This window comes from Sinohyriopsis cumingii, chromosome 11 (assembly GCF_028554795.1).
Source record: "Sinohyriopsis cumingii isolate HCF-2022 chromosome 11, ASM2855479v2, whole genome shotgun sequence".
Taxonomy (NCBI): Eukaryota; Metazoa; Mollusca; class Bivalvia; order Unionida; family Unionidae; genus Sinohyriopsis; species Sinohyriopsis cumingii.
The window spans coordinates 17190607-17316993 of NC_142971.1; the positions used below are offsets into that span (position 1 = coordinate 17190607).

Genomic DNA, 126387 nt, shown 5'->3' on the forward strand with positions numbered 1-126387 from the left:
AACATGGCCACAATCACATCCATCTTGAAAATCTTGTTGTTGATACTCCTCCAAAATGGAACATTATCAACGTGGTGTTTTCACCAGAACATTTATATTGCTGGCCCTAATGTTATAATGTTGGTCCTAAAATAAAATGGCTGCTGATCTGACATCCAATATGACCACCATGGTGGCCATATTGGAAATCTTGTTATGGCTACTCCTCTTAAATGGAATGTCATTTTCACATGATGTTTTCAACAAAACACTTATGGAGTCCAGTTGGTTTCACCCTCATCTTGAAAATATTGTTATCTCTACTCTTCCCAAATGGATGGTAATGTTAATGGTAATGGGGTTTTAACCATTATCACCTGTTGTGATACCTAGTAAATCCTACATGAAAATGGTGCCTATCATACATCCAATATGGCTGCCATTGTGGCTGTCTTGAAAATCTTGCTGTCACTATTTCCACAGAATGAATGGTCATATTAATATGGGTTTTTTACCAAAAGACTTATAATGATGTCTACTTATTCCTAAATGAGAATGGTGCCGATCTGGCATGCAATATGTCTATTACTGCAGCTAATTTGATAATATTGTTGTTGCTGAAGAATATTAGCAATGGTGTTAATACTCATCAGTTAAAAGGAAGAAATAATTTTGAATTTCTGGAAATTCTTTTGCCCAGAAGAGCAGCAGTCCCTTTGAAGGACTTTTGTAAGTGAAACTTAGTATTTATTAGTATTTATTATGGTCATTTAAAGCTGCGCCTGTTGACAAATATTATAGCTCTTTATGACTTTGCTGGATGCAATGTGTAACAGAATTTGGCATATGAGCTACTCTTCCAGTTCTTAGTTGATTGCTGTGAAACTTCATAAATATTACATAGCTCATCATCAGAAGATATGAATGTTAATTAGTCATTGTGATCACATTATTTTAAGAAGAGTTGTGCACTTTAAAAAAATATATATATACCGTAGAAGTAGGAGAGTATATTTACAAAAGCAAATCGCTCACCATTTCCATATTTACCAAGTTGATTTTTGATCTTTTATATTACTTGCATTTTTCAAGTTCATTTATCCAAGTACAGTTTGAAAGTATTATTTTTGATCAATAAAGTCTTCAGCAAAAGCCTTTTTAATAGATTGCATAAAGAACATGCAAATGCTTTTAAATTTCATTTTTGTATGCCAAGATTAATTGGTCTTGCAGGGGACAGTGTGTGCATGCATGTTTTTATAGGCCTTTGGAATATCTCAGCAGGAGTCATTTCAAATATCAAATGGAAGAGCAAATCTATCTACAACCTTACAATAAAGTACCCTGTCTCTTTGTCTCTGTCCTTGTCTGTCTCTCTCTCCGTCCCACACAATTTCAAAGCACCTTCATTTATGTAGGTCATCTTTCTGACTCCTGTGTACTGCAGTATGAAGAGGGAGCACTCATGTGCAGAGATTTATTTTTTAAAGATTTTTATTTTATTTTTCATCTTATCCCACTCTTAGGTGGTCTATATTTTACATTATAATTTTTTTTCTTTCCTGTAATGATAATTGTTAGACATTTTGATAAACACAAAGACAAATAATGTATCACTTGTAGTCACTCAGACCTGAACTTGTGTGGCCGATATGTTACTGGACCATTGACCATTGTTGCTGCTGGCAGAGGCATAAGCATGATGTAATTTACAGCAGGCATGTGAGACTTAAAGCTTTCAGGTCCAATCTGGCCCACCTACTTGTTTTATCCATTTATTTACAGCATTGGGTGTTGCTTTAAAAATTTCTTATCCAGCCCACACCCTAAAGGAAGTTGCAGTGTCATGTATGATTTACAGGCAACTCGACAGCCTGGCAGAGTTTAGGCCTAATGCCACTATATATTATATACAGTTCAAATCACCATCTACAACCAATTTTCATACAAATTTTATTATGCAGTAAAAAGTTAGTACTAATTCACACTGGGTGAGTGTCAACCTTAAAGATATTGATTTTATATGATGTGTTACACTGATGAGTAGGGTGTGGCTAGCTAGCTGATTACTCTGGCAAAAGATCAGGTAAGGTGACAAATCCAATTATAATGATTCACCATTTGTGTCAAAATATTGCCGGTATGGATTTTTACCAAACTTTGTACATATATCTTTTTGACCATTAGAACATCATTTCCTTTGAGAGACTTGTATTTAGCATTTATGGTTCAGATTTGAGATATTCTCAGTTTGAAAGTGGTTTTATATGATTATAAAACTTATTCCTGAGAAAATTTATTGTTTAATACCTAATTGATGTCGAACACAAACACATTTTTAATTTGACCTCCACATGCAACTATTAATTTGTCCTGAATATTCTCTTGTTCAGAAGATATGCATGTATTAACCAGTCATTTTACTCGCTATTTTAAGAAGAGTTATGTACTCTTTTATACTATACACTATTATATGGGTGGAAGGCAGGAAGGTAGAGCAAATTGCCCACCATTACCCTTTTTTTGTTTAAAGTTGTGGTTTTTTTTACATCTTTTATAATATTTGCTCTTTTCAACTTCATTTTATCTTGTTCTGTTTGAAAGTAGTATTTTGCACTAACAATAACTTGAATCAAAATCTTTTTAATAGCTTGCAAACAGAACACGCAATTGCTTTTAAACTTCCTCTTTGTATGCCAAGATTAATTGGTCATGCAGGGGAGTGTGTGTGCATGCAAGTTTTTGTAATCCTTGAAATATCTCAGCAGGAGTCACTGACAACATCAGAAGGAAGAGCAAATCTATCTACCTATTGTCAGGCTTGCCAAGTATGTGTACTTCTCTTTTTCTCTTTCTCATCTTTCTCGCTTTTTCTCTCCATATGCCCAAAATGTACAGTTGACCCTCTCTATAGTCTCTCAGTGTACTGCTGCCCCTCTTTTATAACAAGGGTGAGATCATGGATTCCATGAAATTGTTTTAATTTTTTTTTATCATTGCTACTTTAATTATTTCATTTAATTATAGTTCTTGGATAATGAATACCAAATACAATGTAAATTCACATCATTAACTACCCTCGGTTTGCAATTTTTTAAACTCTTGTCAGGACACAGCCATATTGGAACATCCCTCAACGGAAGGCTCCCATCATTTATAATGTAGGCCACATTTATGGCTGCCATTAATAGTATCATGAAGAAATACACTCTGCATTTACTTATTTTCTTAACGATTCATTGTTTTTTTAAAACTATTCTTGGAAGATTTGCAATATATTACAAAATTGTTTTTGTTACTTGTAAATGTAACTGTCAAACATTTTAAAACATAGGGGAATAAGTTATTTAAAGATATAAACAATTAAGATGATTAATATTAATTATTAGGATCAACTGATTGTGGTAATTGACATATACTAAAGGTCATATATGTATTTTCTTGTGAAAAGAGAATGCATTAAAACTATATAAAAATATTAATTATGGTTAATAAGCCACAGTTAAACTAACCTTCAGAATCTAGAACATGGTGACCATGTTTGTGATTTGTGTGAGTAATTTAATTTATGGACACTGAAAAGGCAGTAATTGTTTATAAAAGTTTGATAAAGTATTCAAGCATGATTTAAAATTATAACATATGTTTTACTTTTGCCTATTTATTTTACTTGCTAGGCAAAGATAACACCATCTGACCTAATTAAATCAATCTCCTATTGTCTGTAATAAGAGTTTTCAGGGTTTTCTATTTTTAAGCATTCATGTAGGCTTGTAGGGTTTTTGTAACTTGCAAGATCCACATAAATATTGATATTTTGAATTTATTTAATTAAAGCATGCACATAAACACTAGTCAACAAAACATATGGCTTAAGTTGTGTGCATACATATTGTCAATATGGTTCAGGTGTGTAAATAAGGAAGAAAAATTTGAGAAGGGAAAAACTTAAACATTAATTATGCCATTTTGAATTTTTCAAACGGCTTTGTGACAAAAGCTAAGTCAGGACAAATTCAATTATATGAAGCTCTGGTTTAAATTGATATTTGTAAATTATAGGTGTGCTGATGATCTAATGGTTTGGATGAAATGGATTATTATAAATATGCAGGTGTGCTGTTTGTTTCAAGTTCTGGATTAATTTGATTATTACAGATTGGGAGTTCTGGATTAAAGTGATTATTGTATATGCACAAATATGTTGCAAATGTTGAGTTTTTGATTATTTTGATCACTATAAACTTCACAAATATGTTGCTTTTCTAACACTCGCAATGAAACAGTTAATTGTGAAATACACTGCATATCTTGAGTTCTGAGATTATACTGATCATTGTAAATATGCATATATGCAGCTTGTCTTGACTTTAAATTATATTGTAAATACACAAATACACTTCACATACTAGATTAAATCAGTGCTTGTACAATCAAGAGTACTATATTAAATCAGTGATAGTACACACATATCATACTAGATTCAATCAGTGATAGTACATACATATACTAGATTAAATCAGGGATTATACACATGAAGGTACTAGATTAAATCAGTGATTGTACACATCAAGAGTATTAGATTAAATCAGTGATAGTACACACATATCATACTAGATTAAATTGGTGATTGTACACATGAAGGTACTGGATTAAATCAGTGATTGTACACATCAAGAGTACTAGATTAAATCAGTGATTTTACACATAAAGAGTACTATATTAAATCAGTGATAGTACACACATATCATACTAGAGCAAATTGGTGATTGTACACATCAAGAGTACTAGATTAAATCGGTGATTGTACAATCAAGAGTACTAGATTAAATCAGTGATTTTACAGTCAAGAGTACTAGATTAAATCAGTGATAGTACATATACTAGAGTAAATCAGTGATTGTACACATCAAGAGTACTAGATTAAATCAGTGATTGTACAATCAAGAGTACTATATCAAATCAGTGATTGTACAATCAAGAGTACTAGATTAAATCAATGAGTACACGTCAAGAGTACTAGATTACATTAGTGATTGTACAATCAAGAGTATTAGATTAAATCAGTGATTGTACAGTCAAGAGTACTGGATTAAATCGGTGATTGTACAATCAAGAGTACTGGATTAAATCAGTGATTGAGCATATGCAGATATGCTACTATGTATATTTCTGGCTTGAAACCTATTGCATTTAATTTATTTCTGAACACTGCAAAATACAACCTTACACTGCACGACAGTCTTAACCACCACTGCAAAATACAAACCTACCCTGCATTATAGTCATTAAGATAATAATTATAACTTTTTGAATGCTTCAGATGTCTTAGTGACCAAGTTACATCAGGGTGCATTCATTTATGTGACTCACTTGATCACACATACTATCTGCAAACTTGGATTTTGCCTTTTTCTATTGAATTACAGGACTTACGATAAAATTGTACATGAAAACATTATCGGGGGCCAAGGCTTTACCAGCTTGAATTCATGATTGGATGGTTGAAGATATGTGACATATAGGGGGCCCTGAGTGGCCAAGTGGTCTAAAGTGCTCACCATTACGGATCACTGCCATCTCACCTCTGTCTGCGTGAGTTTGAGTCTCAGATTTGGCTCATATGTTTATATGAGAAAGCTTGCCAGTAGCTTCTCGTGGGTCAGTGGTTATTTCTGGTGGTTTCTCAGGTTCTTCCTCCACCATTTATACTGGCTGCTATGTGTAGCCTATCTTGTGCTGAAAAATGGCATTAAACCCTACAACAACAACATGTGACATATATCAGGTAGGGATGTAATGTGACATAGAGTTGTGGGGAAGTATATAAAGAAGTTTTATGCAGTTTGTTCCTATTCCTATTCTTGTTTTTTGTTTTAATATCAATCTTTTAGTTTTGTTCAGTTATAATTTGAGAAGATTTATTTGTTTATTTAAATTTATTGGCATTACAAAGTGCTCATTGACTTTGGACTGAAATATTACTTTGGGATTGTCTTTAATTCATTCAAAATCATTCTGGATAATACCATTGTGATACATCAAAACTGTTACCATGTAGGCACATTCCAGATTATTGGTACATCTGCACATTCAAGACATGGAATTCATTCAGAACACCACTGGAATTAATTCAGAACTCTCTATATTTTGGATTTGTGATAGAAATTTTAGGATTATTTGGGATTTAATTCATAATACCAAATCTTCCTCTTAAATTCCTCATTTTATAACTTGGAGAATTAAATTATTTGTTGAATTTTCACACAACATGTTGGTTTTGCTTTTCATGTTACTTAGTTTAAGGCCATTGAGTCATATCACTGGAAATATGAAAAATTTTGAATTACACTTTAAAATTTACCGATTTCAGCATATTTATTTGGCATGATTCATTTAACTTTTTGCTGATTTTCAGAAAAGTTTATTCAGCACTAATGCTGTGCAAGTTTCATTTGGTTACTTATATGATACCGCTCTGGTGGCCTAGTGGTTAGAGTGTCTGACGCAAATGCGGGAGGTCGTGGGTTTAATACTCGGCCGAGTCATACCAAAGACTTACAAAAATAGTACTAACAGCTGCCTTGCTTGGCGATCAGCATTAAGAGGTTAGTGTTGGGCCTGGTCGTCTTGGTGTCAGGATAATGTGACTGGGTGGGACATTGTGCCACATGTCTGCGGCATGATGCCCCAGTGCTAGACATCACTATAAACTGTCACACTGCAGACATCGTAGCGATATGACTGATTGTTTTTAAAAGCTGCATTAAAAATCCAAATCACACACACACACACTTGTATGATACAAGGATTGATTAATAAACTCTGGATACTACGTTTCAGGAAAGGACGTGTGATAAATAACTTATCATGAGAAAAAAAATTGACATTACTTTGTCAACGGTATCAGCACTGCAGCACATTGTGTGCATTGGAGCTGTATATACATCTAACATGTCCACTACTGGTAAATACCAAAATCTGCATGTCCACCATTGTATAGTCTTGCTAAGTGCAATTGGTAAAAATGATGTTGATAAATAGATAATCATTAGAAGTATTACTCATTTGCAGAAAATCAGGAAGAATTTGATTATGATAGTTGATCTAGAAGTCAAGCACTTACATGATCAAACTGAGCTTTGTTAATATTAATCAATGTCAAAGGTTTCTTTACACTCACTGGAAATCAACTGATTGTGATTTCATGACATTTAAGGCAGGGGAATTAGTTAAACAAAGAAGTGATTCATGCAATGCACATTCTGGAGAAGAAAAATGAATGAGTATAAACCGAAATTTATAAACTTTTGGTGATTTATAACTTGTTGCAAATTGACTGCAGGTTTTGTGTGATTTTGTGATTTATGACCTGCTGCAAATTGACTGTGCAGGCTTTATGTTGCAGTAAATTAAGGTGACCTCAATAAGTGTTTCATACATCAAAGGAGTCTATCATTATCAACCATTGCAAATTTGGGGATTTTTTAAATACTCCTTAAGCCATTATTATTAGCTAGCTACAAAGTAATTTTTAACATGTTTTCTGCCTGATTACTTTAGGACAGATATTCAGGTAAGAGTAGCACATGAAAATACACATCAGCCTAAACAACATTTTATTATTTTGGATTGCTTTGATCCTAAACTCTGTTACAACATCCATTTTTAAGAAGTGTAATACTCCCAACCAGTCATCATGAAATAGCACCTTTGTTGGACAAACTGCAGTATATACATAGAGTGGAACTTTCATCATTTTACTGGTGAAGATTGCTGTAGCAGGATGGCTTTATAATAATAGATAATATGAAGAAGAAAGACTGTTTTCAGAGGGTGAATCAATTACAAATAAGAGTTAATCTGCCTTGAGGCCCTTCTATTATGTACATATATACAAGCTAGTTATAATATACACACATGCATATACACAAACACACACACAACAAGCAAAGACAACACCTCAACAACTATTCACATAAATGCTACATTGCTGCTGTAGTGAAAAATAGGAGGTGAGTAATGTATCTTAGACTTCAAGAAGTACCTTATTAAGTAATCCATATTATTTAGGATTTCATCCATCTGGTGTTGCGGAAGGAAGAAATACTGAGGAATATTGAAGTATCATGAGGAAAAAGCATGTGATAGTTTGGAGTCGCAATTCAATAGATCTTGGCTTGGCTTGAGTACTTAGAAATTTTGATATGTTATTGATCTTGGATTTAGGTACCAATATCCTCTTTGTTGAAAATGATTGCTCTGATAAATGGAGGCAGACTTGTAGACACCTTATATATCATTTTGCCCTTTCTTAGGAATAGTCTTTCAATCACTGGTAATACTTTGATTGTAAGCATTGCATTCTGGACATAATTTGTTTGCTGAACAGGAATTATTTTACATGCTGTTCCTGCAGTCAGGAAATTTTTCTCATATTTGTAGCAGATGTTTTCCCCCAAATTATATTACAGTATTCAACACAGAGTTGATTGTAACTTTTGTAAAAATTTACTCTGTATTGTAATGGAATGAAAGTCTGTTTATTCTTTAGGTGCCAAAAAGAGGAGTTTTTTATTTTCTTTAAAAATAATTTCAATCAAGAGACCATTGCAAGTTTTTCTCTTCAAAATTGCCAAGAATTGTGTAAAGAAATATCATCAGATCAGTGTTCTCATAGAAAACCTGTATAATATCAGCTTGTAATCTTGCTCATTTCCGCCATGCAGTTATGATTATGGCTTTGTCTGTTTTGAGACTCTTACGCTTTTTGCAATGTATTTGAAATCTATTGACAACAGTTTGAAGGTTTTTCTCAAATTCAGTTTGATTGCTTTGAGCATCAAACAATGTAGTGTCATCAGCATATATGTCAGTTCAGACTGTATATCCTATTTTTAAGGGTGGGTCAGTTATGAACATAATGAATAACAAAGGCACTAAGAGAGAACCTTGTGGTGCTTCATAACTTATGGTTTTATTTTCAGATTGGTGCCTGTTGAATATTACATGTTGAGATTGGTTGCTTATTAAGATTGGACCACTTAAGTGTATCTTCACTACAATGATTTTTAATTTTTCAAGAATTTAATAATTTACTAGGTTGAAAGTCTTTTGAAAACCAATCATTATGATGTGTACTAACTTTCCTTTATCCAAGGCTTTCAGCATTTTTTATTCATAGAGGTAAGTGCAATATCATAATCTAGATTCATTTTCATGAAGTAGATAGTAAGTGTTGAGATAGTTCATACAAGAATTATGTTGATGCTTTATAGTACTTTAGCAATAAAAGGTGGCAAATTTATTCGCTCTGTAGTTGTTTACATCTTCTTTTCATCCAGCTTTGTTTAGTATTGTTACTTCAACACTTTTGCAAGATTTCAGAAATAGACATGTTCTATAACAGTGATTTCACAGAAATGTAATACTGTTGGCAGTGGCTGGTGCAGCTGCATTCAGAAGTCTTGGACCTGTCAAGTCAGATCCTGTAGATTTAGCAACAAACATATTGTTTAAGCCATTTAAAAAAAAAGAACTTTGAACTTTTTCCTGGAATTTCAGATTTTCTATAACCTAGAAGTATTATGGAATTAAGGTATATTAGTTCTGAATGATATCAGAGTCTGTCTTACATTCATTAATTTTGAAGGCAATGGTTGCAAAGAATACATTGAAAGTATTTGCAGCATCATCTGGATTATAAACATGGTACTTCATCGCATCTGAAATATATTAATATAACACTCATGTGTTGGGCTGTATAGAACAGGAATTCTTTTTTTTTCTTCCCATTTTTGGGGTTTTAAAGGCACTTTTATTGGCTATATAATAAAATGGAAACTATATGTCTCCCAACAATGCACCTAAGCAGTCAGCCCAAGTTGGCCCAGGCAGTTATTGACCCCATGATCCTTGAATTACAAGTCTGAAGCTTTATCAACAGAGCTGCTGCAGCTCCCAGGGAAATGACGATAAATACTTTAATACAAAATATTTATATATTACTGATTTCCTATTTGAACAAATATGTATTATTTCCATACACATACAAAAACTTAAGTAACTGAAATATATTAAAAAAATAAATATAGATAGAGAAAAAATATATATTTTTGGCTTTATTTAGGAATGGTAAAATAAATCATGTAATTTGTCAAACATGTAAAGTTTAGGTTTTTTGGTTTGACTTGTTATGGAGTTATGATGGGGTATGTTAAATCTCTTTCCAGATACAGCAATCATATAGCTAGAGGGCAATAATACAAATATTTATAAAAAAAATTATTTGTTTATTTTCGGCAAATTGAAAAGATGTTAAATTTACTCAGCACAAATATTGTTACATGTATAAACATATTGTCTGTGTATTTCAGTGTCTCTTCAAAGCCAGAGGTATGCATTGTTAAAGCCAGAGCACAGTCATCCTTAGATCAAAAAGACTGGTATGTATTGAGTAGAAATGATGGACTACCTTATCAGGTCTTGTGCTTAATATTGTGAAAACACACAGAACATTTTTGATTGTGGTCTACATTGTTATCTGTAGTTACATAAGATTTTGGCAGAAAAAGATCTGTTCTGTTTTCTGATAACCGTACACAGAATATATGATGTCTCAATATATATATCTGCAGACTCATGTACGACAAAACAGTTGATGTGGATTTTCACTCTTTTCAGTAGGGCACACTAATCACATGTAAATATGGTATGAGTAACACAAAATCATATCTCATCAAAGTGGAACCACTTTTGACTATTTCATGTCTGTGTATTATCAAGTATTAGGAACTATAATTTACTTTTGAATCAAACTGTGGAATGAAATTGAAGTAATTTGGTAAGGTAGAAAAGCTTAGCTTAGGCATCTGTCAGTGATCCAGATTGGCTGAAGTGTATGATAACTGGTTCTTCAATTTTCAGCAGATCAAAACACATGTCAATTGAAATCTTATCATAACCACCAATTATCAACAGTTTTTAAAGCAAATTTAAACAAAATGAGAATCAGAATAAGTGAAGAATCATGTTTTAGAAAAGTATTTTTAATGTTAATTTTATATCAATGTCATCAAAAAGATATCACTGAAAAAATTAGGTAATCACAATAGTGTATCAAATTAAATATCAATGTGACAGTAATGCCAACTAAAGTTTTGGGTAGTTTTTTTTCATATAAAATTACAGAATTTTGTAAAAAGGCTTGCAGATTTTTTGTTTTAAACATCATAATATGTATACAAAAAATATTTTCCAGTAGTATTTAATACTTATATCTGGCACATAGGTATATTATAAGTGTATCTTCTACATTTAAAATACATAATCCATTGGAATAATATGTGCATGTATGCACACACATATTTAAGGAGTCTTTTTGCACTCCTGTAACAGTAGAAGAATTGTTTCTATATACATCTTAACAATTAAATTATTTGATTCACCTTTAAATTGTACTGACCCAAAGTAATATCTTAGTTTACTTTAAAAAAACAACTTTGAAAAAATGACTCTCCTATTTCACACTGGCACAGGTTATATTAAATTGACGGTAATGACTTTTTCAAGGCCATTAAAATTATTGAAAAGGGATACATGGCAAATTTTTCCCCATGTTTGGACATTGAATAAGAGTTTGTGAGAACAATGTAGTTTCCATTCCAGTTTGAACTTTGCTTGAACTTTTTCGAGCGGAATGTAGATAGTACTCCACAAGTTTTGGGCCAACATTATTTACATATTTTGTCAGCTCTGTAGGAATACTAATGTCTTTTATTGCCCATTGAACCCAACCATTCATCAGAATCAGTGAGTGAATGTGTATCAATAAGATTAACTCAGCCATGCTAAAAGGAGGTCACAGTGACCAAGTTTGTATGCTTGAGTGATGTTTGTTATTTTGGATGTTTTGTTCTTTACAACAGCCATATTTTGGATGCTATTACAACCAGAGTCATCACAGCTGGTCAGTAAATGCATTTACCAGTAAATGTTGCTAACTCAACAGAAACAGTCATTCACTATACTGAACTATTTTTAATGATTACCAAAAGCACTATACCCAGTGTCTTTTGATACCACAAGAACTACATCTGACAAACTTTGTGAAATTTGTAAGCGCTGCACATCCATGCAAAAATAAGTCACTGTACCTACTTTCTGTGGTTGAGTGACTTTATCACAAATCTTAAATTTTCTTTCTCTTGTTGTTGTTGTTGTAGGGTTTAACGCCATTTCTCAGCACACGATATGCTATACATGGCGGCTAGTGTTAATGGTGCAGGAAGAACCCAGAGAAAACCCCAGAAAGAACCACCAATGCACGAGAAGCTACTGGCAAGCTTTCTCACATACCCACATTGGCTGAATCCGAGACTTGAACCCAGGCAGACAGAGGTGAGATGGCAATGATCCGTAACGGAGAGCGCTTTAGACCACTCGGCCACTCAGGGCCATTTTCTTCCTGTAGAAGGGACAATGTATCTACAACTCTCAAGAAACTTTACATGTATATACATCTCTGCAGGACTACATTGTCAATACAGAATCACTGTGGCATAGTTTTTAGGATTGATTGACATCCTTTCTGCATTGTATTTTACCTGATAGCTTTAACACTGTCAGCCATACACTTGTGAAATGTTCTATATTGATGCTTTTGAATGATTCGTACATATATGCAGTAATGAAACTAGTTCAAATATAACTGACTTTTGATCTGGAGAGATTTTGTGTCAAACCCACATTAGTGGGAAATAAAACATAGAGGTCACTAATCTGCCTGCAGTGTTGGCATAGACAGCAGTTGAGGATTTGGTTAAAGTTTTTATTTTGCATACGCTTCCTAAACGCCTTGATAGATTCTCTTTACACTTGGCATGAATCATTATGAAACAAAGGTGATTCATTCTACATGTTAACTTGTCCCTTTTACCTTGGAGACAAGTCTGACTTCAAGAAAATTTATGTTAAGGTTTTCGTGGAAGTTTTTTCATTCGGTTATATTTGCTAAACTTCTTGATAGATTCTCATCACACTTTAAAGCAAGGTTGTCCAACCTTTCTTGGCTGAGAGCCAAAACAGACAAAATGCTTAAGGTAATAGGCCACATGAAACAAGAGAGGTTTAATAATAAAATACAAAGGTCCAACACATTTCTTACCTAAACTTATAAACATTCTTAATACATGGTTGTAATAATATTGCTAAATAAGATACTTACATATTGTGGTAGATACAAAAATCATCCTCAGAAAGCAATACAGAAAAATGGAATAGGTGTGAATTAAAATGGATATTTTCAAAAGGACACCCTACATGGCTGCAGTCTGCACAACATGAAGGACTGGGGGTGAGCAGAAAGTGGGCCAGAGATTGGACACATGCCTGCTTTAAAGGAATAATCATTATGAAACTAGGACAATTCATTTTGCAAGATGCATACTCATCCCTTTTATGTTGATAGACATACAGAAATCTATGTTAACATTTTGGTTAACATTTTTTCATTTGTTTATACTAACCTTTGACCCTGGGGTCAAGATCACACACTTTACAAGAATCCTTTATTTGTTGTTGCAGCATGCAGACCCTGACCTTCTTTAGCTTTTATACATTTTCAGCTGATGATGTTTGAAACTGCAGGCCCCACTCTTGTCACAGTCCAGCATGGTCATTTGTTCTATGTAACCTACAGAATGTTTGTGTTTTGAGAAAAACCTTGTTTGTAAATTTTAACTGTCATGACTTTCTAAGGAGTTACCTGGACCTAAAAAGATGTGTAAACAAAACATTTGTGCAGAACACTAGCTATGCCCTATCCAAGTGAAAGATGTTTCAGTGATATCAATATTTCTCATTAAACATCTAATTTTTTAATATCATTTTTGAAATATTCATAAATGATTTCTTATTAAGCAAAACCACTTAATAATAATAAAAATCATCACAATAAAAAAAACTAAAATAAATTATCTATTAGAACTAGGGAAAATGATCACTAACTGACCTTTCCTTTGCTGCACACTTGAGATTTCCTATGGATCAGATTTTGGGGAAAATAGTCACTAACTGACCTTCCTCTGCTGCACACTTGAGATTTCCTATGGATCAGATTTTGGGGAAAATGATCACTAACTGAACTTTCCTTTGCTGCACACTTGAGATTTCCTATGGATCAGATTTTGGGGAAATAATCACTAACTGACCTTTCCTTTGCTGCACACTTGAGATTTCCTATGGATTAGATTTTGGGGAAAATAATCACTAACTGACCTTTCCTTTGCTGCACACTTGAGATGTCCTATGGATCAGATTTTGGGGAAATTGATCACTAACTGACCTTTCCTTTGCTGCACACTTAAGATTTCCTATGGATTAGATTTTGGGGAAAATAATCACTAACTGACCTTTCCTTTGCTGCACACTTGAGATTTCCTATGGATCAGATTTTGGGGAAATTGATCACTAACTGACCTTTCCTTTGCTGCACACTTGAGATTTCCTATGGATTAGATTTTGGGGAAAATAATCACTAACTGACCTTTCCTTTGCTGCACACTTGAGATTTCCTATGGATCAGATTTTGGGGAAAATGATCACTAACTGAATTTTCCCCTACTTCACGCTTTAAATTTCATATAGATCAGACTTTGTATCTACCATATATACTTATTTATAAGTCAACTCAAATTGCAAACAACAAAGATCATGATCTGCCTTACCATAATGTGCATGCTTATCAGGGTCTTATGTTTTTTTTACTGATTATTCCTCACAAACTGCACAGACCCAGATCTGCTGGTGCATTATGCAATGGCAGATTTGGGTCTTTGCAGTTTACAGTTGGAATCATAAGTGAGTATATACAGTAGATTAACAGGAATTTAACTTGACTGAAATTTTCTGGAAATTGATCAAGTAAAAAGGCCTGGCAGTGAGGACATTGGCATCTAATTGAGCTTTCATTAAGTCACATGACAAAGATAAAAATGAAATATCATGGTAGTTCAGAATTAAGTTCTTTAAATTGATTAATCTCTAACTGTACACGTGACAGAACCAGGATATCAGATCAGTAGATTTCAACAATTCAGTCAGTAGATTGGCTTCTAAATCAGTAGGATTTCTTATTGGCATAAATTTTATGTGTTAAAAGGTCACTGAAAACAAACAGTTGCATTGTTTGCTATAATATAAACTCTTTTCATATAATATAACTGCAAAGTTTTGAACATGAATCAGATTATGATGGCAACTAAAAAGTACAAGTCAGGGTAATTCATTATTAAATGTACAAGGAAGAGTTGTATATCTCATAGTTCACTGCAAATATTTTTTTTATATAAAATAGACAAGCATTTTTTAATTTTCTTCCGAAGTTTACTGCCTGGTGTCCAATGATGGCATTTGTGTGGTTATTAATAAATATCAGTAAAGTATATACTCGCTTATAAGATAAGTCAAACTGCAAACAACAAAGATACAGATCTGCCATAGCATAACGTGCCTGTAGATCATGATCTTTGTGTGTTTGTTCTACTGATTATTCCTAACAAACTGCTCAGACCTAGATCTACCATCAGATTATGAGATGGCAGATCTGGATCTGTGCAGTTTGTAGTTGCACTCATCTAGCAAATACGTACAGTTGATTTCTGATGAAGATTTCCCCTATGTGTCACTGTGTCTCCATATATCTGGTGATATAGTTTTTTGGCCTTCATACCTACAATCCTGATATCCATTTTACATGAAACACATTAAGCTCAGGACTTTTGATACTTGCCTGCACTGGCTTGAACTTCTATCTCCAAGCACTGATGAACTTGTAATATTTTTTGCTAATGATTTTTATCATTGTGAGAAAGGGTATATTTTGGCACTTTAACATGAATTGACTAAAACCAATTTGCCTTAAATATTCTTCCAAAAACATCTATAAAAAAATAACAATTAAACCAGACAAAAATATAAAAAAGTTTACATAGGTGTTCTGCTGAAATCATATTTTGGTTGGTCTCTCCTTTTTATCTCACCTCCATCAAAGATAGGACACTTTTTAATCAAAGGCTCACAAGTCATTATGGACCACCTTTGTTCCCTTTATTAGTTATAACACCTCAAAAATTCTTCACATTATGCTATTAAGATAATCAATTTACAGCTTGCTATGCACATATGTCAGCTGTTATATCCAGTTCATAATCCAATTACAGAAATCACTCAGCACAAATCATTGCAGCAATCAATTCACTTTTTAATTTATTAGGTGTTGACCAGGGAATAGTGAAGGCTGCAGGGGCCTGAGATTGATTTACCTTATACTACTGACAATGCATATGTATGGCTATACAGTGGGGTTCACAATGGTTTCCACATTATGACCCATTGGTGGGGATATGGATATTTCACAGGGGCAAAGAGCAGGGAGAGACCCAGGGGCCAGTGCTGGCTGTATTGTGCTGGCATATGACTCTCCCTTTTCATGCTAAGAAAGTCTGGACATGAATATAGTGTGAAGATCATGCAGTTAGATTCAAAGTTATCACCCATAGGTGGAAATAGGGATGGTTCAGAAATATGCAGCTGTAAATTTAAGGCTTGCAAGAATATATTTGGGCCAAGACAAACTTACAGACTCTTAATTAGGTGCATTGGCAGACAAATTTATTTTGTTAACCTAACTCAGGTGATGTTAATGTTACTGCTTATCATATGCCGTAAGTTTTTGATAGTATTTTATCCTTGATTATTTTTTAAATTGCTGTCATTATTAGAGCATTGTACTTGTGATCTATATCGATTTTTACTTGCCTGTTGAATGACGGAGTATAATATTATGGCATCCATCCATCTATCCCTGTACATCCCACTGACAATTAACTTTTATCAATTTCTTATCAGCTTTCTTAACAGCAAATATTTTAATGATCTGTGGGTGGGTGTGGAACCAAATTTCATTTTCACATATTGCCTCACACCAACCATGTTCCCAATATATTGCAATATACTGTTATATTCTGGTAATACCCAACCCTATTATGTGATGTGTAATTAAAGTTATTTCAAGGAACCTTTTTCTTAGTATGTGAAAGTGACCACGACCTTTTGATCACATGTCAATAGATTTGGTTTTACCCCATGTGGAAGCCATTCACAAAACAGAAGTGTTAAGCTCTTTCAGAGATCATTTATATTTGGAGAAATATCAGCATGGGCTCAAATACATGTATCACACATGGGACTAGTAAATATACATTTTAATTTATGTAATAATATTGAAGTATTTTTTTTTCCTTAAAAAAACTTTTCTGTTCAGTACCATTAAACACAAACTGTGAAATGTTGAAGATAATACAGTCTTGAAAATGTCTTGATGGCTACCCCTCCTGAAAGACTTCTTATGATGTCTAGCTGGTCCTTCAATAACAAAGGGTGCTGCAGGCACAGCCAATATGGCCATCGATCACAATGGCCAGCTTGAAATTTTTTTTACCACTACTTCTACTGAATGGATGGTCATATCCACATGGGTTTTTCATGAAAAGACTCTTTTTATGATATATAATTAGTCCTAAATGAAAATGGTGCTGATCTGACAAATAATACAGCCACAACAGTAAATAATACAGCCACAACAGCAACAGCCACAACAGCAAATAATACAGCCACAACAGCAAATAATACAGCCACAACAGCAATCTACTTCATTATGCTTCTTTCCCTGAGTAAAACATCCATGTAACTGTTCTATTGTGATTAGCCTGTCATGTAGGAAATTTCTAAAAATAGACTGCTCAAGACAATGGTTTCTGGCCCAGCTGAACCAACTTTTGTCATCTTCCTTTAAGATAATAATAATGAGGACTTTGGATTTGCCAGATGCTCAAATATATTAATTTTAGAGATTAATGTTTTAATTCATTAATGCTTTCCTTTATACATTTTGATACCTATTGTCTAGATAGTAATTATCATTTCAAGCTGTAACATGGATCTTCTTGTTGTGGGGTTTAACGCCGTTTTTCAGCACTATATAGGCTATACATGGCCGCCAGTATGGAGGAAGAAGGGAAAACCCTGGAAAGAACCACCAACGACCCATGAGAAGCTACTGGCAAGCTTTCTCATATACCCAATTAGCTGAATCTGAGACTCGAACCCACGCAGGCAGAGGTGAGATGGCAGTAATGCATAACGGAGAGCGCTTTAGACCACTAGGCCACTTGGGGGGCCCCTTAAACATGGATCTGGAGATTACAACAAGTTGGTTGTTTTCTGTGGAATATATGCAGTTGTTGCTAATTTACTCATTTCTTATTTAACCATCCTGGATGATGTACCTTATGTACTTGCTTATAAGTTGAGTCAAACTGCAAACAACAATGATCCTGATTTGCCATAGCATATAGCGACTGCAGACCAGGGTCTATGTTGTTTGCTCTACTGATTACTTGTAACAAACTGCACAGACCCAGATCTGTCAGGGAATTATGTGATAGCAGATCTGGGTCTGTACAGTTTGTGGTTGGACTCATTTTTAATCAAGTATATTATGTGTTATATGTTATAAAATAACGGTCCTGGATTTTTGTGCCCTTACTAGTCTACAAAGGCACGTGTGTAGACTCTCTGCAGCTGCTCCCTGAAAAGTAACGTAAACAAGATTGAATCAGCTACAGTTTATTTCTGAATAAACATGTTTACAAGTCAGCGCTGATTGTTGCTCTTAAATTTACTGTGAACGTAAATATTGGTTGAGACAACTCATGATACAATTTCAGAATTATGCTTTTTGAGAACCATGATGAAAATTGGTTGCTGACAGGAACTGGTAGGATGTCTGTAGACAAATTTACATTTCTATATGCACCTAAATGGAACTCCATAGGAGTGTGAAGTCTGATTACATATATAGTATACAAATTTTAAGTTTTTATTGAATGAAGCAGTTGTATTTTTATAGGGCACAGACTGAAAACCAGTCCAAACCTCAATACCATATTGAATAATAATATACCAATAACAAGATTACTGGCTTTATATTCATTATCATTCTTGCGGAGTAGTATGCCATAAAAATTTATCCATTTACAATACACATCCAGATGTAAACAGTGTGGACCCAGCTCTGCCATCACATAATAATCTGCTGATCAGGGTCTATATCGTTTCCTTAAAAAACAATAATAATAATAAATACTTTATTTAGAGAAGGTAACTCAGTTAGTTACAGAACTAATCTACCTTGAGGCCTTCTATCTGTTACATACAATATATACAGTATATACAACATGATGTGAATAATCTGACTTGACACTAGATAACTAAGTGATTTTAAAAATCAAAGTATCAAGCCTGGAACATATTCACAGACATACATGAATACTTATCATTATTTGATTATACAGTGTCAACCCTGATCTACCTTCACATGATGTGTTAGTGGAGCTTTCTCTATGTTGTTTTGGATTTCTCCTTGACCCATATGGAGAGTCTCTGAGTAACATTTTTGAAAGCCAGCTTGGGATTCCCCATTTTTGTAAGAATATGCTATCTAATTAAAGAAAGGACACCTGAGGGAACTCTCAGTGTTAAAATCCCCCCTAAAAAACCCACTGTTCACTTGAAATTTTAAGGACAAAACCTGCTTACTAGCCCATTATACTTCAGCTGATTGACATTGTGTTTTTAAATACAGTTATCTACATGTTATTATTTATTAATTAAGGCAGCTAGTATATTTTGAGTCTGAGGATATTTGGATTAAATACTGTTTTATAAACAAAAATTAGCATGTTTTGTAACTTTGAATTGCATGAAAGTATTTTGAACCTGTTTAGTGCACTGAATTGTTAGCTGTGATGACCGTAGAAGAACTAAAATATACACAGTATGACATCAACATGTTTCTCTGTTTCTACATCACTCAACCTCTTTTAAAACACCTGTCCCCAAAGGGACTGGGCAAATGGAAAATCCACGCAACTGTGCATGTCTCCGGGCCATTTCATTATTTAACTCTGTACTGTAGTTTTGTTCTTTCATGTACCATTCACTTAATTCCAATGCTTTTAGTAATTTGTTTTTAAAGTTTGCTTAAAGGGTAGTAAATTGAAAACAAAATCTACAGCTGCATTTTTTAAAATTGGGGCCTGCTCATGGTCTGGTATGGCGGTTATATAAGTAATATAAACAAACAAAGACCTGAAACGATTACTGGGATGTATATGGACTTCCTCTTTTGTGCATTTAAACAGTGGAAAGCTAAACAAATATGATAAATCCACTACCATATATACTCACAAGTCAAATCTGCAAACAACAAAGATCCTGATCTGCCATAGCATAATGCACCTACAGATCAGTGTCTGTGTTGTTTGTTCTACTGATTACTCCTAACAAACTACATTTTGCGTCAAGAGACCCAAGTCTGTGCAGTTTGCAGTTGGACTCATAAGCAAGTATATACAGTAATCTAAATTTTTGTCTTGTTTTAAAGATAATAATAAACCCTTTGCTTTTCAGATTTGGATTTCAGGTCTGACTCAGTTTTGTTCTCAAAAAACAGAAATTTGGTGTGATTTTGGGGCCAGTTTGCATTTTTACCAATTCTGCTCAGCTAAGCAGTATTTTGGTGTCAAGCTCACCTTGACAGAAGTTTAACATAGCACTCAGTGACATCAGTATATGTGTCTTTGGATACACCAAATGTTAGATTAACCGCAATGTTAAAGTTTTTTGCTTTAGTTTTATTTCAGTACCATTTTGTTCCACTTTCACCAGATTTTAGATTATAGCACAGGGCAAACTCAGCCAGGTTCTTGTTGATTCTAAACATTGTTGGCAGACTATGTCAAGACTTTTCTACACTAGTAGATGTGACTGATAAGACAGATTGGAAAATGCGAATGATTATTTTGTTTGATCATATCTTGAGAAATACATTCTATACGTATGCTGAAGTTTGAAACAAATACATGTACATGTATTAGTTTGATCTACATTGTCTTTTTATAAGAAAAGTAGGACATGTAAGGTTAGAACATGTAAAGTTAAAGACATCTCATTTTGAAACCTGTTCCACATGTAACCAGTTGAATATTGGTTATGATTTGTTCAAAGTTCATTATTGAAAATTGCTTGGACCATCAAAGTTATAATGGCAAGTGGGACATTGACTAATAAGAGGGACCAACCGTTTTCAGCTCCCCTGACTGTTAGGCTACATGAGCAAGTCTGATAGGTCTCTGCAGGACTGCCATCATATGTAATTTTCAGCTTCTTAAAATGCTAGTACAATTTTTTTTATTTTAAATTTAACAGGAGCATTTGATAGAAAGGCCTTATACAGCTCAGTAAATTATACCAACCTGCCATCAGATATGGTCACTTTGGAAATTATGCCAACCTGCCATCAGATATGGTCACTTTAGAAATTATGCCAACCTGCCATCAAAAATGGTCATCATTAGTACAAGAAAAATATCTTCAAATGACTTTTACTTAAACTCCACTCAGCAAAAGCTGATAGAATTGGACAGTATTCTTCTATTAAGGTCCTTAATTTTGTGCATCTGATCCAATTTGACATCCAGCATGGAAGCTATTGTTGCAATAGAAAAACTTCAAAATAAATTCTTCCCAATAAAATTGGATCTAATATGACAGCATCCTGGCATCAGATCTGGATTCTTTAAATTTTATACAGATAAGATCAGGTGTGGCAACCATTACTAAAGAAAATAGAAAGACATTGCAATATCTTCTCATGAACCACTGCAAACAGTATTACCAAATTTGATGATGTATCCTGCAACAATAAGGCCTTTCAGTTTGGTACAATAGCTGCTGTAACAAAAACTAGAAAAACTTTGGAAAGACTAATTAAAAAATATTGCACAAAATTTAACCAACTTGGACAGAAACCTCACTGACATCAAGGCCTTTAAAATTTGTACATATTATTCTGATCCAAAGTCGGATGTGGCTGATACGAAAAGAAACACCTTTATACGGCTTCAATCTGGAACATCTCTACAAAGAATTTTTCAGATCTTTAAAATTAGTGCAAAGAAAAATGATGTTGATTAACCATTGACAGAAAGAATCTTGCTAATCTAGATAATATCCGGTCAGGAGTTGTTGCACTGATCTACTAGGCTAACATTATCTAGGTGTGTGATCTGAGATTCATGTGTTACCTATACATTAAATCCTAGCTTTTATTGTCACCAATTACTACTAGAATTTGATTTATAGAATTTAGTACACATTCTTACTAGAATTTACTCCTTTCATGAACTGCATTCGATCAGATGTAGCTATTTATACAAAGAAACCATGAAATATAATGTATTTTCTTTTATGTGAGAGGAAACAAGTTGGCTGTCAAAAGTCATAAACTCCTGCCTCAAGCTGTATATTCAGTTTGATAAGTGCCCAAGAATAGACTGCAAGGTTTATTACCTTCTGTATCTGAATTCACATTTAGGAGAAAATTGAGGATAGTGGGTCAATATTAAATCTGACAATGGGGCAGTTGTAGAATTTATGAGCTGAGTGTGCCAATCTTCATGGTCACTGTCAAATTAGCTGCTGATTTATGAGCACAGTATGCCTATCTTTTTTTGTAATTGTCATTGTCAAATTAGCAGCCAGTTTGCACAGGTTTTTCTTTTCATCACTATAATGAACATACTGCATACCCAGCTTTAAACAGCATAGCTCCAGATCTGCCATCACAAAATACACCTGAAGAATAGAATTTGCCTTGTTTCATGAAAGCAATAAAAAATTAAAACTTTTCAGACCCTGATCTGTAACTACATTATGAAACAGCAAAACATACAATGCTTCCATTAGAAATGGTCATGTCAAAATTTGTAAATTTAATGTTTTCTTTGTGTTTATTGTTTGTAATGTTTACCTCTGTTTTGAAATTTCCTTTGACAATGATTCTATTAGAATCTAAAGCACATACACTAATTAAAAGCTAGTTTTGCACTGTTCTTCATGAGTTTTTGTTATTTGTCTTAATCTTTGATACAAATAATACCTTGCTGAATCTAGTGCAGTTGTAAGGACTGTTTATTATATGATCTAGATTCTTTTTACACACACACACACTTTAAATTACCCTTCTCAGGTACAGTGTGAGTTAACTCCCTTCAGGGAGACATACACTTGAGTATTAAAAAGTGGTAAAACTGACTGATACAGCCTTGAAATTATTAAAAATATACACTGTATTTAAGATAAAATTGCTCTCAGTTTTAAAACTATTAAACAGAAGCAGGCTAGAGTACATACAAATACAGCAAACCCATTCCCTTAACTTAATATTTAGAACTTGTCTCCTAATCTAGACTAAAATGTGAAGTATTTAGGTGTATCACAGGTTTTTTTCTAACATTGAGAATTTCTGACTACAAAAACAATAAGAAAGTTTACATTGTATCAGCAGGTAGGAGAATGTATGCATTTATAAATTTTATACACAGCCATGTCATTCCAAGCAATTAATTATATGCATGAAAATATGTAGCTGATGGTTTTTAATAAGTGCAATATAATTAAGAACAAATGATCATTAGAAACATGATATTCAGCAAAAACAAATTAATAAAACTGATATAAAGATGAAAATTAAAGATATTTAGACCAAATATTCAGATTTTCTGTTTGCAGTTGTATTTGTTATACTTGGGGTACACATCATACAGCATTCAGTTCTCTTCTATTGTCAATAGATAACTGAATGCATGCATTTTGCATACAATTAACATTTATCTTTTCAAAATATTATCACATTAGAAATATAAATTTAAAGTCTACTAAACTTAAGGTAATAATCTAGTTATGCCAAAAAAAATTAATTAATTTTGTACTATATCGGTATGATTGTCTAACCATGCTGACTCAAGGTTGCACAAACCTTAATGTCTAGGTGTGAAATTGTTATTATATATTCATTCATCTCCATTAGACTGGTCAGTCAACCACCAGAATTTCAACTATTTAATGAGTGACTTAAGGTTGGTTGCAGAAGGGTAATGGGTTTCACTTTCATACCTTCCATTACTACTTGAAGGTCCATTGGTAAAGTCCTGCTTCAGGTGATGCTGTGAGTTTCTTTCACCCAGTTATAGAGGCTTCCTTGTGTTCATTTCTGACTTAAAACTGAATTTCTCTCACTAAAGTGATCTTGCCATTTAATTGATCTGTACATTTTATCTGTTTCTAGTTATAGCTGGAGAACTGCAGTGAATCATTAGTTGGTTAGTGTGCCAGACTTCTAACTGCAGCTAGATGCAGGTTCAAATCTTGCCCTCAATTCAGCCCAGACCAGCTACATACTGCATCATTGGGCAAAGTGCATTAGTCCAGTTGCCTTCCCACTAAGTGACTTATTTTTTTTGCTGTAGCCTCAAAAATAAACTAAACTAATTTTGTTATACCTCCTCAGTACCATCATTCATGTATCTGTCATGTTTGTCAGCAATTCACACATGCCAGCTTCATATACCCATACTGTCGCATTAAGTACCAGCAAATCTAGGCGTTTGGTATTTGTTTTGTGTATGCTTTCAAATTAACAGTGTTTGCTCGGACTGACAGCACATTGTAGGATGACAGATCAAGGTCTATGCAATTAATTCTGCTTATGTTTTCATATGAAGGTAACACTCTTCGATCTGACAGTTCATTTAAGGATGGCAGATCTTTGATTATGCTAAAAAGTTGTGCTTATGTGTTTCATGCGATGACTCCAATCTGACAGCACATTATAGTTGGCATATCTGGGTGTATGCTGTTCACTTTTTAGCATGTGTTACACATGCAGCAGTAGAAAAAATACAAATAAAAGTGAGTTATGTTGAAAGTGATGCTTGAAATATTTTTATGAACAGGAAGAGGTTTCATAAAGCATGAGAGATTTTTTTTTAAAAGTACCAATATATATTAATGGGATCCCAAACACTGTCATTTTGTTGGCATCTTGAATTAAGCAGAGTTTTTTAGTAACACAGTTGCAATATTTGCTTGGGCAAGTCTATGTTTTCAAGCAGCAAATGTAATGTAGTTCACCATATTTGAAAATCTCAATAACTTCATAAATTTTGGATGTACATCTCTTGGAACACATTTATAGAAGAGTTCTTCCTATTTATTTGTTCAGTTTGTTTTAAAACTAGACATTGTCAATATTGGATGCAGATGACAATTTTTACTAAATTAGACTATTCTAGAAACCAGAAATGGACTGCATGCAGTCTGCCTGCTTGTTTACATTGGAAGATTCCATTTGTGTTGAAACACCAATAGTTTGACATTGTTAGGGATCCCTTGGTCAGAGGTTAGAAATTATAAGTCAGTGAATGAAATGACAAAGTTTTGTGCATTTTGTTTATTTTCTTGATTAGCACTTTTATAATCAGTAGGAGAGTACAAATAAATGGGAGGGTGTATGAACACCATAGAAGCAAGAATAGGGATAAATAAAAGTATATATATCTTTAACCATCCTAATAACTGGGGACCCCAGGTAACCCTTAACCATCCTAATAACTGGGGACCCCAGGTAACCTTTAAACATCCTAATAACTGGGGATACCAGTAACCTTTAAACATCCTAATAACTGGGGACCACAGGTAACCTTTAAGCATCCTAACAACTGGGGACCCCAGGTAACCTTTAACCATCCTAATAAAATGGCATCCTAGGTAACCTAGTGGAATAATAATAATATTAACAATAATAATTAATACTTTATTGATAAAGGCTAACTCATTAACTGCATCATAAGTGTCTGTGTGTGATTTAGATTTGTAATGTAGCTTTAACAATCTTTCACTCATATTGCTATGATGTCTGCAGTGTGGCAGATTATAGTCTAGCACTGGGACATCATGCCACGGACATGTATCATCATGTCCCACCCAGTCACATTATCCTGACACCAGGCTGACCATTTCTAACACAACCTCTTAATGCTGAGCACCAACTGAGGGAGCTGCTAGTACCATTTTTGTAACACTTTGGTATGACTTGGCCAGGGTTCAAACTCTTGCAACCGAGGTGGGCACTCTAACCACTTAGGCTGCATCATACAAAAGATAATAGCAATTACTATTTATTTTAACATGTCTTTAATGTTATAAATAAAAAAATTCTTTTATAATCTATTAGTAACATAGACATACTCAGAATATCTCTTTAAATACTGTAATATTTTCAGCAAATTTTATTAACAGTGGATCTAGTTCCACAGAATTGTACCTGAGTATGGAAAGCTTTTCGTAAATTGCTCTGTTTATGGTTTTGACGTAATAAGGTTTACATGTGATGTTGATCTCAACTGCTAATAAATTGCTCTGTTTATGGTTTTGATGTATTGAAGGTTTATGTGTGATGTTGATCTCAGCTGCTAATACATTGCTCTGTTTATGGTTTTGATGTATGAAGGTTTACATGTGATGTTGATCTCAACTGCTAATAAATTGCTCTGTTTATGATTTTGATGTATGAAAGTTTATGTGTGATGTTGATTTCAGCTGCTAATACATTGCTCTGTTTATGGTTTTGATGCATGAAGGTTTACATGTGATGTTGATCTCAACTACTAATAAACTGCTCTGTTTATGGTTTTGATGTATGAAAGTTTACATGTGATGTTGATCTCAACTGCTAATTTGCTGAATGAGGTCTTACCTGTACAGACCACTCACATGTCACTTGTGTCTTCATGGGTTGAATCAGGTCTTGGCTCAGCCAATTTGAGTTTGTGATAAAACTGATGAGTTGATTGAAAGGAGTAAACAGCATACATATGTTAGTCATTTGACTGACTGGTCAAGTAGGTGAAAAAAAGTGACCATTTCAATCAAGATGTGAATAAAGAAAACTTTGGTTAATTATGTGGTATAATGAATGGTGGGCCAAGTAGCATCCCTCTTAGTCAATTACAGTGACAGATGATCTATCAGGTGCTAATCTTCACCTTTCAATCACATTTTTGTATAATTTCCAACACTTAGTGTCGTATCTTGATTTAACTGACCAAAGAACCTCATTATAAAAGAGAGAAGGTAGTCCCTTTTCTTGCACCTGAATTTAGCTGTTATCCAGGAAAGTTGCCCCTCGTCAAGATTTCATTGGCTGTTATTATTGCATATTACATTAAATCAGTGGCTGGCCAAACTGCAAATAATATAGAGCCAAATATGCTATTCCATATTATGCTAACAGATCAGGATCTATGCTTCGTGCTGGAAATAATTAGTCAGCCTTGATCTTGTAGCACATTTTTGGTGATGGATCTATGTTGTTACTATTCAGAGCTGAACTTGGGTAAAAGGTACACCACCAGCTACAGTACGTATTTATTGACCAGAAAGATAAAAAGCTCATGCAGTCTCATGTTTGAGTAGGATGTCTGATCAAGATATGACTCTCTGTATTTCTAAATGAATAGCTGACAGCATTTAAGCACATACTGAATATCAATTATAAACCTGCTACATTATGATGGATTCAATTGACTGCATGATCATCTGGGTGGTGATGGAATCATACCATAGGCTTTTCTAAACCCTTAGTCTAGGGTGACAATACAATAGTATCAGTAAACAGTTTATCATAACATGATCACTGAAGATACTATTTGGAACAAATGTTATATAGATCAAATGTATACTTGTTTTGTGCTAAGACCAGCATTATTTAGTTTTACTAGTCAGTGTCCAAAAGAGTTGATAGACTTGCATTAGACATCTCTTAAAATTTGATTGCTATAGCTGGGTCTCCCAAACTTCGTGTAGGAAAGTCATGAAATATGGCACATAGTTTCTAAATTCTAAGGTCTAGTTGGTACTTAGTGAAAATAGTACCCCTTGAACTTCCATTGTGGCCAATCTTGCTATTACTACTTTTCCATTGAGAGATGGTCATATCAAATATGGGGTTTTACCTAAATATTCTTTATGACATTTAGATGGTCCTAAATTAAATAGTGCCAATCTGACATACAGCATGATCTCCATGGTAACTATCTTGAAATCTTGTTATCACTATTGAACAAATTACCTGCATATCAACATAATATTGTTTTCTCTAAAACATTGTTTGAACAGTTTTTGAAAAAGCCTAATGGATTTGTAAGGTAACCTTGGAAACTTCTTGAATTTTAAAAAAGTTGTATTTTTTTTTATATCCTTGTAAAGTCATTTAATTTCTTTGAAAAAAATCCTTGAAGTTTTATAAACAAACTTATCAGAGGATATATAAACACTTAAAACTTAACCAAATAATTTCACCTCGGGGTTAAACCAATAGTCCATGCTTGCAGTTTTGCACATCAAGTTGATCAACAAAGTGACATGTATATATAAAAACATACTTTGACTAGGCTTTGTATTTAGTTGCTGTTATGAGTCTATGCTCTTAAAATAAGTAATAGAAAAGAGTGAAGACAACAAGCTTTGTAAAATTTAACATAATTTAATTTCCTAGAATACAAAGTGAAAAATGAGAAAAAAGAACTTATGGTATTGTCAATATAATCCCAAAATAATCCAAAAATTAAAGCACAAGTCCTAGTAACAAAAAGTCTTGAATAAAACTCAGTTCAAAATCCCCCAAAATGATTTAAAATTGAAGGCAATGACATGTCTGTTATGGTCTACGAAGTAATGATGTGTCAACAGTCTCTTGTTGAATCACAGAAATATTATTCCAGGTTTGAATTCTGTATAAATTCCAATGAATATCTTTGTCACGTTTGCTAAGCCCAGGTATTAAAACATGTATAATTGCCATGGACATGTGTTTGATGTCTAAACATTGCCTCAGGCTAGAGTTAATCTCTTATGCAAGGTTACCGTCACCTGCCTGAGAGCGTAATCTTGAATCGACACAGGCAAAAGATCCTGTCAACTTTACAAAGGCTTGCCATATCACACCTACATGTTAAAGGTTTGTTCAGAAATCAGAAGAAACCTGCATGGTGAATGGGGCATGTTCTCTTTTGTCCCCATTTGGACAGACAGCGAGAAGGACATTATAGCTTCCTAACTTGCAAGCAAAAGGTCAGTAGTTCTCCTAGGAAGATTGCTGAGCAAATAGGATTACTCTGAGAAAGCCAATCATAATTTAGCATAAAACTTAGAAACAAATTCAAAGTAAAAATAAGGCTTCAAAAAGGTAAGTGAGTTATTTGCTCGATTTTTGCAGAATATTACGCCATCATAATTGTAATTATTTGTAGTATGTATACTTAATTACTAGCATCATTTAGTATGTAGAATTACCCTTGTAGTGTTTCATTTACATGTGTATTTGAGAAATGGGCTTGAGATTATGTAGAGAATTATGTAGATTGTAAGCTTGTGGTTAATTTTGTAAGATGCTATTATGTTACTTCATATTTATTAATGCATTATATTAAAATTTACACATGCTTGAATTGTGAGTTTGGAAAATGTTTGAAGTATATCAGATTAGTTACTATGGATATATGGTTGTATCAGAGCATGGATATTTGAATATTTGTATACTTTGTATGAGTTGTAATGTAAAGAAATGCATCTGATTGTTGTGATATTGTTTAGTATAATGGGATTTAGAATATGTACTGATGTGATGCAGATTATTGATGTATGTATGAGAAGTAATTGATACCATGCTTTTATTATGATGTTTTACCATACAAGATTGGATGAAGATTTCAACATGAATGAATGCATGACCGAAGAAATTAAATTGCAATTATCTGGGTGTAGTGTGAGATGAGAGAGCTAAGGAAAAATATTCTACCATCGTTGTGTTTTCACTGGAAGCATTTTAGGGGACAGAACTTCTGGTTCAGTTGAGACCCGAGTCTTCAAGAGGTGGAGACAGAAGTGAGACTAGCATAGCAGTTGGAGTTGACCAAAGTCTAGTCAGTGGAGAGAAGGTGTATAGAAGGTGGAGGGGGAGAAAGTGGAGAAGGAGTATAGAGAAGTCTTGGAGGAGAAGGAATTTGGAATACTACTAATGAAGTGATGTAATAGGCTCTTACAGGGTTGAGTGGAAGGAGAGTACTTGGGAAATTTGAATCATTTGAATATTGAATTGTTATTAAATTGTTATTCATTGAATTTCACTTTTTTTGTATATTCAGTCATTTAACGATTGGCACTGCTGACTGGGGGCTCGGAGCTGTACATCTGTCGTTCACTAATTTAACTTCCAACCCAAATTGAGCCTGGGTGGGACTTCTATAATAATTTAAATAAAATATTGGGAGCACCCCATCCAAACCATAACAACTGTCAGTCTTTTTCCAAGAATTTTGTGTGTGTATGTGTGTGTGTGTGTGTGTGTGTGTGTGTGATTTGGATTTTTAATGTAGCTTTAACAATTTTTCAGTCATATCACTACAATGTCTGCAGTGTGGCAGTTTATAGTGATGTCTAGCACTGGGGCATCATGCCGCAGACATGTAGCATGATGTCCCACCCAGTCACATTATCCTGACACCAGGCCAACCAGTCCTAACACTAACCTCTTAATGCTGAGCACCAAGTGAGGCAGCTGTTAGTACCATTTTTGGTATAACTTGGCCGGGGATCGAACTCACGACCTCCCGCATCTGAGGCAGATGCTCTAACCACTAGGCCACCAGAGCGGTACGAGAATTTTGCCAGAGCACTTTTGTATTTCCATAGAAAATAAACACTTGAATTCAATAATTTGAAGAAAATAAAATTCAGCCCAAACAGGTCACAACATAATACAACTTAAAGTGCTAGATGTTACAGCATGACTGGTAAAATCCTCACAGTCACAAGAAAATATAGAAAATATAGTTCTCTGCTTGACCTCAGGTCACAATTTGCATTTTCTAAAAATAACCATTACCTAATGGAAAATAACATTCTAGAATGATCAAATGAGCCTTGTTTATTACAACACAATAGCCTATAAAATTCACTTAGGAATCTCCAAAACCCTGACCATGATCAACATATTTACGTCTTGTTGTTTACCTGAAACATAATTTTGATAATAAGCTCGTACATATAGAGAATAATGAAGCTATTATTAGTTGTTTACATAAATGAAATAAAAATAATAAAAATGGTCAATCAGATCAAGAAGAAATGAACTCATTTTTGGACAAGGTCAAGTCCAGCAAGCAATGTTACATTTCAATAACATGTAATGAAATTTAAAAAAATTAAAACTAACAGACAAACAATTAAATTAAATATACATAACAGTTGCATTTTGAACTTAGTAAAGAAGTTCATAGTAGGCAGTCATATACTGATTTCAAAGTCATTTGGCTTGACTTAGTTTTCCATCTGTGACAGCTTGTGAGTTTCATAACACAAACTACTAGGAAAGGATTTTTATCAAAACCCTGTTTGTGAATACTTCTGATGAATATCTTGAACGATGCCACTTAAATAATAAAAATTTCCCACCAAGAATATTAATTTCCAGTGGCATAGCAAGAAATTCTGCCCCCCTCCGTTCCTATAGACTGCTCATCCATGGGCAGTCAACGAATACAGAATCTCGTTACTATTAGAGTGTCTGCAGGTGTTGCACAGGTGTATCCATTTTATAAATGCATTGTCCACGGAACCAAAACAGGGTAGGATGCTAGTTACCTGTCACTGTCAGGGAATTTTAAAGATGGCAGATTCTCTTCAGAGGGCACCTGCTCTATGAATTGGGCATTTTTACATGCTCCATTGGTGCATTTATGGCAGTGTTTGCACTTAAGTGAAAATTTGAAGTTAATGAAAGTAAATTGATGACCAAAATGTACATGTTAAATGTTACCATATGCTTTGTATTACACCTCAGGCTGGAGATCTAGGACATGGTAGCTGCATTTTTCCAATCACTGTCATCTCACCTCTGTCTGTGTAGATTCAAGTCTTAAGCTTGGCCAATGCAGTCATGTGAGAAAGCTTGCCAGTAGCTTCCCATGGTTCATTAGTTCCTACCAGTGTTTTCCCCGGTTCTTCCTCTACCAGTTATACTGGCTGCCATGCATAGCCTTTCATGTGCTTTGAAATGGAATTAATCTTACAACAACAACAATAACTGTGCTAAGGAGGAAGCTGACATATTTGTGTTCATATATATTAGAAACTCTTTTAAAACATTTCTTTAAATTTTACTGCAGTATATTCCCCTTTTAATCATTGGACTTTGCTGTTTGCATGACTGAAAATTTTAAACTGGTAAAAATAAGAATTTTTAATTCTTATCAGGTTAAGATTTAGCACAGAGTTTAAGCAAACCAAAGACAACTTTGCTCTTATAATTGTTTACCATATGTACTTGTGTACAAGTCAGATTAAACTGCAAGCTGCATAGACCAGGGTCTGCCATCACATAATGCAATGGCAGATTTGGGTCTATGCAGTTTGTTAGGAGTAATTGGTTTAACAAATAACATAGACCCTGATCTGCTGGTGTATTATATAATGGCAGATCAGGGTCAGTGCAGGTTACAGTCAGTTGGACTAGAATTATAAGCAAGTTCAATTCAAATGGTATCTGAAATGTAGCACTGTGTGAGCCATCTGCATGGCAAAGTTAGTTGTGATTTTTCAAGATAAAGAAAAAATATTTTAAAATCTGGATAAATAAGACAAATTACCCTGCAAAAATACACATGATCCTTCAAATTTTCTGTAAAAAGTATGGACATGTGTTATAAATAAGAAAACAGATGTCTTTTCTATACAGTATTTCTTAGCTCATACAAGCGTCTTTGGACGCCTCTACTCCATTCGCATGGAAGCGCCTTTTGACGCCTCTACAAGATTCGCATAGAAGCGCCTTTTGACGCCTGCAGTAAACACCAGTCATTTTGAGCTAGTTTTCGTAGCGCCACCTTCGGGGAAAACCCCCCTATTACATACTACATTCATTTCTGCGAATGATAATTACGTCAGATCACGTGGTCACTATTCATGCACTGGTCGATATCTGCTATTTAAAGTAACTGGACGTAATCTCCACTCTCCAAAATGGCAGCCGCGAATTTCATTCAGTACGTACAAAGTTTTCACGATTAGAATAACAACCACGAAAGATTCAATAAATTAGGTAAAGTCTCTGATATTGATGTAGGCAGCAATTAGTTTTTATAAATTATCAAATTCAGATGACTTAGTGATATAGACGCACATGAAAACCTTGTAAATTTCGAGTATCGGAAATGGCAGCTACGGTTGGTAAAGCGGCCTCACGGACATGACGGTGAACGAGTTCTCTCAAGATTTTGAAGCACATAAAAAATTTTTCTCTGGAAAATAATTACACAGCTATAACAATCAGACATTACTCTTAAATTTTTCCACATATATTATATGTGTACCAAAAATGTAAAATGGTTAAAATTGTTGTTAAATGTAACATACACTAAATTGCTTAACAGTTCACAGGCAGGATTTCATTCAGTACTCACGAAGTTTTCACGAGTAGAATCACAACCACGAAAGATTCAATAAGCTTGGTAAAGGCTCTGATATTTATGTAAGCAGCAATTAGTTTTTATTGATTATCAAATTCAGATGACTTAGTGATGCAGACGCAGACGAAAAACGTAAATTTCGAGTATGGGAAATGGCAGCTACGGTCGGTCACGCGACCTCACTGACATGACGGTGAACGAGTTCTCTCTCGATTTTAAAGCACATAAAATATTCTTCCGTGAAAAATAAGTACACAGCTATAACAATCCGACATTACTCTTAAATTTTTCCACATATAATATATGTGTACCAAAAATGTAAAATGGTTAAAATTGATGCTAAACGTAACAACACTACATTGCTTAACAATTCACAGGCAGGATTTCATTCAGTACTTACGAAGTTTTCACGAGTAGAATCACAACCACGAAAGATACAATAACCTTGGTAAAGGCTATGATATTTATGTAAGCAGCAATTAGTTTTTATTGATTATCAAATTCAGATGACTTAGTGATGTAGACGCAGACGAAAAACATGTAAATTTCGAGTATGGGAAATGGCAGCTATGGTCGGTCACGCGGCCTTACTGACATGACGGTGAACGAGTTCTCTCTCGATTTTATAGCACATAAAATATTCTTCTGTGAAAAAAATTTACACAACTATAACAATCGGACTTTACTCTTCAATTTTTCCACATATAATAGATGTCTACCTAAAACGTAAAATGGTTAAAACTGCTGTTAAACGTAACACCACTACATTGCTTAACAATTCACAGGCATGCCTATGCGGATGCGGTCTGCTAGGTAACAGGTGTTCTATTTATAGCGTGCTGCACTTTGTCACTATGCTCTATGAGGTAAAGGGATATTCTAAAGTATTGTTGCTAGCCACAGATGATAATCTGATGTGCTCCTTTACCACCCATAGCCCCATGTGCTCAGATTTCCTCATTTTTCAAAAGTATGTCAACAAGACAGTATATCAGTCTCCTACACTTCAATGAGAGTGCTGATTTTGTTAATTGGCAAGTGCCTGTGCTTGCAAGAGAATTTTTATTGGCTTATTCATTTAGCATTAAAGGTCATGCTAGGTGACCATGTAAAGTAAAATAGTAAATTTACTTGCTCTTGCAGTGATTGATCAAGCAGGGTTTTGCATATTCATGAGGAAATTTCTGCACAGATGGCCATGGGTGAGAAAGAAGCTTAGTGCATTATTGGCCATTGTTTGTGATGATGAATTAGGAAAAGAACACTGATTACAACTTGTAGTGCTGCTTATTGGACAGTACTGGATGAAAGGCATGAATAGAAATAAGTGCAGAGAGCTTTCCTGATTTTAGACATAAGTGTATTATTCTCCGTACTTTACATACTTTCATAATATCGCTAGTGCTGGTGATAATTAGTGTAAATAGGATTATCTTTATAAACTCTCCCATTAGCTAATGATAAATGGTTTTACATTAAGATTTATCTTCCTGTCTTGGTCATTATACAATGTGTTTTGGCCATATGACTTAAAACAAGCACAGCAGAAACTACACATTGTATTATTAGCGTAATTCTAATGGTTAGGAATGCCTAGATTGCATTATTATAATTAAAAATAGGTAAATATATTTAATCAACTGCCACTAGAACAAACAATCTAGTTTTCATTTCCAAAACCATCATAGAGACCTGTTTATTGTTAAAATTGACTCCTTGAACTTTATTTTGTGAAAGTGAGGTTATTCACCCATGACACCAGTGACCATTATGGTTTGAATATTTGACCACTATGGTGTGAAGAAATCTCTGCAGGTGCTTTCTGTGCATTTATATGGTTATTTCAAAATAGTTTTGGACTTTGCCATATTATAGCTAAGTTTCATTATGAAAATGTAATTAGATACTTTCAGGAGGTAGAATTAATTCTGATGTATAGTTTCTTTCATGTGTATTTAAAGTAATATGATCAACATACATGTTATAATGACCATAATAGATACATAAAATCTCAACAGAAATAATAGTTGTGGCTATTGATGGCCCAAGTGCTATTTCAGGGGTGTCAAACATATAACCTGCAGGCAGACCACATCTCTTGTTAGTGTCAAATTTGTATGCTTGTCATAATTCATGATATGTATGGCCCCCCAGTCAAGTACAGTTATATCAGATCTGAACCACCATGAGTTCACATCTCTGTTGTATTTCCTACAGCTTTTGGGAACTATTTATGGCCCACATTCTATTGCATACAATTTGTGGAAGCTATTTACGGCCCTTATTCTATTGCATACAACTTGTGGAAAATATTGATTGCCCACATTCTATTTCATACATCTTTTGGAAACTATTGATGGCCCACATTATATTGCATACAACTTGGTAGAAGCTATTCATGGCCCACATTCTATTGCATACAATTTGTGGAACCTATTGATGGCCTACATTCTGTTGCATACAACTTGGCAGAAGCTATTGATGGCCCACATTCTATTGCATACAACTTTGCAGAAGCTATTGATGGCCCACATTCTATTGCATACAACTTGGCAGAAGCTATTGATGGCCCACATTCTATTGCATACAACTTGGTGGAAGCTATTGATGGCTCACATTCTATTGCATACAGCTTGGGGTAACTATTGATGGCCCACGTTCTGTTTCATACAGCTTGAGGAAGACATCTTTTCAAATACACTTTAGATCATAATTGACTTAATTATTACAGTATAGAGAGTTTAGTCCAGTTGCAAACTGCACAGACCAGATCTGTCAGTGCATTATACACCAGCAGATCTGGCTCTGTGTAGTTTGTTATGAGTAATCAGTAGGACAAACAACAGTCTGCCATTATGTTTTGTTTGCATTTGGACTTGACTTAAAAACGAATTTAATTCATATTCTCACTGTTCATTAAATGTTGTTAGATGGTTGAATGGCTAGGATTAAATAATGCAGATTTTTTAAAACTATTTTGACATGCTCATTTTTTCTCATCATTTTTTGACAACCTATTTTAAAATCTCCTTTATCACATGGAAATTACCCACACAACACTAGCCAGGTATGTATTTTAATTTTTTTTCCTTCATATTTAATCCTTAAGTTGGTTAAATGTCAAGAAGTGGACTTCTGTTGGGTTGGCCAGTTTTAAGAAAGCAGACATCTCTTGGGTTCATCAGTTGTAAGGAAGTGGACATCTCTTGTTTCAGAGAAACAAAGCAATTATTTAGAATTTTGTTCAAATTGTTGCTACACAGGCCTAAGTATATTTTGTTTTTTGTTGTTTTTGTTGTTGTTGTTTAGTTTGTTTTGGCTGGTTTTAATGGAACCTTTAACATAGTATGGGTCATATCATGTTGAGAAAGCAAAGTGACCTTCCCAAGGACACACCAAGTCAGCAGTGGCATGACTGGTGTATAGCCCATGACCTTTGGGTTATGAATCTGATGCTCTACCAGCTGCTTTTGTAGCTCCCTACCTAATTTTGGGCAATAGGATAACCAGATTATAAATTGAAACCAGTCAGAATAATAATGCTACTGCTATGTAAATTCCATTGGCTGTGCTTAACATGTCAATCAGTTGCAAAATTACTGTAGTAATAACTGATTTAAAACATTCATGTTTGATTTACCTCAAGGCCCAACAATTCATTTTTTTGACATTTAAATTGATTAATCACACTCGTATTACTCATTGTGTGGTAGGACTGAATGCACAGTCTTCTCCCATAAACCCATCCCCTGTTTTGACCAAATCTTTATTTAATAAATCCGTGCTCATTTATAAGCTACCTGCATTTCCAATAATTTTGTCCAGCCTGCCAGGGCTTAATTATGACAGGAGAAATACTATAACAACACTTTTTAGCATTTTGTAGTCTCAAATAAGTATGCTATAATATATACGGTAATTTTTACCTGTAACATAGCTGTTATCCATAACTCAAAAGTTTAAAAAGGTTAATAATGTTATTAATTGTAATTTTGGTCTATACTTGACCTATATTGCATAAAACGTTGACATATGTATGGAATAGAATGTATGATATTTTTTGTGGCATGATTTAATGGTCACCTTTACCTTCAGATGCCACCTATTTAATGATGAATGGAAGATGTAAAAATACTTTTCACAGATCAAATATCACAGGGATGCGAATCATAGGCTTGTAATGTGACACCATTCTGAGTTATTTTCTATTGCATTTTCTCAAATAGGTTTTCAGATTAAAATAGTAATGTATAGCTCCCAGGTATATTCACCCTGATGTAAAATGAAACTTAGATGGAGAGATGTTATTCTTCTCCCAGATGGCACAACATTCGTATCATTTAATGGCTCTAAAGATACATTCAGTCACATTTAGCATTTGTACTTGCTTACAAGTCAAGTCCAACTGCAAACTGCACATGCCCAGATTTGCTGTTGCATAATGCATGAGATCTGGATCTGTGCAGTTTTTTTTAGGAGTAATTAGTGGATGTAATTAGTAATTAGTGGATGCAGTGAAGCTTTAGCTGAAAAATTTATGTTTTAAAGTATATTTGAAAAGGAATGTTAAATAATCCTTTACTAAATACCCAGTGGATGTGAAAATATAAAACATAAAAGTTGTTGTGTCTTTTCCTTATTATCTATTCTTATCTGTCAATTCCTTATTAACTATTCTTATCTTCAGTAAAATTGTAAATTATATTGCAGATCTGTAGTGAAGGAAACTAGTGTTGAAAGGTGGTTTTGCACCAAATTGAAAGTTTTATAAATGCCCATAGTACCCTGCCATATACAGTGAATTTGATGTTCTAAATCTTTTTGTTTTGATGGTATACTTGAATTCATCCCCATTTCTATATTTCAAAGTATGTGACAGTCAATGCTTGTCTGATAGTCTTTGCTATACTTTTTTCAGTCGAACACAAGCCCAAAAAAGGAAACAAAGAAGTAAAGAAATACAAATAAACTCTTACCAACTTTCAGCTGGTGATTTGTAATCATTGTTAAATAAATTCCTTTGCACTTGCACATCTTTATCATTTCATGCCTTAGCAAAACATCGTATAAGCCAGTAGATATAAAGAAGTTGTCATGAATCTGTTTATGTTTTGAAGCTGAACTTTAGTGAGTTATAATCTTTGTTGAAACAAATAACCGTAGTCTTTTTCTTTGCATTAGTAGATTGCACTGAAATAAACACTAACCTATCCAGTTATTGCTCCATTATGCAGAGCAATACACTTTGCGACAATGTAGACCAGAGTTTGAGTCACAGCAGACTGTTCTAACACATTAAAGTTTAAGTAAAGTGCTCCCTAGTTAAAGCAGTGCTCACAAGAACCATAAAGTGACCCATAATAAAGTCTATAATGTTGAATAAAAACATCAATATATGGTATTTAATGCAGTAAAATTATATTATCATTGGTTCTTATGAGCTAAAAACTAAAATTATATGCAAAATTTGAATAGCCAACAATTATAGTTAAGCAGTTTAATGGGATTCATAGCCACACCCACATTATAAGAAAACAGAATGCATAAAGTTTTATAGTGAGGGACCACTAAGAGGCTTTATAGTGAGGGACCACTGAGAGTTTTATAGTGAGGGAGCACTGTGAGGCTTGATAGTGGGGGATCAGAGGTTTTATAGTGAGAGACCACTGAGGGGCTTTATAGTAAGGGGCCACTATGAGGCTTTATAGATGTAGATCACAAGTTTTATAGCAAGGGACCACTGAGGGCTTTATATTGAGGGACCACTGTGAGGCTTGATAGTGGGGGATCACAGGTTTTATTTTGAGGGACCACTGTGAGGCTTTATAGTTGGAGATCACATGTTTTACAGTAAAGGACCACTGAGGGGCTTTATAGTCGGATATCACATGTTTTATAGTGAGGGACCACTGTGGGGCTTTATTGTAAGGGACCCCTGTGAGGCTTTATAGTCAGATATCACAGGTTTTCTTGTGAGGGACCACTGTGGGGCTTTATTGTAAGGGTCAACTAATTGTTCTTCCTAGGTCATTTGTTTGCTGATAGTTCTAAAATTTTCTCTTTGTCAAAGACTACATGCCATCAAGAGAAATCAAAACCATTAGCAATTTTAACATTAAGTTCATATTAAACACAATAGGCAAAGCTTAATTCATTCAATCTTTGAATGTATGCATCAACAATGGTTAATGTTTTGGATTCAAGTTTTTCTGTATGGCCACAAGTCCCAAAGCATGCAAGACTCATAGTCAGAATGGTGAGGGTTCAATTTACACCCCTGTATCAACCTGGACTAGCTAACACGATGAATCCTTAGGAAAAACACTGAACTCCACTTGTACTCTACACAGTATGACTTTCATGTATTACAATGCCAAAAAATGCCAAATCATACAAGATCTTAGTGTTTGGTTGTATCATAAAACACAACTACATACATTCTTTGTATTGGAATGCTTCTTTAAAAAAATAACTTTTGATGTTAATAATGTGCTATATTGTTAATAATTGGCATGGTTATATCAGCAGTTACAATACATAATTACTGACTTCTCAAATTTCATGTGATCACTCTTTGGAAAATTTTGCACTTGGTGCTATATGTTTTTGTTTTTTGTTCACACCTTCCAGTTCAGGGATGGGGGATAGGAAGGGTTTACTACAGTTGAATCAAAATGTATAGTGAGCTGGAAATGATCAATTTTAGTACTCATGCATAACTGTGGTTAAACATTGCCTTGAGTCACCTGCAGTTGGATTTTAAACAAGGTGTATAAATAAAATACTCAACACATGTGTTTTCTTAATAAATGTTCTGAGTCCTGCTAGTGACATCATTTAATGTTTGTTGTTTGTTTCCTGGACACTAGCTTCATATTCATAGCAAACTCCATGTGTTTTTTTGCTTTTTTTATTAGTTTTTTGTTGTACTTTAAACTTGTGGAAAATACAAGTAATACATACAAGAAATTAGTGACAAATTGGAGAGACATTCTAACAGTATATTTATTTATTTTCTGAAATGTTTCATTAGTGTCTTATTAATATATAAAATGTATTGAATTTTCCCATTTTATTTTTTCATGCATTCATCCAGTGGGTCACAGTGGCCTTATTACTCCAGATCCAGATACTGTTAACCTTGACCTCTGATTTAGCATATTTACCTTAACATCAAAGGACCAAATATCCTCATGTATAAGTAAAATCAAACTGCAAACTGCATGGACCCAGATCTGTGGTTGCATAAAATACCAGCAGATCCAGATCCATGCACTTTATAAGGACTAATCCATAAAATCAAACAAAGACTATGATCTACTTATGCATTATGAGATGGCAGGTCAGGTCCTATGTTGGTTTCATTTGGATTCTGCAACTTGTAAATGGGTACGGTACAAATTTATGTCCAGACAATCATACATTTAATATAATTCCACTTTATTGTAAAATTCTGCCTTCATTGAATACATTTGATTGGTTTTAACTAGAGCACTTTTTATTCTTGATGTTTACAAGAACATTTTACACTTGTATTGTACACATCGTATATGTCTTATTCAAACAACTTTTTAATGCACACTGTCTGCAGAAATTTATTATCTTTTAAATGATACTTAAATTTTAAAAAATATATACAAAATGACAATGCCAGGTTTATTTCCATGCCAAAAATCAACTATGTGTCCATGAGAGTTAACAGAATAAAAAGAAATGATAATACATGTACCAGTTTTATGTTGAAAATCAGCGATGTTTGCAGTGTTGTTGTTGTTGTTTTGAGTTTAATGCCATTTCTCAGCACAGGAGAGGCTATATATGGCAGCCAGTATACCTGGTCAAGGAAAAACCTGGGAAAACCCTGGTAAGAACCACCAACCCACTGGATGACACTGACAAACTTTCACACATACCTATGGCTGAGCGCAAGACTTGAAGCATTGCAGACAGGTTAGATTTTAGTGATTTGTAAAGGCGAGCACTTTAGACCAATCAAGCACAGCAAAATTAGAAAGGGGACAAATAAACACTGGCAGCATGTTGTAAAAGTCACACATAAATAGCCATTTTTGTATCATTCACTTGCTTTTGAACTGTGCTCATACTGTAAGGGGGGGGGGGCTCACCAATTATTATGTACTTTTGAGAGGGTGACTTACATAAGGTGAAGTTGTTTGCATATAAAGCATGCACAGTGGAGAGAATGTTAGCATACCTCTATGCTACTTTGATGTAATGTGCTGACATTTCTTTGGATATTGTACTTATGGAAATTGTACGTGATTAAGAGACACTGTTAATTAAAATGTCTGCTCCCTTGTGCTAAAACAAATCAGCCTAATTAGTCTAAAGTACACCATCTTTAGCACCTATTAAAATTGGGAAAATGAATTTTGACCAACTAGACAATACCAGCTTCTGAAAGTGCAATGGATGGATGAATTACCAAATATATAAAATGTATTAAAAAAAGTTATCAGCTCTTTTTCTTAACAATTTACCTTTGAAGTCCAGGAAGTGAAAATGACCAAGTGGAGTTAGTAGTATTTTGAAAGGTGCACATCTGGAGTAAGGCCAAGCTGTATACTCTATAACCCATATTACACCTGTCACTCATACACCAAAATAAAGGGAATTAAAGGTTCTTTGCACAATACCTAAGATATACAAGGTCTTTTTTAAATAGCCAATATAACCAGTGGGGACATCCAGGGAAATGCTTTTTCTCTAAAATTCTTACCCCTGTGCAAAATAGGAAACTATAGAGCGCTACCTAGGCCAGTCCAAAGTCATTAAGATGCTTTATTTATCACTTGGACATGATGGGCATGCTTCTCACTGATCAAGATTACTTTGAGCTTTCATAGTGAATGAACTGAAAAGAATTAAAGACTTTCTCAGTTTCTCAAGCTGAATTCTTTAGTCGTTGAAGGTGACAACCGATGATTATCTGATATAAATGCATTCATGTGAAATGATTGAAATGAAACTAATGACCATGACAATAGGGTTTTTTACCTTTGCACCTAATGCCAGCACCAGATTGATAGTTGAGCCAATCAAGTGTAAAGAATGTACAAGAAAATGGAATGATTACACTGCTTTTATCTGGAATAAGAAGGCTGGCTTCAAAACAACTGAAATGAAAAAATATGATTTCATTTTCCTAACAAAAATGCAGCAGTTTAAAAGAAAACACCCATGTTGGGGCTACTATATCATTTAGGCAATGTTATTTTAATTCTAATGCAAACATTCTGATATTAAATGAGATTGTTAATTTAACAATAATTGAGTATCAATGACAACCACTACTATAACTTTATTACAGTAATTTAATGGAACTTCAGCTAAATATTCATAATTATGGTGATGTAAGAAGCTAGTAATGATTGAATAATAGGCAGGTCACCCTGAACATGGAAAGGGACCCATAATCATGGCCTTTTCTTGGACAGCTGGAGAGACACTGCTTATATAGGGACTATAGGTGGAGAGACACTGCTTACATAGGGATCATTAGAGAATCTAAGTCTGCTGTCACAACCAAGCACATGCAGATCACTGGTTGCAGAAGCACTCTAGAGGAGAAGGAACAATGAACTTTCATACTATAAAATGTATTAAAAATGAAGTGGATGCTCACTAATTACAAAAGTTAAATGGCATTAAAGATTATAAAGGACTACTTGATCTGTATATATTTTTTACATGGTGATAAGTTTTTTCAGGCCTTTCCAAACCATCATTTGTTAATTTTATTACAAATTGTATTGCTATTATTTATTACAAAACATTTTGTAACAGTGTCATGAAATAATGATGAGATCAATGATTATAGGCCAGTTCTGATATATGATTATATATTATTACATTATGTGCATCCTGGGTCATTTTTGCCATCTCTTCTAGTTTACCTGTATCAATATTTTTTTTTAAAATGAACCATTTTATTTTCTTGCCATCTTGTTTTCTTGGTTTGTTTGCTATTTCTGTGGTAATATTTATTGTGAACAGGTGAAATTTGCTTAGTTTTGTGGTAAAAGCAAAAACTAGAAATTAACTATGAATTAACAATTGTAAAGCTTATACTCGCAGACATTCTTATTATATTTCACAGTGCTGCTAGAAATAACAGAATAGTCAATACATGTAACATCAATATTTTGGAAAGTTGTAAAAATAACGCTCACATTATCATAAAATATACCATTTAATATACTGTACATAGATTATTACTTATATATATGATTCTCAGTATTTTCCCAGTGGTAATAATTTTTTGATCTAGTGATATTGGTTTCTTGGGCAATTTATACTTGAGTATTTTCATGGTATTGTTGAAATATTTAACATAATCAGCACCAAAATTGAAGTTATCTTAGAAGGAACTTGTCAGTGTTTCCAAATAATCATTGAAATTATGAGCTTTGGTATTAAAATCTCCCATTAAAAGCACATATATTTTCAAAGTACACATAATTTAGGATGCAAATTTTTCAATTTCATATTTAGCATAAAATCTTCAAACTGATATAGGAACATTATGACTTCAAAATAAAGGTCATCATCAGTTTTAGAACTAGTTTTATAAACTTGTAACCGAAGTATATAATCTAAGTCACAATGAATAATAGTTACAAAAATTGAGATATAATTATTTTGATAACATCACATTTAGTAGTCAAATATGAAGTAAGCCTTTGGTCTTTCTGCAAAGCAGAGAAGGAAACCTTCCCATGTGACCATGCCCAATGGTGTCAGGCAATGATTGCTATTTGAATGCACATGATCATAATGTGGGGATTTTCTGCTTTAGAGTTGTAGTTCTATATGCAACAGCATATAATTTCGGATACATTCATCAGATATGAAAAGTTGTCCAAATTTATTTCATCTCTAGTTTTATCATCTAATATTTAGTCTTAAATCCAATAAGTTAGAAGTCACACAAAAATTGTTGATGATAATCCACTATACCATCATTTCATACAAATTTATTTTGTTACCCTGAAGGCATTTTTGTTTCCTATCACCAATCTGAAAATTTTACCTGTGTATGAACTTTATAATTAATATTCTTACCTATAATCATTTTATCACCTCCACCTCAATAAAGCAATTAAAGAATTTTTTTTACCTACATTAATGTAACTAGGGTAACTGCCATAGAATGCTGTTGAAAATCCCCATGATTTTCCTACAGCCTGATCCCCCAACTTTGACCCAGGTGTCATAACACAGAATCTGCTATATACATAGTGCTTTCACTGAATGTTTAAGTTTGTTTTTCAAAATGTTCAAAAAGTTCACTCTGGTCACTGTTAAAGTAATTCGATTTATATTTGACTTTTGACACCCTCTAAGGGGCCCAAGAGGAGAGGCCCAAAAACCATGATCATTCTTATCACATGTGCATCAGAAGTGTCCTATTGAACTGTTGGATTTCTCTTTGGGCAGTTTTATATGCTTAAATGTAATATTATATCATCAATACAGGTATATTTAGAATTGGACAGAGAAATATTTCCTAGATCAAAACATTCTAAATTTTGAAACAAACTAAATGTAACACTTTTGAATGATTTGTCCATACACTTCTTAACTCTGGAAAATAATTAGGAAAAATGAATTTGTATTTTAGGTCATCTTGAAAGGCTGAATCAGGTCATTACAGTTATAAGCAAGGTAGTATTTGCCTGTCATTTATGATGTATTTATACATAAAGATAGTCTTGTCACATGCACAATATGTAGGTAAATAATAGGGCATTGTAACAATTTTCCTTTGTTCTACAAGGTCAGAGAATGGTCATGTATGGCATCTCCAGGGTGATCATTCTATCAGATTTTGAGGAAATAGCAATTTAGACTTTCCCTGGATAAGGGAGTTTGGGTGTTTTCAAGTCGTACGATACCAGTTCAAACAAAAGCTGTTTCGTTATATATTTTTTTATTGTACAATGTGCAGTCTTGAGCTCATGTTTGCATGTCTGCATTCACTGTTTAACAGAGGAATATAAATCAGAATTGGTCCTGAGACACAGGGCTATTTTCTTGGTGACATTATGTTTTAATTACATTGTTTTTACATTACATGTCATTAAGTCAAGTAAGGATCTTGATAAAAATAGGTTAAGAACTTTGTGTGTAAAGCATACAAGAGATCATGTTGATATGTTTAATGAGATGTTTCCAACATATGATTAAATAATGTTTAATACACATTTATTTGTACAGATTTCTTTTTGTGTTGCTCCACCAGTTTTTACTTAGCATGTGACTATACATGCCTGGAAAATCTAAGGATTCTTCTTATAAGCAAATATATTCTTATAAATAAAATACATTTGGTACATAAATGGTGTTGATTGAAATATTTATGTTAAAAGTAACATCTATTTTCATTTCAAGTACTTGAATTCTATTTTCTTATCAAGTACTTGAATTCTATTTTCTTATCAAGTAGATTACTTGAATTTTATCTTTTTATCAAATAGTTGCATTTTATTTTCTTATCAAGTACTTGAATTCTATTTTCTTATCAAGTACTTTCATTCTATTTTCTTATCAAGTACTTGCATTCTAATTGCTTATCAAGTACTTTCATTTTATTTTTGTATCAAGTACTTGCATTCTATTTTCTTATAAAGTACTTTCATTTTATATTTTTATCAAATACTTGCATTTTATTTTCTTATCAAGTACTTGAATTCTATTTCCTTATCAAGTACTTGCATTCTATTTTCTTATCAAGTACTTGCATTTTAGAGAAGAACACATTTAAGTACCCTCAGAATTTTTGCAGTCAATATTCTATTAAAATATTGTCTTCCATAAATATAAACTCGATAATTACATGTTCAAATGCTAACTGTCATTAAAAAGTAATTTAAAAAAAAAATTAATTTATGATAATTCCAGTGTAGTTTTTACTGTAATGGAACTGATAACAATTAGTTATATTGAGACAAATGTTTGATTATGAATTACTTGTGATTACCTAATAAAAAGTAATGAATTGCAATATTTTTAATTCAGATTCCTCTGTGGGCAGAAGGCTGTAATCCATGTAATGCACCTTTCATAATATGACAGATACATATAAAAATGTACAGCATAAAAAGGTACCATATATATATATATATATATATATCTAAAAATCAGTGTTTATGACCAGTAGAAATAAGTCCATAGACGAAGTAAAAAGCCACTTTTTTCAATGCTACAGACAATGCAGTGATGGCTTTCTTTACTTTCTACATCATTTTTGCTGACAGTTGTGCTCTGTTTTTGACATCATTCAAATTTTAAATATCTGTGATGTCTCTCAACTCCATTAGTACTGTGTCATTTTGCATACCATCTGTACTCGCTTATATGTCAAGTCAAAGACCAAACAACAAACATACCAATCTGCCATTGCATAATACATCTGCAGACTAGGGTAGATGTTGTTTGTTCTACTGATGACTCCTAACAAACTGCACAGACCCAGTTCTGCCAGCACATTATGTAATGGCAGACGTAGGTCTGTACAATTTTCATTTGGTCTCAGCTTATAAACAAGTGCATACAGTATATATTCACTGTATCTGTATTTTCTGATTAATGTGAAGTTGGCATATTTGCTATTTGTTGTAACCTTTATCTTATACATATGAAATCAGTGATTTAGCAAATAGGAAAGACAAGTGGAAACTTTATTCAGACTGGTTTATCAAATGTATTGCAATATGGGCTGAAAGAAATATACATGAACCTGGGTATTTTATCTTAATTCCCTTTTTAAAACAATTATTTGACAAAATGAAATGCATAAATACCATAAAGTGAAAAAAATATATATTTCATTCATATAAACTAAAATTATATGTATTTATGTAAACATAAAAATATATAATGGTACAATTACAAAACAATCTTCCAACATTTTGTGTTCATTGGACTTATGGTCAGAAAAAGAAACAACTTACAAAAACAAGCATGTAACACAAATGACAAGGGAATACTGGAATTATTTACATAACGAAATGAGTTAAACAAAGAGGGAATAAATGTGTTGAAAAATGAACAACAGTATAAAAATGCATAAATTACATGTCTCTTTTGTCTTGGGTGAGAATATCAGTAGCAAAAATTTTTTTAAAAAGCAAACAAGAAAACACCCAACCATTTCAGGTGGTGGTCTGCATAAATGCATTCTATCTGCATGAAGAACCAACTTGATTTCATCCAAGCCTAAACCAGATATGAAGGACAAAAACCATCTGTGTTAAATAATGACAGCTATGACTAGAAGCTACAATATGCACTCACAATTATATTGTGGTCAAGGTATACATGGTGAAGGTGCTACAGGTGTGTGTGCGGTATACTGGTTTACCGCTGTTTGTTCTAGCGGTACATACCATGGTGCTACAGGTGTGTGTGCGGTATACTGGTTTACCGCTGTTTGTTCCAGCGGTACATACCATGGTGCTACTGGTGTGTGGTATACTGGTTTACCACTATTTGTTCTGGCGGTACATACCATGGTGAAGGTGCTACAGGTGTGCGGTATACTGGTTCACCACTATTTGTTCTGACAGTACATACCATGGTGCATTCTGCTGGTACATACCATGGTACATTTTCTGGTAGTACATACCATGGTGCATTTTCAGTTTCTGTCAGTAAGGAATGGAAGGACATTCCAGAAAACAAATTTAATGATATTAACCACATGTTTTCATTCTTCATCAAAGAAATGCAAAACTTTTTGTGTACAAAACAATTGATTTAAAAAATATAATTATATTTATGATAATTTAATAACATAATTTACATGCAGCACATATGCAGTATTGTGGCCAAATGGGATGTTTTGAAATATGTTCAGGACATATCTAACTTCTGGAAAAATTTCAGATGTAACTGTAGTCTTTTTCTTTGCATTAGTAGATTGTGCATGTTAATGTGTTATATACATGTATTCCCTTGTAAATCTGATAATCTTCAGTGCTTAGAAAATCTGATAGCCCAACACCATGGGCACTTTTAATTGGGCCCCTCCTATTTTCTAAGTAATTTGTGTAAGAAAATATTGATCACACAGATGAAATACAGAAATCTATTTTCAAGATGTTGAAAGAATAGTCAGTTATTAATATTGATCCACATGTATGCTCCTAACCATTATGAAGATTGTCTACTTATCATACTTTTATTGAAGCATGTGATTTATGAATCAGGAACAAATTTCTTGGGTTACCTATAATTAGTGTTTACATGGCTTTAACATACATGTGATTCAACTGGAGATGGGATAAAATATTGTTTGGGATATTTATGTGTATTACAGAAAAGCAGCTAAAACCAATTTAGTGGGTATCACAACTGTTCCAATAGTCATTGTAACTGGTGTAATGATGCATGGCTGAGTAATGGGAATAAGGCTAGTATGTATACACAACAAGCTGTTAATTGATTACTTTATTGTTGTAATCTGGAGAATTTAGGCCAAATGCATGATGTTTTTTAAGGTATTATAAGTAATATTAGTATCAAATGTAGTCATGATGAGTCTTTGATTAAAAATAGACCATCTTTTGTTGGAGGTGAGAAAAGAGAAAGAATCAACTAAAATGGTTTGGGTCACTCGAAGTTTCCCTACCTATTATATTGGTGTAGCTAGTAAATTGTAAGCATAAGTGTAAACACTTTCTATTTTTAGCAACAAGCTCTCCATTGTAGTCAGTACTTTGTCTTTCTCAGGTCATCAGCCACTGATTGTGTAAGCTTTATTATCACACTTTTGTTCAAGTTTTGGGGTATTTTTTTATTGCAGCATGCACAACAATAGATATACATATATCAAATTCATCTAATATAGGGTGAATGTACATTTTCATTTTCAAGGCATTGTAGATTTTTATGAACTGAGATATTTTAATTTGTTTTAAGATAATTAAATTTTTTTCAGATAATATAATGGATATAATTTGATGTTATTTTGTTATAAATCAAAATTATTTTTTCCAAGTAATGATAGATGCAAATTTTGTGTTTAATCTTTTTTTTTTATACAAAAAAAGGGCCAGGTACCAACCCCAGAACATTAAATTATTGGTCCCTAATAATAATTGTCATAAACTGTGGTATGTACCACAGTACATTCAGAAATATATAAAAATATTCTAGTTCCCAGCCCTACAAGGTATTAAATAGTTAAGATTTTACATCTTGAGAGTGTTTAATAATAATAATAATAATAATTATAATAATAATAATTCCAAGTGAAATGTAACAAGTATTTATATGACCTATTATAGATTAAACTGCTCAAATTATGTGTATTTGTTATTAAATTTATATTTGTGAATAGAGGCATTTAGTTTTCAATATTTACAGTTTCACTGCCAGCTGGTTGACAGGAGAACAACCATGAAACAAGTGAATGAATGAATATTGGCATACTTTTTGTAACGTCCTTAGTTATTGTTATATAACAGTGCATTTCATGTTTATATTTCAATCATATTTTTAAACTGTTAGCAAAATAAATGTTGCGTGAATGACAGTTTAAATATACCTGTTATATGCATGTATAAATAAAATCAAATTTCATTTGTGACCTTTCATAAAGAGCCCCACCAGTCTCCACTGCCACCCACTGAAGGTAACGCTTGATTTGTCCAGGTAGTAGTAGTAGTATAGGAAGATTTACATAGGAACTTCATTCATAGGTTGGCCTCGCGCTGCTCCGGTGAGCAACAATAAATTCTTTCTTTACCCAAAGAAGACCGTAGAACTGAACTGTCAGCGATGGGGACCTGAGGTGCTGGAGGTCTGGTCAAACAAAATGGCAAAAAATGTCGATTTTAATGGAATATTTCAGCTTAAACTACATTCAGACACTTTATTTGGATATAGAGAATATAAACTGTGTGTGTATTGCTCAACAGTAATTGCCGGAGTTTATGAAACAGTAGAGTTACGACACAGGTGAATGTTGACACGACTCGTTCGGGTAGGTATGAAAGAGACTTATACTTTAGGACTAAATTCTGCTTTCTGTTTTGATTCTCTGAATGAATATGAAAACATGTTTTAAACTTTAGAACACGTAAATTTTAAGCAATCCCTTATTTGCTATTACGTTGGCTTTATTATTAATTTAGTTAAAACTTGCAACAAAAGTCAAAATTGCGATTTTTTTTTTTCGATTATGGGTGCAACGTTATATATAGTGGTGGTGCTTGCATACGAAGACAGAATTAGTACCAGGCGCTAAACTTTATACATGTGATATGTCAGTTCATGAACATTCGTGTTTAGCTGCTGTAATTATGCCGCTTCGTTATGAATGTTGTGAAAATTATGACAGGTGTGACATGAACAAGGGCATAGAGTACAACTGTGATATGAAAATGGCTGACTTAGACAAGTTCCATCAAGGAGTACAACTAATATGAACATTTCGTTCCAACTAGAACTTGGACATTTAATAAAGGGTGTGTGTGTGTGTGTGTGTGGAAGGGCTGATAAAAACTTTCCTTTCCAAGCTTTAGACAGGTAAATATGTTCAAAATTATGATCAGATATGACTCGTGTTATTAGACCTTTATATACGTTTCGCTGCTATGTTACAGTGTCCACAACAGAAGGGTTGAATATAGATTATATTACAAAAAATTATTTACTCTTGGAATGACTGCTGCTTGATCTGTGGTGGAAAGTCTCTGTCTTTGAGAATGTCCTCAAATTGGTAGACTTAATCTTGGACAACTACTTGAGTTATTTGGTGGCACTTTACAGACAAAACAAATGAAATTGGGAAAAATTTATATGTACCTTGCTTTTCCTTTCATCATCAGTAAAAGATGTAAATTTTGAGTGCTCAAAAGAATTTATATAAAATAAAGGCAATTATGGTTTAGAACAGAAATGTTGAGTTTTATTTGGTAATATTCAGGTATCATCTTTCAGCCATATGTTGTTCTGGACATTACCATTTTGTATTTTTTGACAGCCTAGTAATTTTAAAACTATCTACGTTTGTTAAAATTTTGGAAATGTAATTTAATGGCATATTTACACAATACCCTCACATGTCTTAGAGAATATTCTCCCATTTGGGGTCTAAAACTGCCCCATTAAATATCTTTTATTAAATATATTTCTCAATCTTGGCACACCACCGGGGTGAGAAGTGGCTGCAAAAAAAAACCACATGAAATATTATTATTTTCTTGGAACTTATCAAAACACATGGCTTTTGTATTGCTGCCACTTATTTTTGTTGATTGAATCGATCTCGGAAAAGATCTTGCATGAACTATTTACTTATGGACAACTTGCAGCCCCATCCTACCATTTGGAATTTATTAGTGCTTTATAGGTAATGACCACCACCACCCCAACTGCCAGAACACCAAAGCTTTAATATATGTTATTCCCTGTACATCCAAGTTGGTATATTAGGTATTTCCCTGCCAGAAAATAAAACCAAACAATTTTGAATTTATAATTTGGAGTGAAGCTTTTATATTTAGCTTGACAATATTTGGAGAGAGAATGTAATTAGAAAGTGGAGAGCTCACAACAATAAGGAAAGGAACATAATTCATTTAGTCTGCATATGCAGGTGATGGGGAAAAATTGTTTTATTGCTTGTTTATGAACTTTAACATTATGACCTTTCCCCAAACAATAATTTGTTAAACACACCATGCGAGTCTTGCCAGAGATGGTACATATTTTTGAGGAGGAATGCTTGATTGATATTTCTGAAGTGATAAAATAAACTGGGAGATATGGTTGGTTGACAAAGATACATGTATTACCAGTTTTTAGATTTTGAAGTTACAGAAGGTGTATGCTCTATAATATTATGAATTGAAATGTATAATTATGAATATTTAGAAAGCAGGATATATTTGGTCTCTATAACAGAAGACTAACTGTAATAAATATTCTGTAAAATGTTTCAGTTAGAGTTATTGCCCTGGATTTGACATGGGGAAGCTGTATCATGTGCAGTTTTCGCTTTTGTTCATTTTCATTGGGTAGCATCTGTGCCTGATTGTCAAACATAGAAATTCCCCTCCCCCCATTATTTTTTATTTTCACACAAGGGCAAAAACTACTACTTGGTATTTGAAATGACCCTAAGCACTGTTTTATGTCATTGATACTTAACAGTGAAGTGGTACAAATTGTTATCTTTGCCTAATAGTAATATTTGTTGCTCAGTCTATGATATTTTAGAAGAAAATGTGGTTATTTCAAACACAAAATACTTTCTTTCAAATTTATATTTGAGTGTCATGGATGTACATCTTCATTATCTTTTCTACAACTTAAGAATCAATAACCAATCAATAATGCTTTATTTACACTGTATACAGCTGTTACCATAAAATTTTCATAGTACAATTGTATACATGGGTGTTGCCGTCATATTTGTCTGCTTTATATATGAACAGTAATATCAGTAGAAACCGATTTTTCTTCCTATTCAAAATTAAGCATTTGAAGCATTTAAAAAAGGTGATAAATAACTAATTTTTTCTTGGTTGTTATCTTTTACTGTTATTTAACACTTCTAAGCCTTTAATCATAAAGTTTTTATACTAGGATGTCAAATTTACAAATGTAGCATTTTCATATAAATTGTCATTTAAAAATAAGGCACAAACCCTTTTTTCTTTCATTTAAATGCCATGTGTTCAATAATTCTTTCTCTTTTGTCTCCTCCACATAGCTTAGAGGCTTTAAGAATGCTATGGGTAGATTGTTTATATGATATGACATAGCTATAAAACAGGCTAACGTGAAAGAGATAGCATCACAAGCCAAATGACTGAGGAAGATGTCAAAATAAAAAACGTACTTCCAAAACACAGTGAGAACCATGCTGAATTCAGTGTCCTTAATGGAATAAAATAGTTCATTTTTGGTATGTGAGGACATATCAAGAGAAATAATAATTTAAAAAGTGAATTCTGACTTTCCAACCTTTTTTTCTCTCACCTTTACCAGAATCATGTTCTTGCTTGCGGTCTAACATATTAGGAGGGATATAAATGCAGTAAAACAATTCTGTCCCATTTTATTTGATGTTTTGAGATGTATGGATTATCTTTATAATTCTTTTGTGTATTTGTGATATGTTTTTTTATTATAAGTTTATAAAAGTTTATATTTTTACTTTTATGTATAAAAGGATCTTGTACTATTTTTTCTCAAGTCATTTATGTTTTCTGTTCTCTTTCAAGCAGATAAAATAAATTCAAGTCCACTAGCAATTGTAACCTCATTTTAATAAATTACTAAATGAATATTCAGGATTATGCTGTTAAAAAAACCCAACAAATGTTAACAATTTTCAGATTATTATGGATTTTAAAGAAAGCAAGTGACTGTCAAGTACTGAGAAATAAAATTAATAATCTAAATTGAGAAAACAAAGGACTAAAAATAGACTTTTCATATGTTCCCACTGGTTTTATTATTCTTTGCAAAACTTTACCATAAAGCAATGAAAACTTGTGTTAATAATAAATTTTGTCAACAAATATAGTGCTCTGTTTAATGAATTCAGTTGAATAAATTAAAATGATGTTGAAAAAATCACATGTGGGCATTGTTTATTCTAGTGCAAAAGAACATTGATAATTCCCTAGATCTCTTAACAAGTTGACATTTTACAGGTAGAAATATTTTAATCCTTTTTGTGGACATACTTTAGTGCTTTTTTATTGTTTCAGCAGGATTGTTTGATGCTAACCATCACTGAATTTTTACTAGTCATGAAAAATTCAGTTGCATTTCATATTAATGATTATAATTGTAATAAAAGTGGTTATTGTCTTCATTTGTTGTTTTAACTGCTGTATTCAACTTAACAGCGACTCCTTTCACATATATAGCAGAGGTAATGAAAAAAGACTCTCTACTTAAGATACCAGTGATGATGCAAGCTAACTGCTTTGATCAACTAATTTTGTGAACCATTTTGATCAACCAGTTTTGCCCATCAGAAACTCTGTACAAAGCTACCTGTTATGATGAAAGCCAACCATTTTGATCAACCATTTTCGCCCATCAGAGCAACTCTGTACAAAGATACCTGTTATGATGAAAGCCAACCATTCTGATCAACCATTTTTGCCCATCAGAGCAACTCTGTACAAAGCTACCCGTTATGTGAAAGCCAACCATTTTGATCAATCATTTTTGCCCATCAGAGCAACTCTGTACAAAGGTACCTGTTATGATGAAAGCCAACCATTTTGATCAACCATTTTCACCCATCAGAACAACTCAGTACAAAACTACTTAAAATGATGAAATCCAACCATTTTGATCAACCATTTTTGATAACCATTTTGATAACCAGTTTCACCTTATCTGAGCAACTCTCTACAAAGCTACATGTTATAATGAAAACCAACCATTTTGATCATTCATTTTTGCCAACCATTTTGATGAACCAGTTTTGCCCATCAGAGCAACTCTGTGCAAAGCTACATGTTATGATGAAAACCAACTATTTTGATCAACCATTTTTGCCAAACATTTTGATCAAACGTTTTTGCCCATTAGAGCAACTTCATAGAAGAGTTATTCACTGATGATGAGAGTGATTATGAATTTGATGAGTTATCCAACCTTGTTGAACAAGATCGTTTTCATGAATTACCTTAGATGGCGAGTTATATTTTAAGGTACATGGGCAACAGGTAATGGAATGACCTTGCCTTTACAATACAGCCATGCCAGGTTTAACTTTAAGCTTGCCAGAGCAGCTTCTTGCCTGTGCCTACTTAGAACTCTACCAGCTTGAACACGATTACATTGACATTGCTGAACAAATCAGCTTATTTGCTGCAGAGTAAATTGATTGGCAGAGATCACTTGGGTCCCACAATTTAGTGCCTCCAGGGTCAGTACTTGCTTAAACAAATTCTAGATGGCACAAAGGTGGTGGGAAAATCCTGCTTTGTATTTTGAGCAACTATGAGATAATTGAACAGAATAAAAATAAGGACCAGGACTTGAGGAAGTACTTATCAGTATAGATTATTGACGTTCAACTATTTTGGCTGGGGGCCAAACGGACAAAATGCTTAATGTTGTGGGATGCATGAGCATAAACAGTTCCTTAAAACTAATTATGAATATTGAATAAAATGCATATTTTCAAAGGACTACTGTAGTTACATGTATGCAGGCTGTACATTGTGAAGGCTTTTGATGGGTTAGACATGCCTGGCATAGACTACAGGCAGTGTAAAGCTGCATTGTCAGTGAAACTATGTTTTATAGTCTTGGATGGGGGGAGGGGTCAAGAGGTAAAAATTGAGTTTAGAACACCTGGACATTCCTTTAGAAGTACAGCAGACCTTAAGGATGCTTTTAAGTTGTTAAATAGCAATGAGTTAATAGTTTTGAACTTTTACAAGTTGTAAAATTGATTTTGAATTCATAAAGTAACCATACTGACTGATAGTATTTTAACTTGCAAAGATACAATTTACCGTATATACACTCTTATGAGTCCAGCTGCAAAATGCACAGATCTTCTGTAACATAATGCACTGGCAGAACTGGGTCCATGCAGTTTGTTAGGAGCAGTCAGTAAGAATAAACAACATAGACCCTGATCTGCAGTTGCATTATGCTATGGTACATCAGGATCTTTATTGTTTGACTTGACTTGTAACCAAGTATATACAGTAATCAGCAACAGGTTCAGTTTATCTTGGGACAAAGCATGTAAAAATACTTGATTTTATGACTCCAGAGTTGTAGCATAGGAAATTACCTGTAATGGAAACATTGAATTAAATGTGTTTTTCCATCTAGAACCTTTGTTTGTTTCACCCAAAACACTTATTTCATCTGAATTTAAGCAGCTTTTTTTCCTACAGGTTGCTGATTTGAGCGTTTGTACTCGTTATAATACAGTGCATGCTGGGTACTTTCATTACATTTTCAGCATATTTACTGTGGAAAAACATAAATTAGACTGTTACCCATTAGGTTAATATACAATATGTGGGGGAAAAATGTGATCATTCAGTGGAGTTTTACATACTCTTCAATTGAATTTTGTTTTCAACTTTGTAAATTGTATTTCACGCAATGGAGACAGAAGAACTCCTTCCATACTACATATACCATGAAAATTGACACATGCAAGTTATGAATTTTAATATTCTGTAGGTTTATTATAACTTATGGTATAAGATGTGTTGTGCATGTTAATATATGTACATGTAATATCAATATTACAGTCATTTCATATTTGAGCCCCCCCCCCCAGTATATTCCACAGAGACCTAATTTTGTTCATATTTTGTATGTGGGTATGTGAGAAAGCATGCTAGTAGCTTCCCATGGGTCAGTAGCTATTCCCATGATTTTTTGCAGGTTCTTTCACCACCAGATATACTGACCACCCTGTATAGCCTATCAATGCGCTGAAAAACGGCATTCAAATCATAGACAACAACTAACTCGATAACATATTCAGATCTAGCTTTGTCACTTTATTCATTCTTTATTTGTTCATGTGTTCAGGTATTAATCGTGGTGATGTCAAATATATACATTTAAATTCTAATGGAAGGTATCTGAAAAATGTAAACTTCTCCATTTCTTTCTTCATGTTTATGTTGTCGTGGCAACCAAATATTTAACAAAAAAATTAATTCATAAAAATAGTGTTGCAGTATAACTTAGTAATATCATATATTTTTGAGCCCATACATATTAGTGGGAAGTGAAATGTAGAATCGCTTTTCCTCCACCAGTGTCATCATCATCAACAGGTAAAGTATTGGCAACAGATTTTCAGCAATGCTTTGTTCATGGGCTTGACATGCAATCTGGAGTCCTTGTCAAGAAGGTGTGACTTTTCCTATATGTTCATCAAACTATTATGATTTTATATTTTATCCAGTCATTAAACAAAACTGTTGTCAGGTGACAAGTCAGAGGTTAATGAACACTTCACCATGTTCACACAACTCAGCAGCAGAAGGGTTAACAAACATTTGCATTGGGAGGGTTCAGTGTTATTTTTGCCCAGTTGCCACCATTCTGAGCATGTGATGTCCATCTTTTCTTTCTGAACTTGTAACAGGTATGTAATATAGCAGAACTTTGAATAATGGAGTTGCTGCAAGTATATAAGTTTTACTGTATATTACTTTCGTCCTTTCTTGATATGCAGACACATTTTCTAACAACAATTTAATTCTGTAAAAAGGGAATGACTATCTGGAGTTAAATAATGGGGGTTCTGTGCATGTGGAAGTCAGTACTATGATGAATATTCAAGATGCAACACAGTACAATTTATTGGACCAATAACCTAAAAGCCCTTTCACATGGATATTGTTAGCTTTAAGTTTTCTGTTTCTTCTTTCTGTGGTCTTGTGTTAATTGCATATTGTTATGTAATATTTGTGTCATGTGCTTTTAAAAGTATATTACAACAAAGTCATAGTAGCCCTTGGGTACTGGGCACACAATTTCCTGGTCAATGAATACATTTTGCTTTATGACCAGTTCTTCATAGACTGAATAATTGCACCAAACAACCCATCTTCAGGAATTATTATGTAACAGTCCATCAGCTAATGTCACATAAGCATGTTGACTGCAAGAGGGGGACAAATGATAGATGTACTTTATTTGTCCAACCCAGCACTTCATTTACATACATATCCAGGTAGTATCTGGTTGTTTTTTTTTCAATACATTTATTCATCAATACCAATTTGCCTTTGCAAGGCAAACCTGCTTCCTCCCCCCCCCCTTCCCTTTGCAAGGCAAACCTGCTGACCCCCCCCCCCCCCCCCCGCAATCACCCTCAGTAGTTAGGTTTGGTGTATTACAGCACTGTAAAACACATAGTTTTTAGTGCCAAGGCAAGTGGAGTGTTGCATGTTGCCCATTTAAAGACTTGCCACAGTAACTTAAATTGGCAGGTACAATGGTGGGATTCAGACCTGCACGATGTGGGTCACACCTATCAGCTGAACCATCATGGCTTCTCCCAGCAGTAGTACTTCTGATGATTATCAGTAAAGTACTGGGTTCATAGAAGATTAGGTAAATCAACTTTCATTGAGGTGCAGTGATATGTTTTGCTATTTGATGACTTCTTGCATGATTATGATGGCATACAGTGTAGCCAGTCCTAACTGGTATAGCTGATGATAACAAGATTAAGGAACTGAAATTATCAAGTTATTCTAATGTCTGTAAAAGAGAGAAAGTATCAAGGACTGCATACATAAAATCATTTTTCACACATAATGCTATTAAAGAAATTCTTGTTTGCTGTGCTATCATTGGTTGAATATGTGATTGATTTATAAATTAGTGTGAATTACGTAGTCACATGTCCTGGAATAGATCCTGGCTTACCAGTGTATAACACCCTGGTGTCTAGTGTCAGCATTGTATTATATTCAGTACCATTGTGTAACACCCTGGTGTCTGTCAGCACTGTATTACATTCAGTACATCTAACACCTGTATTATTATTCCTAAGTATCACAAGCCATGGTAGTATGGGCACTGGAATGTGCAGGCAGGCGTTAGTTGTCTTATATCGTATAAAGAGGTCCTAGGTTTGATACCAAGCAGAAACCCAGTATGGAGCGAATTATTGAAATTGCTTTTTTAGCACTAGGGTGTCAATATTTGTAGTAATAAAGGTCGCAAGATTCGTCACTCATAGGGATTTTAATATACATCATCGTATAATAATATATATATATATATAAGTTTGTAGTCTTAAGAGTAATTATCCTTAGGCAGTGCTTGGAGTAATGCTACATTACTTCCTTGTATAAAATAAAACCCTGAATGAGTCACTGTAAACAGTCCTTACTAAATTAGAAAGATGTCTTACTTAAGAGTTTCTTCCATTTGTATTTAACTTGTTGATGTCATTACAGAGCTGGAAAAAATCTGTTGTCTTGCTAGCGGCTGCAGCACAAGCTGCAGGCTTTGTTGACAAGTATAAGGTCACTTTGCTCAGAATTTCTTAAATACGGTAAATTGAGAAATTTTCTGTTAAGTACTTATCACTACTTTTTATTCATGGAGATAAATGAAATGTTCTCATGCCCTTCAGTTTAATATATTCTGATGATGTTATCAGCTGGAGTTATTTTTATAGATAGAAGATTATTATAAATTTATTTCTTTTCATGGATATCAGTGTTTAAATGTTTGTGAATAGGGGCCCAGAGTGGCCGAGCGGTCTCATGCGTTCTCTGTTACGGATCACTGCCATCTCGCCTCTGTCTGTGTGGGTTTGAGTCTCGGATTCAGCCAATGTGGGTATGTGAGAAAGCTTGCTAGTAGCTTCTTGTGGGTCAGTGGTTCTTTCTGGGCTTTTCCCGCGTTCATCCTCCACCATTAATACTGACTGCCATGAAAAATGGTGCTAAACCCCACAACAATAACAATAACATTTGTGAATAATTACATTTTTCATTTGTACTTACATTTGTGCATATTGGAATGGAGTACCATTGTTTTTACAAAAGAACTGTCATTCCATGGTCTTTATATATGTGCAGATGGGAAAGGAGTACTATTTTTTCTAAAAGGACCATTATTACATGGTCTTTAAATTTGTGCATTAGGGAAAGGAGTTCTGTTTCCACAAAAGGACCATCATTCTATGGTCTTTAAAATTTATGGTTTTGCAAAAAGAGGAGTAAATTGTTTTCACAAAATGACCATAATTTCATTTTCAAAAGAGTTATGCCCTTATTATTATTAATACTGAAGTTCTTGTCCTTGTTGCTGCCTATCTTATTGTACATATGGAGAGACAATGAGCATTAAAAGAGAGTAAACAGCAGTGTAGTAGGGTGTGATAAGCAGAAAAGTCTTTGTACAGCAGTGTAGTATGGTGTGATAAGCAGAAAAATCTTTGAACAGCAGTGTAGTAGGGTGTGACAAGCAGAAAAATCTTTGAACAGCAGTGTGGTAGGGTGTGATAAGCAGAAAAATCTTTGAACAGCAGTGTAGTAGGGTGTGATAAGCAGAAAAATCTTTGAAAAGGGAATGCTGCCCAGGATAAAAAGCATAGCATGATACCTTGTAAAAACTTGCCAGATTGCTAGAGGAGCATCTCTATGACAAATCCCAGCACCACCACCACAAAAAAGAGGTATTCATTTTGGTTTTGCACCCTCCAGCAGTGTCCATCCATCACAAAGCCTTCTAAACAAGATGTGTTGAAAATTTTGACGTTAAAGAACATACATCACTGTACATTAATAGTAAGGTAGTTGAAAATGTAATGATGAGAAGCTGTTATAGTAGACATTGACTTTAAAAAATATACGTGCAGTATATCAAACCTAATATTAACGAACTTCAAAAATATAAGTTTGAATTCCAGGATTTATTGCGTTGTTACCCCTCAAATTTATCACTTGCTTGTTTTGCATCTTTTGTATTTAACATCTTTATAAAAAAATTAAAATCTTTTTTCAATGTATGAACATCTCTTTACATTTGAGCCTAATGTTGTTTTTATGACAAACATAGTGCTGATGTCAACTCTCCTACATGCCCTATTTTGCAGGATAGCTTAAAGGTACATGTATATCTAAACAGAAGTGATCAATAATTGCTATGTATACATGTAGACATGAAGATCTTCCTGAAAGTCGGTTTTAAAACAGTTATTGAAGAGATGAAACAAAAATTTATATATGCAGTTAATTCCTACTTTGTAACTTTTATAATATATTTTAGTATATATTTGTAAATGTGCTTACTTGTAAATATTTTCATTATATATATATATATATATATATATATATATATATATATATATATATATATATATATATAAAGTAGATGGCTTCAAGGGAGAATAGTTGTATTTAACTGAGTTATACTCTTTATATAAAGACATTATTATTATTGTTATTATTATTGTCGAGTCAAAACAGGCCTAAGTGGATAGTTGCTATTGTCGTATTTTCAGGGTCACAGAACAATATGTAATATAATGAGCATGATGGAAACATTTTTAATATAACTTAACTCTTGGACAGAACAATAACTTGCTGTTGTTGTGTACTGCTTTACTGTACAGATGATTGGATGGTTAATTAACAGCAATACCCACACCCAAAGGAAAGAATGTGCTAAAAATATACTATAGGACATATTGACATAAAAGGTAAAGCATGCCAGCAATTTCATCCATGCAAGTCACCCCCATTGTAGTTGTTTACAAGCATCTAAAGAAAAATACTTTCTCAGTTGGACAAGTACAAAAAAGTTACTTGTTTACAATATACTCTTACTCTTTATAGAAATGTAGACTGTGCTAATATTCTAAAGTTGATTGTGCGAAAGAATGCTTTCTTTAACTTATTCTATGACACTTCTAACATCAGTTGCAAGTATTTATAAACTAAAACCAGTCTGAAAAGTGCTTGAAATTGATCATAACAAATGGAAAACAAACATCTGGTAGAAAGTATGAACTTTCAGTTAATAAAGTTAGCACTAGTTTCAAAGGAAAATCCATTTTCATTAAAGATAAACAAAATATTAGGTCAGCCCAGAATGTGCCCTCACCTGGTCCAGTTGGGCAACTAAATTTTCAACCCTTTTGCCTCTAGGGTTGGAATAACAAGAAAAGAAGGATATGTGAGTTTCCAAACTACAGATTTTATTTGTTGGAATGATAATATTACATGTATGTGCCATACTGTTGATGGCTCACTGGATAATTAAAAACATTGCTGTTATTTACAAGCTTCAAGGTGAACAATGTAATTTTCTTACTACACAGTTTGTTTCCATAAGTTATCTCCCTCTTTATTTTTGTTGGTTGCTTCAGTGAAGTTCTGTTTGTCCGAAAGACCTTTTATCATGTATTTTTCTAGCCAACTCATATGCTGAGCAAGTTTATTTGGGATTTTACATAAATTTGTTACATTCATAGATATATATTTTTCCTCCTGTTGCAAATTGTTCAAACATTCTTTTTTATTTATATGTGTAATATCATTTTCCAGTTATTAATTATATAAATGTTATGAAGACTATCTGTCAGCAAGTACATGCGTTATTGCATTTTACTTGTATCCCAGTAATCTCAAAATTTTATGGTAGACCACACCCATTTGTACCTGATTATTAGGTACTTTCTTTATTTAGCAAAAACGTGACATTAGGTGATAACATGATCAGAATCCCTGACTGATTGATAAACTGAAATCCTGTTTGAGAACTTTAAATTCAACCAACCATTATACATGTTTACATGGGATTGGACTGACAGTACAATGAGGCATTCACATAAAACATGAAAGATAGAATCTCATGCTTTAATCATTTTTTTCTTTATGTGGGGACTGACCATTAAACTATCAGTTGGGAAAAGGGTCTGAAATATTTTTTAAACTAACATGGTCCACAAATTAGCTTGAAAAAATAGTTTTGCTCAGATTTCTAAAAGTACAATCTGTACTTGCTCATAAGGAGAGTCGAACTGCAAACTGCACAGACCTAGGTCTGCCATCAAATAATGTGCTAGCAGATCTGGGTCTATGCTGTTTGTTAGGAGTAATGAGTAGAACAACTAACATACACCCCAATCTGCAGGCACATTATACTGCAGCAGATCAAGATCTTTGTTGTCTGCCATTTTAATTGACTTATAAGCAGTTACATACAGTACCATAATTACATCCATTATATTACTTGAAAAGGATTTCTTATCTTGAGATGAAGAAAAAAAAAACCTACTTCTGTCATCCCCAGAAAACTAAATGTTCAATCCCTTAATCCTGAGAGCCATGGGCATGATGACCCATAGGCATACACACAGTTGCAGACTGAATCTTAAATACAGTAAAACCTGTCTTGAGAGACCACTGCTATGAGAGACCGCCTGTCTTGAGAGATCAGGTTCTCCATGTACAGATTTAGAGATTATATAGTGTTATAACCTGTTATGAGAGACCACCTGTCATGAGAGACCATTATGCTTTGGCAGAAGGGGTGGTCTTTCAAGACAGGTTCCACTGTAACTTGAAAGTAAATTTCACTTCTCTAATGGACCCATTGACAGCTTTAGTCATGCATACTTGAAATGGCATGCTACACCCAAGGGTGTGCCTTTTTGAAGTGAAGCTTCATAGATAAAATTTTCATTTTTCCTGCAATTAAAAAAAAAAAACAAAGTAACAAAACCTAAAAAAAAAAAGTACCAATTAATTTAAATTAGTGACAAAGAAGATTATTTTTTTGTAGTGTGTATCATATAAACACCTACCTGTCTTTAAAATGTGCAACATCAAAGAACACATTTCAACTGATTTAACGTGTTGAAAATCAAATGTGTAAATGCAATAAAAGTTATCTAAATCAGCCTCACTGTAGCTTTAGATAGGCTACCTCTTTGGACAATATTTGTCTCTTTGAGGTGATTCTGATGTTAATCAAACTTCATTGTGGTTTAGCAACCTCTATAACATTGCTTAAATTTGGAGGCCTGCAGAATGTCCAGTCTGCGGGAGTCCAAATATCCATATTTGTGACAAAGCATGTTTTCTTCTTTTGTTAATCCATTTTAAATTCATTGATTTAAAACACATACATTTCAGATTATAGTAATGGAATAATAGACATGATTTTTTTTACTACTCAGTGGCTTAGTGGTTAGAATGGCTGCCTTTTGATGGGGGAGGTTGCAGGTTTGAACCCTAGCAGAGTCATACCAAAGACTTATAAAAATGTTATAACATCTGCCTTGCTTGGCGAACGGCATTAATAGCTTAATGTTAGGACTGGTTGGCCTGGTGTCAGGATACTGTAACTGGGTGGGACATCTTGTCTGTGGCAGGATTCCCCAGTGCTAGACATCACTGTAAACACCTGCACTGCAGACATTGTAGAGACATGACTGATTTATTTTTTAAAGCTAAAAATCCAAATCACACACACATATACACACACACACACACACGATTTTTAGTCATAGAGTCCATCAGTATTTATTGTAGTCTCTAATATTAATACATGTACCCATCAGTATTTATGGTAGTTTCTAATAATACATGTACGTGTTATTGTGGTACTTTATTAGTTAAACTCAGATGGGGATCTCCAGGTAGCTGAGTATTCTAAAGCTCTTGTGTTTACTGATAACTGCCATTTCACCTCAGTTTGCATGAGTTCAAGTCTCCAGCTTGGCCAGTGTGGTGATGTGAGAAAGTTTTCCAGTAACTCCTCTGGGATAGTGGTTCTTACTAGGGTTTTCCCATGGTCTTCCTTCCTTAGTTATACTGTCTGCCATGTATAGTCTATCTTGCACTGAGAAATGGCATTGAACCCAAAACATCAATAAGAACTTGCAACAACAAACTCAGAAGAAACCGATTTTACTGGATCACAACACTAGACAGTATTCATCAAAGAATACTTATAATTTGATGTTAAAGAGACTTTTAATTAAGTCCTATAATCCTGATGGATTTGTATGGTGACTTAATCCTTTTTGATGTGAATTAGTGGAGAATCTGAAGTTATTGTGTCAGTGGAATATGTTTACAGAAAGTCGGATTGGAATAAACAGACATTAATGGACCTTGGATTAACACTTCCATTGCATATTTAGTGTCCACAATGGAAATTAAATAATTTATGAGGGTCTGTAACTCAGCATTAAGATTTGTCTATAGCTATGTTATGGCCTTTTGTTAGTCTTTCTTTATCCACTTGCCCCACAATAATGCACATCATTCTACTTTCATATATCTTTGGGACATGAATAAATGGAAAGATGAGATTTTGACCTTTACATACACACTCTGCTGGACTGTCTAGGATTAGTTCCACGTCATGGAAACTGTCAGCCACAGTTGTACAGGCAACCATGTTATTCACAAATAAGTCACTTGGCCTCAGTACATTACTCGAACATGAATCATCATGGCCGTAGGCTCGGGTGGCATTTTCTGTAATTTACTAAAGCACACCTTAATTGCCTTTGTCTATATCTTCTTGGATCTTAAAGGGTTAATGGTCAGAATAATTAATGTCAGACATCCTGTGACTATTATTTTTTGTGTCATAATTCTACACAAAGTGCTTCATAAATCATCAGGAACTAAGTTTTTCTCCAGACGTTTCTAGATTCTAACTGTGCCAGTAATTTAACATTCCACATTTCTGCCATTGCTTCCAGATATGACTAGGACATATGTTGTCTATGGATTGTCATTTGTTGGATTGCCAACTGCAGACAACATAGACACCAATCTGCCATTTCATAATTCACCTGCAGATCAAAGTATGTGTTGTTTTTCTTCTGGTTACTCCTAACAAGCTGCAAAGACCCAGATCTGCCAATGCATTATGTGATGGCAGATACGCATCTGTGTGCTATTGGCAGTTGATGCAACTTAAAAGCAAATATTATATATATGTAAAATTATGATATTCATAACGCAGTCTAACCTGTATATGAAGTGCAACAATCCATGTTCCATTGGTCCATTGACACAAATCAGTTTAAATTTACCTTAAGTTTGTATAAAAGAGTAGGTCACAATCGCCACTTTTATAGATGGTCCCTTGAGTGGTTGTTGTACAAAGGTGTTACTCTACATAGGGGTCAGATAATATAATCTGATCAGAGATGATCTCTTTTTTAAAGGGAATTGTGGTGTCTGTATTGTCATTACAATTTGATGTCCTTGAGCAAGAATTTCGTTGGCAATTTTTCTGCATCTCCTAATGTTGCTATTTACAGTATGAAGCTGTAATAAGTAATATGAAACAGAATTGACAATGTTTCTATGTGGGCTGATTTAGTCACTCTTGCCTTAAAGGTACACATATTCCTAAGCAATCATCAGTCTTCATAATTTTTTTAGCTCAGGATGGGGGTAGGGTGTCCTGAATTTCTGGACACCCCCCCTCTACAGCCAAAAAAATACACATAAATGTACAGTCACATGAAATTTGACCATTTTATTCTTGCATATGTTTATTGGGTATTATGCAGATAGATACAAAGACATTCACTAGTTCTTTCTAGGAAAGTCAGGGACCTTTTAAAACTTTGGAATACCCCCCCCCCTTCTGAGCACTTGATCTGATCTGGCCCTGAAGCTATCATAAAACAAATGTAGTAATGAGATTAAGCCAACAGTTCTTTTTGGAAGACAGTTTTACCAATGTCCCATTGGTGATTACTTTAGGACAAAATTTGTAAGCAAGGTATAGTAATGATATATCACTTTTATATGCAACCTTAGTATTCTGTTAATAATTTATGTAGCCTGGCCAAGAAGAAATTTCATTGCTGATTAATAATTTAAACTGTTAGATCCAACATCAAAACTTTCAAAATGTTAATAGGATGGGAAGTTTATTGTCATATACAAATGTTTTTGAAAGATAATTTTCCTAATTTTTAAGAAGCAAGCATTTCCTTCTTTGAGTTACTGGTTAGTAGATCACTCCAGCATATACATTTTTTTGTAAAAATTAATTTTGGTGGAAGAAATAAATTTTCCAATATATGTTTCTTGTTTTGGTTGAGTATACTAAACAGTTTCTATATCCGAAAACACAGGTGTACCATCTATCTGTGCTAAACCAGGCATTGAAACATTAATTTACTGTAAAATGAGTTATGATCTGGTAATCCATTTGTCGAAATTTCAGACCTTGTGGATATAATTACACACAACATCTGCTATATATCAACCACAACAATTTTTTATACTGTCTTCATGTTCAAATCTTGAAGATGTAGAAACGACCCGTGGTGACTGAATACATTATTTCTCCCATGACAAGCCCAAGAGCGATTCATCTTGTAAATTGATTGGTTCATTTTTAAAGGCACTTCTACCACATTATTGGCTGTATAATGCCAAGGATACGGGAGATAAGTGCCTTTCCCATTGACATGCCAAGGCAGTGAACCAGGGCTTGTCTGAGGGAGTATTGAGCACACAACCCTTGAATTACATGTCCCAACACTATGATGCTCAGTGGGAGGTGGGTTTATCAGACAAGGTTTCTTTAAAGGTTTCTGTAAAATGTATAACGGTACTTGTTGGTGATTTGTGCTAATATGATTGTCAGACATCTGTGTAATTATCACGAGAGGATTATGGCAGGTCATTTAACACTTAGTTGATACATGAAACTTAAGCAACTCTGGTATCATTGTTTTATGGAATCATTTTCAGCCTAGGTCAAATACTTGGAGATGTTTGATCAACTGAAAAAGATTATATGTTGGTTTGATGCTTTCAGGGTTTGATAGAAGGTTATTATTTTACTTTCCGATATCAGCAAAGCAAGTTGGGACTTGGTATAAATTACATGTATATATATCTTGAAGAAGTTCTTACTTCAGATGACCGAAGGTCAAAGTTTTACTTTTGACTGTTGGTGATCAGATGTGTCAAATGCAACTGGACTGCACATAAACATAATATGCATGCATTTATAATAATAATAATAATAATAAAGACATTATTTAGAGAAGGTAACACAATTAGTTACAGAACTAATCTACCTTGAGGCCTTCTCGCTGTTTTGTACAATGATGTACAGTACCTATATACAACATGTGAAAAATCAGGCTTGACACTAAATAATTAAGTGATCTTAAAAATCAAAATATCAAGCCTGGAACATATGCACGGGCATCTGTGAATACATGAACATATATGAAATATAAAACGTCATCCTGCATGGAAAAATTCAGCTATGAAAATGATGCAAAAGTACAGGAAAGCAGGCATTGTATGTTTATATTACTAGAACTGTTAATTTGTCTTGAAATTTCATCCATTTGAGATACTGGTTATGAAAAGAAATGGTAGGAGCCTGCCTTATGTCACTGGGATTGGGAATGTTGTTCCATACCAGTGGACCAGTATATTGTAATATAATTTTTTCTTCTAACAGACCTTATATTTGAGGAACCATCAGCATCTCTTTTGGTGAAATATATTGCTTAGATATACAGAAATAGCTTTTCTGGATACTTTATACATCAGTTTGCCTTTCTAAGAAATATTCATGTATTGTTAAGATCGTTATGTTGTTCATTGCATCCTGGAAACTCAGTTCATTGATCTAGAATTATATGGCATGCTCTCCTTTGGAGTCTTAAAAGTTTTTCTTTTTGTTTAAGTTAGAGTTATTATGTGCAATAATTTTTTTGGCAAAGCAGTATAATCACACTGATAAACATGCTGTATACCCCAGTTTTTGTCTGGTCTTCTAAAGCAAATGATTGTAACTACTATCGAAAAAAGCTTTTGTCATCAACAGCAACAGCAGCACATTGGAACTTCGGATTGAGGTCTGCACTCAGATTTCATAAAGATAAGTTGGTCAGACAATGCCTTCTATCATTATGACTGTTCAGTAAGCATGGATATTACAGATTTATGAAACATGCAAGATTGTTATCATTTGATGATTAGGGTCCCAAAGCTAAAAGCAGATTTATTAGCATCATGGAAATTTGCCATCTTTTAGGATCATAATTGATGATGAATACTTTGTGACAGACTATTTAATTATTGTAGTTGGGGATGGATGGGTGGCCTGTTGTTTTTTGTCTGTTAATTCCAAATATTGTATGTTTTCTTCAACTATTATAATATTGTTATTATTTCTACTATACATCAGGAATAATATTTTGTAGAAGCTATTTAGGAGCTGGACATTTTTTTTCAAACCCACCACTACCACCCTAACCAACCCTTAAAAATTAAATGGGCAGCCCCATAAAATTTATCTGGTGGTTTGTAGCATGCATCTTTCTGGTGACAGATAATTTGACACCATAATAATTCAGAGATTATGATTGATGGATCATGTGGACTTCTGGAATCCACCTTTCAGTAATTGTCCTATAGTCCACATTGCAGGATATTGGATATTTAGACAGAAGACAACCCATGCACTGTATGCTTGAGGATGTAGAATAGGACCAATGTGGTCTGCTGCATGTTAGAAGAGACAATGAATGGAGAAGCAGGAGCTGTAGTGGCTCAGTGGTTATTATGCTATTACGACTCTATGGTCTTAAAGTAATCGAAAAGAGCGAAAGGCAACAAGTTTTGTAAAATTCAACAAATAAGTTATTTCCCTAGAATACATAGTGAAAACTTTTAAAAAAACTAAACAGTATCCCAAATTGTCCAAAAAGTTCTATCACCGGTCCAAGTGAATAATGTTCTAATTAAATTCCATTGGTGTTTAAATTAAGATTCAGCACTCATAGCATAAATGTGCCTGTTGTCTTGAATGTACTAATGTACCAGTATCCTGAAGTGTGATGATGTATTAAGTCATCCAATTAATCACAATACTATAATCCAAGATTCACTATAATTCCAACTGAATGTTTCTATGAATACTATTTAAGAGCATGTTGTATTTCCAGTGAATAAATAAATTGAATAAATAAATCAAAATCAAAATACTGAACACAACAATACAAATGATTCTGCATCAAGATCTTAGAGCAAAAATGAGTAATTTCTTGATAAACAAGATTATGAAGCCCTCTATTTGACCTAGATTACAATTAGCATTTTCTGGAAAAAACCTATGACATAATGGAATTGTCCATTCTAGAACACTCTGAGTTGTTTACAAGATAAAAATCTGTTACCAAAATTATAATAAGGATGTGGTAAACATCAGGTAGGCTAGGTATTTTTATGGGGAATGCCAGTGTCCTAGAGCCAGACCCAAATAAATATTTACTGCTATTGATAATGATGCTAATATTTAACCCACACTCCTAAAAGTTATTAGCTATATATTATTTGTTTACCAAGATAAAAACATAATGGTCTCTAGTCAGGTTTTTAGCCAACATAAAGTCTAAATACAATTATAGATAACATAATCTTGGAGGAAAAAAAATACAATACAAATTAAATATACATAACAATAATGGACTTTCAGTTGAAATGGTGCAGGTTCAGATCCTACCATCTGATCCTATGATGAATCTTAATGGGCAGGGCACCTTAACTGAACTGTCTCAGCACTATATACATGTAGTCTACTTTTGCTGTTTTACCAATTCAAACACCAAGCCAGACAAAACCAGTCAGAAAAAAATGGATCCTTAAGTCCATATGTCAGCCACTGGATCTTTACTGTGACATTCTTGATGATGAGAATGTCTGGATTGTGTGTGTTTTAACTGTCCTGTTTTTCTTAATAAGGAGACCTTTGTTATTTGATGTAGAGAATGAATGAGAATCATCATGATCATTCCAGTTGATGTAAATGTTCAGCATAGTTTTAATGATGTGATAACTATTTCATTATAATTTTAAAGTTTTGGATTAATCACTGTAATTCACATAATATGTGATAGTCAAAAATTTTAACCCAATGATGATGTTTAGCTAGCATGATTAGACTGTATTTTAAACTGCAGATTGATTGGTTTCACTTTGGGTTTTTATTTTTTTAATTTTTTTTCTATTTTCTTCCTTTATATAAAATGTTTAAAAAATATGTACAGATGTTACTGTTATGATTTCCTGATCAACGTTTGGTCACTCACTGTTGCAAGCCACAGGCAAAAATACAAGCCTGAGTCACAAATTTTTGTAATGTTGACCCAACAATGCCATTTATGCTGACTGAGTTAGCCAGTCACAAAATGGCCGAATTAATGATGCAAACCCCTAAAATTGATAAATGTATGTTTTTTATTGGTAACAGTACTTTACTTACCAATTGAGGTTGTACTTATTCATCATAATTGTTGCAATTTGCGATGTTCACAGGTGCATTGTCACCAGTAAATATTGTGACAGTAGTAAATGTTGGTTTATTCCTTGTACAGGTAACACTGTTTTTAGTTGCCGGTTATATCACAAACCATTTATCTAGGATCTTGAAAAAAAGGGGAAATTTTTCTTCATCATCTGATTTTTATTCCTTACCCAGAATCATAATGCATGGACTATCAAGAGTAACTCTGTTTTTTTGTTGCAAATTCTTAGAAAATTTGCATTTCCTGTTTTGTATTTTTCTCAGACTAATTTTTAAATTCATCATCTACATTTAATAACCCTGAGACTGTGTTTTTTATTACAAGATCTGGTAAATTCACATTTAGGATACATATATTTATTATCTGTACTAAAAATATCAAGTTAATGTCTATCAACAAAAGTTGGGAAGAGTTCATTGAGATGCCATATCCACACCCCATAATGAGGTGTCATGTTTACCATCGTACGGTTTGTAAGCAACTTGCTAATATCTGATTAGTTCACCTTGTCATGGTTGTTGGGGGCTATGTTTCTCAGTTGATTAGACAATATTTTAGGTTACATTAACGGTCAGACAAATTCATGATATCCATGCATAGTGATCTGATTTATACCATTTGTAGGCTAAAGGACCAAACAAGAGGAAGCATAGGTCATACAAGTGGTCTGTACACAAGTCCAAAATGATGGTCAGTTTATGTTTCGTGTGTTTGCTACCAACAATTTTTTTGTAATATTCCTTGTGTTTAAAAGCTAATCTTGCACTTTAAAGCCCCCCATCAGTATAATGGAACACCCATTATTAACTGTTTTCTTTATATATTTAATTGATTCACTGCGACTCCTTCATACATCAGTATTTTTGTGCTGCAGCCATAATTGCTGATGATACAGAGTAAACAAAACTAACAGCCAGCCATTTTGTTGCACATAGCCTTGTGCAAAAACAAAGGATTTTATTCTGATTGGAAACAAATTGTCTCTATATCTCGTATCTTTATGGTTGGAAACAAATTGTCTCTATATCTCGTATCTTTATGGTTGGAAACAAATTGTCTCTATATCTCGTATCTTTATGGTTGACTATACTGAGCTGTTGCATGTGGTTAATGCTTGTGGGACTGCAGAGCATCCATTTCAGTCGACTGCTGCAGTGCTAGGATTGCTGTCTATGTCTCAAATGATGTCACAATAATAATTTTACACATATATGGTCACCTTCAAAGAAGTTATATAACCAATGCACTATAAATTAAGTTATGGCAGCAACAAGCTTAAGTTTCTAGTAATGTGGTGTCACCATCATCCTCAAAAAGCAATTCATGGATGAGCAGGCATTTCAAATGGCAGAAGTTGATAATGATGAGGAATCCCTCCTTTGCCAATAATGATTACCAGAGAATGATTGTGACTTAAGCTTACTTGGGCAACACGGGGGAAACAATAAAAGTCCTCCTTGCTAAAAGCAATGCAAATGAGCTTGCTGAAGGATCTTACTTGGAATTTTTTGGCAGAGTTGTCACAGGTCTTGATCTGAAGGATTGTATCGAACCTGCAACTTCTTACAAATTGAGTTCTTTGGTGAATTTTACCATGTATACTCAAGTTTTGTCAGACAGGATTCAGCTGTTACCAGAAAAGTATTCAAAGCTTAGGAACTGTAAGAATTTAAGGAACTGTAAGAATTTAATAGTGCCAAAGGTAGATACCCTCTTCACTAACCAAGGTTCTGATGTGTTTACCATATCTACACCTTGGTGGATTGTTCAGATATTTCAATGTTTCAGGTCTGTGAATTTCATGAAATGTAGAGGCAGCCACCATATCAAATTGAAATCAAGATGCTCAAATCTGAAAATTGTTTCCTATTTGATTGGAATAAAGGTAGCACACCAGCAGTATGGAGTGATAAGTAAGCAATTTCCACAGCTGGTCAGTGTTAGTATAAACAGATCCTTTCCCTCAAATACATCAGTAATGGCTTCTCTGGTATGTAGTTGTACATTCAGTGTTAAATTTACAAGGTATCTTTTTTAAGTCAGTTGCCTCCGCCATTTACAGCTGATGTACAAAGTAACAATGCACTGCAGTTACATGCTATTGATTAACTAGCATTGCATACTTAGGGAGACAACTCGTGAAATCCAATAGATGTCACTATGACAAAGTGCTCAAAATATCTGTTTTATCTGTTAAAGTTGAAGATAAGGTTAACATATCGGAACCTTGCGAGTGAAGATGGGCAGATAGAGAAATTTGGTAAAAAGTTTAAACTAAGTAGGTTTTGTCATAGCTAATTGAAGAAAAAATTCACGGGGCTCGTGACCAATGCCATCATTTTCCTCATGTTGATAATGGACCCTTTTTCACACATACAGAGAGTAATAATCCACAAAAAGTTTTGAAAATGTGCAAGTGATATATTTTGCCCACATGCTAAACAGTTTCTGCAGTTTAAGTTGGGTCAGGAAAGATTTTATAAAACCTGGATCGAATACAAATTATTGCCAGCTGTGTTCAAGTAATAATCCAGTGGCTAAAAACTTGTTTGTGGATGACATAGGTGAACAGCTGAAAGCCATGAATGAGGCCCATCATCCTGGCCCATAAGTATCTGGAGATTTTCACATAAATCTACATCTGGCTGCTATATCACCTGATCTGTCTGGGTTCAAGTCTTGGTTTCCACCAATGTGGGCACGGGAGAAAGCTTGCCAGTAGCTTCCCCTGGGTAATTGGTTCTTACTGGGGTTTTCCCTCGTTCTTCCTCCACCATTTATACTGGCCACCATGCATAACCTATCTTGCACTGAGAAATGGCCTTTAAACCCAACACAATAGCAACAAATAATAGTTCCTGATAACTTACATTGTAACTTATATTTTCTCTGACAGTTTGAGGGCTTTATCCTTCATCTGTGACATCCTGGGTACTAGTGTCACAAATAAATACGACTGTTGCTGCTGACAATGTACATGTAATATACTCATCACATTTATATGACTTCCTTATATATCAATCTGACATTATTTTGCAAGGGTGATTTTCACTTGGTTGGAACTTGCACTCATGTGTTTCTTCCCAATTTGGCTGATTAGCAATCCTTCAAGAAATATATTTCCCATGAAGCTTATTCAAACTTCTGACCATTATGCACAGATAGCACACAAATTTGGAACCATTTTATGGTGACTGCTAACTGCATTGAGCAGGTGATTGCCATATGCATTACATTTTATATACCTGAATGGTAGGGTCTTTAGTGAAGATGTTACCATTATGTACCAATGATGTTTACATGAAAGTGGCCATTAATAAGATTTGATTTTTGTCGGTGAAGAGCACATGACACAACAGCATGAAAGTGGCCATTAATAAGATTTGATTTTAGTTGGTGAAGAGCTGGAACACAATAACAGTGATACATAAACATAACTTATAGTCACAGCTGCAAGTGCAGATGATCATGTAATCTTTCATCACTTGCATAGGTAGAGAATTGCACAGGATCTGCTGTAGTATGGGTTACAGGATACAAGAAATGCCTTTATTTTTTTTAATAAATAGCTGTCCAAGCTTCCAATTTATAGATGTCTTTCCTAAAAATTTAGCAGAACCACCTAGTGTCCAGCAATGTTCTGGTCTTTGCCCCAGATTTGTCTCTATATACTTCATTAACCATCACCATTTACCTACCTCCTTCCTCCATCCATAAGAGAGATTGCACAGTATTTGTAAAGAATATAAATGTGACACCCCTTATTGATCATTTTTTTAAAGTATTTTTTTTTGAAGTAATGGCAGTGACTTCAGAGTAGAAATGGTCTGACTTCAGAAATGAATAATAGCCTCACTGGTACTCTTGAAACCTAAATAACAATATTGGGTGAGGCCCAGGTATAATACTCCACTACTATAAGTCCCTTTATTATCGAGTGAGGTCCAAGCACAGTACTCCATTACTATAAGGCCCATCATTATTAGGTGGGGCCTAAATACAGCATTCTATCACAAGTCTTTTCATTATTGGGTGAGGCCCAAGTACAGTACTCCATCACTCTAAGGCCCTTCATTATTGGGTAAGGCCAGAGTACATTATTTGATCACTACAAGGTCCTTCATTATTGGGCAAGGCTCAAGTCCAGTACTCCATCACTACAAGGCCCTTCATTATTGGGTGAGATCCAAGTACAGTACTCCATCACTACAAGGTCCTTCATTATTAGGTGAGGTCCAAGTACAGTACTCCATCACTACAAGGCCCTTCATTATTGGGTGAGGCCAAAGTACAATGCTCCATCACTACAAGGCCCTTCATTATTGGGTGAGGCCCAAGTACAATACTCCACCACTACAAGGCCCTTCATTATTAGGGGAGGTCCAAGTACAGCACTCAGTCACTATAAGGCCCTTCATTATTGGGTGAGGCCCATGTACAATACTTCATCACTGTAAGTCCCTGCATTATAACTCAGTTCCATTATGACAAGTGTGGTCTAATAGCTTTGTATGTATACTCTATGGCTCCAATATATTGTGTTAAAATGAGTGAGTAATATATATATCATGTACTTCATTATGAGGTCACACTATAAAGAAAATTACTCCATAACTCCCATATAATAGTGGTATAATGAGGGAATACATTATGCAGTTCTTGAAAAATAAACATGCTAAATTTTTGGGAGTGTTTGTGATCCATGATTTTCTTGCTTACATGGCTTGGTCTTCCAGTGTAATGTTCTCAGTCCAACCAGAGAAAGGTAACAAACTTGGATGGAATCTAGAGAAAACTGAACTTGGTCAGGTCACCACACAGTGAAGACAGGTCATGCAATAAAGTTGACAAAATCATTGAATATTGTCATGGGATAACTCCTTTCCAGCATTGCTTTTATTTACTTAGATGACAAAGATATGGCACTGTGTATATCACAGAAATCTTGTGAAGAGGAACATCAGTGCCTTCGGTAATTTTTATGCATACTTTGGAAAATAGCTCAATACACTACTATCTGTCACTATTGGTTTATAGTGTCTTCCTGCAGGCTTTTTCAGATCCTATCTTGATGTTTGTCACCAATGTTTATAAATATTTCACCAGCATGTTATTTTAATGGTACATTTTGGTGGTCTTAATTTCAGAGAATAAATATTTGATCCATTGTAGGTAGTTGCTTATAAGTAGAGTCCAACTGCAAACAGCACAGTTCCAGATTTGTTCTCACATAATGTGACATCAGATCTCAGTCACTGCAGTCTATTAGGATTAGTGAATAGAACAAACATGAAAGACCCTCAGATCTGCCAGCACATTATGTAACATCAGAGCAGGGTCTATGATATTTGCAGTTTCACTGGAGTTTTATGTGAGTATATATGGTATGTACATTCAGTTACTTCTGAAAGATCACATGTCTTGATTCTTGAGTGAAATTCCAATGTGAATAGTTATCAGTGCAGTTTGCTGTTTTTTAAATTATTTTGTATTCTCTTGGGCAATTGACTCTAAATGTCTCAGGACATTACTAAAATATCTTTCATGTATTGATGCGCTCTTAAACAGAAAATAAAAATATAAAAAGATCAGTGCGGCACAGCTTCATTAATATCATGAATATGTAGAAATTGTTCAGTTCCAGTGATTATATGGTATATGTTAACACGTTTATACCTTATACACTCGATTACAAGTCAAACTGCAGACAACAAAAATTCATGATCTGCTGGAGCATGATGCACCAGCAGATCATCAGGGTTGGTGCTCATTGTTCTACTGATTATTCCAAAACAAACTGCACAGACCCAAATCTGCTGGTGCGTTACATGAGGGCATATCTGGGTTTGTGCATTTTGCAGTTGGACTCATCTTATAAGCAAGTATATATGGTACTTACACTCTTGGCGCTTCCTCAGATCTCTCATCCTGAATGGTTTTCAGAGTTGAGTCTTGTAATTTCTGTATCACTTTAAATTCTCATTTTCAAAATCATGCATGGCATTGAAATTATTAGTCTGACGAGTCTTGGATATGGAATGTTGACCAGATGAGTGGCTAATCATATACTGTACTAAGATTTTTGTTGCTGGCTGGAGCTTTAAATATCGTTACTTTTTTCTCTCAATTTTCACAGATGTACCCGGTAACTAAAAATACATGTATTTAATAAAAGGTTATAATTATTATCAATGACTCGTATGGAAAAACGGAATCTCAGTCATGAAGCTAGCAGTTTGATGTGAAGTTGCCATTTCTTGTCCAAGTTGATTTACTGGGTTCTTTTCCTGATAGCCCAAACCATATGTGGTGTTTATAAACATGTTGTGCCCTGCCTCTTACTGGCTTACTGCCAAGTATTTTATTACATTTTGTAATCTATAGAGATGCAACAAAAACTGGAGCATCTGCGTATACCTCAGATGCCATATATCCAGTGGCATTAGAGATGCAGCTAGAATAAATAAAATTTTTTGTATGAGGGCCTCAAGGTAGATTAGCTTTTAGCTAATTGTGTTACCCTCTTTAAATAAGGTCATTATTATTATTATTATTATTATTATAGATGCAATGGGAGCAGTTATAAATACAAGCAAAATATGAAATAATATCACATGTACATCTGTTTCTTTTATGATCTCTCTTATAGAAGAAATCGACTTTGGTCCGCTGTCCCGTACAAGTGGAGCTTCATGAACAAACTAATAGCTAGGTCGGTTATGATGAGAAAACACTGAACAAGCAGGCCACTTTGAGAACTGCATAACTGCCATAGTAATCCTAAAATGTTTACATTTTCTTTGGGTGAATTTATGTCTCTTATATTTTGTATCACCTGTATTTTGTTCATTTACATGTAGATTGATCAGTTGATTGATTGATGTACATTTAATTGCACATCAACACAAAAAACTTTTTTGTGTCAGGGCAGTCTAATGGGTTCATTTAGTTCTTTGCCTAGAGCCATTGACAACAGTCATTGTAAAATGGTGTACACATGATGAGTTTTCAAGTCATTTTTCTTTATTGGTATGCAGTCCACTTTAATGTGTTCTGCCTAGTGGCTTTAGTTCCGTCTACCATATGTAATTGCTTATAAGACGAGTCCAACTGCAAACTACAAAGACCCAAATCTCTTATCACATATTGTGCTGGCAGAAATGGATCATACATTTTATTAGGAGTAATCAGTAGAACAAACAACATAGACCCAGATCTGCAGACACAGTAGAATACAGCAGATCAGGATCTCTGTTTGCTGTTGGACTCGACTTATAGGTGAGTCTATGCAGTAGTTCTGACTGAGCAATGAAAGTAAAGAGTCTTGCCAATGAACCAGAAGCATGAAACACATTCATAAATTATATTTAACCTGAAAGTATCTTTAGGTCACAAGAGTGCTTTTTTTGTTTTCAAAGTGATATTGAAGTTATAGTCATCGTGCTACTTTGATGTATAATAAAAGGAAAAAAATGTTAACATATTTTATCTCTTACAACAATTAGAGGTTAATTGATGTATGAGAGGTTATAGTAACACCAGCCCTTCCCTAGGGCAGGGTCCTATACTGCTGATACTACAAATGGCCCATTATTTTGTATGAATTACACTCTATGTCAAATGTAAACACACCAAATGGTTTGTCATAATGTTATAAATTTGCTAAATCATACTGAAATTTCTCAGTGTTGAGAATGTGACAGTTATTTTAAAAAGATGTAAAGAAATTTGCTAAATGAAACTGAAATTTCTCAATCAATTTATTTATTGGTTTATATAGGTTATAAAAATAAAAAAACAATATTTATTATGTGGTCAACCAACTCCAGTCAACAAATGTCTTGCTGAAGAACATACCATGGTAACAGACTCAGTTAATCCAGTGGTAGGATTTGAACCAGAGCCTTTTAAGCTTCAAGTTTGACATGCTACCCACTGAGACACTGCAGCTCCTACCTTCATTTGATGCCTCTTTCAACATACAAGAGAGCTCATTGTCATCTGTTCTACATGCCCTTGACAGCAGAGGACATCATTTTTTAATGATTCAGTAAGGAATACATGACTATTCCACTGATTTTTAAATGTTAAAATTGTATAAAATGAGAAAACAAATGTAATAATAATAATAACGACTTTATATAAAGAAGAAGCTCATTTAAAATATGTTCAAGGATGAGTACATACAGGATTCATACAAACAGTAGCAGTGAACATGTGTAAAACATTATAGGGGAGTACAAGATAACCATCTTGTAAAAAGTAGTATTACTGAATTAAACAGTCAAATGATTGTTTCTGTAGATGTTGAATGAGAAGCTCAAGAAACTTTTTAAAAGATTGGCATGAGCCATCTGACTTTATATAAGGTAGTTGTTTGGCTACAGGAAAGAAAAACATTTTATAAAATTCTGAATTTCGTTTAGGTAGATATAACTTGTTTTTTTAGATGGATATTAGTTCATACATATGTACATTTTTAACTTGTTGTTTCTTGTAGTTCATACATTATCATTTTTAACAAATGTATAGTTACATTTAAGATAATCAGGAGCCAAACCATGTAACAACATAGCTTCCATTCTTGATTCTGCTAAGATGCCATTTGCAGTTGTTCTTTGTTTCTTTAAAGATTTTTTTGTCTCAATTGAGGGTGAAAGACTTGGTCCTTATTTATATGTAGAACTTTTTTTTACCACTATACCAGCATTGCTGATGCTTGTAGGTTGAGAAAAGCTAACGACTGTACAATAAATTTTAAGATATTTCAGAAACATTTGATATAAACCTTTCTGTGAATCTGTGTTCATTTTATCCAGATGTATACAGTCAGTAATGGTTTAATTTTAAACGCCATTCTGTACCCGTTCTGCAGCAGGAAAGTGGCCTTATAAAGGGCATGGCCTTTCTAGAGAGGGATCACAGAGATTTCCTAAGTGCAGGCACTGTTAGCCAGAATTGAAGGCATTTCTTCAGCTGTACTTTTTCAATGATTTAGATCATAAACATGAAAATCTAGTGTTTTTAAAAGTACCAGTAGATTCTTATAGTCACCAGTTGCAACACAGTTCCTACCAATGACTTTAATCCCATTGTGTGGTACTTAAATTTTGACAGTTGATAATAATCAACCAGATCAGAGGGGAGAGAAATTATGACCCACTGTACAAGGTATGGCCAATATTACAAAATTTAAATGCTTTAAAGAATGAAGCAATTCCTGTGAAACACGTTATAGGGAATGAGAGCATGTTTTCTTTAAAACATGACCCCTTTCAGGCAAAACATTCTAGCTAAATGCCCTCAGAGATTACTTTGTGAAGAAGAATTTTAAACTTGTGGATCTCACAGCTGACATAAAAGATTCTCAAGTGTTGAATTAAATGAGCTTGTTTCCTCAAAACTTGGCAAAGAAAAGTCCTTTATAATAACCTCATAGTTGAGGATTCATTTTAAATGAATTAGACAAACTGAATATTGTCTAAGCAGCTACAGGTGTAAATGATAGAAAAGCTAAATTTCTGAAACTCACATCTAGAGTAACTGCACATTCACGTGTATATCCTCAATAGAAATAATTTTACCTGTAATTTTTCAGGAGCTATGGTGGCTCAGTGGTTAGCATACTGGACTCATGACTGAAAGGGGTGGGTTTTACTGCTACAGCCAGACCAGCCTGGGTTAGCGTACTGGACTCATGACTGCAAGGGGTGGGGTTTACTGCTACAGCCAAACCAGCCTAGTGGGTTAGCATACTGGACTCGTGACTGCAAGGGGTGGGGTTTACTGCTACAGCCAAACCAGCCTAGTGGGTTAGCGTAATGGACTCATGACTAAAATCTTATGTTATCTAGTTGTTCCAAATGAAAATGGTGCAATTCAGACATCCAATATGGTTTCAATGTTGGCTTTTTTTAAATGTTGTTATCACAACTCCTGAACAAATGGTGGTATTGACATGGGGTTTTCATTAGACAACTTCTGGTGGTGATCTCTTGTTTGTCCTGAATGAAAATAGTGATGATTGTCACCTCCAATAAGTCTTGATGTTGCTACAACTCCACAATACTTGCATAGGATTTTAACCCCCAAAATAAATTTTATGTCTAGGTGGTCTTGAATGAAAATAGTGCTGATCTTGCATCCAATATGGCCATCAGATTGTTTTAGCAATTTGCAATTAAAAACAATAGTCTTATCTTGGATTTCTAGAATAACCCCCAAAATAAATTTTATGTCTAGTTGGTCTTGAATGAAAATAGTGCTGATCTTGCATCCAGTATGGCCATCAGATTGTTTTAGCACCTTGCAATTAAAAACAAGAAATAGTCTTATCTTGGATTTCAAGAATGACTTTTTTGTCAGTAGGACATATTAGTTACCTTAGACAGGGAACTCTTTGTTATTCTTCCTCATGGCACTCCAGCATGTGGGACATATGTTAAAGCAGAAGTATTATAGATTTTCCATGATGCTTGTCACTGAAGTGTCCAGAAAATGCAGGTTTTGTATACTGGAGTTGGTTAATTGGAAAGATAGAAGAGCTTATTACAGTTTTTGTTACTTGCTTTGGTCAGCCTCTCAGTGGGAGATTATATACATTTATAGTTTTCCTTTCATCCCTCATTGCCTCATTTATTATCTAAAAGGGTGTTAAACAACTGACTTTGTAACTGAGATGCATATTTAATTTTACCAGAATTTAGGAAACAAAAGAACAAAAAATTATGAGCTTTATAACTAGTTGCTGAGCAACTGGCAAGTTTTCTCACATACCCACATGGGCTATGCCTCAGACTGGACTGGAGCACAGTCAGCTTCCAGAAAGTGGGAGACCTCTCCTGATTCATTTGCAAGCATGAAATTTGCACTAGACAAATGCTTTGCAAGTTATCCTGTCTTATTTGACTTGCAGGACTGACATTATTATGTTGTTGATATGTGATAACAAACTTTATACCCTGTAGGGAATGCCAGAAACATGTCCGATTAGATGAATGCTTCACAGCTTTCACACTGTCTGTGTCTACAAGCACTGTTATGAACTGAGTTAGAATGAATCAGGTTAGCTCACTCATTTTCAGTACTACTTGACCACATTAATATGAATTCAGACTACAGTGGCCTAAAGCACTTGTGCTTAACAATCACTGCCATCTCACCTGTGCCTGTCCACATGGGTAATTCCAGTCTCATGTGTATTCTATATGGGTATGTAAGAAAACTTGTCAATAGCATAGCATACTAATGATAAAGCTAATAATTTTTTGTTCTTTTGTTTTCAAAATCCAGGTATTAAAATAAAATATGCACCTCAGTTAACACAGGCAGTTGTAATTTAACACCCTTTTAGATTGTATCTACAAAGAATTAATTCAAGTTAAAGGTGGAACACAGGTATTATTTTTAGATTAAATGAACTTCTCTTGGATAGAAAGTGTTAACAGCACATGTATAAACAAACATGGATGAGAGATTACTTAATTCCAAAAAATACAATTTTGTAAAGTGTGTTGTCCAGAGACATCCCATGGTGGCCAGTCTGACCAGGTCAAGAGTCTAATGCACATGGATGCTATAGCCATAAAACCAATGCACCTTTGCTGTTCAAGAGACCATGAAATCAGTTTGAAAGGAGGCAATATGGAGGTCATGGAAGCTAAAGTTTTAGTTACTGAAATCCTGTCATAGCAATAATAGAACCTCTCTTTGGGCTAGGTTAACCTGTAGCATAAAGCTCAGCAATAGCTGCAAATCCTGTCTAATCCTCTCTTCAGTAGATCACCTCAGCATTCCCTCACTCTTTGTATGCAACTGTTGTCCATGTATATTATTCAAAGTATTTCTCTAATCTAGTTGTCTGTTTTTAATGCTGTCTGGTACTGGCATGTCAATAGATTTTTTAATCCCTTGTCACCAAATTTGTTTTATCTTTGACCTGTTTGGAATATTCAAATAATCCTGTTGGTATCAGTATCATGGCAACAAGACATTCTATGATAAGAACGTAAATAAGGGACGAAAAAATGCATAATGAATCAGTTGCAGCTGACGATATATACAAAAGAATTAACCTATCACAACAGGTTCACATTCTTCAATTACATGTTTAGATAATTATTGACATGCTTCACGTTGCTTGAAGGAATATATATATAGTATATTGTTAATTTTTGAGACAGAAAAATTCCTACTTGTTAGATGGTAAGAAAAACATTACAGTGTACTGTATTACTATACTGATTCCATAGGATAATGTTATAGGTTAGGTCACCATTTAATAAGGTATTTTATACACAACTGAGTAAAACCTGTCATGAAATGAATAAAAATGCACTAATATTGAAGAAAGTGTTTAGATAGCTTTTATCCATTTAAAATACTTGTCATCTTTTTAACTGATTTTGGCATTCTGGCTTCCATTACATTCCAGCCAGCTGAAATGTAGGCAAATGGAACTTGAAAACCCATCCATTTTGCATGTGTGAGAATTTGAATTTATTAGAAAAAGACATCAGTGTAAGTAAAGTTTGTCTAAAACAATATTACTTTATTTTGTAGAAAAGCATCTATTTATGGGCTGCCAAGTTTGTCTTCTGTTTCTGATGTTATTTGACTTCAAAACAATCTACATAGTGCCAAAATTTAGGCAGTAAGACAACAACATGAATAACAAAAATAACATGGGAGGCATCTTACATTGTAGGAATACCCCTTTTCATAAATTCACTTCTCTGTCAAAGGCTAATTATATAAATATTGGTGACTGAAGACAGCAGTATGATTGGGGTGACCTTAAATCTCTCACAGTAAATTACACTTCAGACATTTTGTAAACTTGCTGATTTTATCTAACTGCAAAGCAAGTCCGATTCAGCAACGCAGTATTGTGGGTTCATCATTATTATCTAGGAAATAAAGGGAAGTAATTTTAAAGAGATGCGAAAGCAATGAATCATATTTCATCAGCAAAATTAATTTCCTTGTTAAAATGTAATGAGCTTCTATTTATTTGTTCTAGCTCAAAATATTTGTTGCTGCAGGTATAATTAACTTCTGTAGACACAAACAATCAAGCATTACATGGGATGATAGGAAATTTTATATTGTCATGTGAAAATATAAGGATATATTTTTCACATGTAAAACCTAGGAATGAAAAAAGTACGACAATTATATCACCAGTAAGATTCTATATTTCACACTTAAGTATACAATAAATACCTATACTGTGTGAGTGTGTGATTAGGATTTTTAACATAGGTTTAATAATTTTTCAGTCATATTGCTACTATGTCTGCAGTGTGGCAGTTTATAGTGATGTCTAGCACTGGGTCATCATGCTGCAGACATGTAGCATGATGTCCCACCCAGTCACATTATCCTGACACCAGGCCGACCAGTCTTAACACTAACCTCTTAATGCTGAGTGTCTAGCGAGGCAGCTGTTAGTACCATTTTTGTAAGTCTTTGGTATGAAAATACCTATATTATTGTATGTGTATATATATATATATATATATATATATATATATATATATATATATATATATATATATATATATATACAGAGAAAGAGAGAGAGAGAGAGAGATGGTACTTGTTCTATGTAACCACTTGTACTCTGATTCAAATTTAGATTTGTATTTGTATTTTGACTTCATGGTTGGAGAGACTGCTTGCAAGAGCTTTAAAAAATCCGAGATTTCATATTTATTCGAATTTAACAAAAGTTTCTAAAATAAATATTGTTAATTTAGATTAACTTTCTATTTCTTCCAAGGCTCCAGAAGTATAGCAGATTATGGTAACCTATTTGATGCAACGGTGTATATGTGCACCTTAACAATTTACATGAACAGTTAATAATATGATTAGAATATTAATTATTATTTAAACTGCTTCCACTTCTAGCATGCATGACCTGTGAATTAAGTTGTAAATGATAATGGCACAAAGTTTGGCTTTTTCATCTGCAGTATTTTTCAAATCACATACCCATGCTCGAAAGTAAGGTGACCCATCCCACTTTGTGAAAGATTCAGCAGAGCAAAGAGTCTCCAAAATAACTCAATCCCTGCTTAAAACTGACTTAAGAGTAACAAAAATGTCTGCAAACATTGATAATGCTTTTTTGTAATTTAATGTAGGTAAACACATAATTTTCTTCTATTTATGTAGTCTTTGTGGAATGAAAAGCATTATTTATTCAGTATATCATTAAAAAAAGTATTGTTTTTCAGAGGATGATTTAGGGTCAGTAATATAACCACATTAGTGAATTAATTAAATAACAAAAGAACAAACAGGAAACTTTGATACTTTATAAACTCTTTGTCTGTTGTGATGTGTGATTTGGATTTTTAATGTAGCTTTAACAATTTTTCAGTCATATCACTATGACGTCTAGCACTGGGGCTTCATGCCACAGACAAGAAGCATGATGTCCCACCCAGTCACATTATCCTGACACCAGGCCGACCAGTCCTAACACTAACCTCTTAATGCTGAGTGCCAAGCAAGGCAGCTGTTAGTACCATTTTTGTATATCTTTGGTATGACTCAGCTGAGGTTTTAACCTCTGACATTCCACATCCAAGGTGGACGCTCTAATCACTAGGCCACCAGAGTGGTCTCCATCTATTTTACAGTCTATGTGTCCTCAACACTTAAAGAATACCCTGAAGATACGAGGGAATTAAAATGAAAATCTCTCTCTCACAAACACACACACACAGATTTGTTATGAAGGATGCTCAACTGCTCAGACAAAATTAGGTCACTGTGACCTTTACTTGTTTTGTAACATGTTTTATATTTAGTTTAGCCTGCACCATTTAAAGCCCCTCAGGAACCATTCAGCCTTCAACAACATTGATGTCTCTTTCAGGTAAATGCAGTATTTTGAAAAGATTGGACTGCACTTATTTATACATGCATTTAAACAAATTATGTATCAGATGGGGAGTAACAGTTCATTTGGTCCTTTCAGACTGCCCAATAACAGGTACTTTCATGCCATCATCAGTCTTTTCCTCATTAATCCATACCAATACTTGTATGTCATTATTAGTCTTTACATTCAACTCTGCATGCATTCTGCAATCACTTGCAAGACCTGTGCACATTGCATGCTTTGACAACCAGCTGTATCTGTCGGCAACTAGGAAGTGTAAACTATTTTACAATTTTTTTATTTATTTACATTTTACTGTTTACCATGACAGCAGGGAATTCGCATGCATACAAACTTATTCATAAAAAATAAGTTTTGAAAACTTCATTAGTGAAATCCACTACTTGCCACTATACATGTTTATATTTATCTGTGTGTGTGTATGTGCATGTGATTTGGATTTTTAACGTAGCTTTACAAATTTTTCAGTCATATCACTATGACATCTGCAGTGTGGCAACCAAAGGAAGAAAGCATTCTGTTGTTAATATACTTCATTACTCTACATTTTAATGATATTTTAAACTGCCAAGTGACAGAAATATTATCAACAAACATCAGTCTAGCCTAGGAAAAGACCCAGTAGTCCAGCTTTAAATTCAGTTTGAATATGAAATTGTTGAGATGAATCTGTTTTCCTCTCATTTTAAATTCCTACAGTAATTACTATTTATCCCAGTGGAGTTGGTTTTAAAGTTTTGACAACAAAACCAATAGATATGACATGATATCATGGGCTGATCCCTGTGCTCTGAGCAGAAGATTTGTCAGCAGAAGTGGTACATCCTTTTTCTCTCAACACCTCCCCACAAGTAAAGAGAGTATTTAATTCAAAATTTTTCTATCACAAATAGTATTTAAACATCAGATTTTGCCTGTTACCATGTATACACATGTACAAGTTTAATTACAAACAACGTAGACCCTGATCTGCCATCTCTTAATGTCCTGGCAGATCAGGATCTCACTTGTTTTACTAATTATGGTATGCCCAGATCTACCAGCACATTATATGATGGCAGATCTGGGTCTGCGCAGTGTATTTTTAAACTAAATTTACAGGTGAGTATAAATGGTACCCATTCAGGTTCAAGTACATGTAGATATTTGCAAAACCATCATGGAGATGAAGTATCATTTGATATTTGTATTGAGACAAATCTTGGGCATGTACCACATACACTCGCTTATAAGATTGAGTCCAGCCATAAACTACACAGACTCAGATCTGCCATTGTAATGCACCAGTAAATCTAGTTCTGTGCAGTTTGTTTGGCATAATCAGAAGAACAAACAACAGAGACCATGATCTGCAGGGGCATTATTTTACAGGAGATCAGGATCTTTTGCTGTTTACAGTTTGAGTTGACTTATAAGCAAGTATATACAGTAGGTAAACAACCTTGTTGATGTAATATAGTTTTATTTGTAGTCTACCCATGCATGCACATTGAGCAGAATTGTGGTTACAAGCAGCCTAAGGCAAATAAGGAAGTGTTTAAATATTTATTACATATTGGAATGGAGGGCCTACAAAATATAGGGGCTTAAGGATATAGCCTGATTAGCATAGGAGTCAATCCAGTCCAACACATATCCAATGATCACAGGTACATATGGAGTCCTTATGTGACCAAACAACAGGTACCAAATTTATTTGCAAGATTGTTTGTTATTCAGCATCTAGAAAGTTTGATATTTTGTCATATCATGATTTGAATTTTCCTTTCAATTTATGTAGCTGTAAATCAGTTGTGTGTGCTTTAACAAACTGATCTCTGGCGCAGATAACTCCGGTTTAACAAACCTCCCTTGGTGCTCTCAGCTCTTCTAAAAATCTATATAAATAACCTGCAGCATTCACAAAACAATTGATGAGAGCACAGTCCAAGCATAGTTCTGTGTGGGATTTTTGTAGATGGATGTTGTGGCCAAATTTCTGCAAAAGCAGAAAGTCCATTATATAAAAGTGTAGAACCAATTCTAATAAGTTTACAGTGTATGACCAGAAACTAGTGGTCTTGGAAGCAGAAACTCCCACCACAGAGATCTCTACTAAATAAGCCATATGAATGGCACAGTGACTATTTTATATATATCATAACTGAACATATTTGTGTATTTAAAAAAACTCAGAGGTTTTCCATTTGCAAGAAGAATTTAACAATATTGCAATTGAAGGAGTAAGATATCTGCAAGAAACTCACCTAAAGATGGCCTGCCTTTATCTTTGAAAGACATTCTTTTATGGTCTGTGGGCTTGGTTAGATTTAACACCATTTTTCAGTACATTATAGGCTATACATGACAGCCATTGTATTTGGTGGAGAAAGAATAAAAAAACCCAGCAAGAACCACCAACCAATTAGAAGCTACTTACCCACACATTGAGACTTTAATGAATCCACTTGAACAGATGAGATGTCTGTGATCTGTAAAGGCGAGTGCCTTGGACCACTCGGCCACCCAGGGCCCCATATTATAGTATGGTATTTTCCACTGTAAACAGATAGCATTAATAAATGCAGTATTTTGACCTGAATGCTAAAGTCTAATTTTGACTTTTTCTTTTGGACATAATTTTTTAATGGCAATGCATTAAAAATGTGAGAAGTACCAATTGGTAACAGCTCTTTCAGACATGTAGTGTATATTGAGGTTTGAAATTGAATATTTTGATAGACATGTAGGTAAAAACTCAGTTGTACCATTAAATGTTTATCTGTCATACTGTTAGTTTCATATTCTATTATTTTCTCATGATAAATCTATACTCAGTCACCGCATGTATTCAGTGATGAAATACTGTATATACTTACGAGTCCAACTGCAAACTGCACAGACCCATATCTGCCATTGCATCATGGGCTGCAGATCTGGCTCATTGCAGTTTGTTAGGAGTAATCAGTAGAACAAACAACATAGACCCTGATCTGCTTGCGCATTATGCTATGGCACATCAGGAAATTTGTTGTTCGAAGCTTGACTGATTTATAAGCAAGTATATGTGGTATACCACCATCATCAGTTTTGTGCACACCATGTCCTTTGACATGCAACCAAGGTTGTACTCCACAAGAACAATGTTTATTCTGCAACAAGAAAGCAAATGTGCAATGTCAGAAGATTGGCGATCATTGAAATATGTTAAGTTACTCTTAAGACTGTCTGATCCGACTTGATAAAACTTGTAATGATCTTGAGTATTGCCATCATTTTTTTAATGGAGACTTGGGATTAGGTTTTATAAGATAAAGCATGCATATTACAGACTCAGTGTGAAAGAAAATTTTGCAAAATTATTAACTGTACAGATGTTAATGGATCTCCTAGCTTGGAGAAAGAAAGGTAATTGGTTCTTATGATTTTGTGTATGGAAAGAAAATTGTAATACATGTCAGTTAGATACTTGGCATCTGCTGTTCATATTTTGTCAGTGTCTTACAAGCCATGTTCAAAATTTGTATAATCAGTTTCAGTTTTTATTGATACTCTGTGGGCTAAAAATATTATACTGAATATTTCCACTTGTTTATATTTTCAGAGTGATCAGATGATAAAAGAATAATGGGTAATCAGAACACTCATTCCCGTCCTCTACAGCCAGTGGACATAGTAAGGCAACCTCCTCCTCGCCCAAAAGAGCAACCCTCTGCTCGTTTGGTCAGTGCTTTGGGGCCCAAAGGACCTAGCTACAACAACCCAGAGAATCGAGTTCTGCCTAGTTTTGTATCTTCTGAATTAAAGAGTAAGTTGCGGCCAGTCTCACAAGAAATCAGTAGATTCAACCCAGACATTGCAGATGTGTATGGCTATACAGATGAAAAGATTCAAAACTCGCTGGATGAGTTGGACAACATTGTAAATTCAGAGGAAACGGATGGAAATAAAGAAAACCTTGATGGAAGAGTCGAGGAAAAGAGTACAAATTTTTCAGACAAGAATGGCATAGCTTTCATGAAGTCCCCACATCTTTTCCAAAATGGACATGTGCCTAGCATCAATCATGGTCAAAATAATTCAAAGAGTTTTGAAAATCAGAATGACTATGTGCCAGATGGCATTCTGAAAGGGTCTTCAAGTACAGCAGAGTCCTCAGGTGGACCAAAATCTGCCAGTTCCTGGGAAAATACCTCTGTCCACATTCCTCGTATGAAATCCTCTCATCAGCGGCAGTTGTCCAGTGCCTCCAGTCTAAGAAACCAAGAGAACGTTATTTTTGAGGAACCAGAGGAAAACATTGATGACAGAGGTAAAATTGATCCTCTCTATCAGTCATACCCTGGCATGTCTTTGCCAGTGAAAAACAACTTCAATTTGGACTATTCATATCAGTTAACTTATGCTCAGTTAGCTGAACACAGGCGGCAGAAGACACTGGAGGAGCTAGAGAAGAAAACAGGAAAAAAAATAAGTGACTTGAGTGCTGATTTGAAGGAAAATTCAAACCAACCTTCATTTTTGCGTGGAGAAAACACACGTACCTCCTCAAGAAGTACAGGAAGTTCAGAGTCTGGAGTGAGTCGTAAAAAGAAACGGGCCCCACCTCCACCACAACCTCCTCCCACAGTACCTTCACAGAGAAATTCTAGCATGGATTGCTCATTGCCACCAGTGGACTATATGATGGAATCACCAAGATATAACATGACTGACAAAGCTGCCCCAACCATGACATCTCATTACTCCAGCAACCTTGGAAGAAGTTCATCAGTAACCAATAAATGGTCAGTGCCACCTACCCCACCAGCCCCACCTCCTCCACCATTGATAAAGGTGCCTTCCTCTTCTGCACCATTTGCACTTCCAAAAAGATCTACCTCAGTTGTGACAAAACAATTTAGCAGTGATAAACCTGAAATTCTGTTGAAAAGAACTCCAAGTGTACAGAGCACTAAATCACAGCAGAATGTAGAACAGGTGCCCTGGCTGCTAGAAATAAAAACTATGGCTGAGACCAAATCAATGAATAGACAAATGGCACAAGAATCTGCCAATAAACAAACATCGGGTGAATTATCTGCTTCCGTCAAAAGACAAATATCTCAGGAGTCTGCTGCAAATGATATTATTCCTCCCCCGCCAGCTTTTGCAGAACAAAAGGAGAGTCAGTCACCACAGTCCTCATCTGAACCTACTAGTCCAAGATCAGAGAGCTCTAAAAGTCCTCTCTCTTCTTCTCGGCAGCAAATGAACCTTGTATTTGAGACATTAAAAGGCTCTTTCCCAAGTACACCTAGAAGTGAAAAACATACCACAAATGATTCTAGTTTCAAAACTAACAGTTCCGTACCAGCACTGTTGCCACAATCATCCCAGAATTTCTACCATGAGGTATCTGAACAAACCCCAGAATCAAATCAGACATTACAAAGGCACCATTCTACAACAGTTACAGACAAACAGTCTCTTCCTCAACAGAGACAGAACTCAGCTCCTGGTACTCCATCTGATCCTGTAAGACGACTAAACTCCTTACTGCAGCATGACATAAAGTTGGTAGCCCAGTCTAAAGCCATGAAGGTTACACAACATGTCACTCCTGTAAAACCCAAACCAAAGGATCCTCATGAGGTATTTAAAGAACAACTTCAAAAAGCATTTGCAGCAAGGGAGGAGAGAATCCAGACTGAAGGGACAATTGATGCTAAACTAAACTCTGGGAAAAAAGAGAAAAAATCAGTAACAGAGGAGAGTGAAAACATAGTCTTACAAACAGATGATGTCAAAGCAACATCTGTCAAGAGTGTCAAGGGCAAACAGGAAGAGAAATTGAAGCCTCCTGAATCACCAACACTTCAGCCAGAGCCAGGATACAAAAAGAGTATAGTATCTCAAAGAGGTAATACTTTTAAAGAGCAAGAGGAAAAACAGAGAAGTTGTTCCTTCTCTGATGATGACTCAGACATTGGTAGTCACCAAAGTAGCACCACCAGAAATGGAGTAAATGACTGGATTCCAGAAGATGACCTTGATTCAGAGGATAATCTCTCTGATAGGGAGACTGTGACTTCCAGAAAAGGATCAACTTCTGAGGGATTCAAGTCCAGTATAATACCTGGCAAGGTGGATGACCTCAAAAAGAAGAAAGGTAAAAGAATTGGCAAGGAATCAAAAAGTTCAAAGAAACTGGAGAGCATGGAAAAACAAAGTACTAGTAAACAAAATAAATTAGGAAGCATTAAGAAGTTCAAGAAATCTGTTCACAGAACCGTTCAGAATGCTTTTGGCTCAATGAGTAAGGCATCTGGTAAGATCCTCAGAAAACAGAGGTCAGAGGAATTGGAAACTGTTCATGATACTCCAAGGAACTGGCGCTTATCAGCAGTTGAACCAGTTTCAAATGGTTTTGTTGAAAATAAACGTTTCCGTAACCTTGAAATTCCTGATAGTTACCAAGATGCTTCAGATCACTCTGATGAGGAAGATGATGATGCACATAGTTTCGGAAGAAAAGAATTTGGTGATATAATTTTTGCTTCTATGGACAGTCTTGTATCTGATGAAGATGATGATAAACTCAGAAGTGGTGATGATGAGAATGGGAATGGAGATAAAAGTCAAAGAAGTCCAAGGAAAATGAGACGTGCTGGTGTGGCCTACGTGAGTGCCAATGGTCAGATTGTTGTCTTGCCAGACAATGAAGCAGTTGAGGTAAATGGAAAGGAACATTCCATTCAGAATGGAGAGGATAAAGACCCCAAGCTTTATGAAAAGAAAAAGAAATTCAAATATGATGCAACAGTGAAACATAAAGAGAGACAAAAGCAGGAGGAAGTTATTTCTGGACAAGTTCGTGAGAAGGAAAAACATATGGAGGAAGAAAGGCAGAAACAGCTTGAGGCAGAACTAGAAATACAGAAGATTCGTGAGCTGGAAACCAGAGAAAGACTACAGCGTTTAGAAACAGCTCAGTATCAGCAACAAATTAATGCTCAGATGCAGCAACAGCAACAATATTCCATGCTGACGCAACCTCCACTTCCTCCACCAGCAGGTTTTGGAAATATTTCTGACCTGTCCCAGTCGCAGAGCTTCCCACTCATGGGACAAACTCACTACCCAATGGGATCCATACCTATGAACCTTGGAGTGGTATACGGACCTCCATCCCATGTTAATAATCCACTTATAAATGGGAGTCTTCCTAACATGACTTATGACATGAATGATTACATGCATATGCTAAATATGCCAGTCCCGCCAGTGTCTAATCAGCATTTTGCTTACATGCTGAACTCTGTTAGCTGGAATTCACAACCTTTTGGTGTTAAGGCCAATTCAGGAATTATTGAACTCCCAACAGGGCAGACTAAGCCATTTACCAGTCAGACCCTTCCAATTGAAAATAAAAGTAAGACACCTTTCCTTACATCTTGGGAAGAATCATCAACGAAAGTAAATTCTTCCACACCCACACTTTATCCTCCCAATGGATTACATGGTGACAGCTCAGTGGGTGAATTCTATTCACAGTACATGTATGGTGATTCCACAAATGGAGATGTTAAAATGGAACAGCAGAATCCTCTTTATGATTCCAGCGATTCAGAGGAGGGTCTTTCTCCTGTGAGGACCATGGTTAAAGCTCGTGTGCAAGATTACCGTGAAATATCAACAAAGGACTCAGTTGTTTCGAGTGAGGAAAAGAAGGTGACAGTGCCTAATTATAAAACTTCTTCAGCAATGACTGTAATGTTGGGTCCCCAGGGTTACAAGACTGTGGTCCATTACTCTCCAAAAACTGGCAGGTAAGCTCAAATATTCAAAATGACCAGTTAATAAACGTGATAGAAATTGCTATTTTTATGGCACGGAGTTCTGAAATACCAGCAGGAGCATTTTTTATTTGTTAGTACATTAAGGCTTATTTAGGACTCAGTCCATGTGATTTCAGTTTGTTAATTGAATTCAGTCCATGTGATTTCAAAGTGTTGATTGGACTCAATCCATGTGATTTCAAAGTGTTGATTGGACTTTTTCCATGTGGTTTCAAAGTGTTGATTGGACTCAATCCATGTGATTTCAAAGTGTTAATTGGACTCGGTCCATGTGATTTCAAAGTGTTGATTGGACTCACTCCATGTGATTTCAGTGTTAATTGGACTCAATCCATGTGATTTCAAAGTGTTGATTGGACTCAATCCATGTGATTTTAAAGTGTTGATTGGACTCAAGCCATGTGATTTCAAAGTGTTAATTGGACTCAATCCATGTGATTTCAAAGTGTTGATTGGACTCAAGCCATGTGATTTCAATGTGTTGATTGGACTCTGTCCATGTGATTTCAAAGTGTTGATTGGACTCAATCCATGTGATTTCAAAATGTTGATTGAACTCAATCCATGTGATTTCAAAGTGTTGATTGGACTCAATCCATGTGATTTCAAAGTGTTGATTGGACTCAATCCATGTGATTTTAAAGTGTTGATTGGACTCAATCCATGTGATTTCAAAGTGTTGATTGGACTCAATCCATGTGATTTCAATGTGTTGATTGGACTCAGTCCATGTGATTTCAATGTGTTGATTGGACTCAAGCCATGTGATTTCAAAATGTTGATTGGACTTTGTCCATGTGATTTCAGATTCGTATTTGGACTTGGTCCATTAGATTGTGAAATTGGACTCATTCCATCTGATTTCAAAGTCTTAATTGATTTAGGTAATGTACATACTTATGATTATCATATTTTTAGTTTTAGAATTCCTAATGTAATGCTTCTGTATTTAGTTGGTGATAGTCTTCAGTCACTGATGGTCACCATATATCTGTTTACATGGTTATTTATAACCAACTTTTACTTTGCAGTTGCAAACAATGACATGTATGTTTGATGATTTTCACAAACTTTATATGGAGGATTTGTTTTCACACAAAAATTGCATGGAATTCTGAGTTCCTAGGTCAATTATCAGTAGTTACTCATTTGCCAAAATGAAAGGCTTACAGAACTTGTCTTAAAGCTTTGATAAGACTAAATATTTTCATGAGACCATCTGATAAGATGCATTTTTAAATGTCTTTTTTTTAAAACTTTTAATTTGTAATTTCTTATCTCCAATTCTTAGATAACATATTATTTTCCACAGGCATTACAAAGAAATCATAGTTTAATGATGTAAGTTATCTATTTCAAGAGTGTGATAAGGCTTAAACTGGTTTTCACAGTAATGGGAATGTTTCTCCTCTTAAAACATACATCCTGTGTGATTTTTCATGTCTTTTAAAAATGCTGCCGGTTTGTGTTTTGTCAGTCTTTACAACATTTTTTATTACAAGACCATAAGGTTAGTGAATTCTTCAGTCTGCAAGACAAAACTGTTTGGATTGGGGGGGTGGGGGCATTATACATACATACATCAGTATTTCTCAAATTTTGCACAATGCTACCAGGTCTATGAAACTCCATGTTTTACATGGATGGCATGATTTGTACTGGCCTTTCTCTTTTGACCAAAAGTATTTTTCTAATAATCTTTAACCAGACTGGATTTATGAACTTGTGTTCACAACCAGGTCTCATGTGGAACATGTCTAATGTAAAACAATTGCAATACTTTCAAATTTAGATGTCTGCATATCTATTTGCACTGTGCTTGACAAATCTTTAATGTTCATTAATTGAACTGACATTTTGCAACTTGGCAGCTTTTTAAAAAATTTCCATGCTGTCATTGTCTTTTTCTAAATCTGTAATAATATTAATAATGATAATAACAACATTATTTACATTTGTTTTCAAGTTTGATGCATCTTGAGATTTAGATTGTTATTTTCCTGTTTTGCTGTCTTGTCTTACTGTAGGTACATGTAGTAATTTTTGATACGTTAGTTTACTAATTTCTTGTCATTTTCCGTACACCAGGAATCAGTTCTTAGTAAAGCTATCTAAAGGGAGACCATTAAGGCAGATTTTATCTGTTTGAAATCTGTTAAGAGTTGTGTTATTTGCATAAAAGTCAGCAGATAAAATATAGTTGCTATTTTCAGTGGCAGATCATTTATGAAGCCAAAGGAAAAATATTTGTATTTCTGCTCAGTTGACCATCCCAGTTTCTCATTGCCAATCCTAAAACTTTTTTTGCTAATGATAAAAACAAATAAAGATAAAAAAATCATAAAAATTACATAAATATATGTTTAATAAAATGACCCCCCTTCTCTAATTTTAAACACACTTTGTTTGGCCTGTAAATGAGAAAGAGGATTGGGCCCAGAAATTTATTATTATATAAGCATTTACTGAAGGGTTGTTATCAACTAAAAACAAAATGAGTTTGATGTAGTTAAACATACTTATATGCATTGGATTGACTAATTTTGAGGTTATAAGCATGGGGGCAGGCTGGTCACCTTTAAATCCTGGCAAAATTATGAACATGACAGGTTCCCAGTAAACTTTAAATTATTAATAAATTGTGCATCTCCTTATCTCAGTAATGCTGACTGAAAGGGGGTGGGGGTGTTGGTGGCTATTATTGGATGCCTATAACAAATATTCTGTGATGTCACACATTGCAGATCAGATTTGAGACCTGGTCCTTCATTTAATTAGACAAAAATGCAGGAAGAGAATAGTAACCATGGTAATTTTGATCTGAAATGATTTAGATCATATTGTGATTTTGCTCAAAGTGGGAAATTTCCATCTTTTCATCAAGGCAGAAATTCTGGATGGTTTATTGTTTATTTTTGAAAGTTTTGAAAACGAGTAAGATCAGCAATTTTTCTCAAATTTAGCAACCATCAGTTTTTAATACTACAGAAGTTTAGACAGTTATTGGCATTCTTTGTTTCCATGCCAACTCCTTGAATAATAAAAGCCACAGGAGTCCAGTGGCTCTGTGATCAACATGCTATGACTCTTGACTGAAATTGTGCAAGTCCAGATCCTACCATTAGAACATCCATGGGCAAGGTACTTTACAATGGCCTCGGTACTAAATAATCAACTTGTTTTTATGTGCTGCACAGCACCAAACCAAACCAAAACAACACAATGTCATGTTGTAAGCAAGAAAACAACTTTATTGGCTACCGTACAATTGTTGCCTGACTTACCTGATTTGGAAATTGTTACATTAGAATAGTTGCGTGGTGACTGGCAATTCTTATTATTCCTTTCCTTGTGTGATGGATGGCATCTTAAACATTGACTAGAAATAATTATAGATTTGATTGTAGCATTGTGTATCTGACGAAGTGAATAACATTCCCGTAAGCCATAACAGAAATTTATGACCATTCTATATAAATTGGGTTAATAATGATCATGGAATTCTACATCATTTACAATTCCAGTTTTTTTCTTTTATTTGTAAACTATTGATGAACATGTCTAGACAACTTTTGGTATAAAGTTATAAAATTAAATTTCCAGTGCATATATAAAAAATATATGGATATTTTATTGCAGCACTTTGCCAAGATAGACATTTTGTAAGTTTAAAAATTAATATATTTATATATATATATACACAAAGTTATACATATAGTTACATCATATTTATATATAAACATTATAGCTATTGCATGATTGTTATTGGGATAAGGGAGCCTTTTCATTCAAGTCTAATCTTTAGTATATCTATACAGTTTTTAACAAGATAGTTATTAACAGATTCAGGAGCATTTAAAAAGACTCAGCATTTGTCCAGCTTTAGATAAAGTCAGATATTCATGCTGGACATCTCCAGATTATCATTGCATAGAAATAATCACTTGATACGCTGCATGCTATTCACATTGGACATCTCCAAATTATCATTTCATAGAAATAATCACTTAATAATACGCTGCATGCTGTTCACGCTAAACATCTCCAAATTATCATTACATAGAAATAATCACTTGATAGGCTGTATGCTGTTCACACAAGACATCTCCAAAATATCATTGCATAGAAATAATCACTTGATAGGCTGTATGCTGTTCACACAAGACATCTCCAAATTATCATTGCATAGAAAGTATGCTGTTCACGTTGGACTTCTCCAAATTGTCACTGCATAGAAATAATCACTAAATACGCTGCATGCTGTTCCTGCTGGACATCTCCAAATTATTATTGCGTAGAAATAATCACTTAATAGGCTGCATGAGGACTGTTTAACTAATAGAGTAGGATCATGTCTCTGTTAAGGCACCTTGGATACAGTATTACAGTAACCTCTGTCTTGAGAGACCAATTTCTAATTGCACAGAGTTACTGATTGTTGTAACCTATCTTGAGGGTCCATGATTTTTAACAGGATGCTCTAGTGTAGCGAGAAATAACTCTTTTTCACAGAGTACCAGTTTTTATGGTCCCTATATATCAAGGAGGGTATATTTCTTAATATTGTATTTTATTTTATATTACATGTTAAAAAATATAACATCTTTTCTTTTTGTCTTAATTTTGTAGTACTTATTTATTCCTATTTGGAAAGGGTTATCTGCATTGAGTTTTGTTTTTTCCATCAATGAAAATAAATTAATGTACATATTTGTAACTTGTGATGGGTATGCTCAGTGGCATAGCAACCACCCAGGCAACCCCATAGTGAGGGTGGGTATGCTCAGTGGCATAGGAACCACCCACGCAACCCCATAGTGAGGGTGGGTGTGCTCAGTGGCATAGCAACCACTCAGGCAACCCCATAGTGAGGGTGGGTATGCTCAGTGGAATAACAACCACCCAGGCAACCCCATAGTGAGAGTCCAAAAATTCCCATCAAACCACTTTTTTATTGGGAAAGGGCCCCATAATAATGTTTTTGGGGAAGGGGGACAGAATTCCTTGCTGCACTACTGGGCATACTAGACTTTGCAGTTAAGGGTATTGAATATTATTTGAGTTTATTTCACATTATCCAGCAACACACACTGTATGATGGGTGCACAGAATTGTAGAATTCACATTACTGAGTTTGCTCAGACACAATGGCATATTTTTTATCTTGTTTATACATACCTTTCACCACATGCACGTAGCACATGTATAGAGCTTAACACTTGTGGATTTTAATAATTTCATGTTGTTTTTTTTAACACATTATGTAATGCATGCATAAAGCAATAGTTTATTATATTAAGAGAGATAAACATATTTCTAAAAATCCAAGGGGACAAATGTACGTGGCAGTATGTTACTTCCTTTGAATTTGTCTGGTCCTGTTGATCTTGGAGCTTGCAGTTGGTTGGAAGTGTCAGCTGCTGCTCATCCAGTTGATTGATTGGTGTTAGACATCACATCAGCACATACAAGTCTATTTTCTGCTGAAGCAGTGGAAAGAAACTGCATTACCCATGTACATGTAATAACACACCTGAACAGTTGACCTGTAACCAGCTGATTGATAGACTGCATGTGAATTCCATTAAGAAAGAAAATAACAATCAAACATTTGTAAGATGAAAAGACCAACTATATATATATATATATATATTTTGCTTGGCATTCTTGAATATCAAAATCCTCTTATTTCCTTTGTCACAGAGTTAATGATGAACTTTGACCCAAGAACATTGAAATTCTTGCACTCTTGTGGTTGTTGTCTGTATTATTTATAAACATTACATACACCCCCACCTATATCTGTAAACAATCAGAGTGTTGGATAACTAGTAGTTACATATGGGGATTAGTAGATTTTAAAGCTTAATTCCTATCCCTCATGGCTGTCAAATAGTTGAGTTCAGTTCAAGCCCTGATATGTAAACAAGAGTCCAACAAATACAGCCTATATAATTGATTGAGAAGAGACCATAATCCCAAATGCACTAATAGTCAAATGTACATATAAGTCCAAATACATCAAAATTAAACATTAATTTACGTCATAGATAAACTGAAGGAAAATGAAAGATGATACTCAAGAGTTCTGACCTCTGAACAGTTTTTTTTAAAAATCATACCTGGTCTTTATTCAGTATCATTTATTGTTCTGAATATTCTCTGAACATGGTCATAAAGTAAATTTCTCATGACTAAATAATGTAATTAAACCCATCCCCATTTTCAAAATGTTTAGAATTTGTATATTTAAGAACCCCACCCCCCAATCAGATAAGCATATCCCACTTTTCAAATATTGTACAAGGTGTGCTTTTTGGACTTGCTGTATATATCAAATGCCAGAGTAAATTAAGAAACATTTGCATTTACTGTATGTACTGGCTTATAAATTAAGTCAAGCTGCAAACAACAAAGATCCTGATATGCCACAGCATAATGCGCCTGCAGATCAGAATCTGTGTTGTTTGTTATACTGATTACTCCCAACAAACTGCACAGACTTAGATCTGCCAGTGCATTATGTGACAGCAGATCTGGGTCTGTGCATTTTACAGTTGGACTCAACTTAAAAGTGAATATATATGGTAAGTATTTCACAGGAAAAGTACTTGCCAGCAGTACACATACATACATACATACATACATACATACATACATACATACATACATACATACATACATACATACATAAATTTGAAAGGAAAAAAATTTGATGCTGAGGAACTTGCCATAACTTTACACAAGTATTTGCTTAGTCTGCACACATGTTCTAATTTACTGCTACTATCAATGTCAGTATCAGCTTGGTAGAATATCAATATAATGACCAAGCTTGTGTCTGTCTGTCTGTCTGTTTGTATGCCCATTAATCAGTATGTGCATCCATTCACAGGCTAAATTAAGGTAAATATCATTATTGTTTTTAGATAAAGCACAATATTGAAGTTTTTAGTTTCTAGCAAAATGAAAGGCGGACTCAACATAAAGGGGATATTTTATTTATTTATTATTTTTCTTATTATTATTATAAACTTGTACCTTTTTTAGACACTACCCTCAAATGATAAGCAATCTTATTATTTTTGAATGAAACTTATCATTAAATGATATGTTAAAAATTAATACAATGTAGAAGATACCTTTAACAAACCAATGCAGAAATGAGAGACATACAGCTAGATAATTGAATGGAGAGTAAATGTTTCAGAACTTAACAAAATGTGGCAAACATTATCATTTTTGAAGTATTCAACATTTTAATTCAATTCTGTTTCTTCATTGTCCATTCTATCATAAAACTGGCCAGTGTGGGTATGTGAGAAAGCTAATGCCAGTAACTTTTCATGGGTTGGTGGTTCTTTCCGGGGTTTTCCTGGGTTCTTTCTTCACCATTTATACTGGCCGCCATGTTTAGCCTATCTTGTGCTGAAAAATGGCTTTAAAACCTTCAACAACAACAACTGTCATGAAACAAATCACAGAGATGAAGTGGCATTGTGCCAGTTATTGGACACATGTACCTGACTGGTACATATCTCATGAAGTGCGAACCTCAATAAGATTGCATACCATGCCAGTATCTTGTCAAATGTGTTGATTTAAGCCCTGCAAGTCTAAAGTATTTTGACTTAAATTGCATACATTTTGACTTTTTAGGGGAATGCAAGTTACACAACAAATTTTAACCCTACATTGTAAGGATTGTATGTTTTACGTGTATTTACTATTTTATATACATTTTATGGAATTTAGCATCTGTACACTTCATATTTTATTTTGTATTTTATGTTTATATTTAATATTTGGAAGGGTTACATACATACATACATATATACATACATACATACATACATACATACATACATACATACATACATACATACATAGACACATCAGTAACACACATACACACACATACAGACAGGCATACATACATACATACTTACATACATACATACGGGGTGCACAACCCCTGGCCCACAAATGTGTTCTGTCCGGCCCTTAGGGCAAATTAAAACAAACACAGAAATATGGCCCATGAACAGTAATTATCTTAAATAAATTAGTTTTTGCGGTCTTACAAAAAATGCAATCTGGCCCTGGCTGACAAAGGTTGTGCAACACACACACAGAAATATCAGCTTAGAGAGAAAACTTTGTCAAAAAGTATATCAAGAAAAAAAAACCTGTAGTTTTTGGAACAAACCTCCTGCATTTAGTTTTTGAGGGTATTCTTGTATGCATAGACCTGGTGTACTAAGCTCTGTTATTATCTATTGGAGTCATGTGTTAGTGATAAGAAATTTAAATGTTTTTAATTTTTATTGAATTCCAGGCATATTTTATATTACAAGTGTCAAATTAAACCCAAATTGGCATTCTGTACCTTTTTTTTAACTTTAAATCCATTATAACAATTTGACAGTCTGTTTAAAGAGAGGCATCTAGGACTAACATGCAGTACCAAATATATCAGTGTTGTTATGCATAACTCTTAGCATCAGAAACTTTGGACAAACAATATCTTTTCCTTCATTTAAAAGTCTATAGGTCAATTACATATGAAAAAGATTTAAATGAGAGGTAAACATTTCAAGGACTTTATCCAAGCCTTAACAGGTAAGATAGGTAATGTTCAGATTTCTTGGAAACAGTTCAAATAAAAAAGTCTACTTTACCAGACCATGTTCTACATGCTGGTCTGAAAAGCACTTGTGAAAAGATTTCAAGTTGCCCCTTCCTGTGAAAGTTTTTATCTTTTCTTTTTTAATCAGAGTGTTTTTAAGTGGATATAATTTATGGTTTACTTAATGCAGATGTGTAGAGGTGTGAAACACCGTTCCATAACTTCAACTTGGTTCAGGCAACATTGCCGATTGAATCCATTTTATATATTGTAAAATAGATGAGCCACAACATAGCTTTGTTAGCATACTTAGATGGAAAAAGTAAATATACCATGCTTAGCATACTTGCATAATCAGTTGGGATTTCACATTTTTTTAAATTTAAATTTTTTGCCGACAAGTACCTTTATCTCCCTATGGTGGTTTTAAATATGAACACGCCTATCAAATTTAATGATTACATTCCAGCTAGCTGCCACAAAATATTGCATAAGTTTTTACTGACGATGACACAGGATATACTTTCATTGTGCTTGATGTTCACACAGAAATGAAACCAAGATAATGGCAAGAAGAATTTCAAGTTGTTCCCAGCTTTGCCAATCATCATTGGATTTCTGTTTACTTCATGTGTTCAGTTGCAGCTATCCATCAAGGCAAGCACTGAACAAACACAATGTGTTAGTGATATGTTTAGCTCTATATTCAACTATGTGATATTCTGGCAAGTCAGTATACTTCTACTCAAGTATTGAATAAACAACATTTGATAGCAATATTCTAATTTTAGCTACTGTAATGAACTGTATGACTACCAGTCAATTGCAATATCCCTCTAGATGAGTATTGAAGGTCATGTTTTAATACCATATTTTCAGGGTAAAATTAAGCGTGCCACTATAAACAGTGTACGTGTTGATGCATGTAATGCACTTACAAATCAGGATTTGTCTTGTTTTTTTTCCTCATGATTCGAAGTTTACTGCATAGACTGGTAGCAGCACGTGTACATAGACTGAGAGCAACACCTATGCATTGACTGGTAGCAACACATGTGCATAGACTGGTAGCAACACATGTGCATAGACTGGTAGCAACACTTTTGCATAGACTGGTAGCAACACTTGTGCATAGACTGGTAGCAACACCTATGCATAGACTGGTAGCAGCACGTGTACATAGACTGATAACAACACATGTGTCGCCAAGAGAGTCTACATTTTTGGCAGTCATGTGTCTTAATTACTACATGTACCTTAGGAGACTGCTCTGGTGGCCTAGTGGTAAGAGCGTCCGCCTCAGATGCGGGAGGTTGTGGGTTCGAACCCCGGCCGAGTCATACCAAACACTTACAGAAATGGTACTAACAGCTGCCTCGCTTGACGCTCAGCATTAAGAGGTTAGGACTGGTCGGCCTGGTGTCAGGATAATGTGACTGGGTGGGACATCATGCTACATGCCTGCGGCATGATGCCCCAGTGCTAGACATCACTATAAGCTGTCACACTGCAGTCATCGTAGCGATATGACTGAAAGGTTGTTAAAGCTATGTTAAAAATCTAAATCACACACACACACACACACACACACACACACACACACACACACACACACACTACCTTAGGAAAGAAGTTACCATTTATACTCAATCACAAGTAGAGTCAAACTGCAAACAAGAAATATCCTGATCATAAATTTGTTGCATAATGTACCTGCAGACCAGGGTATATGTTGTTTGTTCTAATGATTACTACTGACAAATTGCACAGACCTAGAACTGCCAGCACATTATGCAATGGCAGATCTGGGTCTGTGCAGTTTGACTTGACTTATAAGCAAGTATATACAGTACTGTATTACTCTGACACAGTTTGTATCAAACATGTCACATCATCTCCTTCAAATCTTTGTGTCTCCTGGATTTGACAGTTCATGGTCATTTGGCTGCTAATATTGAACTGACACTGGGAGCTCTTATACACAAAGATGTATATTCTCTCAACTTTAAAAACTAGATCACTGTGACCTGCTTTTGCCATTAGTTGTACCACAAGAAGAACATAATATTTATCATTGACTTGGGAGGATTGGTCATTAGTCTGTTGGAATTTTGCATGTGATAGAATGCAGTATAGTTTTTAGTGCCGATGAATCTGTGCATGAAATTGTTTCTGGTGTACTTTGTCAAGGATGAGCAGTGTGTTTGTGTGTATATACCTATGTATGTATGTGTGTGTGTGTGTGTGTATATATATATATATATATATATATATATATATATATATATATATATATATATATATATATATATATATCGGCAGTATGTTTGAAAACTATTTTACTTGTGTATTTAGTCTAATTTTTCAATGACATTTGTCAAATTTTTTATTCTGATATATGAGTAGAAGAGATACAAAATATTAATCATAATTTTCATTTTATTATAAAAGTACAAAAGTTTGTAAAGTCATATTCAGAATACAGTGTTCTCCATTTTCAAAAAATAGAACTTAAAAATGTTAGAATGTATTTATGGTGTATTAAAAAATTAGAGGATTACCCTTACAGATATTAGATTATACACATATATTGTGATTATACATAGGTACTGGTATATTGTGATTATGCACAGGTATACATGTACATCTACATCAAAGTAAGAATTCTCACAAATAATACAATTATTTAACAATCACACAAAAATGATTTCAGTAATATATTGTTATAGTCTATAAACAATAATATTAATAATAATAATAATAATAATAATGGTAATGGCAGCAACAATGCTCTGTCTAGTAGGAATTTGCCCTCAAAGAACATTCTGTTGGTATGAAATTAGAAGCTTAAATATTTGCCATGAACTTTGCTCATATTGCAGACTGAAGGGCCAGAAAGGGGCAGATAGTTTAGGCAGATTTTCCTTATTTGATAGGATCTAGTTGCAGAGTGTATATGAGCTGTAATCAATATATATATTCAACTTGAAATCATAGACAGTTGGTGCTAAGACTGCTGAATAGACATGACTAATATTTGAAAAGATAATTACAATATTAGCCATTCGCTTTTACTTTGTATTCAAAACTGTCGGCAATGCTTCAAAGGTATTCATTCCATAAATGATTTCAGAGTGTAAAATTATTTTACCCACACAACAGGATATGATTTCAAAATAGCATAATGTTACATCTCCCGCTACAACAAGAAAAAACTTACTATTTTATAATTGACAGTTTAGTGAGATCTTATAATGCTGTGTTGTTTTTTTTGGTACCATTTTACCCTCAGATTTTTTTGGTAGAGTTACCTTTGTTCTTAGTTAAAGAATTTTAATGTCTGCATGGGTTCAAGTCTGGGGCTGAGCCAGTGTGGGTACATGAGAAAGCTTGCCAAAGCCTCTCGTGGGTCAGTGATTCTTTCCGGGGTTTTCCCGGGTTCTACTTCCACCATTTATACTGGCTGCTATGTATAGCCTATCTTGTGCTGAAAAATGGCATTAAACCCTACAACAACAACAAAGAGTTTGAAGATTCGAGGTCCATACGAACAAGCTGAAAGTTGTATTATTTTCCTACAACTATATCTGCACGTGGAATATATATATAAATATATATATATATATATATATATATATATATATATATATATATATATATATATATATATATATATATATATATATATATATATATATGGTCCTGATCCTCATTATTATCTATACATTCTAATGATTTTTCATAAATGAAGAAGAAATCTTTTTCCTATGCACAAGCAATAAGGCAGTGTGCAGTTGCCCCATAAGGGCATTTAAAATGGGAAAAATAACATTTGAGGGTAAGACTGCAGTGTTTGGGGCGTATTTCAAAAACTCGACAGTAAATTAGTACATGTATTTCTTGCCTTTTGTCATAGAACATTTACAAATGCATAAATTCCCTCCCTTTTTTAAAAGCAAAAATGCATAATGTGTAAAATATGGGTCCCTATTTCTCATGCAGGTCACAATGTCTTTGTATATGTTTCTAACAGATAATGGAATTTAGTATTTTAATACTAAACATGTTAAAATAAACAGTAATTATTGCCATCTTCATATAATGTGCATTGTTATACTCTCCTTAAGAGGGCCTCAAGGGAGAATAGTCCTTGACTAATGAGTCACCCTCTATAAATAAAGCATTATTATTATTATTATTATTATTATTATTATTATGTAAGATAGAAGATCATTTTTATATATGATAAGGTTTAACAAAGTTAGTTACTGTCGTGGGTGATAACTGAAAAGGTATATTATTCTTGTCTTTATGCAGGGGCATGTAGCATAGGTTTGTCTGTCCCTCCTATAAATGGGGGCTGAGGGTGGTGCAGTGGTATAAAGCATGTCTCCCTTGTACTGATCACTACCATCTCAGCTGTGCCCATGTGTATTTGAGTCTGGGGCTTGACCAATGTGGGTATGTTAGAAAGCCTGCCAGTAGCTTCCCATGGGTAGATAGCTCTTTCCGGAGTTTTTCCAGGTTCTTCTTCTACCAATTATGTTAGTTGCCATATATAACGTATCATGTGCTGAAAAATGGCATTAAACCCAAAATAACAAAAACTCTCCCATAATGTAATGTGCATAAAGAAGTCCCACAATTCTTGTATATGCAACTACACTCGCACCTTTCTTTAGACTTTCTTCACAAATTTACTTTGTGTTGAATCTTGGAAAAACTGTCTACATGGGGTTGATACAGTTTTACTGTATATTGTTATGTCATCATTGCTCCAAGTTGAGCACTAGTATTAAATGTACATGTATATGCAATACATGTACATGTATTATGATAATTCTTGTGTGTGCATTTAGTCCAGTAACTTTAAATGTTTGCCCCTAAATTTGACAAGACATTTTATTGGGAACATTTGCATATCCTTCTGTCATCATTTTCTAATGTCTTTTCCATGCCCTTTTATTTGAAATTATGTTTGAAAATTTAAGATGCTGATTAGCATCTATAATTTGTTCTAGGGGACACTTTGTTTACTTGCCACAAAGAAGCCATGTCTGTTTAGTGGCTAGCCTGCCAGACTTGCTTAATACTTCAGGTGCCACTGCATAATTAAACCTTTGTGTGTTGCTGTGATGTAAAACATCAAACCAAGCCAGATAGTTATTAATTACAGATCTGTTCATAGCAATTTTAAAAAATTGGGTATTTTGTGAAAACCACAAAACATAAAGCTATGACACCAAGCAGAATCAAGGCATTAAATGTCCCTCAGAATACTTCACATGATTTATTGAAGAATTTTTTTTTATTCAAGGTGCATTCAATTATCAATGTTGAGTTATGACTGAGTATTCGCAGAGTGATCAAGTACTATTATTTCAGGAATGCACAGAAGATTTGGACTTGTCCTGATAGTGTAGTTTACATTGATTGAGCGTGACATAAGAAACTATAGACTGTGGTTGTAACAGGAGCAGTAAGGTGACAGATAATTCGGACTAAAAATCCAACATGAGATAATTTTGCTTAATATGAATTCATTAAAAATAATCTTGATGAATTTTTAGTCACTTTGTAACGTGTAAATTCTAGTTTATTCCTTTGCAGTGAAGAAGATTAACTTGATTTAGGCATTTCAAGATGGAGAAATGATCCCAGCAAGGCTTGCTGTGGCTGCAACACCAAGAATATCACTTTTAGCCATTGAACCTTTAGGATATATGTGCTAAATCTTGGAAAATGTAATCGTAATTGAATTATCACAGACATTTTATCTCTATTTTTTTTTCTTCACATTTTTAATAAGTTGTATAAATAATTATAAGTCACATTTCAAAAAGAATTTTGATTAAAATTTATGAATTAATGATGTATGAAATATTCCAGACAATTTAAGGTTTTTTAATTTATGATGCAACAAGAACTAAAGTAGGATTCAAAAAAGTTATATGATATTCCTGTGTGCACTAACATATTTTTTTTAAAGAATATATTTTTTTTTATTCTTGCAGTCGAATGAAGAGCATGGCGGATGAATAGACACCATAAGGAATGGTTCAGACACAAAAAGATACTTTGGACATAACTCTAATATGCCCAGACCTATGCATTTTTCGGTACTGGCATCAAAAATACTTGATCCACAATTAAGCAATTTCAAGTCATGGAAGATGGAGAGGAAAACAACATGTACATTATGTATGCTAAGAGGAAGAATTTCATTCCAGTACTGGTACATTTTACTGGTACTGGTACATTTTACTGGTAGAATTTATTTCACATGATACATCTTACTATGAGCATTTTCAGAGGAACATGGGATCAGATGCCAGTAATGTTAATCATAACGTTGCTGGTGAGACAGCACTTATATCATGGATTACGAGTGTATCGTGACGTATGCATTATGAACTTGAAATCTTCAAACCTTGATATGAAAAAAGAGAATTAAAGCCTTTGCAGGTCGTGGGAAATAATTTAAGTCCGCCTGGAAAATATACATTATCATTATTACATGTACCATACATTATGTTTTGTATACACTTGGTCCTTGAATGTCAGTACGATTTGTCGACCCAGAACATAGTGCATTTATTGTGTTCTAACTAAATTTACGTACGTGAATATCAAACCAGTATTATATTTTGTCATACAAATATTACTGGGACAACCAGTTATTAAAGAAACTAGTTAAATTCACATGGAAAATATAAAAGGAATTCAAGAATCGTACTGTTGCTTACACTTGGTCCTTGTATGTTGGTATAATTGTCTGCCACCATTATAAACTAACTTTATATCTGTCATACAAATATTACTGGGATAACCAATTATTAAATAAAACCATTTTCAGCTATATTTGCAGCTTCATTGTACATAGCAAGGATGTGTAATCAAAGGGGAACCCTGCTTTCAAAAAAAATAAATCCAACACTGGTATATGTACATGTATTTATGTCATTGAACATCTGCATTATAGCAGGGTCAAATGTCTAATTTGAAGAGCAGATACTAAAATGATAGGAACTTGTTGAAAATACATGTAGAAGTCTTGTAATGTTGTATTCTAAGTTTGATTAGCAATTATTGACACTGTAATTTTTAGGCATACAAATAATTTTTAGCAAACAAAATTATTGATCATTTTCTTATGTACCCAGAATTTGCCAAATTTTAAGGAGAAAAAAGATCTGTGCCAAAAATTAGAGGACAAAAGAGTAATTGTGACTTAATTCTTTGGATTGTTAATATATGGAAAATTGCAGACAATACACAGCAATACTTGATGCTGTCAGTCATCTGACCAGTTGAAAGTCATAATCTTTGTTGTTGTATTTTGACTTGATTTGAAAGCTAATCTATTCAAGAGATAATAACAGTTTTCATAAAGTGTCGTATAATTTTGTGACTTGATTTATGAATTGCTTTGAAAATAAAATGACACGTCTGTTTTAAAAAAACCCAAAGATTCTAATTATTATTTGATATACTCACTATGAGTCACTGCACAAACCCAGATCTGCCATAATCAGTAGAATAAACAACAGATACCCTATTCTGCTTGCTCATGATGTTACGACAGATCAGGATCTTTGTTGCTTGCAGTTTGACTTGACTTATAAGCAAGTATATATGGTAAAACTTGCATCATGTAAGTACGTAGTTATGCCATGTTGGAAGTATGCCAAGTTAATAATTTATGACATCTTGTTTCGAACTTAAAATTTAATACAGTTAGCAAAATCTTGCCACTTTAATATTAGAATTTAGTATATTTCTTGATTTTAAAAAAATGCATGTCAGTTTTAATCCCCACTGACTGAAGGTTTGGGCATATAAAACTGATGATGTCCATCTGTCCAGCTGTAAACAAAGTGGTTTCCACATCATAACTTTAGTTTGCTGAGATTTAATTTTTTTTCTTCTTCAGCCTAATGTGGTGTTTGTCTATGGGTAGTGGCAGAAACTGATAGACCTTGGTGCTGTTAGGTCTAAGGTCAGGGCTATTAAAGTTTAAAATGTGATTTTCTTTTCAAGTCAAGTTTTCGTGGCCTAATTTTCTTCAGACTTGATAAGAAAACATCACATGGGCAGGGGCAGCTTACTCTTGATTCTTTGGCAGGGAAGTGAAAGGTTAAAGTTGCTGGAGCTGACATAATAATTTTGGGGGCTTTTCTCTAAAAAATTAAAACTCCCTGGATAAAGTTTTAATCAGATTTCATAGGGAGAATCTACACTTGGTTAGAGGTATCTGCCAAGTACATTTCAAGCCAGTGGTCAGATGCCAATGTCACTGGAATGAAAATTTCCATTTTGTTTTCCATATGACCAGTTGATTTTGCTCAAAGTCTACCTCCCTGATACATGTATTTTATGAATATTATATTTTTGCATCAAATTTTTCAAAAAGGTAGCTCCCTGATGAGTCATATCAATAAATCAAAGGTCTAGTTCAACGAACATGAAATTGCAAAATCACATTAAGTTTTCATTTGTAATAGGTTCAGTCAGTCATGGGGAATCAGACAATTGTGACCGATGGCTATTTTTGAGATACATTATATATTTTTTAGAATTTGAGATTGTAGTGTTAAAAATCTACATGAAATTACATAATGTGATTATATATATATATATATATATATATATATATATATATATATATATATATATATATATATATATATATATATATATATATATTTGTTATAATTGCTATTCTTCAGAAATTGGTTTTAGTAAAATGTACATTTGAATCTGAATGGCCTTCATTTTATGTGTATTTTTCAGGCAAACTATGCAGTGAGAATCAATTATTTGTAAAGTGCTAATCAAATAAATTCATATGTATAATACTTAATTATCAGGTACATGTAGTTTATAACAATGTGTATGTCATTTTAAAAAATTCATTGTGAAATATTGTAAATAGAGGTTAAAGAAGATACCTTTTGGTAAGACACAAGAGATTTCAGCAAAACCTTATTTTCTTTATATTTACAACATATAAATTGCAATTGTTATTTTATATATATATATATATATATATATATATATATATATATATATATATATATATATATATATATATATATATACATATATATATATATATATATATATATATACATATATATATAGTGGTTGACATTTGCAGATTCAACAATAAAATGCTGACATCATTCATGTGCATTTTATCAGATATTTACAAACTAAAGTTTTGAAGACTTAATTACATCCAACTTTCCTGATGGTATTCATTAGGTCTGTAGCTGGATAAACTGTAATGTAAAATGTAACGTACAAGAAATTATTAATAATATTCCTTATAGCTTGAGAACTTTTCCAAGTTCTTTCCTTGGCCTGTCTTGATATTGTATTTAACAATTTGTTTTTTTAAATTTCTATTAGTTTATCATCATTTAGGGTAGAAATTCAAAGATCTAGTACAATATGCTCACTTGTGTTCTGTATTGAAAGTCCCTGCTTTCATGACCTCGAGTTTCTGGTGCCTGGAGTCCCAGTTTTCAGTATTTGTCAACAGTTCTTCATATATGGGACTCGGGGTTTTATTAGAACTGTGGCTCTGGACTAACATTTTCAAAATCCAAAAGTCATATAGTGACTTGCACAATTTTGTTCCGCCCTTTTAACCCAAAATTTCATACCCAGAGAGAATCCAATAGAACTCCATTTTTGTACAGTATCGGTAACCACAGTATAGTCTCATCACAATCACACCATCTGTCTGATTGTACTGAAATGTTAGGAACAAGATGGTGCCTCAAAATATCTACATCTTAACAAGGCTGTTGAAAAGGAAATTGATGGAGTAATCAGTAGAAAAAACAACATAAGCCCTGATCTGTAGGCACATTATGCTACAGCAGATCAGGATCTGTGTTGTTTTTGGTTTGTCTTGACTTATAAGCAAGTATATATGGTAAGTCATTTTTGGGCAAGTGAACCAAAAGAACAAACCAGCTATGCATCTTTCTTGACAGTCTAGTAGATTCACATATACTGGTACTTGCATACAAGTTGTATCCAAATGCAAGCAACATAGCCCCTGATGTGCCATTGTATAATGTACCAGCAGACCAGGATCTGTGCTGTTCTACTGATTTGTCCTAATAAGCAGTATAGGCCCAGATCTACTGGTGCATTATGTGATGGCAGATCAGGGTCTGTCCAGTTTGCAGTTGGATCTGATTTGTATGCAAGTATATATGGTAGGTCAGAACTGGAAATGTTGCCTCAACACATGTGCACACACTTTGTATTCATGCATAGGGGGTGGGTAACACTATTACAGTAATTACAGTTCATTTACATTCTGTATTATACATCTAAAACTAATGTTATAGATCTGGCTTCAAGTAAAGGAACCCTTATTATGGCATGACATAACAATCCTTCCATTTGGACAGCAGAAGACAGTACCTTAAATTGTAATGTGTGCATGACTTCCTCAAAAAGTGTGATATAATTAGGACATTTTCAAAGTTGATTTTAGAACTCTACTATCAGAGCATTAGACATGTAATTTTGTGACGCCATTTGGAAAAACATGCATGGAAGTCATACAAAAGCATTTTTTTCAAATTACTCTAATGTAAATAAAGCTTCGGATTTTGACCCATGTTTGTTTTAAAAGCAGTTACTAGAATTTTATAAGTGTCTCAATTTGAATATATGTGTTTTGTTCTGTACCTTCTGGCATAGTTGTCTGTTTTGCTTAACATTATCATAACTATCAGGGCCATTAAAAGCATGTTCTTCGGTGCATTTAATTTCTCTTCCTTTGTAATTGGAGACACACTTGTCAGTTAGCACGGTATTGTGATTACACAAGTATGTATACGTCGTACCTGTGCCCAGGTGTAATGCCAACTATTGGTTGTTGAATGCTGTATATAAAAACCTTTAACAATGTATGGCATGGATCTTGACAGTCTGACCCCCGTGTTACAAAAAAATGTGGATGTACATAGCTGTTTATCACTAGATGTTTTTGTTATAGTATGGGGTTTGTTAATGCCTGGTTCTTTCTTTATCTCAAAGCATATCTGTTAGAATACAACATGGCTGTTAATTCTTATCTTGGAGTTAACAAAATAAAGATTTAATTTTTTTTTGCACGAGACCACTAGTTGTTACCAGCTTTTAAGTGGTAAACATGTGACTGTTCTAAAAAACAACAGAAATGAGAAAACAATTTTTTTATATATTAGTGCCATACAAATTAGGTGGGGTTCTATGTGGATAGATTGGTATAAGTACCAGAAGTGTAATTCAAATATGGGCCAAAGAATGCTCAATTGTATTTTGAGAACAGAAAATCTGATGAATAAATATTAAATACACTTACAGTAAGAACAAAGTAAAGAATGACTAATGAATCATTACTGTTGAGACTGTTAAAACTATTGACAATTTCATGTATGAATTTTAATCTTCTAATATTTGAACATATTTAGGTAATTGGTTTTATGTTGATTTAAATTATGTTTTTGAAAAGGATTATTTTAGTGCACATGTTTTTCTTTGCCATTTAAATGAAGCCAAAAAAAATTAAAAAAAGAAAATATCATGATTATGTCAACGAAAAATAGGATCATTACTGTTACTCATACAACTCTGAAACCCTTCTAAAAAGACTAAATGTTTCTTGAGTAACATATATACTCACCAGTATAGGTAGAGTCTTAACAAACAGTACATACCCAGATCTGCCAGTGCATTATGCAATTGCATTTGGACTCAACTTATAAGCAAGTACATATGGTGGGTAATTAATTGATTTCTATTCTTAATTATAAAATGACTACATTTTTCAACAATAAGTAATTCAGTATTTTCTTGTTCAGGAACTATCAGCATTAGATTAAAATGAATTGTATTACTCATTTTAATCACTTGTAATAAGAGGTTTTTATGAGGTAAAAAGGAAGAACCACATAAAACGTACTTATTAATCATTGAAAGCATGATTGCATATATTTTGCACTATTGCATATATAAATGTATATGAACAGCTTTAAGATTAATAGAGGTTGAGCAAAAACAATGCATTGCAAGCTGTTGCCCATTTCATCAGTAACAGATGAAAGACCAAATGCCTGTTGTGTAGGTAAAATCAATATTTTGTTGTTTTTTTTCACAGGTTCTTGTGGGGTACAAATGTAAAGACCAAGAAGAATTTAATCCTCTTGTGATTTACACTAATAACAAAGGCAGAATTATCTGTCTATAAACTACGGCAATATTTTCAACAGAGAACTGTAAAGAAAGGTTCATTTTTTGGTCTAGCTTATGCCATTGTTAAATTATCAGATACTGTTTATATTTACACAGTGAACCTGCTCATTGCAATGTATTCGAGAGTACAGACTGACATGGGAATGAATTGTACCCTGGGATGGGCACTTGATCTGTGCTAGGACCATAAAAGATAGAAGTGTCCATTGAATGATTTCTTGCATCAAACAGTCAAAATTACTCTATTTTGATCATTTGATTGATTGTGTTGAAGTACAGATCAGCACAAAAAAGGTTATACTGTGCTGGGGCATTTGGAACAAAGTGCTTTGTTCAGTGACACACCATGGCCCCTGACTCCGCATGGTCTTGGCAAGATTTCATCCTGCATCTTAGAGAAGCTATTCTTTGTGCAAATGTTAGGCCCATTAAACTGAAAAAAATAGGATCCAAAAGTAGAGCTGTGCAAAACATCCGTATTCCTTGAATGCCTGCCTGCAAACAGATTTTGGATTTCACTTTCATTGTTTTCCTTTTATATTGTCCCTCCTGTTAACACTGCTTGGAACAGTATTTATTCCCATCCATTGGAATGTTGCTGAAGGAAAGTTGCACTTTAGATTTGTATGGAATTAATATTTCCTGCTTATTTCGTATTGGAATAACCAATATGATTGTGAGTGATCTAGAAGAAGGGTAATTACAGCATATTTACCTATATAGGTTACTCACCAAAGTGTCAGCAGCATAGGCCCATATCTCCTGTCATAAACCAAGCCAGCAGATCAGGTGTTTATTTAAAAGTCGTAATGTGTAAATGGTATAAAGAAGGCTTGTTTGATAGGCTGAAAACTTATTGTAAACCTGATATTCAAGCACATTTGTGTGAAATAAGCAGGGCTATTTTAAACTTCAAAACACATTTGTGCGAATTAAGTAGGGCTATTTTAAACTTCAAGCACATTTGTGTGAATTAAGTAGGGCTATTTTAAACTTCAAAACACATTTGTGTGAATTAAGTAGGGCTATTTTAAACTTCAAGCACATTTGTGTGAATTAAGTAGGGCTATTTTAAACTTCAAGCACATTTGTGTGAATTAAAGCCGGGCTATTTTAATATTCAGGCACACTGGTGTGGATGAAGCAGGGCTACTTTAATATTCAGGCACATTGGTGTGGATGATGCAGAGTTCTGTCTGTGCATTTTGCCATTTGATGCACAAATATGAATATAGCATGAAAACTTGTGATGTCTGAAAAGTATAGCTTGTAAATAAGTGCCTTGTACTAAATGTTATCAGAAGGGCATGATGTCTGATGTACCCGTCTGCCATGGGATAACAGATATAAAACACTTCCAGATATGGGATATCAGAAGTTTAATGGCTTTTTGTCTTGTGTGCAAAATGTAAATCACTTTTCTTCTGGCAAAAGGCTTGTTTATGATTAAGAGCTTGCATTCATGTTTTTTCAAGTCTACATCATAACGAGCTTTCAATTGACATGCTGCATTTTGCAGAACAATTTTTAAAAGATATTTATATATCCTCCTCTGACTTGAATCTAAATAATCTGATTTTGGTTACTTCTGTGCATGCAAGCATTTCTAATGTGTGCATATGAGCAATTTTAAAATCAAATTAGTTAGTGTCCTTATTTGTTACAATTGAATATTAAAGAATAATTGTTGAATGATTATTTTTATAGATTTGAAGATTGTGTACATAAGGTGATTGATTATATTTGAACTATTTCAGAGGTTTATGTTACAAGTTTAGTGATTATTTCATTATGACAATTTATTAGTAACGAATGTTTGGGGAATAAGATACTTGCACATAATTTTGAATAAATGGTAATTATCCATTTAATAATTTAACTGAAAAAAATAAAAGCATCTTGAAAATACGTTACATGTATTTAAATTTATTTATCTAATTATTTTTTATTTACAACTATTAAAAAATGTATGGAACTTTTCATGTGATTTGGGTTGATTTGCATGATGTAATTTTGCAGTGTTCAAATCACTTACATGCAGATTTTGGGAGGTACCCCATGTTGTTATTCTTAAGTGCTGACCTATAGGACTGCCAACATGAAAGTTTTGGATGTTATGTCCAGTAGAGAAGCCACAACAGGAGGTCATACCCTTTGAACACAAGTTTAGATTCAGAATCTGGAGGTCATACCCTTTGAACACAAGTTTAGATTCAGAATCTGCGTTGAATAGAGTAAGAAGTGGATTTGGAACTGATTTTTATACCAGGTTTAAAGAAATAATTTGTTTCATTTGAACTGATGAATCTGGATTCTGAGTCTTTTTCTTTTCTTTTCTTCTTTCTCAACAAAAAGACTGGTCATACCTCAGCTAATTTCCTATTTATGTTTTGTAGAGGTTACCTTGCTTTATGGCAAGGTATTACATCCCCATTATATTACTATACAGTATCAAGCTCAATAATTTTTTTTTTAAAGACTTAAAGAAATATTTGGCCACGATCAGTTGATATAAAAATTGTGTATTTATGTAAAATAAAACAATGTAGTCTTTTTCTTTTATCCTAATTACTTGCTAAAAATATATTTATAAAGATGCCAGTTTTGGTTGTCACTATGTAACAAATACAATCTACTTCTATATATCCAATAGTGTGTGTTGCATTATTTTAATAAAAAATCATTGCATAAATGTGCCTTAAATAACAAGAATATTTGTTTAACCTCAAGACATGGTTCATTGTTTGACATTTCTGCTTTTTTTCACTTACTGCTAATAGGGCTTAATATGGTAGAGAGTTTACTGTCACATTCCTCATCCAACATTGGATTGTTGGAGCAATTAGTCCAAGGATAATTAACGCTGGATTAATTATTTGATAGCATATATATTTAAACTGTTTCTTGTCCAAATAAATGTGTCTGAGTTGTTTAGAAAGAGACTGTTCGTTAAACATATAAATTGAAGTAAGAATAGAACTCATTTTGCAAAATTTAGTGTACATGGGTGTAGGTTTAAATAGAGATCAGATAAAGCTGAATAATCAATACTTACTAAGGTGATATAATATCCTTGACAGAAACAAAAGCGACTTATATGATACTAAAGGAGTCCATTCAGTTTTCATTGGCATACAAGGAAAATTTTAACTCGTACTTTTATTCCAAAGATTTTCTACTTAAACCAGGAATGCAGCCCTACACAGTACCATTCATGTATCTCATTTGTAGCAAGTCAATTTTTCTTAAGCTGCCTGCTATACAATTTTCAGATCTTGGTAAAAAAAATGTATAGTTTCAGACATGCACAACTACTTTGTTTTGGATTTGGAGATTCAAATGCTTTGTTTCATGGAGAAATTTTTGTCACATGTTGTGTTACTGTTTAGAAACCTGTCCTTGACAAAATGAATTTTACATATTGTAGTTGCAGATTGAATGAAACATTTTTCCAGTTTTAAGACTCACTATTCATGTTGTGAAGTACAGATGGTTGCACTGTGATAATAATAATCACTAGAATCTGTTATATATCATGATATGCAAGTCCAATCCAGCTACAAACTGCATAGATCCAGATCTGCCATCATGTAATGTGGTGTCAGATTTGGGTCTTTGAAGATTTTTTTTAAAGGTCTAATCAGTAGAACAAACAACGTAGACCCTGCTCTACTGGTGCATTATGTGATGGCAGATCAGGGTGTATTTTTGTATGTTGTTTGCTTTTGGTCATGACTTGGAGGCAAGTATATCTGGTAAAGATGAAGATCTAAATTTGCAATAAACCACTGCCAACATCACCATGCACTTAGCACTATGTGAATTTCTTGTTTGGACTTCGTTACTAGTAATGATTTATATTGTACGAGAAGGCTATGACAATCCTGCAACTGTAGGCATCAGAATGTACTTTGCACTTTATAAATTTTTCTTGTTTGGACTTTAATTTATGTAAAAGATGACGATGACATCACTGCAGTTGTCAACATGCACTTAGCACTATGTGAATTTCTTGTTTGGACTTCGTTACTAGTAATGATTTGTTTGAGGGGACTGACAATTCTGCAGATGTCAGCTTTACAGTGTACTTTGCAGTTAATATGAATTTCTTGATTGGACTTTAATTTATGTAAAAGATGACGATGACACCATTGCAATTGTCAACATGCACTTGGCACTATGTGAATTTCTTGCTTGGTCTTCGTTACTAGTAATGATTTATGTATGAGGTGACTGACAATACTGCAGATGTCAGCTTTACAGTGTACTTTGCAGTTAATATGAATTTCTTGATTGGACTTTAATTTATGTAAAAGATGACGATGACACCACTTCAGTTGTCAAAATGCACTTAGCACTATGTGAATTTCTTGTTTGGACTTCGTTACTAGTAATGATTTATGTCAGTGAGGGGACTGACAATACTGCAGATGTCAGCATTACAGTGTACTTTGCAGTTAATATGAATTTCTTGTTTGGCCTTTGATTAATGTAAATGATGACTATAACATTACTGCAACTGTCAACATGCACTTAGCACTACATGAATTTCTTGTTTGGACTTTCTTACTAGTAATGATTTATGTAAAAAAGGACTAGCACAACACTGCAATTATCAGCATCACAACGAGTTCTCAAGTCTATATTAATGTTCTTGTTTGAGCTGTGTTACAAGTAATGTTTTATATGCAAGACAATATTTTAGAAATTATAATTTTGGCAGAACATTGTTCACCGTTTTAATAGGACAATATGTTTGAACAGTCCTATGGGTACATATGCAATATTTTTTTTCCATGTATGCATTGGTTCTGTCCTGTCAGAAATTTATTGTAATTTATATCATTGTATACCAATTTATTACAAAATTTTCATGTTAGCACTATATTCATCTCCATTAAAAACATCATACACAAGAAATAAGAGTTTTGTCTTGTCACTTAAACCTATCATTTGGGATTTCTTTCCACTTCATATAACTCATCGTTGTGATTTTTAGTTCTTCTGGTGATAGACTAAAGTTAGTTTTAATTGCCTTTGAAATTAGAAAACGTTTGTGTGTCACTACCTAAAACTCAACTTTGCTCAATACATTGCCTTCCAAGCACTCCAGTCAATCTAATCTTGATCATCTTATTGAACAGTTGTTGGCACTTTCAATGGCCACCTTACACTTTGGGGCTGTAAAGGTTTCAACAAAAGAGGAAGAAAAATAAAAGATTTCTTTCAATATGCAATCTTTGCATTTTTAATAAGTCATATACCTACATGCAATTTACTCCAAACCTCAAGGGCTCAGGCAAAGGTGGGAACTGGCAGACTGGGAAACATTTCATTCTGAGTCATATACCTACATGCAATTTACCCGAAACCTCAAGGGCTCAGGCAAAGGTGGGAACTGGCAGACTGGGAAACGTTTCATTCCCAGTCAAATCAAACTGACAGCTGATCATTTAATCGATGAAGTGGATCCTATACTACTGCTTCATCCAATTCACAATTAGGAGCTAATTGGACTGTCTGGGAGCAGGTATAACTTCCCCTACATGAAGCCATTATGTGAAGGAAAATGAATGGTCACTTTATCTCAGATGATCAAAATTGATTTTTCAGTTTGCTACCAAACTATCTTATAATCCATCCAATCCAACATATGATGATGTTTAGGTCCAAATACCAAAGCTTGTTCATTCAAAAACCAAACATCATTCTACCTTTTGGCATACAAATTCCATCTTCATTTAGAAACAACAAAATAAAAGTTGGAAATATTGCAAAATTTAGCATTTCCAAATCATCCAATTGGTTATCAAAAATCTCCCAAAATAATATTTGACCTTTGTGGATTCAAAGTTCCCTTCATACCCTGTCTTAGTAAATTCAATGAAATCAGAGCCTCCTTGTATAGAAATGGTTTGAAAGATGGAGATCAAGTTGGAGCTGCCATTGCAATACCTCATAGTACCATCTTCAGTTGATTATAGATAAAAGCCTCACTTTTTAAGATGGAAATTACAGCCATACTCAACACTTTGAACTACATTACCCCCCTCCAAAAAAAACATTACATTTCCACACTGAAAGCCTTGCAGAATCTTAATATTCCAGATTTTAAGATACATGAGGCTCTTAAAGAAAAATATTCAGAACTGTTGATTGTCTCGCCATATTGGCATAAAAGGAATGACAGAGCAGATAATGCAGCCAAATTGACATAAAAGGGAATGACAGAGCAGATAGTGCAGCCAAATTGACATAAAAGGGAATGACAGCAGATAATGCAGCCAAAGCTACCAAGCAGTCTCAGATCAACAATTCCATGTTCTGACTTCAAATATTACATAAATCAGTATGTTCATTATCATTGGCAAAATATATAGAATGAAAACTACACAAACTTAAGAACATCTAACCCACCATTGGAGATGAGCATCTCTCATATACAACAATATCAGATAGATGAAGTGGTATTCATACTGATTGCAGATTGGACACGCATACCAGACTCATGCATACCTGCTGAAGGGCAAATCTTGATGACTGTGTACCCCAACAGTGGAGCAGATTCTTGTCTCATGTGTCCACTTCCACCCCGTGAGATGGACATATTTTGACATGAACTGCCTGAAGGAATGGGACCACCTGTCATAATAGGTACCACCTATTACAACTCTGGTTGTAAACTAAATGCTAGAAATAAGCAAAAACATGTTTTGTAAAATTCAACAAATAATTCATTTCCTTAGAATACAGTGAAAATTTGAAAAAGAACTTAACAGTACTGTGAATTAAATCCCAAATACTCCAAAATGTTGTGTGTGTGTGTGTGTGCGATTTGGATTTTTAATGTAGCTTTAACAATTTTTCAGTCATATTGCTATGATGTCTGCAGTGTGGCAGTTTATAGTGATGTCCAGCACCGAGGCATCATGCCGTAGACAAGTAGCATGATGTCCCACCCAGTCACATTATCCTGACACCAGGCTGACCAGTCTTAACACTAACCTCTTAATGCTGAGCACCAAGCAAGGCAGCTGTTAGTACCATTTTTGTAAGTCTTTGGTATGACTCTGCCAGGGATCAAACCCACCAAAAAGTTCTGTCATGTCATAATGAATAAAGTTCTAATTAATTTCCAGTGGTGTTCGAATTAAGATCCAGTGCTGAAGGCATTGGTATGCTTCATAGTCTTGAATATACTAATGTACCAGTGACTTGAAGTGTGATGAGATGCTTCCAGTCTTCCAATTAATTGCAATAATATAATCCACGATGTCCTTGTCTGAATTCACTATCATTCCAAATTAATGATTCTGTCCAAGAATATTATTTAACACATTAACCCCTAGCAATGAGTTAACGTGGCAGGAGGCAGTAGCCTACTGCCCAGCTCTGTGGCATCATGGTCATGCAAGATGCAGTAAAGTGGGTGGTATTATAGAAAGGTAGACAGATGTACCTTTAGCATGATACCAAATAATCTGGAAATTCTAGTTGCACTACAAAATACAGAGAGAAAAACCTCATTTTTTTACCCGATTTTTTTCTACCCAAAATTTGCCTGTGGTTGGAATCCGTGTCCGGATTTTAGACTTTTAGGTCTCAGATCTAAAGCAAACCGGTATGAACTGCAAACAGACAGATGAACCTTTGCAAAAAGTAGGATAAGATGGGCCTTTGGAATATAGAGTGGTCTCGACACAAAAATAATGGCTCTGTTTGCACAACAACAAAAAAACTCCCAACTTTTACCCTTCTGCTCATGCACGAGCCAAATAGCCAATGAAAAATGATGTTTCTAACACAACTAAGCAGTATGTTATTGAACAATCACCTGGGATTTGGTGTTTTCAGATCTATTCAGAAATAGCTTTCAAAATGTGTTTCCTACTCGAATTTCAGGCGCAAATGATAAAAACCTCGAGGGGTTAATGTGTTAAGAGCACATTGTATTTCCAGTGCATATATAATTTGATTAAATAAATTCCACACAAATGAAACACTGAAAACAACAAGAAGACTAATTTCTGCTTCAGATGTTTTTGCAGGAATGAGTAATTTCTAAAAGTTAAACAAGATTATGTAAAAAAAACTAAGACACAAAAGAAGAGCCAGGATGTAGGACAAAAATTCAATTCTAGAACAATCTAAGTTATAATTAAATAATGTCTGTTACTTAAATTACAATAAAGATTAACATAATGTCCTAGACTCAGACTAAGAATAAGATCATAGAATTTAATTCAAGAGAAATGTTAAATAATGTAGATCCATTTGAAGAATACCTGGAATGATCAAATTCACTTCAAGAACTTTTTTAAACTAAAATATTACTTGTAGATTTAATTAAACATAGCATTACTTGTAGATTTAATTAGACATAGCATTACTTGTAGATTTAATTAGACATAGCATTACTTGTAGATTTAATTAGACATAGCATTACTTGTAGATTTAATTAAACATAGCATTACTTGTAGATTTAATTAGACATAGCATTACTTGTAGATTTAATTAAACATAGCATTACTTGTAGATTTAATTAAACATGGCATTACTTGTAGATTTAATTAGACATAGCATTACTTGTAGATTTAATTAAACATAGCATTACTTGTAGATTTAATTAAACATAGCATTACTTGTAGATTTAATTAAACATAGCATTACTTGTAGATTTAATTAGACATAGCATTACTTGTAGATTTAATTAAACATAGCATTACTTGTAGATTTAATTAAACATAGCATTACTTGTAGATTTAATTAAACATAGCATTACTTGTAGATTTAATTAAACATAGCATGTGGGTATATTTTGACATTGAAGCAAGTTCAGGGATCTTTAATCCATAATGTCAGGTTCAAGGTCAAAGGCCCTGAGACAGAGATTTGTATTGTACTTACATGTTTCAGCCAGACAACTTGAACATAAAAAGAGTTGTTTTGTTACCAAAATTTGGTATGGAGTTTCTAAATAATATCAGATATGGTTTCAATACTCAGCACTTAAAAATAATATTGTTAAGCAGTCTTAATACTGTTAAGCAGTCTTATCTTGGGTTCCTGTAAATTATTTTTGGGCAGCAGAACAAGTCCATTCAAGGGACTATTATTGCTACAAGAATCTGTTGTTTTTCTCATCTTCTTTGATTTTATTATGTTAATATCTCTTAGTCTATAATTTCACTTCATTTCCATCTATAACACATTGTATCACTTGCACAGGATGCCAATGACATTATTGGGAACAAATGTATGAACTTGTGAAACTGCTGACCTATTTACATAGGTACCATGTATACCCATGCACATGCCAAAATATTCAAAATGGAATTATTTCAAAAATAGGAAAATCTGAATTTCTCTCTAAAAGAAAGGATCCAAAAATATTTTCTGCTACTGTGGCTTTCTTAACAACTCAGAAAGAAAATCTTGTTCTTTAAGTCTGAATGTTTGTTTTGAACATTAAGACACTTGTTGATGAAAACTAAACTTATAAATCTTAAACATCATATCTGATTTCCTCTGTGGAGAATAGGAAAGTAGTTTCAAGTATTTGTTTGGATCAATCAGCATTTATTTGCATCAGCAATCTTGAATACTTTGCAAAAACAAATCATTACAGAAGAGAAGGCAATAAACAAGACTTGTACAGAGAAAACTTTATTGAGTTTTTGCTACTTTTTTTTAAACCAGACAAATCTACTAATAGGTGATTACTGCATTTTTGGTATTAATGTAGATGCAATGCATTATCGAGGCCTCAAGCCTTATGGAAACTTTTCTGTACAAAATCATATTTGGGGGTTGGGTATTTTAAAGACAGGTGATGGCTAGGAACTATGGAATTTGGTCTTGTGCCACCAACAGGCTGCATTATGGGTTGTGTTGACCTTATGCAAGTTTGATGGAAGAGGTGTTTGGTGTTTTACATCATAATAACCCAAGTAGGTTATTTAGAGCTGAGGCAATTGGAATAACATACCAGCCCAAGAAAAAACCATAGTAGCCAGCAGTGCAAATATAATAATTGGATTTTAACCCACAACCTTTCAGTAGCATGTTTGGCGCACTAGCCCAAGTGTCACCTCTTAAAAAACAACCAAATATAAAAGAGAATGTAATGGCCTTACTCTACATCCCTGAGCTTGTAGGGGGTATATGTTATACCTAATAACAGTACCACATCAGGGAGTAAAAGTTATGCCTAATAACTGTACCACTGCAGGGGGTAAAAGTTATACCTAATAACAGTACCACAGCTGGGGGTAAAAGTTATACCTAATAACTGTACCACAGCAGGGGGTTAAAGTTATACCTAATAACAGTACCACAGCAGGGGGTAAAAGTTAAACCTAAGAATAGAACAGGCTCACAGCAAGGGGTAAATGTTATACCTAAGAACAGAACCACTGCAGGAGGTAAATGTTATACCCAATAACACTACCACAGCAAGGGGCAAATGTTATACCTAATAACAGTACCATGGCAGGATGTAAATGTTATACCTCATAAAAGTACCACAGCTAAATCAGATTTCATTCCTGAGTATATTTTCTACTGTTGGAGTTCAGTGGCTCAGTGGTTAGCATGTCATCCCTGCAGGAGTTACAGTAGCTCATTGTTAGCATGTCATCCCTGCTGGAGTTACAGTAGCTAATTGGTTAGCATGTCATCCCTGCAGGAGCAATGGTGGCTCATTGGTTAGCATGTCATCCCTGCAGGAGCTGTGGTGGCTTAGTGCTTAGCATGTCATCACTGCTGGAGCTACAGTAGCTCAGTGGTTAGCATGCCATCCCTGCAGGAGCTATGGTGGCTCAGGGGTTGGCATGTCATCCCTGCAGGAGCAGCAGTGGCTCAGTGGTTTGCATATCATCCCTACTGGAGTTAAAGTAGTTCTGAGGTTAGCATGCCATCCCTGCAGGAGCTAAAGTGGCTCATTGGTTAGCATGCTTGGATCATAACCAGAAAGGTGTGGTTTCTGATCGGTTAACAGGTCCTGGATCAGCTTCCTGGACAAGGCACTTAACTCTGTTTGCCTCAGACAATATAACCTTCATCTGCGGTGCAGTATAACACCAAAAAATGCAAGACTTAGATTAATTTTAGACACCAAAACTGAGACAGAAAATCAACCAAACATTTTGATACTATGGAAGAAATTGTCAGCATTGGTTATTTTTGTTATATTCTGTATTTCTATAAATGTTTCAATTTTTTTATACTTAAATCTGATAAATGAATGTTTTATATGGCTGCAATAATGTAGAGCATACACATAATGTCATGATGTGGTCTATCCAACTGTGTGCCCATTCATAGATTTCCACACATCATTTCTGCACAAAAACTCAAGTTATCCACCATCTCCTGTTATCAAACTTTGTCAGCACTTTGCATCTTGATTGTGGGAGATATTTCTTTCAGGCTCAGAGGGTCAAGGTCAC

General features: G+C 34.1%; 1 protein-coding gene and 2 long non-coding RNA genes across 5 annotated transcripts; 2 read left to right on the plus strand and 1 right to left on the minus strand.

The window, feature by feature from the left end:
• Positions 1-18781: 18781 nt before the first annotated feature.
• LOC149787670 (uncharacterized) lies at positions 18782-42507 on the minus strand. Its single transcript, XR_016424374.1, has 3 exons — positions 41969-42507; positions 21357-21432; positions 18782-19158 (listed from the first exon to the last, which is right to left on the minus strand). It is a non-coding gene; the product is annotated as an uncharacterized LOC149787670 (long non-coding RNA).
• A 7698-nt stretch (positions 42508-50205) lies between these two features.
• Positions 50206-109532, plus strand: LOC149787671 (uncharacterized). Of its 3 annotated transcripts, XM_089973871.1 has the most exons (4): positions 50206-50478; positions 89808-94014; positions 97684-97706; positions 108688-109532. In XM_089973871.1, exons 2-3 carry the CDS (start codon positions 89831-89833, stop codon positions 97697-97699), a joined length of 4200 nt encoding a protein of 1399 aa, XP_089829997.1. In that variant the 5' UTR covers positions 50206-50478; positions 89808-89830; the 3' UTR covers positions 97700-97706; positions 108688-109532. The 3 variants fall into 3 exon arrangements, with proteins under 3 accessions (XP_089829997.1, XP_089829995.1, XP_089829996.1); XM_089973869.1 differs by lacking the exon at positions 97684-97706; XM_089973870.1 differs by lacking the exons at positions 50206-50478; positions 97684-97706 and adding an exon at positions 87810-87907.
• Positions 109533-111807: 2275 nt separating this feature from the next.
• On the plus strand, positions 111808-119860 carry LOC149787672 (uncharacterized). The gene is made up of 2 exons (XR_016424087.1): positions 111808-117081; positions 117123-119860. It is a non-coding gene; the product is annotated as an uncharacterized LOC149787672 (long non-coding RNA).
• The last annotated feature ends 6527 nt before the right edge of the window (positions 119861-126387 follow it).

Excerpts from the sequence above, each read along its gene's own strand:
- LOC149787671 (XM_089973869.1), top strand. The coding sequence starts at position 89,831 with ATGGGTAATCAGAACACTCATTCCCGTCCTCTACAGCCAGTGGACATA. Across the intron at positions 94,015-108,687 it reads TACTCTCCAAAAACTGGCAG|TCGAATGAAGAGCATGGCGG; the intron begins GTAAGCTCAAAT and ends TTATTCTTGCAG.